Source organism: Amphiura filiformis, chromosome 17 (assembly GCF_039555335.1).
Source record: "Amphiura filiformis chromosome 17, Afil_fr2py, whole genome shotgun sequence".
NCBI classification, from domain to species: Eukaryota; Metazoa; Echinodermata; class Ophiuroidea; order Amphilepidida; family Amphiuridae; genus Amphiura; species Amphiura filiformis.
Window position 1 is genome coordinate 60,053,675 of NC_092644.1, and position 144,179 is coordinate 60,197,853.

The window sequence follows — 144,179 nt, forward strand, 5'->3', positions numbered from 1 at the left end:
TTCATATTTTCCGGAATAAAACTTTTACTGCTTTTGATTTATGAATAATAAGGAATAGTTTTGGGATGCTTTATTTTTGCCGATATTTCATGTCCAAGTACACATACGGTTTTGAGCCATTGGTTGATCATTGTTGATAGCATGGCCCAGTAGCCATGGTAGCAGACTAGCAGGTAAACATGGTAAATGCTGAACTCCTGGGTTCCATGATGGGTGAACTGATGAAACAGCAGCTGTTTGCAAAATCAGCTTTGATTGAATATATTCTCAAGACAGCACACGGGTCAATTGGTTCTTTGCCTGATGCGTTGGAGTAGTGATTGGATAATTATATAGCATTCTTCCATGCATAAATAGTAATGATGAACAGGTCGTTTTACTTTTAGTATTAACTTATGGGATCTAAAATGAGCGTTTATTGCTTTTCGACAGTATTTTTTGTGGGACATGAGAGCACCTCAGACCTATCGAATTGCATTCTGAATACGAAGCATGTCTTTCTGATATCAAATAATTTTCATTTTTTGACAATATCACAATATAATACAAATTTTATGACAAATTATAAAAATTTGATATTTTTCAAATTTTTGATATATAACAGTCCTCGAAGTAAATTATATAAATCTAATGATATATTCTTAAAGTGTATGTAGCAGGGAGGAAAAGCCGACGATCAATTGAAAATTTTGACCTTTCATATTGAAGATATGGATTTTAAGTTACCAGATTATGTATACATTTCACACTATGATCACTATCTCACAATGGCGCAAAAAAGACGAATCGCGAAAATCCAGTGACCGCGCCGCCCAAATCGGGAGGGGCGGTTCATAGTATGGTAAATCTTTCTTGAGCGATCAGTGCAGAGTTAGAGTCGAGCTAAATGTAGAAAATCATAAGACGAGTAGAAAGGCGGTCGGAGGGGAGCATGACAGGCTACTGGGCGTTGTCGGGCTTGATATAAGCGGTCTCATTTCCGGATTCCACCTCATGTGCATGATTTTTTCTTGGGAGGCCAAAACAACCAAAACTTTTTGTTTACATTGGGCTTAACCCAAGAACTGCAAGAGCTGTGGAAATATGAATCCAAGTATTAGCTACCTAGTATTAGGCATATAGTTTTATTAAAAAAATGGTGAGAACTGGAAATGGCTCCTGCCATTCCCATTACTATCCGGATTACTACTTACTGTGTTGTTGTTCGGTTGTATATCGTGTGCACCAGGTGGACTTGATTGAACTGCAAAGTGCCTGAATTGAGGTAGATTGCCGAGCTGAATATGAGGCTACAAACTATGAACACACTACTGAATATTCTCAACCTTTTAGTAGCGCGTGCTAAACAATCCAAACATGACAAATGTCTCTCTTGCGCAGAGGTCAGCATTTTGGCCTCTATACCAACCAACACCATGCGTGACACGTAGAAGAATATCCAGCTCTGAAATTATCATCAACGTGTTCCTTATCCAATGATATACATGCAAGTATTTCCCGATGTATTTTCACTGATGTACTAGTATTCAAACAAATTGCGAGGCTCAGCTCAATTCCGTTTATACGCAACTGATATTAGAATTGGATCATGGTAGCTCCCCCGGGGTAGTCATGGTAACTTTGAAATTGATGATGTCGAGCGCTGCTGAGCCCATCAGATCCCCTGAGTGAGATCCCCTGATCAGATCTTGTGACCACTAAAAATATAGTTGACAGTCAACTCAAGCTATTATCATTGCTCAACTGTGGCTACACTAACAAAATGTAGCACTGGGCTCAACTGGCTTTCTTGGTAGCTTTTGGTGTCTCGGGATTCTCGCGAGTTGGTTAAACATCAGAGGTTAAACTTGTTAAAAGCCACAGGTTAAAATCACAGTAAAGGTATAAATATCAAATGTATTGTATTCGCGAACAAAAAAGAGAGAATAGAGAAACTTTCGAAGTGCAGCTGCGGTGCTTAGCCCCCAGGCTGAACCATGCCGTGCTCATGTATGGTTTGACCGGTTGACCACAGTTGTCCGTTCTATTTCCAGGGTCTATGTCCGAACCAAACATTTTGCTCTCTGATGTTTGCTTTTGCTCAGGAACTTCCTATTCACACGTGTTTTATCAATATCAATTAACACGATCTCTATATGATTTCCTCTGGCCAGTGGTGTAGATTTCTTTTTGACATGGGGGGATGGGGTTGGATAAAATAAGTTGCTATAAATTGGCACTTTTGGGGCTAAAATGGCCAAATATGAGGTTAATTTGGTCAGAAACCCACATACAGACGTCAACATTGGGGGATGATTATACGGACCATCCCCCTGCCAAAATATTTTGGGGTATCTTCTTTCTAGGTTCTATGCTCTGGCACTATTCTTCAGTCAAGTTTACTTCCTCTGTTTAGGGCCGCACCATTTAGGGGTGGTGCAATAATTATGTGTACCCCGGGGTGGTGAATTCTCAAATGGTCTGCTAAAAATCGCTTGCCCCCCCCCCCTCTGGCCGTGCCAAAAAATCTCCCCCCCCCTTTCGACGTGCCAAAAAACCATTGCCCCCCCTTTTGATGTGCCAAAAAATCTTTGCCCCCCCCCCCTTACACATGCAAGATTTTTAGGAACCTGAATTTAAAACCTTAAATTGTCTCATCATATGGGAGCGCAGCGAGCAGGAAATTTTGCATATATTGAACGTGTTCCTAACGTTTTCCTACACCTTTTTAGGGTGTAATATAGAAACGGTGCCCAAAATATATGTGCCAAAATTCACTTGCCCCCCCCTTCAACCTGCCAAAAATCGCTTGACCCCCACTTTCGACCTGCCAAAAATGCTTGCCCCCCCTTTTGGCCTGCCAAAATCTTTGCCCCCCCTATAATTCACCACCCCACGGGTACACATAATTATTGCACCACCCCTTAGTTATATACCTATTTACTTAGGAAATACTTTTTGACTTATTCATTTAATTATTTATTTATACTTATTTATTTTCTTGGTTGTTTACTTCTTTACTTTCTAATTTATATATTATTTTGTTCAAAATCCAACTGTGCGAACCCAATAAAGTGTGGCCGACTAGCTGCTGTTCACCTGATTTTCGAATGACGAGGAAGGTTGAAACTAGGAGGTTTAAACCTTTGGAAGCAGTCTAAAGTATTCAGATTGACACATATTCCAGTCTTCGAGCTTCCATGAATTATATTCCAGACCGGGATTCCAGACAAACAAATCAAAGTCTTGAAGTTGTACTTTTTTGTGTTTTTTAACATTTACAGGATTTGATTTGATACCCTGCTTGCACTACCGTAAAACCCCGGCCGTCTACAAGCATATAGTGTGCTTCTGATGAAAGCTACATTAATCCAGTCGCCATTATTTAGTTTGAGCAAATAAATTACGGATCCAAGCACATACAAACAAGTATTATTTTAAGACCGATCTATTGTATTGGTATATTAACGATTGCTTCGAATTAATTAAGCTTTTATAAAAAAAACCCACTATATATGCTTGTAGACGGGGTTTTACGGTATTTCTATTTCTTAGTTCTACTATTTTCTGTAACGGTTTTACCTGTGGGTTTACCAGATTGCACTTTTGGCATGTTTGTCATGTTTGTTGTCGCATTATCAGAAAAATTGAATCGCACCGGCACCATATTCCGTCGTATAAGTCTGACGTATCCGCTGTCCATTCGATATAAGTTTTGACAAAATTCAGACTTATTTTGTAATTCGACGATGCTCAAATGATGCACGTTGTCCTTGTCAACTTTCTTAGTTTCACACAATGACGAAACTTCCTTCATACGTCTACGAAATTCATTTAAGTCCCGCCAAAATTCAGCGCCATATTCCTCTATTTTGCGCCATAATGTTCTGTTAAAATGTTCATATAATAACACGTCAGCATGGTTCCACTTGCGTATTGTTACACGTAAATTTTCACTTATATTAAAACGAAAATTTGCAATCCGCTTTGGAATGTATAAAATATCGTCAATTTCCCAACAGAAAAGCTTTTTCATTAAGATCAGCGATTCGTCAAAGTATTCTTTTACAAGAACAAGATCGAATTCATTATCCAGTTGCCTTATTTTATATTTCACATAAAATGGATCTAGAAAATGTTCTGTACTTAACCCTAAGTCATACAGTTGTCCATTTTGTACTTGCCGTCCACCGTAAGGAATCTTTCGTTTATAATGTTGTGGATTTGTGAAAAAGTAGCAATTGGGTTTTTTTTCTTTTGCAATTTTAGCTTGATTTGCAATATCAAAATATACAAATGCTGATTCAAATTGATCCACTGGATCCCGTACAGAAGTTATGTATAACGCATCTGGAACAATTGCGTCCATTTCTGGACGTAAATACACAGCGTGATTTGTCAACATATCAAAAGTATTAGTCCCACCACCATCACCTCCCAACTCGGATTTCTGCTTTTTATACAGAAATACGTCCGATCTATTAAAATATCTGCAACAATGGAATACAGGTGTATCTTTAGCTGGTATTGCAAAGGTAAGGTTTCTTGTATATCCATAACGTTGCAGGATAGTACATAGTGATGTTCCGGCTGTCTTGTGAGTTTTCAGGAATACAATCCGTTGAGCTGGCGTACATTCAACAAGTCGTCTCGTTCCCACCAATCTATAAAAGAATAAATAAATAAATAAATAAATAAATAAATAAATAAATAAATAAATAAATAAATAAATAAATAAATAAATAAATAAATAAATAAATAAATAAATAAATAAATAAATAAATAAATAAATAAATAAATAAATAAATAAATAAATAAATAAATAAATAAATAAATAAATGAATGATGAGGGTTGATATCGGTTCTTGAATAGGTTTAAGGTTATTAATTATTTTAAACTGTTGTGATTTGGTAGTTCACAGCATCTTACGAATGGTAGTGAGCTTTGGCAAAAACTGCACTGCTCAATTCATAGCGAGTGTGTAGAAGAATTAAAATATCACAGATATACTTTTATAGGTGTTGCGGTTCTTGAGTTATGTTGTTAAGAGGGCTGAAACAACAACACTTTTGTAAAACGTACATAACTCATTAACAACAATAAATTAAGCAAGTTTGCAAAGTATACGGTTTGTAGAATGAACTTTTGTAAAACACCAAGGTGTTAATTTTCAATAATATATGGATCTAGGGCGGAAGGGGAGCATCAACCAACTCGGCAGTAGTAGTGCAATCACATTAAATATTTAGGATATCCATTCCCAAGGCTTGCTATAAGGTGTGTCCACCCTGCCCAATGTGCATAAGTTTTCTCAGTAGGGGGAAAATGCCCAAAACTTAAGACCTACGGAAATATAAAGGCGATTATTGGCTTCTTTGACTATTAACTATTAATATACGGTCAATAAGTACACTGGAAATCTACTGGAGATGTTAAATCATATCGTCGGTCGCAACACATAGTGGCGTACGTGAAGGACAAAATACGTTTCGAAGCAAAACGTTTTTGAAGGACATGCTACTATAGTAACGGAGTCGACACTCCTCCACTGTTATCTCTCTGAGGCCCGATTTCTTTTGAAATTGAAGTTTAAGGTTGGTTCAAACTATAAAACTGTAGGCTATCTTAAATAGTTAACAAGGAATAACTATTATAGGATAATAGCTAGCTCTAAACCTATACGCCACTATGTGAAACGGAAACTTTGGAAAATCACTCTAAGCTACGCCACTATGTGTTGTGACCGACGATATGGCTCAAACTGGACAAAATATGGCCGGCTCCTGCCATCCTACTCACTTCCCTACTACTACTAGTACTACTTACTGTGTTGCTGTTCGGTTGGATGTCATCTGGATTAGGTTGTCTTGTTGTACAGTGCCTGAATTGAGGTAGATTGCCGAGCTGAATATGAGGCAACAAACTATGAACACACTACTGAATATTCTCAACCTTTTAGTGGCGCGTGCTAAACACTCCAAACATAACAAATGTCTCTCTTGCGCAGATGTCAGCATTTTGGACGGAGCCTCTACACCACAGATCTTGGAGAGTATACCAACCAACAACCATCCTGACCATACGTGTAGAATATCATCAGCCCATTTTGTTCACTCAACTTAACCCTTGTCTGATATAGTTAAGTATTTTAGCTGATTTAAAAAACAAATTTGGATCTCCATGTGATACCAATTATTACTTGCCAATGCTTATAATACATGTAATATGGAAAAGTGGATCATGGTAGCTTCGTGGTATTGAGCATTGATAAGTGCTGCTGAGCTGATCAGATCGTATATCCACAAAAATATAGCAATACTGGTTGGGTGTCTCAACTGTCATCTAGAGTCTGCACAAAAAGTAACGCAGCTGTTATAAATACGCCTACAGCTTAGAACTAATAACTGTTTCCATAAAATTTTTACATAGAAAGAAAGATGATTTATTCACGCGCATTTTGATACCCCATTTTGTCAAATGTCGTCCAATATTAACCACACAGTTGTGCTTTTAAAGAAAAAATACACGAATTCAAAAGTTGTAATTTGCTTACTTGCTTCATTCGAGTAGTGTCCTCGAACTGTGATGGCTTTCCACAACTTCCTGTCCTCCATTGCTGTCTTGAAGTAGTGCCTCCAGTCCAGTGTCATCTTCCAGAATGTCAATGTAGGTCAGGATAGGTCTTCCAGATTTCCGCCTCCCATGCTTGGGTATCCAACGAACCATTTTTGATGCAGGCTCCTCACTTCTGGAACAGTGGCCAGCAAATCGGATTCTTCTTTCCCTGATCTTGTTGCTTATTTTTGGAAGATCTGCATATAGGTCTGCATTTGACATTATGTTCCTTCCAATGAACATTAAGAACAGTAACTGTTCTTAGCGCGGGTGAAACAGCCATCCAGGCCCTTTGCAAGTTTGGGGTTGATTGTCCATGCTTCGCATCCATAAAGCCGCACAGACTCCACTGTTGCAGCAAAAAGTTTGAAACTCCTGATAAGAGTTGACCTCCAGATTTTCTAGGGTTTACTATACTGCACGCCCTCCATGCTGCTGCTTTACGTAACGTTGCATGATTGCATCCCTTGCTGTGCTTTTCATCGCTCATTTTTTGTGATGCTTTATCTCCTGTTCATGGTTATTGCAGGACATATACTTTGTTTTACTTCCATTCACCTTCAGGCCCACTTTAGCAGCTGAAGTCTCCACTCTATGAAGCAGTTCTTGTGATTGGTGTATTTCCGGTTCCTCAGACAACAGTGCAATGTCGTCAGCAAAATTAAAGTCTGTCACCACGACTGGGCCAACTCTCCTACTTCGCCTCTTTCCAGATGGAATCCTAGCTCCTCTTCATGTCCACCAATAGCTATTCTCAGTGCAAAGTCGAGGACAATCACAAATAGGTATGGGGCGAGGGTATCCCCCTGAAGTACTCCTGCTAAGATATCAAACAATTCTGTCTCGCCATCTGGTGGTATTACTTTGACTTTGGTGTTTTGGTACATTTTGCCAATAGCTTTAACATTGAGTTCCGGAATACCGTGGAGGCATGGAGTATCTTCAACATGTTGCCTCTATGGATCGTGTCGAAAGCTTTCTTGAAGTCAATGAATGTTATTATCGCTGGCAGGCTGTGTGCCTTCACCTCTTCAATCAACCTACATAGTGCAAGGATGTGTCCAACAGTTGTTCTACCAACTCTAAATCCATTCTGATTTGTTCTCAGATGCTTGTCAATCTCAGGTCTGATTCTATGAAGTATCAATCTGTTGTAGGTTTTGGCTACGGTGGAGGTTAGACTGATACCGCGATAGTTGTTTCCTGAACTAAGATCTCCTGTTTTGGGGATAGGAACAATATTAAGTATGGACCATTGATCCGTTTCCTTTTGAGAAGTGCGTCATTGCAGAACCCTAACACAATGTCATCTAGGTTGCATCTCTTCAGCACTTCTGGAGGTATGTTGTCCTCTCCACAGCTATTTCCCTCAACCACAGATGCTTTAGCTTCTCCATATTCTTCTTTGTCAAATGGCCCCACTTTAATATCAATCTCGTCTATGTTATTTCTTCTTCCTCATCATCAATGCCAGGAGGGTTTCCATGAAGGCCTTTGAAGTGGTTGTACCAATTGGTGACCCTTTCACTTTGTGTGTTTCCCTTCAACTGACCTTTAACTTGCCATTTAGATCTGCCTCAATAACTTTGTTTGTTGCATCATTAAGGTTTTTTTTGCCTTGTACTCCTCTCTTTTACAATCAGTAGTGTCCAGTTGAAACGCCTCATACGTCTCCCTGATATGGTCTCTTGCCTTTATGACTAGACTCTTGGATCGCGAGAAAAGTTTGCCCTTCGAGATCGCTTCTTTGCAGGTATGATCTTCTCAGCTGCTGTAGTTTACCCGGGTAGTTTACAGCGATCAGTGCTTATTACGCAAACATTGTGGCACGTAAAACCGCCCGTTATCTTCACGCTAACCTCAAATCAATACAAACAGCTGCAACTTTTAAATTCGGGCATTTTTCTTACTGCTGTATTATTAATATTGAATGAAATTGGACAAGTGGGGTATCAAAATGCGCGTAAATAAATTATCCTTCTTTTTATGTTGAAATTTTGTGAACACAAGTATTAGTTCTGACGCTATAGGCGTATTAATAACAGATGTGTTACTTTTTGTGCAGCCTCTTTATGTCTTTAATATAATAATAATAATATACTTGTATGTTCACACGAGTTCACAAAAGCTATAGTGTTAAAACCGTTCGAAGTTCTACGGTGCACATACTGCAGTTACTGTCCGTTTTCCTATACACAATACACAGTGCTCTTTCCCATTGACGCGTGACCTTTACAAATAGCCCTACGTTAACAGCATGGGGATATGACTAGTTAACGTCGCTGTGTGAAAAATAACCGGCCAATATTAAAAGTACTCTTCTAAAGTTCTAGAAAATATAGTTTTTAACATGTCCTAAATTTTAGCTAATTTAGATGTTTGGAAATATTCGTACTTTGGTGTTTTAGTTAATGTTATAGGTAATAGTACATTGCCTAGTTAACGTCGCTGTGTGAAAAATAACCGGCCAATATTAAAAGTACTCTTCTAAAATTCTAGACAATATAGTTTTGTAACATGTCCTAAATTTTTAGCTAATTTAGGTGTTTGGAGAGGGTCGTACTTTTGTGTTTTAGGAAGGACATGTAAACGACAGATAACACCAAAAATATGAAGAAATTATTTCCAAACCGTGTTAAGTCAAAAATCATTATGTTGCTCATTTTCAAGAATGCTGATTTACAAAAAGCACGCCATTGTCTGATTTCGTGAACAAAGCCACACATAACATTGTTTCCTTTCGTTTCCTTTATAATCGGTTACCCAACTGAAGCTATGAATGGTGGTCATTTCCACAAATATCATGAACCTGTGACAATCTATGGCGATTTGGCCTTGGATGCCCCCAAAATGACATTGACTTTTTTTACTTGCTTCAGTGGCCTTACCTTGCCTTGCCTAGCCTTGCTGGCTACGTCAGCCCATGCTGGCTGTAGCCCTCCTCATGAAGTTTCCATTGTTCTCTGTCTTGTGCTATCCCGACCCAGGTTGTACCAATGTAAGATGTTATGTCGTCCCGCCATCTGCGTTTTTGTCTTCCCCTTCTCCTTCTGCCTGTTCTTGGTTGCCACTCTGTTACCGGTAATCGTTTTGTCCACCTGTTTATCATTTGATCTTGCTAGATGTCATGCCCATCTCCATTTTACCTCTTTTATTTTCTCCAGAATGTCCTTGACTTTGGTTTTATTTCTTATATGTGAGTTCCTGATTTTGTCCCGTATTGTGATATTCCCACCAAATTTCATGAAACTGCGACAATCTATGGCGATTTGACCCCAGATACTATTGGCCAATGTTGCTGTCTTCTGTAGATAGCATGTTATTTTATATCCTATGTACGATTTACTTTATACCATTGGCCCATGTTGCTATCTTCTGTGGATAGCATGTTATTTTATATATACGATTTACTTTATACCATTGGCCCATGTATATCTTTAGTAGATAGCATGTATACAATTTACCTTATACCATTGGCCCATCATGTTGCTGTCTTCTGTAGATAGCATGTTATTTTATATCCTATATACGATTTACTTTATACCATTGGCCCATGTTGCTATCTTCAGTAGATAGCATGTATACAATTTACCTTAGACCATTGGCCCGTGTTGCTATCTTCTGTATAGATAGCATGTTATTTTATATCCTATGTACGATTTACTTTATACCATTGGCCCATGTTGCTATCTTCTGTGGATAGCATGTTATTTTATATATACGATTTACTTTATACCATTGGCCCATGTTAGTATCTTTAGTAGATAGCATGTATACAATTTACCTTATACCATTGGCCCATCATGTTGCTGTCTTCTGTAGATAGCATGTCATTTTATATCCTATATACGATTTACTTTATACCATTGGCCCATGTTGCTATCTTCAGTAGATAGCATGTATACAATTTACCTTAGACCATTGGCCCATGTTGCTATCTTCTGTATTGATAGCATGTTATTTTATATCGTATATACGATTTACTTTATACCATTGGCCCATGTTGCTATCTTCAGTAGATAGCATGTATACAATTTACCTTATACCATTGGCCCATGTTGCTATATTCGGTAGATAACATGTTATTCTACATCCTATACACGATTTACATTATACAATTGACCCATGCTGCTATCGTCAGTAGATAGCATGTTAATCTATGTCTTACACGATTTACCTTATACCATTAACCCATGTTGCTATCTTCAGTAGATAGCATGTTATTCTAGAACCTATATACAATTTTCCATACACCATTGACCCATGTTGCTATCTTCAGTAGATAGCATGTTAGTCTAGAGCCTACATACGATTTTCCTTACACCATTGACCCATGTTGCTCTCTTCAGTAGATAGCATGTTAGTCTAGAGCCTACGTACGAGTTTCCTTACACCATTGACCCATGTTGCTATCTTCAGTAGATAGCATGTTATTCTAGAACCTATATACAATTTTCCATACACCATTGACCCATGTTGCTATCTTCAGTAGATAGCATGTTAGTCTAGAGCCTACATACGATTTTCCTTACACCATTGACCCATGTTGCTCTCTTCAGTAGATAGCATGTTAGTCTAGAGCCTACGTACGAGTTTCCTTACACCATTGACCCATGTTGCTATCTTCAGTAGATAGCATGTTAGTCTAAAGCCTACATACGATTTTCCTTACACCATTGACCCATGTTGCTATCTTCAGTAGATAGCATGTTAGTCTGGAGCCTACATACAAGTTTCCTTACACCATTGACTCATGTTGCTATCTTCAGTAGATAGCATGTTAGTCTAAAGCCTACGTACGAGTTTCCATACACCATTGACCCATGTTGCTATCTTCAGTAGATAGCATGTTAGTCTGGAGCCTACGTACGAGTTTCCTTACACCATTGACTCATGTTGCTATCTTCAGTAGATAGCATGTTAATCTAGAGCCTACGTACGAGTTTCCATACACCATTGACCCATGTTGCTATCTTCAGTAGATAGCATGTTATTTCAGTAGATAGCATGTTAGTCTAGAGCCTACGTACGAGTTTCCTTACACCATTGACCCATGTTGCTATCTTCAGTAGATAGCATGTTATTCTAGAACCTATACACAATTTTCCTTACACCATTGACCCATGTTGCTATCTTCAGTAGATAGCATGTTATTCTAGAACCTATATACGATTTTCCTTACACCATTGACCCATGTTGCTATCTTCAGTAGATAGCATGTTATTCTAGAACCTATATACGATTTTCCTTACACCATTGACCCATGTTGCTATCTTCAGTAGATAGCATGTTATTCTAGAACCTATATACAATTTTCCATACACCATTGACCCATGTTGCTATCTTCAGTAGATAGCATGTTAGTCTAGAGCCTACATACGATTTTCCTTACACCATTGACTCATGTTGCTCTCTTCAGTAGATAGCATGTTAGTCTAGAGCCTACGTACGAGTTTCCTTACACCATTGACCCATGTTGCTATCTTCAGTAGATAGCATGTTAGTCTAAAGCCTACATACGATTTTCCTTACACCATTGACCCATGTTGCTATCTTCAGTAGATAGCATGTTAGTCTGGAGCCTACATACAAGTTTCCTTACACCATTGACTAATGTTGCTATCTTCAGCAGATAGCATGTTAGTCTAAAGCCTACGTACGAGTTTCCATACACCATTGACCCATGTTGCTATCTTCAGTAGATAGCATGTTAGTCTGGAGCCTACGTACGAGTTTCCTTACACCATTGACTCATGTTGCTATCTTCAGTAGATAGCATGTTAATCTAGAGCCTACGTACGAGTTTCCATACACCATTGACCCATGTTGCTATCTTCAGTAGATAGCATGTTAGTCTAGAGCCTACGTACGAGTTTCCTTACACCATTGACCCATGTTGCTATCTTCAGTAGATAGCATGTTATTCTAGAACCTATACACAATTTTCCTTACACCATTGACCCATGTTGCTATCTTCAGTAGATAGCATGTTATTCTAGAACCTATATACGATTTTCCTTACACCATTGACCCATGTTGCTATCTTCAGTAGATAGCATGTTATTCTAGAACCTATATACGATTTTCCTTACACCATTGACCCATGTTGCTATCTTCAGTAGATAGCATGTTATTCTAGAACCTATACACAATTTTTCTTACACCATTGACCCATGTTGCTATCTTCAGTAGATAGCATGTTATTCTAGAACCTATATACGATTTTCCTTACACCATTGACTCCATGTTGCTATCTTCAGTAGATAGCATGTTATTCTAGAACCTATATACGATTTTCCTTACACCATTGACCCATGTTGCTATCTTCAGTAGATAGCATGTTAATCTAGAGCCTACGTACGAGTTTCCATACACCATTGACCCATGTTGCTATCTTCAGTAGATAGCATGTTAGTCTAGAGCCTACGTACGAGTTTCCTTACACCATTGACCCATGTTGCTATCTTCAGTAGATAGCATGTTATTCTAGAACCTATACACAATTTTCCTTACACCATTGACCCATGTTGCTATCTTCAGTAGATAGCATGTTATTCTAGAACCTATATACGATTTTCCTTACACCATTGACCCATGTTGCTATCTTCAGTAGATAGCATGTTATTCTAGAACCTATATACGATTTTCCTTACACCATTGACCCATGTTGCTATCTTCAGTAGATAGCATGTTATTCTAGAACCTATACACAATTTTCCTTACACCATTGACCCATGTTGCTATCTTCAGTAGATAGCATGTTATTCTAGAACCTATATACGATTTTCCTTACACCATTGACCCATGTTGCTATCTTCAGTAGATAGCATGTTATTCTAGAACCTATATACGTTTTTCCTTACACCATTGACCCATGTTGCTATCTTCAGTAGATAGCATGTTATTCTAGAACCTATACACAATTTTCCTTACACCATTGACCCATGTTGCTATCTTCAGTAGATAGCATGTTATTCTATGTCTTACACGATTTACCTTATACCATTAACCCATGTTGCTATCTTCAGTAGATAGCATGTTATTCTAGAACCTATATACAAGTTTCCTTACACCATTGACCCATGTTGCTATCTTCAGTAGATAGCATGTTAGTCTAGAGCCTACATACGAGTTTCCTTACACCATTGACCCATGTTGCTATCTTCAGTAGATAGCATGTTAGTCTGGAGCCTACGTACGAGTTTCCTTACACCATTGACCCATGTTGCTATCTTCAGTAGATAGCATGTTAGTCTAGAGCCTACATACAAGTTTCCTTACACCATTGATCCATATTGTTGAGTAAATTTATGGCTAGATTTCTCCAGTGAAATTTCAGGTGCACCAATATTTAATGGTCCATTGGTTGCTGAAACATCACTAAAAACATGTTCTTCTCTTCCCCCGGTCGTTACGCCCCTGGACCCATTTAATGTAGCTTAAAAGAAGGAATAAAATTCTCCCCTTCATGAGTTCCATTCGCTGATCACACGGCCATCTCAAAATGAGGTTCTACCCGTAAAGTGCATGTTGCATGTGCGTACCCCTTTCAAGCATGTGCTTTAATTGCGGTGTACGCTTTGCAAAAGCCTTCAGGTGCATTGCTAGAGAAGCGTGAGAAATAAAAAAGCACATGGAAGCAACATGGCGGATCTGTGCAAAGGGCGAATTCTCAGCTGTACATCACCAATACCTCCTACAAACAACCCCATTCACTCAATGAGTGCAGAGCATACACCCGGGAGTATACAGGCCTTGCCGTTTGAAGCGAGCGATCGCTCTCGCTCACCAAACTCAATTTCTAGTTAGCGATTTTCCACTCGCCATAGAATCACCCAAAATTGAATCCAATTTACATTGAAGTTTCAGTACTTTTAATGTATTCCAATTTATCGTAATAGATTGGCCTTAATACCTGAAAACGAAAGAGTGTGTCAACAGTGCATAAGTGTTTCATATTGGTATGCATGGTCTATCACACCTACCACTACATACTAGAGAATGATTCTCCCACTCGCCTACCAAGCAGGCTAGCAAGTGATTGACCACTCGCCTTTAAAATGTAGACAACAAGGCCTGGTATAGACTAAAAAAAAAAAAAAAATAGTTCTTTTCTAAGTTTAGGAGTGTTATAATCGTTTCAAACTCTGTATACACTAAAAAAAGCAAGCAGGAGTACTGAATTTATATACAAAAATATCCATTAGTTTTAATGCAACATAAATGATCAGTATTACATGTCAGAAGACCTAAAAACAGTGATTGATTGGCGTTACAATGGACCAAAAAATCAGGGTTGGCCTGTCTGTATTGTTTTTTACTGTGTCATCAAAGAATGCAAAGCAGTCTTGATTTTTTTTTGACTAGCCAAAATATAATCACTAACCATTTATCACTCACATTATCTATATAGAGGCCTTGTATGTGATGTATCATCCGGACCCGGTAAATATGGCGGACTACTCAAATGCATTCAACAAAAGCACGATTGCAATCTATCGTGACAGTTCGTCTCACACACATAACCCTGCACTACAATCAAATAGGTTGATGGCATCATTTGATTGAATGGACTGCACTCCGCCATAACTACGGTGAAGGACACCGGCTCAAATCCTTTGTTTGGAGCCAATCGATAAAAGAATACAGGGCCTCTATACCCAAAGTGACCCAAAAAATCGATCCGAGTGGGGGGTAGTGCCAATGTGCCATCACTCTACAGTTAGCCAGACAATACAATACAAGACCATGACTGTAAGGCTAGCTTAGACTCGTGTTATGCGTACAATATTGTATGTACAATATATACGTTATTTAATCTATTGCCATTCTATTTCCAGTAATGTTTAAGTTCTAATGAATGTTTGATGACGTAAAATCGATAATATATTTCTACTAGATATTACATGTAACATATTATCGATTTTTCGTCATCAAACATTCGTTAGAACTTAAACATTACTGAAATGGAATGGCAATAGATTAAATAACGTACATATTGTACATACAATATTGTACGTCATAATACTCGGAGTCTGTGGAGCGCTTAAAAGTGGTAATTTTCTCACGTATTATTTTTCGCTCTTTGCCGTTTTTGAACTATATTGCTTGTTTTTAATTTCATGATTTTGAGATTTCTTACATAATCCTATACATTTAAAGAACATATTCGTGTGTTTTTTTTATTTTTGCGGTAGTTATGTTGCGCGCCAAAAGCGCAGAAATTAATGTAATGTGAAAATGTCCACTTTTACAGTAGTTTTTTATTTGGGTCAAATTTCTTTGGTCAGTGTCTGAGGTCAGTGTTTTTGTAACACCAATCAAACCATTTTTTGATGCCTGTGATAACATTTTTGAAGTATACAGCCTGTCTCAAAAAAAATTGTGCAAGTGAAAAGCGCCCTCTTTGGCAATTAGAAGAACCTGTTGTTACATAATGCTTACATCAATGTCACGGGCGCAGTCTTAGCTCTCAAATGCCGTTTGTTCTGTTCAATTTGCTTGTTCCAATTTCGAGATATGTTTATTTAACAACGAAAGGGTAAAATCACATTTGTGCCACTTTTACTAGGGAAGAGAGCTGTACATGTAAATCAATGATAGCTGATGTTGATGCGTCTAATGCACTCCCCTTTCGGGCGCACGCATCGGACGTATCAACATCAGCACGCGTGCATTATTTTGTCTAATATCTCTCCCAACAAGTAATATGCGTTCATTAACCTATAACATGTATAAGTGCGCAATATTTGCTTGTCTTTTAACATGTCTTAAGTGACTAAGAGAACAGTATTTATCATGATAAAATCACTGACATGCACATGCAAAACAGCAGAATGTGAAATCCATTTTTACAACAGAATGTGAAATATTTATTTATCTTTTAATTTCTTTTAAGTGGAAAAAGAGAATCATCATTCCTGCATCATGATAAAACAGTAAAAACAGTCAAAAGCTTTTTGTATTGTGTATTCTTTTGATTTCATGAAGGAACTCTTGATAAACTTGATGCTATCACTGTTACATGTAAAGCCCTCTTCCATAGTAAAAGTGGCACAATTGTGATTTTACCCTTTCGTCTTTAACAAACATATCTCGAGATTAAAACAAGCAAATTGAACAGAACAAACGGCATTTGAGAGCTAAGACTACACCCTTGACGTTGATGTAAGCATTAATTCACAACGGTATTTTCTAATTGCCAGAGAGGGCGCTTTTCACTTGCACAATTTTTTTTGAGACAGGCTGTAAATTGAAAATGTAAAAATTTGTAAATTGGAATTATACACTATTGTTATGCTTTCTATAATCAGGTTAACAAACATCCATCATTTTATTCTGCTACATATAAATGGAACCTACTATTTTAACCCAACCACCAAGTTTAAAATCCATATCAAGAGCAAAATAAAATCATGGATTTGACTGTAGAAAGCTATGGTTGGCCTCCTCACCTTATCACTGCAATGAGCACAAGTTATAGATCTGTGTAAACAAAAGGGTTCTAGAATGTTGCATGAAAACCTCCCGGTTAAAACTTTGGGGTGGAGTTTTTACAACCCTCCCCCTCATAGTACAAGGGTACAGCAAAGCACAGCATAGACAAGTGCTGGAATTTGATAACATAAGAACTGCATATGGGTGGAGGGGACACAACCCTTAACATTTCTACATGTATGTATGGGACATTCCTCTAAAATCCAAAGTGAAAAAATTAACAATAAAAATAAATGATTACAACTTTATTTAAAAATAATGATGAAATAAAAATATAAATTTACAGATACATAATCAATAATTGCAGATGAAAAGCTGGTTAATCTCCACTAAGTGGTTCATTTTACCATTTGCAGAGGTCCTACATGTAGCCTCAGGGACATAGTTCATTACCATGATTACAGGAGACGCTGGTAAATCAACATGAATTATTTCTTAGCATCAAGATAGTTTCATGAGGTGACACAAAAAAACACCTGTTTTATGGGAGGATAGACTTTTCAAGTAGGGTAGGTTTTGTCATTTTTTTTTTTCCCAAAAAATATCCCCAAAAGCTTGAAAATCTGACAAAAAATTTATATGATTTTTCTTGCATATTTTGAAAATGTTCCAATTTTTTTCAAAAATTTTAGTCAAAATCAGTAAATTTTGGCTTAAACATGGCTGATTTAAAATGATTTTTGTGTAATTAAAAAAACGTTCTCCCAAAATGCATATCTGGATTGGTTGGGCTAAAACAGGAGGTTTTTTTTGGTCGCCTAACTGTAAAACGTATGACTCTATGACAACAAATTCAGTAACTCAAATTATTGTGGAATTCTGAAGAACTGATATAATTGTTGCATAGAGTACTTTGAGTCCAAATGCCTGCTTCACTGCCACAGCTTATCTACAGGAGCCTCATACCATATCGAACCACCATCAGAACACTGTGAAAAAACAACGAAGTAGAAAAATAACAACATCAGTGACATGGGATGACCAAATCTTTAACAGAAAGCTTGAATTTCTTTAACAAATTTAACATGTACAGCTTGTTGCTTGCCTCATGAAACACCTGATAGCCCATTTGAAATCATACCTGATCATGACACCCAAATTCTTAATGATCAACCATTGGCTTAGGAATATTTTCAACATGGGGGGGACTGAAAATTGAAAATATTTTGGTGAGCCACCCTGTGGGGTGCATGAAGAGGGTTCCCCTCTTCGGAGTCGGTAAAATGTGCAAAATATAGGTCACAAACACCTATTTTCCCTCTATTTTAACACAATTCTTTAACTTCACCCAGGATTATTGGGGGGGGGAGGGGCTGAAAGGTATTCCAGCCACCGCACCAAAATTATTGAGGGGCTGAGCCCCAAGCCCCCGGTTCCTAAGCCTATGTCAACAATCAAGGTCTATAGCTACATGTAGGATTTGACAAGTGCCCATCATTTTCACCATAACACCAAAATTTGACCCTCAAAACATAAATCAGACCTCTGTCCCTTCTGGTGATTCAGTCAGTTCACATATTGCTATTGTCTTGATTTATTAGTCTGGTCTTGTTTTGAGTTCACAGAACTTATTCAAGCATTATTCTTAGAATTAAGCATTTGCCAGTTGCATCAATCATGCATGTCCCGGGAGCAAGCTCCCACCTTGATCAACACCAACCTTAGACTATTCTTACCTTAGCAATGCTACAAGACCAGCTGGCATAAATTTGCCACTCCCCATGAACCTATATCCCATCACGCAAGTCAACGTCAAAGATGCACCTGCAGAGCAAGGAGTAAATCAAAGTCAGTCGAAAAATATCTTATCACTATATAAGAATTACTTGTAAACTTAAAAATTGACAAACACCAATAAAAAATCACTACAGCACAAAACATGAAAAGCCAATAGAGCCAGGATAACCCATAAAGTTAGTTGAATATGCTGAACTTATTTCCACTTGGGTTCCATAACTTGGTACTTTAGGTGGGTAACAAACAACAGTAAGTTGTTGTACCTATTAAACCATGATAACAGACCTGTGCTAGAGTATCAAAAAGCTTAGCACTCTCACATCTTCTCTCATCATTTTCTTCAACAATAACCTTCACACTTTTCATTGCAATTGAACAGTGATGGTTCCAGTATTAATTTGAAATAAGGGGGGGGGGAATTGGAAAAAGTTATAAAAAATAAAATATGGCAATTTTTGCCCCCAAATAGTGGAATTTTCATGAAGAAGGGTGTGCAACCAGGGAGGGGGGGAAGCCCCCGTGCCCCCTGGCACCAATGCAATTTAGGTTATAGCACTAGACACTGCTAGAGAACTGATTATGTGGTATCTGTACGGTATACTTACCTAAGATGAGATGACAGTTGCCAGGATTACTTGATGCGTGTGATGCACCCATAGCAGCCAATGCTCCAAATAGTAACCCAGCTCCTAATGACATTACACTCCCTGCAAATAAACAATGCTCAAAATATTATACCAGTGGATATTATGATGAATCCAACAGACGAGGACACAAAACACATCAAGGATCAATAGTATTGTAAATCGGCCGTTAGTAAGGAGTGCCCTATCTCATAGTATAAAATCTCTGATTCTATCCATGGCTAGAAAAAGTGGGGAATTTGGGAAGCTCCTTCCAAGGAAATGTTGGTGTTTGGAGGGAAATTCTGGTATTTGGAGGAAAACGAAATTGTGTCTTTTTTGTACCGTGTCGGTATATATACAAACATGCTATAAATTGTGTGAAATTTGGCTTGCTTACCAGAAAATTAACATTTTTTAAGCCCTGATTCTATCCATGGATGCATTGAGCAGTGGTGGCACCAGGAATTTGTTTTTCGGGAGGGGGGCATTGGGGGGCAAAGTGAATTTCAGGGGGGGGAAAAATCAACAAATTTTGCGCAAAATTGTCGCAAAAAGTTAAAATTTATGTAATTTTGGAGGCTGTGCCGCAAAAGTGGGGGAAGGTGCAAGAAAAGTTTGAAGTTTGCTATGACCCATGAGTCTGCTGAATTTGTGTAGCTTACTCCTTTAGGTCCCCGCCTTTGTTTTATCTTATGCTTTCCCAGGCATCTTTTTGTTCTTTTTGTGGGACCCCATTGGAATTAAGTCTACACAGGAAGCTAGACTTTATGGGTCATCCTGGCAATTCGGCATTACATATGGAAAAGTTTTCCTATGAAAGTCTCTTTAAATAAATTATACTCGACTCCAGTGTGTGCACGCTGTGTGTACAGAGGCGTTCAAGGTCAATATACACAATGCATACATTATCACACAACACACTAAGCAGGGCTGAACGGAAGAGGGTGTGGTTTTTCCTACGGTACGACAGCATTTTGTAACCAATCAGATTCCTTTTTAGAGAGTAGAATCTGGCAAAGTATTTCTAGGAAATACCGTTTGAGCCAAGTCAATCGGACTTTCTATTATCAAGTGAGGGCCGTCTATAGCACGCTACTTTAATGACACGGGGTGCATGTCAGTGTATTTTGCCGTAAATCGGGTGAGATTTTGGGAATACCTTGTGGTGTTTAGTGCTCCTGGTCGACAAGGTCTTCCATCAGATTTCCTTGGAAATCGGGGAAAGTAAAGTTTAATATATACATGAGACAATTAAGAGTGAGCCAAAAAATAGAAGACTTTCCCTTTATAATAATTGAAGTTGAAAGTAAGAAAAGACAATTTTCTCCAATTGCTTAACTTTGGGACCCATTTTATTTGAGCAAAAGAGACTACTTTTCCATACATTTTTGTATGTTGGTGTCTTTTTGGTGTGCAGCTTTTCAGTGTGTTAATTTTTTGTATGTTTCATTGTACAATTTTATGTCGCTTTTTGCCAAATAAATATGAATGAATGAATGAATGTACAGTGTATGTTGTATACATCATCATGTATGTTGTGTGGCTGGTTGTATCATCATAGGTGAATACCACTGAATAATGAATATATATGACCAACTGATAGTGATAGAAACATGATCACTCTCTACATTGTCATGATTGTGTAACTTTAAAGTATAAGCTTACCTGCTTTGACATAGCCAATCACACCACCAACAGCTACAACAGCAGCATAAGCAAAACCAATTAGATCAGTCATGGTTGTATTTCGTGCAATTCTAATAAACGACAAGAAGTGCAAGCTCTGAGTCTGATCACAGCACTGACTTTCGCAACACAAATCACACTGCTTGTAAAGGGTCAACTCCAACCTGTAAAAGGGTCAATAAACACAAGGGCACGCTAAGATTTTAAGGGCGCACTACACTAAACTAAATTAAGCTTCCATTTACACTAATTACAATGGATATAGGGTACGGTATGTAGTTTACTGCAAAGGAAGGAAGTCCACACAGCTTAGGGAGCGATCGTTATTTATGGCAGGGGGGAATGGGTAAATTTAGGGGGAACACGAAATTTTTGTGGGGTTTGGGGGGACCTGAAATCTTTAGTGGAACCAGGAGGGGGATTGTTAAATTTTAAATGAGAAAATTGGGAAAACAAGGGGGGGAATTTTGAGCGGACGCGAGGGGGGAACGCGAAATTTTTTGTCGATATTTTTGCCAAAACACCCATTCCCCCCCTGCCGTAAATAACGATCGGTCCCTTAGCTTCGGGAGCATTAAATAGAAAAATAAAATAAAATAGGGAAAAAATAGTACATTTTTCTAAGGGGGAGTACCTCTTGAATTTATGGATGAATCATCGATGTGGCTGAATTTGGCAGATGGTCAGGGTTGTGACTTTTTTCTTTTACTACCAGGGCTTCGATAGTACGCCTATCACTAAAAACAATCAATTTTGATTTTTTTTTTTACTCGATTATTTTCGATGTATTGAACATCGCGTGACTGTAATAGGTTGAGCATCATTTGTTGCATAGAATCCAACTATTAAACAGTGCATTTTAAATGGAGAAAGATTTGTTTCAGGTGTCTCACTTGTTCTGGTTTTAGTTTCAGCATTTCTTACTTAGTACGTCCATGGTTTCAGCTAATAATCACCTATAAAGATGCAACTATTTTAAAAACCATCTATCAGTTGAAAAAATTGCTTTAATAATCTTGCTTAGAAAAAAACGCGGAGAAAAACGCAGTCGATTATTTTTGATAAAATCTAAATGTCAATATTTCGATTACGGTGTTTTAAAATAATCGAGTACCCGATTAAAACATTTATTGATTATTTTTGATTAATCAAAATATCACCCAAGCCTGCTATCAAGAGAGCTTGAACCAGGCCTAGGGGCCACTTTGGCAAAAAGTGGCCCCTGGTTCACCAAGATTTGGAAGAACCAGGCAGGTGGTGGTCGCCATGCATTCTCTAAATTCAGTAAATTTCAATCGTCAACCGTGTAATTGAATGGGATTATTTTGAAATTTTAAAACACTTGAAATATCACAAACAAATAGGGTTAATAGCTAAAAAAAACGTTGGGGTTCGATAATGAACCCCACAAAACTAACCAAGTATATGGAAAATGCCATACGGCCGGGCGGATTCATAAGTTGCCGGCTCTATCATGCCACTCGCCGCCTGAAACCAGGGGCCATTTACCCAATGCACCCTCCGCCCCCCCCCCCCCTATATATTTTTTTCTTATATTATATATCTTTCGACAGCCATGGTCTATGATTTATTAAAAATTTTGCAATATAAAAGATGGCTGATTTCCTGCTCTCACCCAATGACCCCATTTTTTATATATATTTGCTCTGACCGAATGCCCCTATTGTGAAAGGGGCATCTGTAATAACATGATAATAATTATATCCATTTTCGAAGTTCCCTGTTTAGTGTCAGTGCGCCCTGAAAGTGTCACAGTTCGGGAGGTCGTTGCAAAATGGCGAAAAAACAGCAGTACGATAAATACGATGTGCCCACTTGGTAAGTCATTTTTAAGGTATTAAAGAGCTTTAATATGAACATTTAGCACATTTTGTGAATCTATGAAGTCTTGTCCTACTTATGAATCTAGATATTTGTGAAATAAATCACCATTTGCCTTGTTTTATGCTCGCGCAGTTTGCGTAGCGTAGCATGATTCATTGATTGTAGTACATCATGTTGAAAACATGCATGCACGATCACGATAGGCGAATTCAACAATCCTATTGGTTTTGGATATAGATTGTCTTTAAAATTACATATAATATCAAATATTTATGCAGCTTTGTGAAAAAAAGAGAGCATTTTCTGCGTAAATGTGAATAAATAGCAAAATTTGCAATCCAAGTACTGTCTAGTGTCTTGCTTGGACGTAAGCGTGATCGCGTGAATTGCATTCTGGGAAGGCAGGCAACAACATGTGCCGTAATTCCCGTTCGTCATGTGCTGGAAATACGTCGACCGTGAGTGTCAAATTTCAGGATAGTAATGAGAAAAATATTATCTATTGTGTGATACCAAAAGTCCAAAACTCAATGAAAAAAATCAGGGGGATGATGTTGTAGATCGGGTTACTGACCTTTAAATGCGTTTTTGTCCTCATTCAAAAACGGATCTAGTCCAATATAATTATAATTATAGGTTAATGAATGCATCTTACTTGTTGAGAGTGAAATTATGTACTGTTCAAAATAGCCTTTACTCAAAAGATACAGTTGATTCTCATCCAAATTTCATTAACACTAGTTTTGAATAAATAACGATAACATCTCAGTCATCTGTTGCAAGAAATGTCACCGCTGACCGACCGATTAATACTCTAGCATCGAATGCGTATAAACTGTTGTGTGCAAATTCGAAGCTAGAGTTCTCCAGTAAGATCAGCGTTGTATACATCCAAATTTCTGTTGCTTTACATGGTGTCATGCTTCACTGATTCCGACACTATTTGAGATACCTCCAAGCTCTATCCTCATGCATCCATTGTGTGTTCTCAGTGGCCTGGATTGAGGATGAGACTTCCCAAACAAGTTCATTGTGGAACTCTTGGTACCGGTACACCAGCAACTTCGTGCGTAGCAATACTAGGGCGTACAGCACAGCTGCAACATTTTCAGAACTGACCAATCGCGTTTGTGCAATAACATGCGTCGGGACTCTGCGTCCTATGCTTTATACACCATGTGTAATGGAATGGGTTCTATGACCATGAGTCAACTAATTTCCTATAACAGAGGAGACGAGAAAAACTCATCTTCTCTGGTATAAATTATTATTCGAAATATCCAATTCTCGATCATATGATCTGAACCCTTTCAGTATGCACAGCACATAGAAACCTTGTTATACAATCATGTCTGTCCCCCTGGGTGAATTGTGAATTAAGTGATTTGCGATCTTCCAGCCTAGTAGAAAGACTGTCAAATTCTGCACACTTGACATGCTTAGTCCCATTCATCATCATCATACATGTTTAAAATGTTTTTCTTTGCGGGGGGAATGCGGCAATATTGAGAAGGAAAATTATTTTTGATGGGTTTGCTTTATGTTATGCTGCTATAAATTATTCAGCAGGTAGGCCTACAGGGTAATTATTATCTGGATACAGGTGTGATGCAGATATTCTGCTTGGAGTATGAATGATCCAGTCCAGATATGCTGAGATACATTTTGCTTTTTTGGATTAAAATAGTTTTCCTGATCCTTATTATACTTAATTCAATGCACAAATTAATTCTTAATCTGTGACAAAAATGCAACAAAATTTAAACTTACCCTGGATCATTTCTCAAGACCCTAATTGGTGGCTGATCAGTTCCCAAGACCCGCCCTTTTTTGGCAGCTGATCAGTTCCCCCATGAGTGCCCCATGTGTCTGCCCAGATTGGCTGTGGATTACCCTAAGACAGAGAAATTGAAAAACACTCGGACGCAAAATTTGCATGCATGTTGGCAATCAGACACAACAACCATTTATTGACTTTTGTTTAAGACCCGCACCAGTACCTACAACAAATAAACAAACAAACAAATTCTCAGCCGTACTATAGCCAAATATATAATAGGAGATTCTCTAATTGAGCGAAATATACCCAACCCAAGACTCTAGCGAAACAACGACCAAAGGCGCAGAAAATCTCGTTTTAGCAAAACCAAATGTGATCCAAACTTGCACTCGGGTGGCCGCCACCGAGGCTTAAATTCTGAGCGTTTGACCCCGAACCCGTGGATCATTAAATCAAATATCATGGCTAAACCAAATGTGATCCAAACTTGCACTCAGGTGGCCGCCACCTGAGGCTTAATTAAATTCTGAGCGTTTGACCCCGAACCCGTGGATCATTCAACAAATATCATGGCTGGAAACTCGACAATAAATTACGGTACTGGTGCATACAGATCCCACGCTCCCAAGTGGAATTCCTGAGACTCTTCAACAAGTGATCTACCGGAAGTTCAAAGGATCAAGTCTTAATGTTAGCATTCTATGACATATACATGTATCATAATAAATAAATACAGAAAAGATAATTCAAAACCCAGCATTATTTTCTTTTGCTTACTGTGTGAAGTCTTTGACCTTATAAAAGACTACTTTACTGTTTTTGATGACACCTGTGCCTGCATGTAACAATACGATTGTCAATTCCTGTACATATATATATAGTTTTGACGATTTACTTTCCCTCTTGAACTATCATCCTAAAAAGGTTGATGCAGAACAATTATATAAATTTTATGTAGCAACATATCGAACACATGATCTAATTAAACAGTGTACATTGTATCTTTGAAGATCTGAGAAAGGGAAATTAATTGCAAGTCACATGTAATTTTAATGATCGGCGTCAACTCTTTATTCCTCCCTCCTTATCTACAGGGATTCTTGCTTTTTCTTTTAAACTTACTGACAGTTAAATGCTTTAATTAGCTATTATTTAACACACTACCATGTAGTAGATAAAATATATCTGTATTTATACAGGTCATTATCTCATTACTGTCACACATAATTATATTTTACTTCCTTCTCACATGTCCACACAGGGCGCGGTGGGTGGGAAGATTTTTGTTGTTGTCGTGTCCAATACAAAACCAACAGTGAATAAATCACCACCTAATCACGCCCGAAACCCATGAATGGCAAATCCCATTGGTTCCGGGTCAAGCCAAACAATACAAATTTATCTGCATGACAATGATTGACATCTGACCCGGTAAACAATAGCATGGATTGGCCCATTTCTCAACAAGGGTAAATTGAGTTTAACTTTTTGCACTGTGTTAAACTTTATTATTTGAATATTAATTACTTCAATTGCATTACATGTATTTGTATTTACAAATTTTTGTTATTTACACACCTTGGTGTTGAGGCCACCTTAAATACGAACCACGTAATTCTAGATTAAGAATTAAAAAACAACAAAAAAAACAGTGATTTATAGTGCGCTACACACAGGCACAACGCTAGACGTTGATCCACAAGCCTCAGCACACTTTACAGGATGGTGATACCCTGTAGCCTATTCCCCAAACCATCACTAATGATCACATTCACTATAGAAAAATTACTTAATTCGTGTACATCGTGGAACATACTCTTTTGCGTGGCTGCACGTAGTAAGCTGTTGTGCATGAGATAACCTCATAATATGGAATGGCGTAGAGTAGGCTCAGTAGCGCGCGTTATGCGCTTGTGTATTAGCATGATTAGTCGCGGAGTAACAAGCGCAGCGTAGTTGAATGTTCCACGATGTACACAAATTTAATAATTTTTCTATAAAAAGATTGTGCCCTGAGCCAGCACTCTAATAATATTGCATAGTAAAATAAGCTCTAGCACTCAACTTGGGCTGGCTAAAAACCTGTTGACCAATCAGAACTATTAAATAACTAGCCATCTAATTCCTAACCATTACTTTGTTTACATTATTTTGCAGGGCTGGAGTTGCTCCTTCGGGGCTACATTTAGACGTCTTGAAAGAAGGAAAAATGATTGAGGTATGTACATTGTAGTCACTCAGGACAGCGTTTCAATTTCCAGCATTATTTGTGTGTAGTAAAAAGTAATTTGATCACTTCTGAGTTTTGAGTTAAGTTTAGAGGGTGCTACAGAATTTGGAAATTTTGCATGTGAAATCAAGGCATTTTTTCTCTAATTTTGGCAAAACACTGAAAAGTGATTGTATTTTCATTACATCACCAGGAACTCAGCATGAGGTAGATTTGGAGGCTTTTCAAAGAATATTGAAAGTAAAAATAAAATTTAACTGGATCAAATTCCAGAGAGAGATAAGCCAATTAAAAGCTATTTATTTAATGAGATCACTCCCTCTGCAAGGATTTTGAGTTTTTTAATGTTTGCAAACAATCTTGAACTTTATAATTTTTGATTTAAAAAAAAATAACATCTATATCAGTCTAACACATATACCGTAAAGATTCGCCAAATGGTGCACTTGGGTCCTTTGCCTTGGGGTAAATTCACGTACAAATAAGAGAGCTCCCTCCACTGAAATCCAAAAAAGGTTCTGTGTCTTTATTTTGCTGGTGGGAATTTTTACGGGAGGGTACTGTTAGGTTGTGCCTAAAATTCCACTTATGTCAAGGGAGCGGACTGGGAGCCCATATTGCCATTGCCATTAGCTGAATCTTTACGGTAGGTCAATCTTTACGGTAGGCCTATGAGAGTCTTGAGGCAATGAATGAATTTTTTATTGGCCAAATTAGCAGGAAATGTTTCACCTACAGCCTCATTGACTTCATGTTTATCTATGCAAAAGTAAATCCGGTAGTTCCCTATAAACTTCATTTACAAGTGATAACAATTTTTGATGCAGCACATAAAAGGGAGGGGGACCTTTGCATCAAATTGCTTTTCAAGATATAGATTTAAATAAACAGAAAAAAATAAAGAAAATAATAAGAATTTGGGATGCTTTTTTTTCACTTATGAAATATGAATGCCTTGTCAGCCTTGATCAATGTTAGCAAATGAGGTGTCATTTTAAAGCCTCAAAATGCTTTCAAAGCAGAAATGTTGAACTCAAAATTGACTGCACCTGCATCCCCCCCCTCCCTTTGATGTGATGCATCATGTTATGCATAGGGTATGTTTTTCATTAAAATGCATAAAATGAGAGGGTACCTCATAATAAATAAAAAATAATGAAATAAACGTAAGACTAATATATACAGGTAAAATGATTGCACTGAACAGAGACTATGTATACCAAAGCTACTCAACATCTGAGTAAAGCTCATTTATGGTATGCAGGTCACAAGAAGTGCTACAAGAAAAGAAAAGTGGTTTCTGCTCAGACTCTAGAAGCATTATAAGCCTGAGTTATTTACTTTTCATATAAATGTAAGCATCTGATTCCTTGAATTCAATGGTTTTGTGCTTTGACAAGATTGGAAGTTAACACTGAATTCCTGGATTCAAAAATCTACCCATCCCTTGTTTAAAATGGTAAATATGGGCTCCCTGCAATAATAACAGAATTTGGAAAATAAAATACAACTGTGCCCTTATTGTATGAAGATGTGTACTGCGTAAGTCCATTTGTTGTATTGATGAATAACTGGTTGTGTTTTGTTAATTTTTACAGAAAATGATGATTGATGAAAAGAAGTGCTATTTCTTTGGACGTAACTCAATCGTCTGTGATTTCATCCTGGACCATGCTTCCTGCTCAAGAGTTCATGCTGTTCTCATGTGGCATAAACACCTTAACAGATCATTTGTTGTTGACCTGGGAAGCAGTAAGTATAATCATCTCGGTGAGGTGGAACCAAAGAGTACAGATTCCACTATGTTTGCGTGTCACTCATGCAGGGCAAAATAGTATCTAAATTTCGCTGTGTGTTTGTCAAACTGAGATTCAAAGTGTCTTTTGTTTGCATTGTGTAGCATATGGTGCCCAAAACCTGGGCTAAACATTGCATGCACAAACCTTTGTAATGCTCATTCGTAAAGATTCTGATTATTGGTTTGGGCTTTAGCCGATAAACGGTGAAAACCGAAGATATACTATTTGTCCTCCAAACAAACCAAAATGGCGGATTTACCATAGCATTTGGGAACAACCCAAAAGTTTGATGATATCCTATAAACGGAAGTGCAGCTACAGTTCAATTAGGCTACTTGATCAAGATGTCATCATGTTTTTGTTGGCATGATTGCTATAACCAGCCAATCACTGTTCATGTGCAGTACAAAGTTTGCGTACGGTATACCAAGCACAAAGAATTTAAATCTGTTCACAGGATGTTTAAGGGGGTACTACACCCCTCCTCAATTTTGTGCCTATTTTTGCATTTTTCTCAAAAATCATATCGCATTGGTGGCAAGGAAGATATGTATATTATAGGGGCAAGGACTACAACTGCTGCACTGGAAATTTTATTTCAGCACAGACAACAGTTGTGGAGTTACAGTCAAAAATGAGGGAAAACCAATATTTGATCAATAAATCAATAACTACTTGCCCTGAGTTGCTGAATTTTCAGTGCAGTAGTTGTAGTCCTTGCCCCTATAATATAGATATCTTACTTGTCACCAATGCGCTATAATTTTTGAGAAAAATGCAAAAATAGGCACAAAATTGGCCAGGGGTGTAGAACCCCCTTAAGCTACCTGTAATGAGACTATATCAAATATTTTCTTGGTAAAATAACAGCAATGAAGAAGAAAAACCAGTTCAAGTAAATAGTAAAAATTTACTCCTATATCATATCATCCTTTACAGCACATGGAACATTCCTTGGTTCAATACGCTTAGAACACAACAAACCTCAGCAAGTCCTGCTGGATAGTACCATCAGGTTTGGTGCATCATCAAGGTCATACATCCTGCGTGAGAAACCACAAACAGCTGTGGCGCAGCATCTTAAGAATGAAACCAAAGAAGAAGATAAAGAAGATGAATTGACAGGTGGTCTGCTTGGTTTACCAGAGGAGGAAACAGAATTAAATGTATGTACGCTATGTGCATGCGATGTAGCAAAATTTGATGTAGCAACTTCATTACTGTACAGGCCACTTTTAAGGCAAAAACTCAAAAACAAAAAAATTTCCAATTTTTGTGCAAAATTTTGTGAAAAAGTTTGTGAAAAATTTGTTAATTCCCCAAAATTCCATTAGTCCCCTGGCACTACGAATTTAATGACATTGGTTCTATATCAGGCCTCAAAGAATTGATATTTTTATGGGAGCTATTTTAACAAATGTCTTCAGAAAAATTGCCCTAGTCCAATGAGTGTTTTTTTATATCTTTCGACAGCCATAGTGTGTCTATGAGTATTGCTCAATGCAGGTGCTATTACAGAAAATACAGGAGTGAATCGACCCATGGCCCAGTACTCTTGTAAATTGTCAACTGTAAGTCAATCTGTTAGAGAGAGAGACAGAGAGCCATTTTTAATTTGATATCCTGTTTATTTTTAACCTCGCTGCTCAGAATTTGACGGAGTTCAACACAGCTCACAATAAGAGAGTAGCCACAGCAGGGTTTGAAGATAATCTACAGTCTCCAGAGGCATCAAGGCCAAGGAAAAGAAAACACATCAGGGTTAGCTTCCATGAGGATGATGAAATTATCAACCCAGGTAAGTGTGGTCCTCGACAAGAAATTATTTATTATCAACACAGGTAAGTATGGTCCTTAATCAGGGATGGTTTCCATGATTAAGATGACATCATCAACCTTATTTAGTTTGGTCCTTGACCAGAGTTAATACATTATGAACACAGAGGTAAATATTGGTCCTTAACAGGTTACCTTCCATGAGGAATATGAAATGTAAAGATGTAAAGAAAGTAATAAAACTGTTCATTGAGATTCCTTTACTGGCTTGGTATTTTGTAGTTTTCCATTATTGTAATGCAGTTGTTTGGTGCAATACAACAGAATTAAAACCAGGAGAGCAGTGAACCAGGACTTGACCACCGTCTTGACAATTTGACATATGTATGGAGCAAATATTTGGTGCTTTTGCACAATACAATGTACTAGACATGCTTCATGACGTGATGCACTGACTGCATCCAAGGAGCAATGCAATATGTTATAGTGTGATTATCAGTCAATTGTTTTTGTTTGTTTCCACATACCTCACGCAAGGACCCAAATGCCCCCAATATGTTCCAATAACTGACTGCACTATTGCATGTGACAGTATAGGGAGCCAGGGTTTTCTGGTTTTAATCCTATGTGCAGTGCTTATCTTGTCTTGCAATCAGACTTAACTGTATGGGATTGTGATGAAATTTAAATTAATCAAAATGAAATGACAAAAACAAATTAATCAATGTGCTTCTGGAATTGTTTGTTTGTTTGGTTTGACTTTCAAATGACTTCCAAGATACTAAAACGCTATGGTGATTATGTTAACAATTTTGTGTTGTTGGTTTTTCTTTGCAGAAGACATAGATCCTTCAGTTGGAAGATTTAGGAATTTAGTTCAAACATCAGTTGTGCCAATCAAGGTAAGTGATAAATTGTTTCAAATCTTCAATTTAAATCAAATTTTTTGGAATTTCATTTCAGCCCAATTCTGTGGTCATTGAGGTTTGTTATTGTTCAGTTGACTTGATTAAAGTCTGGAAAAATCAGCCAATCTATTCTTGCAAAACAAATTTATGGAAATCAGTTTTGATTTCCATGTTGCATCAAATGAGCAAGATTTAGTTGATTGGTTGCAAATGAGAATCTTATAGAATCTGATAGACAACCAAACAAATATATTGTTTATACTTCAATCTACCAATAAAAGCACAACATATTTGGGGAATGATCCGAATGAATGCTTTTCAAAAATTCCACATCTATATAACAATGAATTGAATGCTTTTCCAAAATCCAACATCTATATAACAATGAATATCATTTTCTAATAATACCTATTGTCACAATGATTACTTAATCACCAACACTGCTCACAACTGACATATATTTCTTCCTTTCAACAGAAGAGGCGTTCAGATGATAACCATCCACTTGGAATAACAGCTGACACTATGGCTAAAAGGTTACAGGGCTTGTACAGTCCATCCTTGTATTCAGACTTGCCAAATACAAATGAACAAACCTCACCGACAGCCCTCACTCCAACGTCACCACAGTTTGGAACAATTGGTAGCAGTTCTTTAAGTTTCATGCATGTGCCCAACTTGGCTCCGGATGTTGAACTTGCACCTGCAGAGCCTGAAGTGAGCAAGGCGCCAATGGCAATGATGAACGTTCCTAATGTGCCAGCAGGACCAAAGAAGAAAGTGTATGCCAAGGAAGCATGGCCGGGGAAGAAACCAACTCCATCGTTACTGTTGTAGTATTTGTGGTATTTGTACAGTGTATTATACTTTATGAATTGGTAGTTTTGAGTGAGTGGATACAATGAGATTTCCCATGAAAAGTCATCTGAAATAAACAAAAGGGAAGGTAATTGCTAGTCTATTACTGTCCCTTTTCGCCATCGTAGTGAATGATGTCATATATTATGTTACTGGTTCATGCTTGGTTTGCACACCTGTTAGCAACCTGTTGACTTTGTTATCATTTTGATAGTGGTTCCGAACACAGATAACGTAAACCACTTGACCTTGCAACGATTGATTCTGATGTCACACTACGACAGCGAATATCATCTTGAAGTATTATTTCTTCAATCCTGATTTCTTTTTAATGGGGATATATCTCCAAATTAGCTCCAAGCTGATACCAGATAAAGATATTTTGGTTTAGGCAATGAAAAAAAAAAACCCATGTTCTAGGGACATACAGACTTGCCAAGTAGGGTCGGTCAGTAGAGATTTAACAAAAAATTCCGGAAGAAACAAAATGACCCTAAAAAGTTACCGAGAGCGTTGAAAATTTGAAAAAAATCGGAAATTCTATGGCAAACAAAAGTCCAAATCAATCCACTTTGGCCCCAAATGGCTATTTTTAATTGTATACAGCTATGAAAAAAATTCTTGAAATGAAAAATCTGGGTCTGTCAGTGGACCATAGAACAGGGTTTTTTTCTGTCGCCTTACTGCAGAGCTTGTTTAATGCATGAGGCAGAGGTCCACTATCAATAACCACAGTCATTGACCAAAGGGACTTGATGAGTAGTGCATCGGGCATAAGAGAAACCAATGTTTAAGGCAGACCCAAGATATATGTAATGAGAGCAAGCAAAATTAGTCGGAACTCGGAAATATTGATTTTGAGATAAAGCCAAACAAAAGAAATATTTCCTGTTGTTTTGGAAACTCTTTAATTGCTCATATCTTTGGAACTGGTTGTTCAATTTCAATGGGGTTTTCTGCCAGCTTTGTTATTGCTTTTTACTATCCTATAAGAAACTGAAAATTTAATATTTCCAAGTTCCGATTGATTTTGCTTGATCGTATCACATATTAAGGAAGGAAGTCAGACTCACTTTGTATTACAATTTTACAGAGTTTCTATACATGTTTTGTTCACATGTGTGCCCAGAGCGCAATATATATGTACAACATGGCCATACAAACTACATGTCTCATAAGAATTTCAACCAGTAACCGTACAATTTTGACACATGTGTAAGCTGCTCTAGTATTGTCAATTTTCAGTGATGCATGATCATTGGGTGGTGTGAAAATGCAGTTGTATACTACTGATCCGGCTTGTCATTTGTGGTTTATGGTTGTAGGGTCAGTGTTACGGTTTAGTTCTAGTGATAGAGTAAGGGTTTACAATGGTTAGGGTATAGGGTTTACTGTCATATGATAGTCCCAAAGATTCCTAACTCTTTACAGCCATGTCATGATCAGAGGAGGCTTAAAGGCATTCCTACAATGCACTATGATTAGGAAATTTGATCAATATAACCTAATTTTAAAGGCAAAGTCCCCATTGCCACACACACAAAATGGTAATTTTAAAACTGCAGCCAACAAGCTAATAGTTGAGACTTAGGACTGATATTTGATTTTCTTACAGGAAACATTCATATTGTCCCACTGCATTAATTTTATTCCTAAGTCTCGATGTTATGAATGTTAAATAATAGGATGAAAACATCAGATATCTGCACACAATTCCAATGCAAGGCATGATCAACTGTAGCACATGTGTACAAAAGCCAGACATACAAGGTCAGAAACCCCATTGGGTTGTGGGAATGTCTTTAAACATCCTCTGTGTCATGATATACCACTATATTTTCACATACCATTGATCAATCACAAAGTAGACTTGAGAGATGGTGTATCTGGCCATAACACTGGATTTCAAAAGCATAACTGATTCTTTAGTTAGTCACCACTTTCCTTAATCAGTGACATGTTTCTGAATTGTAAATTCATCAAATATGATCAATAATAATTAATCCCAATGATTGAAATGAGGCATATCCTAAGTAGCTAGGACCTAAGTTACCAAGATAGATGCCTTGTGTGTTTTGCCATGTAACACAAAAATAGTGGCAGTTATTTTCTGCTGCAGCACAAAATGTTGAATAGAACAAAGGACAAAGCCTGAAACAAAGGTAATTAGTTCATATAGTTTATGGTGTGTCTGGACTCAAGTTGAGAGTAAATGGATTTTCCACCTGCAGATTTGAATCAGTGCATTAACAAGGTTGGGTTCCCAGCACACGGACAGAGTGCCCTTCTGTTCATGTGTATACGCTCCGCTGGATTAGGTTAGCGTGTGCGGTTCTAATCTGCCACTCACTACAAAACCAACATGGTGTTACTCTTGTTTCTTGAGACAAGACAGACTGTAGGGGAAAATTGCTGCCAAGAACAAACATGTATTGTTTTTTACAATGGGAAAACGTACACAACAAAATGTCAGACCAAGCCCTTGTCTTTAATGAACTCAGAAACTTAAATTAACGTTAAGAAGATTTGATACTATTGTGAGCGAGTCAAAGCACTTTTTGACAAGCTTGGTCATCTCGTTCTATTTGATATCAGTAACATTTGAAAAATAAATGTTCCATCCTAATGAGAATTAATGCCTACTTTATTTATCCAGAATGTAATCCCTCTCTTTTGTGAACATTTACATGTTAATGTGTTGATGATCCAATTGGCAATCAAATTTGATCAATACAGAATTATGTAGAATTCTGACTACTTGCACGAGAAATGTTTTGTAGAATTCGGGGCTATGTGTAATTCTATTTTGTAATAAATTAAGATTCCATCCATGAAAAGGTAAGATAAAACATGGGGATAACTTGTGTGACCTTCTGGGTGTGACCTTCCACAGCAAACTTCTCTCATACAGTAAATTTGATTTTGATTTACAGCGCAAAATGTGTATGGAAGTCATGAATTGCTCAAGTTCAGTCAACCACAACTCCACTTCTGAATATTGTATGAAGTCAAGTGATATATCATTTTAAGCTTATGATGTATAGTTTCTAAATATGAAGTAAAGTAAACTTGACAGGGACTGATTCTACCGGAGGTTTGTGGTGGACGGTCACATATAGGTTCATGTATTAATTGTTATAAAAAAAGTCTGGGTAACCCATGTTGGAGTGCATGCATCGAGTGTCGGATAGATGGATACCATTAGTTTGTCCCTTATTCATGAAATGTTATCCGTCTTACAAACCTTTAACAATATTTTCAGTCATATTTTGTGAGTCAAGAAGTGATTTAAAAAATGCTAATTCGCCAGTGAAGTGGTTACGTAACTCCCTGGTAACTGGATCACGCACCTTTTTTGAACTGGTAGTACACACCATAGACTTTGTGTTGCGATCATTTTGATCATGGTGTAGAACTCAAAAGCGTGATCCAGTTAACATAGTGATAATCGGATTACACGTAACACTTCGCTGGCGAATAGAGAAACACATTATGTAATCATAGGTTACATACTTCCCAGGGATATTTGGTAATGAATTTATAGTCACTCTAACAGTATTATTCACACAAATATGCCTTAGGACCCAGTACACATGGTCTTTCACTCTCTCCGGCCAATGTAAAGAACCTTCATTGAATTTTATATAGTGAAAACTCTGGTCTATACCAGTTTCTACCCTGATGTGGCAGTGATGTCAACATGTTGAGGCAGCCGTTTTGTGTGGCCATCTATGTGTGCATGTTTACCCCAGCGCTTTGAGCGAATGCTAGCCATTTGAAGCTACGTCTAATGAAATGTGCACTGACATCACTGCCACATCGGGATGAAAAATGGTCTAGAAAAAAAATTGTTTGGTTAGGGTAGGTCGTATACATAGTCTATAATACACCAGCACCACAGTCATGAAATTGGTGCTTTCATCAGCATGATCTGATCTACTCAAACCAAAGTCAGACATTTTAAAAATTGAGCTATTACCATTTCTTACTTGTTCAGTAACTGCACTTCTTGATGTTGAAATCTTCATATCCTTGGCATGTTGTAAAGTTACTAACTTTTCATATGTATTATTTTCTTACGTTTTTCTTTTTGCCCAGGCTTAATTTTCCTATATCTTGATTATTTCAATTATTGCTGACTTTGGTCTGATTGAATCAGATCATGACCATGCTGCATATCAGAGTAATTAAAGACCCATTCAGTGATCCCAGCGCAAGTGCAACAAAATTGTTCATAAATTGATTAAAAGTGAAGGATAAGGCATTCAAATTGTCATTTGATATTTTTGAAACTAAAAATTTGGCAAAAAACGAAGAAAACAGGAGTACTGACGAAGTTGAAGCCCCATTCAAATACATGTAGCTAATTTATATACTGACAGTATAGAGATTACATATTCATTATGTGTAAATGCCTTATTTTGTCTTAAATACACAGCTTTCAGCTGAACCACTAACAGGCTATGTTAGTACATACGACAATGACAAAAAGGTACCAAAATCTGAATTTTGATGATTTTTATGATCGTCCAGTTGAGCAAATCACTGAATGGGCCTTTAAAATCCATATGTCAAGTTGAATTAGGAATCAATATAAGATGTTGACAAATGCAAGATGAGGATAGAACCGGTAAATCATATACAACATGATTGAACAGTGGCAAATTATGCATTATAACAATTGGGCTATTCCAGTTATACACCCTATGGAAGACATGACCTTAATTTCCCACGCAAGGGGTGTAGATTTCAAAACTTGATAGTCACATTCCCTGTGTAGGAGATTAAGGTCATGTCTTCCATAGGGGTGAATGGATTTCAACTGGAATAGTTTACATGTGTATAAATACCTCCTGAAAGTGACCAACTTTAGCACCCTGGATGCTTCGCTTATTGGGGCGAATAAATCCGAATATGCCACTCATTTGCAGCGTTGGACACAAGACATTTTTTATGTGTAGCATTATCAGCTTGCACTACTTTTTTGTTGCATTTGCACACTTCACTTTGTAAGTCTGTGGCATAAAATTGCTGCACATTTCCAAAATTGTGTTGCAAAGTGATTAAAATTGAGTAGCATTTTGCTCCGCGATACCGGCTATGTCCAACATTGCCTATTTGTACAGAAGAGGAGTAGATAAGAGGTTATTCAAGTGCCTTTCTCAAAGACGCAGCACACATGACACCGCAGGGCTCGAACCCATGATCATATGATTATAAGGCTTTATGCTCTGTACCAATTATATTGCATAAAGACTAACACTATTGCCTATGAGCGGAGTAACAAGTAACTTCTCGCATTGCAATCCAAGGTAATTAATGGAAACGGATCAGAATGAAGGAACGAACTGTGACTGGAAAGAACAGCATGCATAATTAAATGAATTTTTTCAGCCTGCTGCAATATTGTAGTATACATGCAACGAAGACACTCGCAGCAGGAAAACAATTAGCCTATCCCTGTTACATTGTATGAAATGAAATAATCTTCTATAATAACTTTTGTTTAATTGAAATTGTAATCATTGTGTTTCACATAAAAAGAGATCTTTTCATGTCACTACACTGGACCTAATTACACATTCTAGGTAAAGACTTTCAAATGTTCAAACAAGCAATGTTCATTTTAAGTGGTGGTGCCCAAACTTGGGACTTTCCCCCCACCCCACCCCAATCGGAACAAAAATCCCTGAAAATGTCACTTTTTGTGGAAAATAATGCTAAATTTTAAGCCCATTTTCTGCCCCCCCCATGATTTCATCCCCTCCCCCTGCTCATCACTTTAAAGAACAATATAGTTATAATTATCTGTTTCCTTTCCACTCACCCTGTGTAAAAACACACCAAAGACATTTTGGTAATAAGGTCCACATGCCCATGCTTATTTTATGTGTAATTAAGTAGCAATTATGATTTTATATATCATGTGGTATTAAATGTGATGGAAATACAATTCCATAGTCAATTTTGTTGCAGTGAGTTTTAATTTTGTGTGATTTGATTAAAGTAGACACTAATCCAAGACTAATCCTGAAATTGAGATTAAAAAATCAATTTGATGGACTTGAATTTCAGTATATTAGGTTAAAAAATTATACTCTAACTCAGATTAGGGGTGCACCATCTGATTTCCAGGGGGCAAATCATACACCAAGTTCATCTGATTTCCAGGGGGCATGAGAGTTTTTTGAAGAAACAAGACTAATGAGAGAGAGGAAAAAAAAAGAAAATTGGCCCGCTAATGAAGGGAAGGGGCATGAACGTTTGGACAGTATTTATTGTGGGACATTAGAGTACATCAGACATTGAATTGCATTCTGAATACGAAGAATGTCCTTCTGATATCAAATAATTTGGATTTTTTGAAATTCGCAATGTAATACACATTTTATGGCAAGTCATTAAAAATTCATATTTTTGATATTTAACAGTACTCGAAGTTGACTTTATAAATCTGGTGATTTCTACCTAAAGTGTATGTAGGTGGGATGAAAAGCCGATGATCAATTGAAAATTTTGACCTTTCGTATTGAAGCTATGCATTTTTGTTCCCAAAACACCAAAAAAAAATAGGTCTTTTTGGGGGAAAATATATATATCATTAAATTTATAAAATTTACTTCGAGGACTGTTATATCTCCAAAATGTGAAAAATATCAAATTTTAATAATTTGTCATAAAATTTGCATTTATATTGTGAATTTCATTATAAAATGAAAATTATTTGATATCAGAAAGACATTCTTCGTATTCAGAATGCAATTTGATAGGTCTGATGTGCTCTCATGTCCCACAAAAAATGCTGTTAAACGCTCATTCCAGTTCCCTTAAGGGCTGGGGTATGAAGCGTTTGGACAGTATTTATTGTGGGACATTAGAGCACATCAGACATATCAATTGCATTCTGAATACGAAGAATGTCATTCTGATATCAAATAATTTTGATTTTTGAAATTCGCAATTTAATACACATTTTATGGCAAATCATTAAAATTGATATTTTGATATTTAACAGTACTTGAAGTAAACTTTATAAATCTGATGATGTATACTTAAAGTGTATGTAGGTGGGATGAAAAGCCGACGATCAATTGAAAATTTTGACCTTTCGTATTGAAGATATGGATTTTTCCCCCAAAACACCAAAAAAAATAGGTCTTTTTGGGAAAAAAATCCATATCTTCAATATGAAAGGTCCAAATTTTCAATTGACCGTCGGCTTTTCCTCCCTGCTACATACACTTTAAGAATATGTCATTAGATTTATATAATTTACTTCGAGTACTGTTATATATCAAAATTTGAAAAATATCAAATTTTTATAATTTGTCATAAAATTTGTATTATATTATGATTTTAAAAAAATGAAAATAATTGGATATCAGAAAGACATACTTCGTATTCAGAATGCAATTCGATAGGTCTGAGGTGCTCTCATGTCCCACAAAAAATACTGTCAAAACGCAATAAACGCTCATTTTAGATCCCTTAAGGGCGGTGCAATAATTATGAGCCCTGGGGGATTATTTGTCAGACCAAGAGGTGTGGGTGGGGAGGGGGGGCAAGCACTTTTTGGCAGACTGAGAGGGGAGCAAGCAATTTTTGAACAATTTTAGTACCCCCTTCAAAAGATTAACTTCAGTGGATTTGGATTTGTCCCTCATAGATCCCAGGGGGGGGGGCAAGACTTCTCACTGGGGCAGCTGCTTCCCCATTGGTAGTCTCAATCCCAGCCGATTTGTGCTCCTTCGTCGCAAAACAATGTGACGGAGCAGTGTCATCACCCCGATATCTTCATGGCAGAAATCGCCATGGTAGGTTGAATCTACAGCACGCATGGCCATTTTGTTCCGACCTTTCCGGACTCCCCGACTAAGGCTACTGTCAATACCTCGGTAATTGACTTCTCTAGTGTGTAAGTGAGTTTGTATAGGCCCACGCCATGTGGGTGAGTGCTCACACTACGCTGTGTGTGAGTGAACATATATACGCCATGTGATTAAGTGCTCACATCAGAAAATCAGAATATTTTTGTCAGTTTATGAGTTCAAGACGCACGCTTCTTTCTCAAGACGCAAGCTAACAACTATCATATCCGTTGAACATAGGCCCCCTATATGTTCAAGTGCAAGGAACCAGCCTCTGGTTTCTTTATACGAAATCATTTACGGGAGATATTCCTCATTTTCTACCCAGGTATCCAAAGATTTATCATCTGAATATCAATCGTGCATAGCACATTTACGTGTATCGATCCCGGGTATTCATTTCAGTGTCTCTGGCTGTATAATGTAATTATTAACAGCTATTAACCGGGCGATGTCGGTGTGCGGAGGAACTTCACAAACCGGCTGGGACCGAGACAACACCCTTGGCTACACCACTGTATTTGAATTTGAAGCCTACCATCCTAGAATTGAATTTGCAGAAAACTTCCACAACTTATACAAGCTTATACAGCGTAATAATTTGTACCCATAGTTGTACCCCCTTGACAGTGACATTATGAATAGTCTCCACAGCAGCCAGTTTGGTTCCGCTCCCTCCACACAACTAACCAAACTGGCTGCGGAGGAGACTACATTATGAACCGCCCACAGAGGGCGGTCACGATGTAAACAAACCCACGTGATCATTCGCCATGTGGACGATTGCATGATTGGAGAAGGTATGAGAATGCTGCAATATATCTATCGCAAGGAAGAATCCTTGCAAGAAATCAGGTAACGGTTATTATAAAGGAATAAATGTTAAACGTGTTCTAACAATTCTTCTGCAAGTGATCATAGTATACTTGTAGTACAATTTGCAGTGAAAATTCTGGGTCCAAAATTCAGCTTCTGATGAATTCGTTGGACTTGTCAGTTCTGCAGTGGCCAGTGCTTGCTGTCAAGCTTACTTATTTATAGGCAAAATGTCTAATTCAGTTATTCTTGATCATGATGATGAGAGGATGTACCTTCTGTTACTGTTGGTTAGATTTGGGGTTAGGGTCGTGGTTAATAGCATTGGGTGAAGCAGCGAAATAATTGACCTCTTCGGTAAATCCCAGGCTTTGCGAGTACTGAGAACTCGTCATTTGACGTCACGCCGACTTGCAATGCACAGTAACGATGTTCAATAAACGGCGCGGAGCGGCGTGACGCAGAATGACGAGTTATAGGTGTACTCGCAAAGGCTTATGGGATTTACCGAAAAGGTGAATTTAAACAACTTTGAATGCTCAAGCCTCAAGTTAGGCTCAAGTCAGACAGGCCCAAATGCAGTGAGTTTGCGGCGCCAGGAATTTTTTTTCGGGGGAGGGGCATTGGGGGCGGGGGGCAAGGTGAATTTCAGGGGGAAATCAGCGAATTTTTGCAAAATTACCGCAAAAAGTGGAAATAGCATGTGGCCGTCACTAGTTCACCACATAAACTTGTATGGCTCAAAATACGGACCGCTTGCCATGAAGTTTACTGACTTCCGTATTTTGAAATTCTCTCTGGATATTCTAAAGCAACAGAACCCGAAAGTAGTGCTACAAGAATCACTTGTTAGCCCGGGCTTGTTAGTGTTACCACCTGAGAGACTTGCTATTAAAACTTCTTTATCTCGATCAAATCAGTCGAAGAGGTTTTTACTATATATGATAAGTATGATCAGCTCGTATAAATAGGCGAAAATTATTCGGTTTTTGTTACTGTGTGAGTCAAAAAGTCCGAACTTATGCCGGCATAAATTAATTCACAAAATCATGCATGAGTGATGCAAAGCACAGTTTGTGTTGTGCTGTAGTGTAGCTGTCACTGTGTGTATTCTATTCTATATCAATCCACGAAGTTATGAGTTCCACCTATTACAAGTTGATCAGAGTATAGTACCTCTTTCTCTTTGACTGATTTGATCAAGATATCTAATCCAGGATAGAGTTCATACAATGAAAGTGAGCACATCAAATCATGTAAACTGTAATTGTACCAAAAAGCTGAGACAATGCTTTGTTTGTTTGTTTTTTATTTGGCAAGATCATTACAAACTAAGAAATTTGGCCAAATTTAACACAAATTGGTAGATTTTGCCCAACAATTTTGTCAAATTGATACAATTTTGGCTACAAAGATTTTTAGAAACTTTTGAAGAATTGACCCATCCAAGGGTTCATTTATTACCAAATGGCCAAAAATGTGACCCATGTTTGTGGCTCATCATCCCATATGACCATATTGTCATTGAGTACCCCTCCCCATGACCATAAAAAAAAGGATATTTTCCTCATACAGGTTTAAATTTCACTTCTATAAATTCCACAGCTTATGTTTTGCGCAAAAGTGAGACATCTTTGTGCTACCATGGACAAGTATTTGATTAAAAAACCTGCAGCAGCTACAACAAATGAATATCCTGCCAAGAAACAGAAAACACACTCATCAGCATCAGGTGGTACAGATGAGCCAGATTCAGGAATAGTCTGCAGTTCAGCATCAAAAAGTACAGATGGAAAGAAAGTAGGTACCATATACAGTGGCAGCACCAATGTTTAGGGAAGGTAAACAACATTTTAATTTGACAAAATTTGAATGGGGATTGGATGTAGATTGGATTTCCACTGGAAAGGACAAGGCGAAAAGATTTCAAATTTTCCAAGCGCAACAAAAAGAGACAACACAGTTTCTTTAGTCAAGCTTTATTTAAAGCAGTAAGTTTTTATTTCAGTTTTTTCGTCCATGTACTTTTCACAACTTTTATTTTATTTTCCAGTTCTTTTGTTTCAGTTTTCTTTTGTTCCTTTTGTTAGTCTAGTCCGTGAATTTTTGAATAGGGCAGTTTGTCACTTTTAAAACTGGATTCAATGCGGGATTAGACAGTGCATCTAAATTTACCTATTAAAAATATGGTTTAGTTTTAAAATCAGGACTTTTTTCGAGTGTAAGGATACATTTTTGGCACAGTAAATCATGGCATTACAAAATAAAGACTAAATAATGAGCTTTCATAACACATTGTATTTTGTTCTCTTCATCAATCAGGGTTTTGAGTTTAAAGAGGTCAAAGGTGACCTATTCAAGTGCCCTGCCAGTCACAGCCTTGCTCATTGCATAAGTGAAGACATTCGAATGGGGAAAGGAATTGCCACCATCTTTAAGAAAAAATTTGGTGGTGTCGAAGATTTGAAAAAACAAGGTAGTATTTAAGTAATTCCACATAGTATTGTACTAATTATGAGAAACCATGTATCAACAAAATTGATATAAAGGGCGTTGGTTGTTCCTTGTTATATATGCAAATGAGACAGTTTACGCTCCATGCTTTTACACTGAGATTTCGGAGCTTTCCCTAATTCATGTGCTATAGCCCGTTACTCATGGTTACTTTTGACACAACTATAATTTGTTCAACTCCAAATATGCAAAAAAATAAATGTAGCTAATTTAAAAATGTTAACCCATTAGTCATGTCCATTTCAGCTATGATGAGCAGTGGTGGCAAGTTGAATGGGGGGCAGGAAAATTTTCTTAAAATTGAGTGATTGAGATGGCCCAAAATAGTGGATATTCAGGGGGGGGCAAAGAAAAACATTTTGGTGGAGGCGTATGCCACCTTGCCACCACATATATTTAGTCTAAATTAAAAACATACTTGTGATTATTTGATGTTTAGGTGTCAAGACTGGTAGTGTTGCTGTCTTGAAGAGGGAAGGCAGGTTTATTTACTATCTGGTAAGATGACATTTCATACATTGTGTACATTTCCCGTCTGACATGTTTAATAAACTTATTGAAGTCTGACAAATACTACCAATGCAACTTATCATGTTATCATGTTATTTATACTGAGAAGGAATGGAGAGAGGAAGAGAGCGAGGAGAGAGTCAGTGGCATAGCCAGGTTTTCAGAACCGGGGGATGGGGGCACACAAACTAGTTATCAACAGAAGTATTTCTTGCTGAAGTTGTGAATTGTTAACCTAAAATTGTTCACCTAAAAAGTGACATAAATGAGGCCAATTAGCTGATTAGAATGCGGCAACATGTACTTGGTTTCTTCAAATGCACAAAATGATTGCCTTTTGTTGAACCAAATTTTTTTCCATCAAGGCCTGTCATCTACCGATGGCATCAGATGTACCAACGGCCATTTCCCCTCTTGACATTTTAATATCATACATATCAAAGTTTGACAAATCCTGATGCAACATAAAAGACTTGCTACACCATTTTTCACCATGATGAGGCAGAGACATCAGTGTGAATTTCATTGGGTGCATCAGCTTCAAATCGCTAGCGTTTGCTGAAAGCATACGTTGACGTTGCTATTTATACTTCAGAAGGAGGGACTAAGGAGGGAAAAGGGTTTATTACTATTTGGTGAGATTACATTTCAATATGACGATGATTGATGATGTTGATTGCGATCATGATTAGATTGATGTTGGTGATGATCTTGATCATTTTTCTTGCTATCTTTAGATAACCAAAGACAAATACTGGCAGAAGCCAACATATGACAGCCTGCAGAGTACCCTTGAAGCTATGGTGCAACATTGTGAGAGTCATAATGTTCGGCATCTCTCAATGCCTTGTATTGGATGTGGATTAGATGGACTGAAATGGCCAACTGTTACTGATGTCATTAAACAGGTGTTTAAAGAAACGGACATTAAAGTGACTGTGTATAAGATTGAACAGAAAAAGAAGTAACATTTGGATCACTCCTCATATGTATCTCATATATAATATTCAAAGGTTTTTAATTAACTTAAAAGTAAGTAAGGTTCAGTGTTAAAATAATTTTTTAATACTTCTGTGGTCTGCATTATGCATTTCTGCATTATGAGCCGAGCATACAGACGCGTAAACCCAGAAATGATAAACAATCACACTGATTGGATGATCAACGGTTATGACAATAAGACGGTTGACCCATTGGTCATTGGCGTGTAAAAGGGGAGGAGCCGGACTTTGCCTCCTCTACGTGATCGATCATCATCATCGCATACCCAGACCACAGAAGTATTAGAAAATTTAAGTGATTTGCTTTTCTGTGTTCTTGCAAAATTGTGATCATGTGAAGTATTCAATACAAGATGCGGGACAATATGTAACATGTAACCATGTATGTAACCAGCTATGTATGTAATAATATGTATACTCTAGTTAACTCTTAAGATTTTTCTATACCTTATGTATAATGCTATGTATTCCCAGCTTTATTTGAAAGAGATTTCTACACCAAACTTGCTACTGCTCCACCAAATGATTAAATAGCATAAATAGGTCAATTATATTGTAACTTAATTAATATAGTAATGATAAAATAGCTGCAAATAACTGATTCTAAGTGTCAATGGCTATACTTGTACCTGACATGGCTTGCACTCATAGGACAATACATGTTTTGCAGGTTGTTCTCGAATTAAAAAAAAAATTTTAGTGTCTTACACTTACCTTTTGCGGATGAGCCTAAGTGTTTTAAAGAACTGAAATTCTTTTGAGAACGACTTCAAAGGCCATACTCAGACACCTTCAACCGTCTACCCAATTAGGCTAATTAAACCTTCAAAGGCCACCTTCCTAAGCACACTACGTGTGATGAACCATCCAGGGGCGACGCCACAGGGGTGCAGGTGGGGCAATTGCCCCCCCCCCCTATAATTTGCAAAAAAAGAGGTAAAAGGAAGGAAAAAGAGAAAGAGGAGAGGGAGAGAGAAAAGGGAGGGGGAGAGAGAAAGAGAGGACGAAGAAGAAAAGGAGCCATTCCCCTCCCTTGCCAGGCTGTGGAGCATGCTGACCGACGTTTTTGTATTTTGGGCCCATTTTTGGTAAATTTCCCCAATGAAAGCCACATGGCCTCTCCTGCCAATTTTTGTGCGCTTCGCGCGACTTTATTTCACTTTTCCACCATATTTCACCAATTTAGCTTCAATATCGCAATATTTTGGCGCACTTCGCGAACATTTGTACCATAAACTTATACTGTTGCCAAAAAGTACTGGATATACTATACTTCCAAGAATTTTATTCCAATCGTATCCCCCATGTCAAAAAGAAATCTATGCCACTGGTTGCGACTTAAACTTTTTACTAACTGGGACTTTGCAAATTCGCTCTAATAATTGTAATGCCCGATCATTTGTGTAAGGATGACAATATGAAAGGAATGGGGGTCAACGGGTAAACATGGTCAAAAGAAAGAAATTGTATAAAGGTGAAATTGGACTGGGAAAGCATGGGAAAAGTAAGAAAGGTAAAATTGAATGTAATTGAACCAGGCCCAGACGAAAGTGCGGGGGTGCGGTCGCACCCCAAATGTGCAAATGTATACAAAAAGTCCCAAAATATGACAATTTATGAGCGAACGAGCAAAAAAATCAGGTTTTTTACGGGTTTTTCATCAAAAAATGCCCTTTTTACCCCCCCCTTGGAAAAAAGGTCCACTTTTTCAAAATCAGCACCCCCCAAAAAAAATCCTGCGTACGGGCCTGAATTGAACCATCACCTGTCGTCCAGATATTTTTGCAGGATTGCTGAATTTCAGAATGTGAAAAGGGGTCCCTCTAGTAATTTTCCTTGAAAAGTGGACCTTTTTGTCAGGGGAACACCCCTTTGAAGGCCTAAGCACAAACCTCCTGGCTACTGTTCTGATCATTAATGTCAATTTGGTCCACTTTTTTGACACAAAATGTCTATGTGACCATGCTTAGTTTCATATATTTTAAGATAGAGGTTATACTTTCCTCGTAATGAATGCCAAATGCTCTTGAAATATAAACATATCGTATGCTCAGTATTGCTTTTCTGCTCCAAGATCACTTTTCTCTACATGCATGACATTTAGCTACATTTTGAAGATTGTGTTTCAGAGACATTAAAGCCTCATCATTTTTATTTTCATATGTATGTCTTTTTGCTCCAGGAACACTCTGCATCATAGTTGTGTTCACTTTTAACCTTTAAATAAATTATTTTGTTTATTATATCTGTTGATAGTATTGGTTTTTTTAAGTCATGTAAACTGGCCTCAAAAAGAAATAATTTTTCACAAGGTAATATCTTAGAATCCTGTCCATAAAAATGAACAAAAATTGCACACATGATATTGATTACTTCAATACCCTACTCTAAACACATGTCAGTAACCAAGCAGTTGTCCAGCTGACACAACAGTAAAATGCACTGACACGGAACAGCTTCCGGGACCACATTCACAGCCGAATAATTGGAACCCTGCAAAAGAAATCTGTGAGAATGCCTACAAGATCCTTACACAGGTGATTATTTCAAAAGTGGAATAGTGTGGAACGGGGCAGCTTCTGCTTTTCACACACTTTCTTCAAGAAACAGGTCTTGTTCCACACTATTCCATTTACTCACAGATTTCTTGTGTTGGGTGCCAATTATTGGGCTGTGAATGTGGTCCAGGAAGCTGTTCCATGCCAGTGCATTTTGCTGTTGTGTCAGTTGGGCAACTGTTTGGTTACTGACCAGTGTTTAGAGTAGAGTATTGAAGTAATCCTGTGTGCAATTTGTGTTCATTTTCATGGACATGATTTTAAGATATGACCTTGTGAAAAATTATAAGTATCTTTTTGAGGCCAGTTTATAAGTAACACCAGGTACAGGTGGGGCATGTGGAGCCCTGCTTAATTAATTAATAACACTGTAAAGGGTTGAAAAAACCTGTTCTACATACCCGACCGACCCAGAATTTGCATGTTTTTAAGCTGAATGAAATTCAAACCTTTGCCGAAGTTGATTGATTTTGGCTAGCAATTTTAGCAAATGTGGACTTCAAATCTCAAGTATGATAAAGGATGTATTTCGCAAATACATTAGACAAGCAATTTCGGTCATTTGCAGACGTAGACCTCCAGAAACTGAGGATGGTCCACCCCCCATTGCAGAGTGGTCCACTGTGGTCCACCTACACAACCCCCCCCCTTCATCCATACACACACACCCCCACACACACACCCTACAGTGAGGCCATCCGGCCAGTTGTCTCTGCATTGATTTTACATGGGCGTATACAAAACCCGACTACCCCCGGGGGGCTAGGAGTCCACCAGGGTGACTGAAATGTAAAACTGGTTTCAAATAGTTTGTTAGGCCAAAAAAAAAAAAGTTTGTCTCAAAGCTCACAAGAAATTTAAAAACAAATGCGAAATGCGATTTTTTTTTTTTTTTTTTTTATTCCGACTTTTTTCATGGTATTTTGAGAAAAAGTCTGATTTTCGAGATTTTTTCTGGAAAAAACTAAAAAAAATTCTGCATTTGTTTTTTGTCAAATCGTGGGATTTTACAAATCTGTGCATAAGCTTTGAGACGAACCTTTTTTTTTTTTTTGGCCGTATATAAAAATAAGTCCCAATCAAATAAAGTTTGCATGCATGATCTGAAAACTATTGAGACAGAAAGACTTGAATTTTATGCCAAATCAGCCATTATAGACCCTGTTTCCCATCCAATAGCTTGCAATCAGGACACAATGATAGGCGTAGATCCCAGGGGGATGGGGGGGGATAAATCCCCCCAATATTTTGCCTCTTATCTGGCCATTTTAGCCCCAAAATTGCAAATTTTTGCACGCTAATAATTATATTCACCTTTTGCACCATATTTCATCATTTTAGCTTTGATATGGCAAAGCGCGCATTTGTACCATAAACTTATTTGGTCGCCAAAAGGTGCTGGATTCACTATACTTCAAGAAATCTTTTCCAACCCCATCCCCCTCAATGTCAAAAAGAAATCTACGCCACTGGACAAAACTCTTACTTCGCCACTGGACAAAACTCTTACTTCCTTAGTTTGCCCCCTTGCATGGGCCCATGGAATAACAAGTTGGTTACCTGTCTGGATTCTAACCCAATATGGACAGCTTTGGACTTGTCTACAAAAAGCATTGGCCATCAACTCTTATTCATTCATTCGATATGAGTTGCAATTTACATGCCCACTTTCGCACACCAAAAATAAAAATTTTTGTTGTTGTGAGGAACGCCCTGACAATGAAAAGATACAAAAACATTCGGGGTCAACAATTTTAGTCTGCAAACAATGTTTCTGTTTAATTTGCGAGAGTAGCGAGCAAAGAATTCAGGTTTTTAACGCTTTTCCGGTCAAAAAAGGTTCAAATTTTGGGAAGAAAGTCCACTTTTCACAAAATTGCCCCCCTCTTGAAAAAAGTCCACTTTTTCAAAATCAGCACCCCTGCATACGGGCCTGCCCCTGCCGTCAACAATATCTCACTCCAAGCAATTCCAAAAAGTTGGCAGCCCTCATGATAGGCGTAGATCCTGGGGGTAAATCCCCAATATTTTGCCGGGGGATGGTCCATACAATCATCTCCCCAAATGTTGACACCTGTGTGTGGGTTTCTGACTAAATTAACCCCATATTTGGCCATTTTAGTCCCAAAAGCGCGCTTCACACGCATTTGTACCATAAACTTATTCTTACGCCAAAAGGTGCTGGATTCACTATATTTTTTCCAACACCATCCTCTCAATGTCAAAAAGAAATCTACGCCACTGGCAGCCCTACAAAGAGTGAAGTTGTCTAGAAAAGCTTGGCAAGAGAAGAATTTTGAAGAAAGTATTTCATGATATTTCCAAAGTTCATAAAATATTTGTCTGATGATATTTAATTTCCACTTTCAGAAACTTTGGTCTGAACTTGCTAGTAGAGTAGCCTGTTTCAAAACCAAAGTGTAAAAAAACTTCGATTCAAAAAGACTTGGTCAAGTCTATTTATACCAGTAATTGGAACCGCTAGATGGTGTTTAATATTGTAAATTAGTAAAAGTTTAAACAATATAATTTTTGTATGTATACTTCTGCAGCTAAAATCGAAGAAATTTACTGTATAATAATGTCAAAACTATTGTAACGTATTGATTGATTAGTTTCTGTATAAAGAAATATGCTTGGCCTGGAGTTTCAAAGTTTGGATTATGTTATAGAAACGCTGCAGGTGGATTATAATTGCTCCTTGCCCCATTCATCATCATTGCCAGTAGCAACATTGGACGCTGTGTGGGGAGGTGAATACATCGATCTCCAATATTATGATCACTGTTCTGTACTGATATCATGATTGTCATGTTGTAACGGGATATGTAATTGCTCTAGTGATAACAGTGAACTGGATGTTGTGATTAATTTAGTGTGCTACCTCCAACTTAAAAAGTAAGTATAATATTTACTTTCACCAAACTTTAATATGTTGTTAAATACGACCTACGAACCTAGAGCCTCCATCACCATCATTGCATGCCACATCTGGCTATAGTACTGACAAGGTCAGTGGTGCTTTACACAGTATCAGCATATAAAATGGTATCAGACTATAGATCTGTACAAAATACAGTGATCGTGTCTCAACTTTAGAAGTTTAGTATGTACACATGAAAGTATATATGGCCACCTCCTTAGTCTACTAATAGTGTAAAAATGGTGAGGAAGGAACAACTAGGGCTATGAGGTTTAGCCTAAACTTTAGGGTTCCAACTAATGACATCCATTCCGTGATGGTATACATGTATGTCTACAGGCCCCTCAGCATACAGTGTACATGTACCATTATCTGGGACCAGGACCCGGGACAACTTTTCAAAGTGGGGGGAGGCAATAAATTGGGGGCATGATATCAAATGTCCTTCCACATAAGTTAAAAACTTCTCAGGAAGGAACATCCCCCTCAGACACCCCCAGAGTATGGATAAACAAGTGGCTGTTTTTGTTTGTTTTGGACACCCATACACTTTATGTGTAAAGCAATCCAGGAATATATTTAATTGGGTCTTTATTTTTACACATTTTTAATGTTTTCCAATTAAAATTTTACATAATAATAGTGTCAAAACCATCCAACCAAATGGCTTCAATTGGGCCTCAATTTTACAAACTTGGAGGGGGCATCCCCCTCAGTCACCCCCTGCGCATGGTTAAGTGTTTTTAACATCATACTGGAATGCTGTAGAAAGGTGTAAAATCAAAAGTTATACTTGAAATTTGAAAAATGAAATATGGACCAACTCCAAACAACTATGTGAGTGGGAACAAGGACAAGGACCAACAATTAATTTCTTTATTTGTCTTATAATCAATCTCCAATCAGGCCAGAATTAGTGAAGTGGAAAACTGAACTTGAGGCAAAAGTTTTTAATTATACCTTCACAGTATTCAAAGTTAATTTGCTAGGTACTGTAACTACCAGGGTAACTGTAAGGACTATCTAACCGAGACTCAATACAAGTACAATGTCCCCCTCCCACCGGTCAGAACAAAAAATAACACTATTTGAGGCATAGAGAAAAATGTTCACAATTATATGCTACCCCCTTCAAGATTTTACTTTGCCTCCCCCCACGTTTGCCCCCCCCCCTCCCATCCTCAGGAAAAATTTCCATACATTTTAAATTAAAGCCATATTATAACATTTCTGTAAAAATAGATTAGCATTTATTTTCCATAAAATGTTAGCTTTTACTGTCAGATATGTCCCCTTTTAATTTTGAGCCAAACAAGTGAGGTAAAGCATAGAAAATTGGAATTTACTACTAACGCCCATGCATGTTACTCCCGCGGTTGTAATACGGTACGATCCTCCGTGTGTGTGTGTATGTGTATCCCATGACGTGTAATGTACTCTGCATACGTGTTCGACTAATATTTCAATCATAAACGCAGGTTCCATCGTTTTATTCAAAATCTCGGATTTTTACAAAACTACAGCACCTAAAGTCTTGATTTTTGCAGAGTATCTTTGACAAAGTACATTACAATCATGTAAAAACCAGAATTTAATTTTTTTTTTAGGGCGTTCTCCTCAGCAAATGTTATAATATGGCTTTAATAGTATCAATTGTGATACCGGCTACACTTTGCAAGGCTTTGTTTCCTGTTTCCCCACCCTACTAAGGATGTCAATTCTAAACGTTTTTCTTGGGAGCCAAAACATTTTTAAAAAAACCTCTTCTTTGATTTAAAAAAAAATTGGTCAAAAAAGCAAAGTATTGAAGTTCCAAAACAAGTCAACAATGGTTGATAACAAAGGCTGGAACCCTTTCAAAACAATTGAAATCATTTTAAAAAGAGCACACTTAATTTTAAAAGCACTTGCACACTTTGAAAATCACCTTGGAAATCGGACCAATATTTACTTATTTAGTTTTTAATGTTTTTAAGTGCATGAATGTGTTAGTAACGTTTTAATTACTTTATTTTGCCTAATTTCATTGAATTTGCCATTTTTATTGCTAATACTAGTAGGCCTAATAACATAAAAGAAAATTTATGTGGGAAAATAACCAACGGGCCTTTCAGAAAGGCTAGGTCCAGGGACACTACAAAACCAAAAAAATAAAAAACTTTAAAAAAATTATTTTTTTTTTAATAATTTTTTTTTTGAAATTGAGTATAGTCCCACCCCCAATTTTGAAAAAATGTTCACCCAAAAACGGGGTGGGACTATACTCGCGTCAGTACGGTAATTGAAACTTTATTGACATAACACTAAATATGCTTAGATCCGATTATGCCTATTAGTGTGCACTTTAAAAATAATAAAAAATGTCCATTGTTTGAAAAGGGTTCCAGCCTTTGCTGACTTGTTTTGGACCTCCAATGGTTTGCTGTTTGGGCCAAAAATATTTTTACAGATATTACCTTTCGTAAGTTCGTAATATCAAGATGATCGTAAACTAAATGCTTATTTTTTCCAGAATAGATCCAGTTAATTCACAGCACTGGGAAACCACATTAGTTCAAGATGTAAGCCTTTTGCCAATGATCCAGGTGTCCATGCATGAAGCATCTACATGTAAAATCCAGATACATCTGAAATGTGCCGGAATGATGTTATGAACCCTTTTCATTTTGATATCAGCTGACTCTGAACATAATGCCAGAGAAAAAGCTATCAGTCGGTAAGTCTTTAGAATGGGCCAAATAAAAATTGTCATTATATTCATCTTCATCAACAACTTCAGCTTCATTTTTGTCGTCATTTTCATTACCATCAAAATGAACCTAAGAGGACGTTCAAATAAGTACTAGAAAACTTACCCTCTTTGTACATAGTTCTGAAAACATTGTATATTATATGAGATTAGGTACGGCTATTTTAATCCACCTACCCTCATAAGAGCTCATGTGATGCGATCAAGCCAAATGAGTCTGATGTCGACCAAAATCAAAATTCAGTTTTCAATTTTATTGCATGAGCCATTTTGTGAGCTTTATTTTGCTGAAAACCCCATCATAATTAGACTTACAGTTCCAGATATATTGCCATTTTTGTGTTGCTCAGAACAACAAAACACAAAGGAATTTGAATACTAATATTGGATATATCTCAAAATTATGATTTCCGACATTCAACTCATTTTGCTTGATCGCATCACATAAACACAGCCAAAAAAGAAAGTCTCCAGTAGTTCCATCCCCATTTAATCAGAGTCTGATGAGTTTATGGCAAAATAATTTATATAATAGTTTTCTATACACTTTCCTTCAAAGGTTGATACCAAATTTGATATCGAAAGTTTAATCATCGTGAGCATAGAAACCGTTGTTTGGAAATCGCGCAATTTTAAAAATGACATAGGAATTGTATCACGTAAGCAGAGCTAGCGTGAGTGCTAAGAATTAAATCGCCTGAATAGGGCGGCAGGTTAAAGGTTTACCCATGCATGTCAAAATGCAAATCAAATACCCGCTCTTTCAATTGTGCGCAGGCAAGTGTGCAATGATTCCTGTACGGGTTGCTTCAGGCCACATAATAAGCATTGGATTTTGCGTGGTTAATAATTACGAATTATTCGTAATTTGTCATTTTTAAAATGGCACGAATTTCCAAACAACGGCTCCTATGGTCATGATAATTAAACTTTGGATATCAAATTTGGTATCAACGTTTGAGGGAAAGTGTATAGAAAACTATTATATAAATTATTTTGCCATAAACTCATCAGACTCTGATTTAATGGGGATGGAACTACTGGAGACTTTCTTTTTTGGCTGTGTTTATATATTTTGTACAGTTTCCAGTTGATTTTATGCTCCTAGTAACTATGTCATACAATGTAACATCAATATCTGTATGTTTATCAATTGATGTCACCTTCTGCTTTGTCAATATGAGAGAATATTGGTATGATAATTAAAACTCTATTAACTTAAATCTGAGCTGAATTATTTATATTGATTCAAGTACGGTACCGTATTGTTTTAGCAAATAACTTTGTTTGAGAAGTAGCTTCCAATAGTCATAAACCTACAGGGTGTTTTTTGGATATTTGCAAATATCCTTTCATCAAAGTAATTAAAAGCATTTTCTCAAATATAATTTTTAAAAACAAAAGTTGTTTTAACAAAAATAATTGATCTGGCTTATTTCATGTTTGATCAAGTTTGAATTTGTGCTCATTATAGGAGTGGCTGTATGTGCATATAATGTTCATTGTCATTGTCTTTTTAAAGACAGTTCTTGTATTATGATGAAATGTATGTATTTTATGCCTCCACCGCGAGGCATACTGTTTTTGCAATGTCCGAGCTTCCGTGCTTCCGTCCGTCCGGATGCTGTATCTCGGGCATGGTTGGGCGGATTGACTTCATATTTTCAGGATAGGTGGGTCATGGTCAAAAACTCTGGATACTTTTTTTTGGGTGGGGTTCAAGGTCATATACTGAGGTCAAAGGTCATTTGAGGTCAAATTACAAAAACTGTCGTACATGTATGGGCATGAAACTTGGTGGGTACAGTCAACATTTAAAGCCAAATTTTTGGAAGGTCATTTTGGGGTCATCCGGGGTCACCAAGGGGTCATCTGAGGTCAAATTACTAAAAATTGTCATATGGGCTTGAAACTTGGTGGGTACAGTCAACATTTAGAGCCAAATTTCTGGATGGTCATCTGAGGTCAAATTACTAAAAATTGTCATATGGGCTTGAAACTTGGTGGGTACAGTCAACATTTAGAGCCAAATGTCTGGAAGGTCATTGCGGGGTCACCAAGGGGTCATCTGAGGTCAAATTACTAAAAATTGTCATATGGGCTTGAAACTTGGTGGGTACAGTCAACATTTAGAGCAAAATTTCTGGAAGGTCATTTTGGGGTCATCCAGGGTCATCTGAGGTCAAATTAATCAAATTGGTCGTACGGGCATGAAACTTGGTGGGTACACTCAACATTTAGAGCCAAATTTTTGGAAGGTCATTTCAGGGTCTGCCGGGGTCACCAAGGGGTCATTGCAAGGTCATTTTGGGGTCATCCTGGTGGAGGCATCCCATTCGACGCCTTGCGTCGAAAACCGCGACGTTTCTAGTTTGTATTTTAATTTACTGTTTTCAAAATATAACAATATTTTGAAATCTATATTATATCCACAGTACCTCCAGAGCTCACAGATGAAGATTTGGTAAGTCATGACTTATTTTTTCTAAAATAATTTAATATTAAAATTTGAAAATTTAAAATTTGAAAATATTTAAAAAAAAATAGCAATATGATTTTGATAGTTGCCTGTGAAAACATTATCATCAGGCCAATAAAAAAAATTGTTTGCTTGCCCTCAAATGAATTTTCAAAATTGAGTCGGTCGGTCAGGATTTCTTTTTTTTTTAATTACTAGCAAACTCTACTGTTTGTATTAAGGGCTGGGGTATGAACATTTGGACAGTATTTATTTTGGGACATCAGAGCACATCAGACATATCGAATTGCATTCTGAATACGAAGAATATCCTTCTGATATCAAATAATTTTGATTTTTGAAATTCGCAATTTAATACACATTTTATGGCAAATCATTAAAATTGATATTTTTGATATTTAACAGTACTTGAAGTAAACTTTATAAATCTGATGATTTAAACTTAAAGTGTATGTAGGTGGGATGAAAAGCCGACGATCAATTGAAAATTTTGACCTTTCATTATTGAAGATATGGATTTTTTCCCAAAACACCAAAAAATTAGGTCTTTTGGGAAAAAAATCCATATCTTCAATATGAAAGGTCAAAATTTTCAGTTGACCGTCGGCTTTTCCTCCCTGCTACATACACTTTAAGAATATATCATTAGATTTATATAATTTACTTTCGAGGACTGTTATATATCAAAAATTTGAAAAATATCAAATTTTTATAATTTGTCATAAAATTTGTATTATATTGTGATTTTAAAAAATGAAAATTATTTGATATCAGAAAGACATGCTTCAGATTCAGAATGCAATTGATAGGTCTAAGGTGCTCTCATGTCCCACAAAAAATACTGTCTAAACGCATAATAAACGCTCATTTTTGATCCCTTAATTAAGGCTCAAAATATGAAAAATCAGACAATTTTGGTGTCAAAATGAATCAATTAACATTACAAAACAACTAAAATGTTGAACACAAGCTCTAAAATACATATTTTTTACATCTTCAGAATGCACAAATTTGAAAAGAAAAAAAACTTTTCAGGAATGTCCAAAAATAGGGTCGGTATTCTTTTGTACAGTAAATAGAAAAAAACCTTTTTTCTGATTTCCAAAATTAGGGTCGGTCGGTTGAGGGCAAGCAAACATCTGGTTGTTTTTTTGCCTCAACTAAACTATTACGCTATATAGGATTTGAAGCCAGGGGGCTGTCCAAAATATGCTGCACATGTGGGAGACAAATCCAGGGGGCTGGGGGTTACTTAACGCGGCTGTGTACTCTAGCCATTGTTTCTTTCTCAAAATTGAGTTTTTATGATATGTTTGTACCTTGCTATGTTTTTATCTATGCCCGTGGAAGCAGTGGCATAGATATTGTATTGTTGTGTTTAGTCTTGACTTCGTCTCCTTCTCCTTCTTCTCAAGACCAGTTCTTTGCACTCCTCTAGCTCAAGAACTAAAGTAGCCTTGGGGCCCATACTTGGTACAATGATGGCCCATGACCCCTAGATACATCCTAGGGTACCCCCGACCCCAAAGGTCAAAGGTCATGGGCTACAGGGGGCAATATGTGTAAAATTTCAAACAGCTCTAGCTCAAAAACTATAGCGGCCTCAGGGTTCATACTTGGTACAATGATGGCCTATGACCCTAGAAGTATGCTATGCTAGCCACAACCCCAGAGGTCAAAGTTCATATGCTTTAAAAAGCAAAATAGGTACGACCGGTTAACACAGTGTATCGCAATAGGTAGCATTTTGGTAGCTACCTGTATTTGCAATGATGAAGGCTTCAAATATACGCCAAGACGTACAATGGGGTTAAGAGGTTATCCGCTTAAAGGGACACAATAGTTTGGGATTAAAGGGGTATTCTCCAGTCTGGTGGTGTTTCAGAGAGAGTGAGGGTCTGATGGATTATAAGAGAGAGTGATGTCTTGGTGGGGTATTAGAGAGAGTTTGGGCCAGCCTGGTGGTGTTTTAGAGCGAGTGAGTGTCTGGTGGAGTATAAGAGAGAGTGAAGGCTTGGTGGGGTATTAGAGAGAGTATGGGTCAGCCTGTTGGTGTTTTAGAGCGAGTGAGTATCTGGTGGATTATAAGAGAGAGTGAGGGTCTGGTGAGGTATTAGAGAGAGTGTGCGCCAATCTGGGGGTGTTTTAGAGCTAGTGAGTGTCTGGTGGAGTATAAGAGAGAGTGATGGCTGGGTGGGGTATTAGAGAGAGTTTGGGTCAGCCTGGTGGTGTTTTAGAGCGAGCGAGTGTCTGGTGGAGTATAAGAGAGTGAAGGCTTGGTGGGGTATTAGAGAGAGTATGGGTCAGCCTGTTGGTGTTTTAGAGCGAGTGAGTGTCTGGTGGAGTATAAGAGAGAGTGATGGCTGGGTGGGGTATTAGAGAGAGTTTGGGTCAGCCTGGTGGTGTTTTAGAGCGAGTGAGTGTCTGGTGGAGTATAAGAGAGTGAAGGCTTGGGGGTATTAGAGAGAGTATGGGTCAGCCTGTTGGTGTTTTAGAGCGAGTGAGTGTCTGGTGGATTATAAGAGAGAGTGAGGGTCTGGTGAGGTATTAGAGAGAGTGTGCGCCAATCTGGGGGTGTTTTAGAGCTAGTGAGTGTCTGGTGGAGTATAAGAGAGAGTGATGGCTGGGTGGGGTATTAGAGAGAGTTTGGGTCAGCCTGGTGGTGTTTTAGAGCGAGTGAGTGTCTGGTGGAGTATAAGAGAGAGTGAAGGCTTGGTGGGGTATTAGAGAGAGTATAGGTCAGCCTGTTGGTGTTTTAGAGCGAGTGAGTGTCTGGTGGAGTATAAGAGAGAGTGATGGCTGGGTGGGGTATTAAAGAGAGTTTGGGTCAGCCTGGTGGTGTTTTAGAGCGAGTGAGTGTCTGGTGGAGTATAAGAGAGAGTGAAGGCTTGGTGGGGTATTAGAGAGAGTATGGGTCAGCCTGTTGGTGTTTTAGAGCGAGTGAGCGCCTGGTGGATTATAAGAGAGAGTGAGGGTCTGGTGAGGTATTAGAGAGAGTGTGCACCAATCTGGGGTGTTTTAGAGCTAGTGAGTGTCTGGTGGAGTATAAGAGAGAGTGATGGCTGGGTGGGGTATTAGAGAGAGTTTGGGTCAGCCTGGTGGTGTTTTAGAGCGAGTGAGTGTCTGGTGGAGTATAAGAGAGATTGAAGGCTTGGTGGGATATTAGAGAGTATGGGTCAGCCTGTTGGTGTTTTAGAGCGAGTGAGTGTCTGGTGGAGTATAAGAGAGAGTGGTGGCTGGGTGGGGTATTAGAGAGTTTGGGTCAGCCTGGTGGTGTTTTAGAGCGAGTGAGTGTCTGGTGGAGTATAAGAGAGAGTGAAGACTTGGTGGGGTATTAGAGAGAGTATTGGTTAGCCTGTTGGTGTTTTAGAGCGAGTGAGTGTCTGGTGGAGTATAAGAGAGAGTGAAGGCTTGGTGGGGTATTAGAGAGAGTATGGGTCAGCCTGTTGGTGTTTTAGAGCGAGTGAGTGTCTGGTGGAGTATAAGAGAGAGTGATGGCTGGGCGGGGTATTAGAGAGAGTTTGGGTCAGCCTGGTGGTGTTTTAGAGCGAGTGAGTGTCTGGTGGCGTATAAGAGAGAGTGAGGGTCTGGTGGGGTATTAGAGTGTGTGCCAGTCTGGTAGTGTTTTAGAGCTAGAGAGTGTCTGGTGGAGTATAAGAGAGAGTGATGGCTTGGTGGGGTATTAGAGAGAGTTTGGGTCAGCCTGGTGGTGTTTTAGAGCGAGTGAGTGTCTGGTGGAGTATAAGAGAGAGTGAGGGTCTGGTGGGGTATTAGAGCGAATGTGGTCCAGTCTGGTGGTGTTTTAGAGAGATTGATGGTCTGGTGGGATATAAGAGAGAGTGAAGGCTTGGTAGGGTATAAGAGAGAGTGTGTGCCGGTCTGGTGGAGTTTTAGAGAGAGTGAGTGTATAGTGGAGTATAAGAGAGTGAAGGCTTGGTGGGGTATTAGAGAGAGTATGGGTCAGCCTGGTGGTGTTTTAGAGCGAGTGAGTTTCTGGTGGAGTATAAGAGAGAGTGAGGGTCTGGTGGGGTATCAGAGAGAGTGTGGTCCAGTCTGGTGGTGTTTTAGAGAGAGTGAGGGTCTGGTGGGGTATAAATGAGAGTGAAGGCTTGGTAGGGTATTAGAGAGAGTGTGGGCCAGTCTAGTGTTATGAGCATAACATGTATATCAAATGAAAGTTTAAAACAAGGGGTTTCACATGGTGCTCACCAAGTTTTCGTTTGTGAATAGGGGAAGGGGGTTAGGTGTGGTCATCACGGGCATAGATATTCGTGTTTGGTCAAACACAACCGTGGTTTCTAGTTTATAAATACAAGGAATGAAAATCCAGATTTGTAAACTCCAACTGCAATATTTTAAGGATTTTATTTCACTATTCCACTCGTGTTTGAAATTGAAAAGGAAAGAAAATCTTTGTTGTACCAGCAAGGTACACGCTGGCATAACAACTCATCGCGTTGCGTATCGCGCAATTTGTTAACGCACAAATACGCGACTTAACGCGACGCTTATCTGCATCTTGTGGCGCATCTTATGGAAACACCACGGAAGCACTGATTTCACAAAAACCTAGTGGTCAAATGGCTCCGTTTTAGCTGATAAAATGTGGTTTTTTCAAGTTCTTTCCCCGATTTAAATATCAAGTTATGAATGGATTTCGCTCAAACTTCTCAAGGGGCTGTGGATTTACCCGATGTTCACGTAATATAAGTTTCAAAAACGAAAACTGTCGCATTCTCCTGTGAGAATCGATGAAATTGCAAAATGTGACCACTTTAAACTTCAACGGCCATTATTTCAATGTTCATTTTCTCGGTAAAATGACGATTTAGGTACACGATAACTCAATAAATACAGCATCTATAGGTAAGCAAATATGATCATCGTAAAAAGCATGATCGACTCAAGAAACGGTTTTCTGATTTTTTATATTTTGGTCTATTTCCGATTTTGGGCATCATTTTGTACAAATAGGTGTTTTTGAAATAAAAAAAGTTATTTTGATGCTTTATATGGTCAATATCTCAAAAAATAAGGCCAATATCAAAAAAAAATAAAAAAACCGTTTTTGGAATGGAGCCTCAAGATTGAGCTAAAAACAAAATAAAATATTTTGGAAAGAGTGTTTTTTTGTTATGATGTACCTAACAAATATTGCTAAAAACTCACTTTTTTGTGATTTTCTTCAAAATTGTTGTTTTTACCCCAAATCTGTATTTATATTAAGATTTATTGATGTCTTGCCTTCATAAAAATGTGTACTTTTATATGTTTTGCGCGAATAATTACAAAGTTATTGCACTTTTACTACATGCATGTCTGAGAGTACACAGCCACCTTAAGGGATCTGGAATGAGCGTTTCGACAGTATTTTTTGTGGGACATGAGAGCACATCAGACATATCGAATTGCATTCTGAATACGAAGAATGTCTTTCTGATGATATCAAATAATTTTCATTTTTTGAAATTCATAAAAATTTGATATTTTTACATTTTGATATATAACAGTCCTCAAGTAAATTTTATAAATCTAATGATATATTCTTAAAGTGTATGTAGCTGGGAGAAAAAGCCGATTGATCGAATTGAAAATTTTGACCTTTTGTATTGAAGATATGGATTTTTTTTCCCAAAAGACCTAATTTTTTTTGGTGTTTTGTGAAAAAAATCCATATCTTCAATACGAAAGGTCAAAATTTTCAATTGATCGTCGGTTTTTCATCCCACCTACATCATCAGATTTATAAAATTTACTTCGAATACTGTTAAATATCAATTTTTAATCATTCGCCATAAAATGTGTATTACATTGCGAATTTCAAAACATCAAAATTGTTTGATATCAGAAGGACATTCTTCGTATTCAGAATGCAATTCGATATGTCTGATGTACTCTAATGTCCCACACAGGGATGCAAATTGTGCGGGAGCGGGGAGCACCGCTCCTAGGAAATGAGAGACAAAATTGAGGAAATAATGCATGGGAAGAAAAAAGAAAGAGAGGAAAAATGAGGGAGACAGAAGAAAAGAAAAGAGATGAGGAAGAGGGAAAAGAGGAAAGAAAAAGAGTGAGGTACAAGATAATAGGGGAGGGCTGTGCGGAAGTGAGGCTACTGGTCTATTGCCATTTGGTCTAATACCATTTGGTCTAATTCCCGTTTAGTCTGTATTCAATTGGTCTATCACCAGAAAGGCTAATTGCCACGTAGTCTAATAATCATATAGTCTAATGTCCATTTCGTCTAATATTGTTTGGTCTAATAACCGGTATGTCTACTAACCATTTAGTCTAATAACCATTTGGTCTAATATTTCTTTAATAACCATTTGGTCTAATACCCATTTGGTCTAATACTCGTATGGTCATAACCAGTTAGTCTAATACCATTTCGTCTATTTATTAATAAACTAAATGCTTGTAAGACTAAATGGTTTGTAGACCAAATGAGTATTAGACCAAATGGCTATTAGACCTATTGGTTATAGACCAAATGGGTATTAGACTAAATGGTTGTTAGACTAAATGGTTTTAGACTTATTGGTTATTAGACTAAATGGTTATCGGACTAAATGGTTATCGGACCAAATGGTTAAAGGACCAAATGATTATTGGACGTAGTGGATATAGACCAAATGGGTTTAGATGAAATGGATGTAGACGATATGGATATTAGACCAAAAAATGGCAAATCCCCAGGCTACTGACTGGAAGAGAGGAAATTTTTAAAGACACTGGTTGTGCAAAATTTGGAGGAATTCACATTATTGTTCAAGAAATAAGAGCAAAAAAGAGGAAGATGTTGGTTTGAATATGGAAATGGAATATGAGGAAATTTACAATTCATCACCATAGGAGGTATTCAATGTAATTTAACAGGAAAAAAAAGAAGTTGGAAGAAGACAGGTAGAAACAGGGCTCATATCTGAGGAAATTCGGAGGCGGCAATCATATCTGAGGAAATTTATAGAGAGGCAGCAATGAGGATTTTATGGGAACAAAAGTCATTAAGGAATTCAGTGTATCAATACTAATGCCACTGAGAAAATATTGAGGAAATTTAAAAAGAAGAACGACCCATAAAGCACTAAACAAGTTGTGCTCCTCTGACAAAAAAATGAAAGAGGAATTGGGGTAAAGGAAAATAAAAGGGGAAAGGATCCTCTGTCCGACCAAAATTGACCCCAAACCAGTGTAAAATTCCAAATTTTTGCGCGCTCGCGCACATTGTCGTCATAAAGCCTTTTTGGAAGCTTGAAGACCTAACTTACAGTCGCTCTAAAAATACACGCTATGTTAACATTCTCATCTTTTGAAGTGCAGAATAAAGCTATTTTATGCATGGTATGATTGAGGAAATCTTGAGCCTAAAAACCTTGCTCCTGAGGAAGAAGTCACAATTTGCACCCCTGGTCCCACAATAAATACTGTCCAAACGTTCATACCCCATCCCTTAAGTTGGAAGTGATGGAATTCACAGTTCAAAACTAGGTGTCTTTCTCCAAGATGGGGGAACATTTTAACCATTATTATGTTTAGATAGTCCAAGTGTGTGAAAATATTGGATCCAAAACAAAGTAAAATTTGATGCTTTACACGCCAAAATATTTATTGGTGGAGCTATGAATTTTACAAAATTGGACTCTACTACGTCTCATCTAATATTTTAAAACTCAAAGCTCGACCAATTAATATGGGCTCAATTGATCCAATTTTATATTAAACATGGGTCTTTCTATGAAACTGGAACAAATTGTAGGTCAAAATATAAAAGTATAAAATGTTCAACAACATTTATTTTTAAAATGTGAGAGATTATTAGAAATGTGTACAAAATTCTTGAAAAGGGGGTCTTTTGGTGACAGTAAAACAAATTGAGTGTGAGAGGGAGTTGAAAGGCGGGGGGTCAATTCCACCAGCCGGCAGCCCCCTTCCCTATTTGGGATTACTACAAGTTTAGTGGTTGAAAAACAATATATTCTTGGTTTCCTGATTGTCTGAGACATGTTTCAAAATATTTGTAAATGGAGCCCAAAAGGATTATCGCTCATTCTACAAAATCCGGTGCCAATCCACTAAAAAAATAGAAAAAATAAAAGTTGTTCAAAAAGACCTGCTTTTTGTGTTTTTTAAAAGTAAATGTATCACTACTTTCAGATGTAAAAAATTGCCAACACCACTTGCATATTTTTCTTTCAGGAAGTCATGATGTTTTTAACACTAAAACTCAATGTAATGTGAGCTACGTTACCGACTATAAAATGGGCTGTTTTACTCAATCCAAGGTCATAAAAAGCAAATTAAAGATCACTTGAGTGAAATGTAAAACAGATTTCACCATTTCATAGAAGTTTTGAAGATGCGTAAATGAGTGTGTAACGTAGCTCACAGTAACGTAGTTCACTGGTTTTTAATGTTTATAATGTGATTTGCGAAAGTTAGAACGTTATGTCGGTTAATTCTAATATAAATGGGGTTCGACCACTGGTAGCTTTCACATATTATTAGGAAGTACATGTAATACAAGTGCATACTATAGAATCCTGGTAACGTAGCTCACCAATCTTAACATGGTCGGTCGAAATTTCAATGTTTACAACATTTCTATGCCAAACATGCTACAGCATCACGATTTTTACTGTGATTTTTAAAAACCTATGAGTGTTTCCTTTCAAAAACCGCAAATTACATTGATACCTCTGTTTTACTTCTTTCCAATAACGTGTGTTAAAAAGGTAACGTAGCTCACAGCGTTTTGGTGGAAAGTGCAATTTATTTTAGAATTACACAAAGACATTTTAATCACTAAAAAATAATGTTGATAAACAATATGATGGTGCGTTATCTAATTAAAAAACAACAAATATGTAAAGAAATCGCATTTATTCAAAGAAAATATTTAGGGTTAGATGTGACACTTGAGCTGTGGAAACGCATTTTTAGCGATTTTTGAGCCTTTGCAAGGGTTAATCAGGCTGAAGAAAGCATTTAAAGTATGGAAAACTATATATGTCCGTGTAGATCTCGTTGAGTTCTACCAGAAAAACAACACATTTGATGCCCTAAATGCTCGACAAAGTTTTTGTGGACCAAAGAATGGAAAAAAGGCTATTGGCACCGGATTTTGTAGAATGAGCGTTATGTTGTGGGCAAAACATGGTGAAAGACATCTGGGAGTCTTTCACTGGTTGGGAGAAAATTGTTTGACATGTCATGAAAATGAAACTTTTGATCTTGTTATCAGCATGTTCTCAAAAACTTTCTTCACACAAAAATGTCTTTTGCGCTTCTTTGAATGTGTGAATTAATCATTTTCTACTTGTTTTGCTTCTCACCACCCACCTCATATCTGACCATTATAAATTGTCTCCAAAATACTCAGTGTTGTGTGTAAGGAATGAGTTTGTTTAATTGAAGCAATGTTTTGAAATTAAAGTGATCTTCAACTGTTTGTATAATGTAAAAGTCACTCAGTGTTTCTTTTGTGTCCAGTGTAAACGTATACCTGCTGGCTGGTATAATGAAATATATGCACAACTTAAATAAATATATGGATAAGTGATATGTCCAAGATCAGGTCAGTTGTTGTTTCTTAGCCCTCTGCTTACGGGTGTCGGCTGCAGACAACAAGTTACCAATTTTCTTTAAAAATTAAAAAAAGTTTAAGAATTTACATTTTCATGACCATATTTGGGATGAGCATGAAAAATTAATCGAAAATCATTACAACGAAAGTGCAGTATTGATTCAGTGGTTCTGGAGATAGCCCTTGGTATTTTTTGAAAATATCTCAGAACTTATGTTGAACCCTATGGGCAGCATGTAATTAGCAATAACATCTATGCTTGGTTGCACAATGTGGGAATCAGGAGTGATGGGAAAATGAAAACTCTTTTATTTTAAAGATATTGCTTGATATTTAGTGCATGATATTTATAATTAGATTATTATTATTATTATTGAATAAGATCAAAGAATACTAGTGCATGTACAACTATATATAATGTAAAAAAAAATGCAAGTATTGCTAAAACTATTCTGTACCTTCTCCAGAGTTTTGGAAAACAATTTGACAAAACATCCCACTCTTAACCAGTTTTCTGAAAATTGCAACCCAAAGTTATACCAAAAAGCTGGAACATGCCTGCACATCCTACCCACCTTTCCCTTAAAGAAGCTACCCCCCCCCCGGGTTGTAACCCCTGTCCATGATTCTTTAGAGACTAACCCATGTTAGTCTGTGTTAAAGACTGGGAAACTGATAGATACCAGCAAGCTACCAACATGTGTAGGAGTATAGTATAGTGTGGTAAAAAGTGAGATGGTTTTTGCCCTCGTCTCGCATCTGTGCCTTTGGCGTAGACCCCTGTAGGTGCAGCCCCTCCAGAGCATCTTTGACAAAGACTACCCATATGTATGCTATTTCAATTCTGATGTGTGCATCTACCGTGATATAATATTGCACTAGTTTGCTCTAGTCATTTGCTCATGATATGAGCTCTTTTCTTTCCAATAACCCAGTTGTTTGTAAGCCATTTGTCAATATGTAATACCATTCAATATTGCTATTATCTCCATGGGTGCAAATCAATAGTACATTTAATAAAATATTTAAGCAGTGTATGTTGTCTGATATTTAAGACTACCAATTGACAGAATGCTGTGTTTGCATATAGTCCTTGTACAGGGATTGTGTTATGAGGTCCAATGATGAGATGGAATAAATGCTATTGGAGATGGCAAATCAAAATTCAAAAAACAAAGTCTTGCTTGTATCTTTTATACTACTTTTGCGTCAAGGAATCCAAAAACATGATCATTAACCCATGCAGGTGGGTCCCTCAAGAAATATACTGATTACTGTGCAGTGTACACAGGCATGACCAAAAAAGGTTTTTTGGTAACATGCATTTAGGCTTAAAAAAATACTTAGTCTCAAAGCCAATGGCAGTTTCACAAACGAAAGCGGAATGACTTTTTAAAAATTTTATTTTTTCAAATTTAATTTTGAATTGAGATGTCATTTTGGAGTGTACAAAGGTACACAGCATGAAATTGTGGTTGATTTACACAATTGAAGTACAAATATCAATTGTTTTATACCTTAAGTTTAGTTAGCATTGCGAGTATCGAATCAAGTAACTTTTCCTCCAAATTTGTCTCAGAATTTTATAATTTTATGGCAAAAAACTAAAAAAAAGGAAATAAGAAATGAATTTGCTGTTTCAGCTGACGTTGGTGTGCTAAGAAAACCGAATGCCCACAGCGGCTTTGAGACATAGGTATAATATAAATTGGTCATTGGTCATTATGAACACCGCATACATTACTTATCACACTCAAATGCCCTCAAACTGCACTGGTGTTACCATGGTAATGGGATGCACACATTGATATGAATAAGTTGGGGTATATTCTCATGTTATAGGACATTAGTTTGTGAAGTTAATGTACTTTAAAAATCACAGTAATTAACAATTGCTTATTTGCTATTTAATCTTACAAAATAACCACTCGCCAAGCCAAATTAATCAGTGTCTACATTAATAGTGCTTCCTATCACCTGCTAAAAAAGCTGTACTTATCAAAACCAATAATAATACCATGTGTGGGCCAAACATTTAATGATATATCTTGCAAATTGCTTTTCATGACAAACACCTCCTGCAGTTTTCTTTGTCTTTTACCAATGAACTCCTATAACACCTTGATATACAGAAGACATGAATGTAGACAAGTCAAGCAAGTAGCTGATATGATCATAATCAATATCTGCCATAATGTGCTGTGGCGGCTTTCTTTGTTAGACCAAAATGATGTAACCTTGCTCATGTTTACTCTTCCTTATTGTAAAATATTTATCGAGTAAAATAAATTCATTAGCTGCAGCTGAGCTGAGGCCAGTTATTATTTTGTTTCTCCCTCTCTTTTTCTGCTTTTTCGAGAAGAGTTACGAATGCTTATTGCCATCCCAAAAGAATATATGATTATGCTTTAAAGTTAAGTTTAGGGTTAGGATTATGTTTGGGAGATTACTGAAATTGCTGATGAACGATGAGGAAAGAAGAGGATGGGTAGAGTTACCTCAATAGATTTACTGCAGCTGGCATTGCTCAATTCAACCAGTGGCGTGGCGTCAGTCATCATATGGAGGGCACCAACCATGATGGGGAGGGGACTGGGTCTGATGGGGGCACAAGCCAATTTCACCAATTTTCCTGTGGGTTTTTCTAAATTTTTAAATCGATTGAGGGGAACGTGTCCCCCATGCCCCTATGGCGCTACACCACTGAATTCAACCAAAGCCTCTGCTGCAGAATAACTCAATGTGCGTGAATTTTCCATGTGGAAATAAAAGGAAGAAAATCTATTTAAAGGTTGTCAAAACAAGATGAAGATCAAGAAAAGGGCAGCGTAAGAATTCCAAGCCAAGGGGAGGTATGGTTGCCTTGGTCTTAGTTTGTTGCTTGCGGGAGTAATATCATACCAAGCAAATCTCTGTGGCAAACTTCATTATGTATGATACTGTGTTGTTTCTAAACTGGATTTTCTCTACAACAATACATTTTGTATGGATAAAAATTTTGTGAGTGGTAGTTATTTTGGAAATCTTCATGCAGACTATTGCAGATGCTTAATACTGATATCAATCAATTTGTGCTTTGCTATGAAAATACATGACCAATTTGCTTTTTGCCAAAAAAAAACATTCCCCACCTTTTTGTTGTGTCAACAAATCTTGGGCCCTTGCTTTGTGTGTGCTAACTTTTTCAAATTAAAGACAAAAGTAAATTATGTTTATGTGAGCACAGTGAGAAATTTCCGCACAAAATGGCATTAAGTTTAAATTTTAAATGAAAAGCTGGGGACAAAATATGTCCTAAAATGAAGATAAAAACTTAACAGGTATGAATAAACCTCCATGTTCAGTCCCGTTACCAACACTTTCCTTTAATTGGTACAAAGTATTTTATATAAACAAGTGTTTGTATTTTCTTTTCAGGATGATTTTCTAGCTACAGATGACCTGTTCATAGAATATTTCAATGACTTCCTTCAAATACCAGTAAGTACATATTCTTTCCTGAAAATCCTTACCTGTGGCCTCAGTGTCAACCTGAATGAACATTAGCAAAATGTTGGCCCCAGCAATCAGATTGGGCATGGGAGGGTTCAAACATCATCAAATTTCCACAAAATTGCCTTGAAAATTTTAAATGTTCAATTTTTGATTGGTTTGTTTGGGGGAAAGTAGGGGTGCATATATATAATGTACAATTATTTAACACAGAGGCAGTTCTATCATTGCATAATGTAGGCACTATAGGCCATGTAATTACTATTTTAATGGTATGATAATGGGTAGCTTGTAAGCATACCGTAAAACCCCGTCTACAAGCATATAGAGTGCTTCTGATGAAAGCTACATTAATCCAGGCGCCATTATGGAGTATGAGCAAATAAATTACGGATCCAAGCATATACAAACAAGTATTATTTTAAGACCAATCTATTGTATTGGTATATGTACGCTGGCTTCGAATTAATTTAGCTTTCATAAAAAACACTATGTATGCTTGTAGACGGGGTTTTACGGTATACATGTAGAAGGATGCATAATGACATGATGCATGATTTAAAAACCATGCATAATTTGCCAGAACAATAATGTACCTTGTGTTCGAAATCTTTGGAGCAAAAAAAGAAGTGTCATCAAAGTGTATACAGTTACAGTATTCCAAGTCTCCTCACAACAATGTCTTTAGTCATAATCTTGTTTATTTTATTTCCACAGACATTTCCAGAGCCCCTCACCTTCAACAAGGAGAGGGGTGGGTTTGAGGTGGTGTCCAATGCCAAGCAGGCCCTCAAGGCTCGGATACGTACCATCATCCGATCTCAGCAGAAACCTAACCCAATATATGCTGCAGCATCAAGGGTTGCCAGTGCTAGACAGAGGCCTGGTATACAGACTGATGCTAATAAAGATGATGATGAAGACATGGACTTCAAAACTAGTTTTACTGTCCAGGTGAGTACCCTCTATCCACATTCAGCCTCTGGCCCATCATTGGTGCCACTACAAATGTTGCATCAAATGTGCAGTAGTATGGTTATGCTCCTGAGCTCTTGTGCCAAGTACCAAATCCAGACTGACCCTCGTCTTTGCTGCTCCGTTAAATCTCACAACTTTGCAGTTCAATCCTCTTCCAAATTCCAACCTCTTTAGTCATCTAACCTTGTTAGTCATGAATGGTCCTTCATTCCATCTACAGTCCTCACATCACAGGAATTGTGAAATGGGCCAGTCACCAGGTATCTAGGCACCAACCCATCAGTTTTGCCATAATGATAAAAGCTTTATGTCTTAAAATTTAAAAAAATGCGCAACATGCTTTGCTTTACCAGGCCATAAAAAAGAGACAAACTTGATATATAAGGTTATGGAATGTATGATTTTTATCAATCGCTCTTCTTTTTTTTCTCTTGCAAATTTATGAGGTACATGAATATGATCATCACCTCATGGACTCAAATTTTAAAATATCTCTACTTACAAAGTGTTTCATGCTTGTTGATGGACTTTTATACAGTATAAATTAGGCTTTTTCTATTTTTTGAAATACTCATGTTAAGCTAAACATTATTTTTTTAATAACAAAATATTTGTGTCCTTCTAACAATTGACAGTGTCTGAACAAAGAGCAAGGTATTCAATGGATCAAAGAGGAGAGGTTACCAGCATTCTTACAGAGTGATACCTATCTGGAATTTAGACTAGCCAAACTCATCTCACAGGCTGAGGTAAGAATCCCTGCTTGGTATATGAAGTTGGAATAGGAGGGTGGGTGCAAGGTATTCAATGGATCAAAGAGGAGAGGTTACCAGCATTCTTACAGAGTGATACATATCTGGAATTTAGACTAGCCAAACTCATCTCACAGGCTGAGGTAAGAATCCATGCTTGGTATATAAAGTTGGAATAGGAGGGTGGGTGCAAGGTATTAAATGGATCAAAGAGGAGAGGTTACCAGCCTTCTTACAGAGTGATACCTATCTGGAATTTAGACTAGCCAAACTCATCTCACAGGCTGAGGTAAGAATCCCTCATTGGTATATAAAGTTGGAATAGGAGGGTGGGTGAATGGTATTCAATGGATCAAAGAGGAGAGGTTACCAGCATTCTTACAGAGTGGAATAGGAGGGTGGGCGCAAGGTATTCAATGGATCAAGGAGGAGAGGTTACCAGCATTCTTACAGAGTGATACCTATCTGGAATTTAGACTAGCCAAACTCATCTCACAGGCTGAGGTAAGAATCCCTCATTGGTATATAAAGTTGGAATAGGAGGGTGGGTGAATGGTATTCGATGGATCAAAGAGGAGAGGTTACCAGCATTCTTACATAGTGATACCTATCTGGAATTTAGACTAGCCAAGCTCATCTCACAGGCTGAGGTAAGAATCCATGCTTGGTATATAAAGTTGGAATAGGAGGGTGGGCACAAGGTATTGTTCCACTTGGAAAACTTTTTAATAAGAGTATTGAAAATGCCAAACTTGAAAGTATAACATTGTATAGATTTAAATGATGATGGTGTGATGCTGATAATATTGATGAAGGTGATGATATCAAGATGGCAACAAGGAGGATGATGATAATGCTGATGCAATGATGATGATAATATGATGGTATGATGATGATATGAGGAGGAGGAAGAAGATGTAAGAAGATGAGGTTCTTAATCCATTTAGCTTCAATTTGATTTTCAGTCTAGTTTCAGAATACTAACCTATTTTAGATGTGTGTGCAGAATGACACTTTCTGGGGCCTTGCGTCCTTGCTCGTGTGTTACCTTTGTTTTTGTTGTAATTATTTATTGAAAGTAACTATTCAATATTCATCTTGTCATTTTCCTCTTTCTAATTTAGATTATGAATTTATATTATTTCCCAGATTGCTTCAAAGGAAAGTGATGCACCATTGAATCTCTACATAGATCTTAAATACAAACCATGGGAAATCTGGAAACCACCTGTCATAGAGCCGCCTAAAGTTGATGAACAAGGTCTAGCTATACGGAACATGTTTGTATGTATGGGTGAAGCATCTACCACACAAACCAAGGAATGGTTTAGTAATGTCAAGATGTCTAGTGGTTCAAGGTTGACCAGTGCTAGAGGAACTCGACCAATAAGTGCTTTGAAGAGTGATGGTGGATCCCGTCCTGGTAGTGCTCGTCCAATGAGTGCCATGAGTTTTAAAATGAGTACTGATAGTGGACTACCCAGAAGTCCAAGTCCTAGAAGAGCAGAATCTTCTTTGGCATCAGTGAACTTTGACCTTTCAAGTGAAACATTTGACGATATTCCAAATAGTGATAGACTGTTTCACAGTCCACCAAGACCAAGGTCACCACAGGAATGGAAGCCACCCATTGGTGATGACTGTTGCGTGGTAGCTGATCATGCGAAAAGCCGCCATGTTTATAGTGGGCCAGTGCATCTAGATGTTGCCAAGGCAACAAAAAACATTACATTTAAAGATGAAAGTGAGCATGACGATTCTCAGATGGATAAAATTTCCGAGGTTAGCGCTGAGAGTGGTTTTGATGTAGAAAGCCAACAGAATGATAGTGGAAATGAAGATCAAAAAGAGATCGAGCCTGAAGAAGATCAAAAAGCTGAAGATCAAAACATGGTAGAACCTGAAATTAAGATTAATTCACCCAAACCACTTCAAGTTACAACTATGGATCAGATGGCACTATTCATCATATCTTACACCATCAAATCAGCCTTACAAACTGTCCATGTAGATGCTAATGAAGAAGACATCAACGCAGTAATTGATCAAAACTTGCTCAAATCGGAACCGATCAAATGTGCTGATTTAACAGCAGAGACGATAGAAAATATAGAACTTCAGTATATGGAGGATGAAGCATTGTCAACAGAAAGCACACCCAGGGGGCTTCTAGAAGTGCCAGATGAGTTAGGTCAGTCAATGAGTAAGCTGTCTACTGTTACATCATCTGGAGTGCCAGATACAAGCGAGGTGGATTCTCTATTTGATGATGACAGCGATAGAGAAGAAGAGAGAGAGGAAGACACATTTTTTGCAAAACCAAAGAGTACTTTTGATTTGAGTAATAAGAAGGGATTGGATGCTTTCAAGAAGTTTCTATGGGGAACTCAGGGAGAGAAATGTTGGAATCTATGGCTTGATATCGATAGAGGGCTACAGATTGAAGATCCAGAGATGCAATTAGGGTAAGTTACTGTTATAATGATAATTTCACTTGCATGATATTATCTGCTCTACGCAGACCAAAGTTGGGAATTTTGAAATTTAGTTGTTCAGTGTCTATGCATATTGATGTTGAAATTCCCATAGGCCCTGGCATACTTGGTTGCAAAATTATGAACTTTTCTGTCTGTAGCTAAGGTCGACAAAAAGCCCACTTTCCCGATGTTGAAATTGATGCATACAAAAAGATGACCAAATCTCAAACGGAACATTCACACAAATAAATTTGCAGTATTTTTATTGTGTTTTTTAAACTTCTGATCTCTTCTTCTAGATTCTTATCCCAGCTACGAGACAAGTACACCAAGGCAGGTAGCCAATGTGAGATCCCACTAGAGATGAGGCAGAGACTAGGACTAGGAGATCACACCAAGTGGACATCACTAGAGAGACTAGGCAACCTGAAACATAAAATTGTTGAACCATTACTTCTATATTGGTATGTATAGGTTATTTAATATTTAAAGATGATATCATACCACCAATCAAAGCAATTGAGAGACAAATTGCTGTGTAATAACAAAGATGTAAAATTATGTTTGAATAGTTTAGTTTGCTGTTAATAAAAGCTGCCATTAAATATGGATGCCATGCAAGTTTTTTGGTTCTGAAATAATTCCTACAATTCCTACACTGTCCGATGTGCATGCCATGTTTTTCATGTGAAAAGAATTGAGTCGCGACAGAATCATGTACTGCTACTCGTTTGTTTAACAAATGAGGTGTAGATGTTTCCTAGCTTTTCATGACATAATTCAGCCAATCAGAACCCCATTTGTGCAAGGTAACAAACCAAAATATCCATTGTAAGTCACACCTGAAAGGCGTAGTCAGCAGATGATAGCAGCAGAATTTCAGTCCTAGTCTTGTGTATTCTGGAAATGGGTCATAGAATGGGAAAATTGTGTTGTGTTGTACTTTTCATTGATTTAACAAAGCTAACAGTTTGTGGTATACATTTTTGCACTTTCACAACAAATTGTGTTTATTTCTATACAGGGCTCCTAGATTTCTGATGAGAGAAACCTACCAGAGTGGATCTGTTGTCAATAATGTCTATCATCATCAAAAGTTGTTGGATAAAGTCACACCTAGCTCTCATCCAGAACCTAAGTCAGTCACATTACTGCCTCTCAGACCTAAGTCATGTTGGCCAAGATTAAGAAATAGTATGCCTTCAGATGTAAGTGGTTCAAATAAATATATCTGTAAATAAAAGTCAAAATCTGTTTCACTGTAAAACAGAATTTTTTTGTAGGTACTTTGGTGTAAAATAGTGTTGCAATGTGTAATATCTAGCTTTTTGAAGCGTTAGGTTAATGTGTTTTTGCACACTTATTATGTGATGACTTTTATTCTGTGATTGCATTATGGCCCTGGTAACAACATATCGGAACCGTACAGGAGCATCAGGGGTCAGTTGTCAAGGAGGAAGGGTCACAATTTATTATTCGGCATTTTGGCCCAGTTTGGCAAGTGGTGCATACATATAATGTTTTCAAGAAGGTCTTCTAGCTGACATACTCCAAAATAACTATACTGGAGCAATTTGCAATATTACACTATTTTTGGTCCATATTCAAGATGACAAGTTTGAAACAATGGCCTAAAAAAAGATGCATACTGCAATTTGGTTTGATTTCTGCCCATTAGGTTGAGCTGGGCCTCCCAGTAAGAGTCCCTTCTCATCATTATGTTTGATATCTAGTTTGAGATTATATGATGAAACATCTGTGAAACAAACCAAAAAAAAAGAAGGGGAAAAAAGGCATCTGAGGGGCACTCTGTCCCAGCTCCTGCCTCTGCCTACTATGCTACCAACTGAAAGCATACACCAATCCTAATACCTTAATATTTCATGTTTTAATTTATAATTACAGTTCATCAATGACAAACCCAAGTCTAAACCTAACCCTGCCAAACCCACCGCATACCCTAAATCCCTACCCATAATTCCTCTCACCAGTGCAATGACAGCGATTACCCCTAAACAACCCACATCCATTTCCAAAGCCACTGCTCCATCTAGCCCACGAGAGATCCACATATCAATAGGCTCGGCAAAACAGTCAAAAAGACCCAAACCACCAAAGTCAGCACCGCCTGTCTTGAGAACAGCAAGTGAGATAATGGAATCTAGAAACACTTCAGCCAGAGGGTTTAGTAGCGTTAGCGGTGGAGAAGGATACCAGAGATCTGTTATGTCACCAGATGTTGCAAGAATTGATGATGATGAGATTACTGATGATGAGGATGACATTTTTGAAGATTATGGAGGTAATGCAGATGGTGCTGACCAATTTGATCAGAGGTATGTAAATTTCTTATATATGATATTCTACTCATTTAGTAAATTTGGATTGGAAGTGAAGAAAAGAGGGAAAAACCTGGAATAAAGATGTTATAAAAGTAGTAAATAAATAAATTAAATGCTCCTACCCCTTGAAGTAACACTTATCTATCTGTAGTGTAGGCTGAAACCATTCCCTACAGAAAACACTGCTCTTTGTGAGATTTTGAACATGTTTTCATTTTATTATAACAGCTTTTGTGGTTTTCAGCACTTGATCCAGTGTTCTAAGTGGTTGTTTTTGCATGTTTTACGAATATTATGTGGGCTTTGGAATTGGTAATTTTTGGCTATCAAACTAAATCTACTTCTATGCCTACATTTGTTGTATCTTGTTTCTTGTCCCCTCTGCACCATCTGTGTTTTACTTGTTTCCTCACATCAAGTTGGTATACCTTATTCTTTCGTCTCAGCTTCAATACCGGTATGTCTAGAAGCAGACCCTCTTCAGCAGCTAGCTCTACCAGTAGTATCCTGACAATAGAGAGTGAATTGTTTGGAGGAAGAAGAATGGAAGGCCTCTTACAAGGGTTATACCATGAGAAGAAAGCAGGAGGGTTCTTTATGGGATATCTGGAAAAACTAGGCAGTCAGGTATCTATTTGTGGATTAGTCAATCTAGCAACTATAATAAAATGCCAAATTCTTATTTAAGCATACTCACCAAGTAGTACTTATGCAAAGTCAAGCATGTTCCATCCAACTTCATAAAAAATAATACACACTCAATGATTATTAATAAATAAGCTTATGATTTTAAATCAATTCCAAAGGATCTTAAATATTTGGGAAACAGTTAAAGGGTATTAGATAAAATAAGGAACAGAATTTGCATAGAGGTCTCTTCCTAAAGACACAATAGAGCTACCTGGTAGAGTTGTGTCAGTTGATGTGAGTTAATGAGCCCCTCAATTGATAAAAACACCTGTAACAAATTGGAGGTAACTCTGCCAAATTATTATGCGTGGGATTTTTATGGTATAAAAAACACAGAATGAGATCAAATAAATCATCTGGTTTGAATCACCTATCAGTACCTTTCTATCAGAAGGAAGATGGAGGGTGCAAGTTGCTATAACATCAATATAAAAATGGACATTCCTGATGACTTGATTTAGATTTCCAGTATCTTTTTAGTAGCTTTTTTTGAAAAAAAAAATGAAACTAAAACATTATTTTCTAACTACTTCATTACAGATTTACATAAATGCATTGAGTTGTTGGCATGAGCTACAGGAGTACCATGCCCTGTTCTATGCTGACATATTTAATGCCTTTGGTCTACGCAGAAAAGTACAGGTAAGGGATCTGACTATTTAAGGATCATAATATCTCAAGATGTAATTCCTAAAATGATTCTCTGACATCTTATCTATAAATGATACGTTATTATTAACATCTGACAATCCCTGTGTGATTCGTTGGTCAAGTTTGGCTATTATCAAATTTGTTTTTAGGTCTTATGTTGAAATCCCAACTTATCAACATATATTTCCTTTTTTTATCATTTTATTAATGATGTGAATTTTCACTTTTATCTACATAATGGCACCCACTTCTTTCAAGTTCAATGTGAACATAAAATTATGCAGTAATGCATGGATTATGAGAGATGTTAATGTGGGAGGAGCGCCCTCAATTTCAGGCTTATTGATATTACGTATGCTGTACCTATGTACAGTCTACATACAATAACATGTAAACCTACATTTGTAGATTATACATTACTTTGCACAATGCACTCATGGTGCTACAAATTCAGAATTGAATCAAATACTGGAACTTACTTTCTGCAACTTTGCGACGTTGCGCGTTGCGTCTGGAACCACCAGACTTCATCAGGCAACTGACCTGCTAGACTGGTCACATGACTAAGAACATTCATTCATAATCAGGGGCGGATTTAAGGGAGGGCGCCCCTGTTGAGCACCCCCCCCCCTAATTTTTGCAGAACGAGCGGTGCCCCCCCCCATTGAAAATTCCTGGATCCGACCCTGATAATATAATGCAACACATAAGTTACCAATCTACTTTTTTTCTTTGCTTCACCAGGCTATCAATTCAAAGTACATTGTTGAAGGCTGTTTCTACAACATAGAGTGCTCCTCAGATCTACGTGATCAGATATATCGGGAATCTGAGCCGCCATTTGAAGAACTGTTTGATGAAGCAGAGGAACACATCCTGGAAGTGCTAGTAATACCATGGGCTGGCATGAAAAATTCTGATAAGTTGTTATATGACAAGGTACGAAAATTTACTTATACATGCCCCTTATTACCAAAATGATTTTGTGACAGAATATAGTTTTGTATATAGAGTAAATTAGTATACGGTAACTTGACCCTAACTCCTCATGTGATTTTTGGTGAAGAGGAAGGAAATAAGTCAAAATCAGTCAAAATCAATCAATTGGCAGATTTTATATAATTTCAATACATTTCTCCCAAAATGCAAAATCTTGGTCGACTGGGCCCGTAAAATAGGGTGGTTTTTTCCATTGCCTTAAAGAATCTTCCAAACATTTTTTGTTTTGATTTCTTTAGATCACTCTTACACAAGAAGAAAGACAGCTAGATGTACAAAGATCCAAACAGCTTAGGAGACTAACCAGGAAAACAGCAGGCTTTAATGTAAGTAACCACAGAATTGAAGAAGGAGAACCCGAACTCTCTATATTACCACATACAATAGAGCAGTCAGCTTTGGGGAGAAAATTGGGGGTATTTGGGTTCTTGACTAACAAGAACAATTTTGAGAACATCTTGAGCATCTTGGTATCGCATGCAGGTCGCATCAAGTGTGTCTCTCCCATGTGCCCATCATCCATGCATGACAAAGATTGTTCCCCTGCTTGTTTCCCCCTAAAAACATATTCCACCTTCTAGGTTCAAAATGTAAATCAGCAATATCTTACAATTAATTTGATTTGATTTGCAGAGATTTAGTGCCTTTGAGTTTGATGCTGATGATGAAGAAGCAAAGCGAGAGAGCTACTATGAGTCGCTGCAAGAAAAGATACCGGAAGAATTCAGAGATTATGACTTCAATAAGCTTATTCATAACAGGATGGAGCTGGAACACTACAGACAATTTCTAGGTAAATTGTTACATTTGCACAATGTGTCATAGTTTTGGAAATTTTTGAGTAACATAGAAAAATGGTTGAATTTAAAATTTACAAACCATTAGTTAATCTTTTCAAAATTGGAATTGATGAAATGGGAATTGGACAAGTGTCTATTGGACTAATTGGAAATTGCTATTCTTAGCTATTCATTATATGCCCATGTAAAAAGAACTAATATGTTTAGATATGATACTATATGATACTGAATATTCATTCCAATGTTTGGTTGAACAGCCATGTCTAAAACAATTCCTTACATGATCACCATTTCCAAATTGTCACCTTTATTCCCATTGAAAATTACAGGTATAAACTTCACATGACAACCAAATTAAGTTTGTTTTCCTGAACACATTTCATGATGTTATATTTTACTGTTTATTTGGAAGCTAACAAAATGTAACTTTACTCTTTGTTAATTCGTCTACAGAGGACAACTATGCCATAACAGATCTGATGTGCTGGTTAGACATTGAGACATTCCGCCGTATGCCTCATCATGACTCAGAAAAACGAGACAACAAAGCTGTAGAGATCAAGACAAAATATTTGAACAAAAAGTACTTCTTTGGACCCAACAGTCCTGCAACCAGACAGGAACAACATGCAGTAAGTTACTCAGCAATCATGCTATGGTGTTATTTTGGGATATGTTGAACTTTGATGAGCATGTGTTGCACACATATCAATGTGCTGCTTTTGTGTTTATGTGTGTTTGTAAGTATAAGGCAATATGTATGATTTAATGCTGAAACCATTCTCTTTAGAAAGTGATGAACACCATGAAGACCTAGTGCCTTTGATATCCGGAACTAAATCTGCTTTGAAAAAATATGAGCTCATTTGTACTAGACCATTTAGCAAATTACTTCAGCTTTGTCCGTCTGCCCTGTCTGATTATCGCGTAAAAAGAACAAGGTCATGCATTGCTACGCAGCTTTACCAGCGAATGAGGTGCTGATGTGATGATGACATGATTCAATTAGCCAATCAGAATCCCACTTCCGTATATGCCATAAACTGGGCCAAATTTACAGACCGCCGAAGTTCTCTGCTGAAAACTATAGACCATTTTCAGACCATTGGAAGGGGAATTCAAAACATCATTTAATGTAGTGGACCATGAAGTAATTTGTTTTTGTTCATACATTAATTTGCTTATTTACAAGAGGTTTTAATTTGATGAAATTATTACATCTCATAATGGGGTTATCATCTAAACATCCTAGATTTTGGTAATTGCTTATAGTATTTGTAGCTAAAAGCAACTAGCAGGACCAATTAAGTCAAGGAAAAAACTTAAGTAATTATTGCAAGTAAAAGAACATTGTAACCAATTAAGATCTTAGAAGTCAAGGAAAAAACTTATATAATTATTGCAAATAAAAGAAAATTGTAACCCATACAAGTTAAGTTAAATATATGTTTTGTATCACAGGTGATGCAGGCTGGTGGAGGCTGGGGAAAGCTTCTCCTAGACAGACTACCAGATGGCATCCTGATTGAGGCTCAGAAGTATGTCAGGGAGAGATTGGCCAGGAAATGGCTACCATTGTTTATTGCCACAGAGGAATTCCAAGAAAGACAGAAACCTAATTACAAGATTGATGATATAGCTGATGATATGCTGAATGCAAAGAGGAGGAGGTGTATGGCTATATACAAGGTAAAGAACATTGCACATATCATCATACTGTGCCCAAGTCAAAAAAATATTCATATGCGTCTTGGGACTTTTGATACACTTGTGTCCAACTGTGCCATTTTGACAGTATCATACTTGTGAGGTTCTTAACCCCTGAGCACTACCTGCCGATCTAACATTGCCTATGATTGGTCAATTACATGATATCTTCATTTTAATCACCAATCAGAATGGAGCTTACAAATAATTCACCCGATTTTTTGCATGGTGAAATTATTCTTACAATGTTGCTGATTGGTCCAATTGATAATGAAAACTTGATTTTGGCCAATCGGCAGGTAGTTCTCATGGGGTTAACACAAAATTCACATTAGGATGTGAAATAAAAGTAATGTTAAAATGGTCCACTTTTTGTGACAAAAAGTTTATTTGCGATTGACCTTTTTAGTAAATCCCATAATTTCTTGCGGTTAAAATCCCAGATGTCGTCATTTGACCTCACGCCGATGCGCATATCTTTTAGCGAACATTGCTACTGTGCATTGCAAGTTCAAGGTGCATCTGGGGTCCAACGCAAGGAAATATGGGATTTACCGAAAAAGTTGATTCAATATGTGCATCTTCTATTTTTTTTTTCATTACAAATACAAGATTATATTTTTACTAATTAGGAAGTTCAAATCTATATCACAGTTCATGGTTCATGTCATCATTACATTCATCACATTATCACTCACATTTCCTTAACAGATCTTGGAGAGCAAGTGGATTTCCTCATCCCGAGAGATCATATTCTTCCGTCATGCTCTCTTGAATCCAGTCACATGTGCTCATTTCAGGAAATATGTCTCTGTGAAAGGGGAAAACTTTGAGAATGATGTGCTATTCTGGTTGGAGGTACAGAAATTCAAGGTAAGGTGCCATTTTGAGTAGCGGAACATGACCCACTTCTTGAAGTCAGATCCCAAGCTCCATGCCACAAGGTTGTTGACTGGAATATCATCCATTCTATTTGTGACACAATCTGGTCCATGGGGGCCAAAGGAGGCATTTTTGAAAATTGAGTTACTATAATTATTACATTTCACATATAATAGGCTATCATTTACTGAAAACACCAAAGGTCTAGCATACTCGGTTCTAAAGTTTTTTGATGTCTATTTTCTTATGTATTTTATTGTTTTTTACTCCATATTTTTACCTTTATCTCAATTTCAAATTTGCCGCCTTTGGCCCCCATGGACCAGATCGTGTCACATTTCATTGGCTTCTACATCAAGTTATAAGCCTATATATATATATATATATCAGGGGAGTAGGATGGACATGGTTGTTTATCGCGTGTATGCGTGACAACCACTTTAATCTAGGATGCCTTCAATTTAAGGCTTTCTGACTTTACGAAAGCTGTATTTGATGGTCCCCAAGACTTATCGTATCTTATTTTTATGAATGAATTTGTAGTACCATGAGGGCGTAGTGTATAGTAATGTAAAATATACAAATGTAGGTTTACATGTTATTGTATGTAGACTGTACATAGGTAAAGCTTACGTAATATCAATAAGCCTGAAATTGAGGGCGCCCCTCCCACATTAACATCTCTCATAATGACATCAGTGGAAATTATCTGATTAAAGGAAATACAAGTATAGTAGTGTGCCAAAGAGTTAAATGTCACAATAATGAATTCACTCAAGATACTGAGTCAGTCAGACTTATATGATTATTAATACTTTCCTATGCTGATCCTACCATGATAAGCAACCCACAAAATGTTACAAATGCATGAATACGCTTTATTATGACATACGTCTCTGAAACCTGTTGGTGGATGACATAATGGGCTATTTCAGTTGAAATACATACCCCCTGGAAGACATGACCTTAATCTTCCACACAAGGAGTGTGAATTTCCAATGAGCTAGAGAGGTCACCTGAATGGGTGACTCCATTTGAAATCTACAGCTACACTCCCTGTGTGGGAGATTAAGGTCATGTCTTCCATAGGGGGTGTATAGATTTCATATGGAATAGCCCAACACTCACTCAGTCACTCATGTTTGCAGAGGAAAAAGTTTGCTAAAACCTACCAATAAGAGTCCATTGTTTCATGACTTGATTCAATTGACCAATCAGAGAGGACCTTACTTGCTACATTAGCAAGAAAATTCATTAAAAATGGTGATGATTTATGGTTCACATTACATAATTCCATTCAACTGCATCCCAACATATTTTAGGTTAGCGTGAATGATTCAAATCTGCTACTGTGAAATCCAACATGTTGTTACTCTCAAATTGAGCCGAGACAGATTATATATATTTGGTGGTACTTCTTGAACAAACATGATAATTTATCTCATCACACAGATTGGTAATACATCACATGTTTAACATGTGAGAGATGTTTATTGCACCAGTCAAAATATCTTGAAATCTTTAAAATTCCCTTTTAAATTTAGTCCAAGTGCTTAGCATATAAACGGTAACCAGTGCATAAGTAATTTGATATATGTTTTTAATCAATACCATTTATAATTGTTTCATAATGGTTATGAAAATATAACATTTCAATATTAAAATATAATTTTTAAGTATGCCGATTCAGCACACAGCCAGAGAGGGTTAGCTATCTTAGTCATAGTTACAGTAGAACACCAACAGATTCCTATTTTTCATAGGCATGATGTCATGGAGGATACACTCTATCATCTGAAATGAAGTCTAAAATAGGTTTAAAGGAAGTTCTGCAAGAAAACTGAAGATATAATGTGGTTTTGATTTTACCACAGTTTCTAAAAATATCTAGAAAGACAGATTTAAATATTGTCTTAATAATATTATACAATTAGAATTAAAAATTGTTACAAATTGGTCAGGTTTGTAAGTAAAACAACGAGGCGAAGCCGAGTTGTTTTACGCCCGTGTTATATGATACGATAGATGCACAACAGCGGCTAAAAACAATACCTTTATTCTCATTCTTAAACACTTCAATTCAAATAAAAATATCATACAAATTTTAATCAAATTAAATCCTACATTTTGCAAGGAATTACCCAGGGCTTAAAATCGATCAGTCCAGTTGTTGCTGTGCGCCTCCGATTGGTCCAAATGGCGAGTACACGTATCGCGTCGACGTACACGCGCTGACTCGTGTGATATCTTGTCATATGACACGGGTAGAGCTGGGTAAGAACCAATAAGATTGCAGGAACGTTCTCAAGTGTTTAAGAATTCGAGTTACTGTGCAAAATGTGCTTTAAGTTTGTATTCATATTTACCTAATGTTTGTCCTACATGTTACTCATTTTAGTGTCAGTCAAACGCCAATCTTTAATCCTTTTGTTGAAGAGGATAATAATAAGCTTATACTTATGTATAGAGTTGGTAAATAGCCCTAGTTTTTGTTTGCTTTGGCCAAATCCTGTTCAAGTGGTGGGTTAACTAACAATCAACAATGAGAGGACATTCCTGAACCTCATTGACTTGGGGATGATTTGAAGTGACCGCCAATTATGACAATTTGATATGTAATACCAGCGATGTGGAAAAAGAGAAATAATGAAGCAACAAAATAATGTACCCTTTTACTGAAGGAGCAAAGTTTCTGGATATTGTTTGAAGTCAAAAGATATATAATTGTAAAGCTTATGATATATATTTTCTAAACAAAGAAGAAAACAAAATTGACCAGGGGCCGACTTTACGAGCTTTTCGATGTGGACAGTCACATATAAAACCCGCTGGAGCAATAACTCAAAATTTGGATACAGATTGTTTACTGACCAAAATTGGAACACACACCTTTAAGATAAGCTTTAGGCTTTATTGTTCATAAATCTCTGCAATCTTGGGTGAATATCTTGCTGTAGGTTCAGGACATGACCTGTCTAACGATGGACCTAGTTATTAATCATCTATTCGCTAGAAGTGATGTTTGGTGGGGAAAATGTAGGAGGCTTTTTTTATGTCTTTTCATAAGTGAACATCTAGTAAATTTGTAAAAATGTTTTTGGCCCATACAGCAGTGTTAACATACACATGTTTAGGGAACCAACTAAATAAATGAAAGTCCTCATTATGAGGGGAGGGGGTCAAACAGTCCTATTATGTTAGAAAATTTTCAGTATTTTATACATTACATGGAGGGTCAGCCTCAAACCTTTGGATTCCCTTACATGTTAAGAGCAACAACACATTGGTACCAGGACTCTATTCTGTAATGTGCATTGTTTTTTGTTTTTACTTCTTATATCCAAACTGCTGGAGTAATTCCAAAACTTAGAATACAAATCCCTTCAATTTATTGTTTGTCAATATTGGGTTTCACCAAAAAATATAAGGTAAAATAAATTGGTAGAATCGGACGACCCACCTTTAATTCTTAAAGTCTGAACCCTAAGGATTTTCCAAGTCAAACACTTAACAAAACTGAAGTGTGTAAATAAAATATAGTCCATTGGTTTCATAATCTTAGAAAAGAATAACATTTACCTCTATCCACCTGCTAAGAGACAGAGCAATAATATAAACAACTCAATTGAATTATTGAAAACATGTGCAAAGGACATAATCCAACATTAAATAATGTACTCTAAAGGGGTAATATTTGTGCATGTAATTTTTCAGGCTCTGCTGGTTTTGAACTTTACTGTTTTTAATTTCCCAATTTTGAGTTTTCTTACATAGACCTCTTATATGAACATATTCACAAGTTTTTATTTTTGGGGTAGCTGTGCTGAGTGCGAAGAGTGAAAATTAACTCTCTTCATGCGGGTGTCGATGTTTTTAATAAAAAAAATCAGCATGACAAATGCATTCAAATGAGTACAAACAAGCCTAGTATTGGTACAGTAGATCTTAAGATAGCTCTTGATATTTTGAGAAAATATCTCAGAACTTTTTCCGTTGAAGTGCATGGCTAGCATGCAGAGCATTAATGTTCCAGGGAAAGTTTCCACTCCTATCAAGGGTTGAGAAAACAGAAAGCCTTAACTCATAAAGGAAACCTTTGTTAAAGTTGTGTGGTTCACAACCCTCGCTATCTTTAATCTGTGCATGTGACTTGTAATATGATATGAATTCAGCTTTGTACCAAACGGGGGATTTCCCCAAGTAATTGCCTACCAGCTGATTTGGCCTAAAAACTTCAGCGGAAGGAAGGGATGTGAACTGTGCACTTTACAAGACATGCCACACAAATTAGATCTTGTGTTATCTGGTGATCGCATTTTTGTATCTCACCCTCAGTCATATAATCTTATTTACTCCATTCATGATCACTTAAGGGTAGACGAGGCATTGTTGGTCGAAGCAACCTAAAAAATCGATTGACATTATCTAGATCAATATATTATTGAAAATTAACACCTAGATGTTTTGCAAAAGTTCATTCTACAAATCGTATACTTTGTAAACTTGCTTAATTTATTGTAGTTAATGAGTTATGTACGTTTTACAAAAGTGTTGTTGTTTCAGCCCTCTTTACAACGTAACTCAAGAACCGCAGCACCTATAAAAGTATATCTGTGATATTTTAATTCTTCTACATGCTCGCTATGAATTGAGCAATGCAGTTTTTGCCAAAGCTCACTACCATTCGTAAGATGCTGTGAAGTACCAAATCACAACAGTTAAAAATAATTAATAACCTTAAAAAGTACACAAAAACTTTTATTCTTCAGTTTTCAAAAACAAATCATACATAACAGAAACCTCCAAAACATATTTAATTTTGGGGTTCTTAAATCCTTATCAACATTGTGAAGGGTCCATGTTTCTTTCTCTTTTCTTTCAAGTTGCATACTTAGACTCCTTTAATGTAATCAGTGTTTTACTTTTATATTAGTGTATTACTGCTGTAATTTATATTTAAGCCTATAAAATAATTCTAATTTACCCCAACAAAAATGAATCAGTTGCAGACCTGTAGCCATTCCATGAGCCCCTTCATAGGTCCACTTTTAAGGGTTCACTTTTAAGGGGGAAACTTGTAAAGAAAAATTACAAAAGGGATCTTTTTTATGTTAAACCAAAAAATGTCAATTCCTCTATTCCTCAAGTCCTCTATTTGCATGTAAGCACATTTACTTAGGAAAAATGTCCACTTTTTGGAAATGCAGCATTGTATGTCACTCACAACTCCCCTGATTGTCTGTCTACTATGCAGATTTATATGTCTAGTATGAAGATTTGGTTAACTGGCTTGGAAAGGTTCCAGTTGCCAGTTGTTTTGATTTGTATTTAATAAATGTCTTAAATGCATTGTTAGTGGAGTTGGCAACATGAGGTAAATGCATGTACAACTTGTTGTGTATGTTGGAATCCAACCAAGCTGTGCAAATAATGTGTTGGTGTGATTTTCTGATTGCAAATTTTAAGCAATTTTGTCTTTTGGTAAAATAAAGAAATACTTCACACTTTTTCAAAGCCAAGTACCTGTTATTAGTGCTGTAATCGATTGTCGTAAGTATCGATAGTCGGAAAATACATAGACTTCCGACATGTCGAAACACTCAATGTCAGTATCGATACACATACGACATGGCACACATTGCCAAAGTCATGTAAAATTGCGGATTTGCAATACCACTTTCGTTTGTTTGATGCATGATCCATGTAGTTTTAGCTGTTAGGCTTCAATACACTTGTTGTTAACTTGTTTCTGGAACTTACTGATAATAAAATTGGTAAACTCAAATCCGTGTTTCAAACTGCGTGAGTATCGATAATAGTATCGACATGTCGGATGTTTGCCTCCCGACATATCGATACCCAGAAAGCTTATCGATTACAGCACTACCTGTTATGCTCATCCGTTGTCTTCTACTTGGCTATGGGCAGCTCTTTTCAGAGCCATCAGCGAGTAAGCAGATAACCTTTATTTCTAAGTTATTATGCAAAGTTGTATTCAGACCCCCAACCATAAACATGGAACCATCTACATCAATATCATTCCTCATAATTACACACTAACAGTGTATATCATTCCCACATAATGTTGTTAGAGCTATAAGGACACACATAAAATGGCACACACAAAAAGATACAAGATTTATATCTCATATCTCAATTGGGTTTTTTTTTTCAAGTTTTAAGGTGAAATATAAATGAAATCACACATTCATGCTCAATCTGTTGCACAGTAAGATTGATTTTCAGTGATTTCACAGTGTACCTCTGATGGTAAATATTTACACTTTTGATTGAAATTATTTTTCTGGATTTCTTTAATTAAAAAAACAACAACACATGTTTAAAATGGCATTGCTTAAATGAAGAAGAGAAGGTCAGGCAAACTGACACTATAATAAATGAGAAAAATCAAAACCGGTCGGGTCCGAACAAGTGCTCACATGATTTAATGTCAGAGTTCACCACCACACGCCACAACAGCTCATGGCAGCGAATTGAGCATGTAATGGTTTTATTCTCTCATAAATGTCTCACAGCCAATTTCTGCTTGTATATTTTCAGAATATGTACCACAACCACACAGACGATATCTTCATCCATCAGAAGATCCAAGCTATCTTGAGATGTTTCATTAATTCTGAGATTCCTCCTCATCTACATATAGACATCACACCTGAACAAGCTGATAAGATAGTAGATAAACCGTCAAGAGAAATGGGACCTTATGTCTTCAGGGAAGCACAGGTAAGACAAAATAAGTTTACAGTCTAACTTTATTTTTGGAAAACAATTGCATGATTTTTTTCATGACTTTTAACATTTATTACTGAAATTTCTGTGACCATAATCAAATTCCACCACTTTTGACTTTGGAATCGCCATGACCAAATGATAAGTCCATGAATTTTACATAATTAATTTCCATGACTTTCAGTAGATGAAACCCTGTTCCTTTTCAAAAACAGATTTTGTGATCTTTTCTGTGCATTTTTAGACATGCCCAAGCAGGTGGTGGGCAGAGGTGCATTTTTTTTAAAGATTTTTTTATAACTAAATTTTGAATTAAGATGTCATTTTCGAGTGCTCAAAAGTACACAGCATAAAATTGTGGTTGATTTACACAATTGAAGTACAAATATCAATTGTTTTATACTTAAACAATGCAAGTATCTAATCAACTAACTTTTCTTCCAAATTTGTCACAGAATTTCATGATTTTACGGCAAAAAAACTATTATAATAAAAGGTAAAATAAAAAATGAATTTGATGTTTCAGCTGACATGGATGCGCTAAGAAAAAACGAATGTGCACGTTGGCTTTGAGACATAACAATTTTTTTAGCCTAAACTTGTGAAGGAAGAAAGGAAAGATGTAAAGGGGGATAAATAAGATCATGTACGTTTGTCCATTCTGCCAATATAAAGATATCTAAGTGGATATTACTGTTGGAGCACAAACAGGTTAACACATGTAATATGTAAATTTCTCCTTCACCCACAGATCACTGTATTCCGAGTGTTGTTCCAGCAATGGAATGATTTCCAGAAATATCGGAATGGTTTGGAGGAAGAGAAGATGCTGGAAGATCTTGAAAAGAAAAGACAGAAACAGAAGAAAAAAGAGAAAGAACAAAGAAGACTAGAGGAAGAGAGGGTGAGTGGTATATGGCAATCTGTTATACCACAGCTGTGATATACGCTGTGATTATTTCAAGAACGGTGCATACTCACAGATTCAAGTTCAGCTCTTGGGTGGCGTACCTTATGCTAAATTTGGGCTTGTGTTTGTATACAGCACTGATCATTATGCAGTAGTGATCCACATCGCATAAAATGAAATGAAATGAAGGCCTTAACAAACATGCATCCAAATTTCAAAAACATTTCACAAGAAAAACATTATTAATTTTATACCACAGGTCACCATAAAATAAAATGCCATTATTCAAAATAGGATAATTTTTCAACATAAATTGTTCATTCTTCAGTAGCAATAAGGAAGATTTCTTTAAATATTTTCTCTGGCAAATTCCCTCTGAATTCTAATTAGGAGTCTTAAATCTTCACCCAAACAATGTTATCAATACAAGTCATTATGATATATGTGTATTCTAGGAAGCTAAAAGACTAGCTCAACAAGCAGCACTGTCAGGCTATGCAGGTACCATGGACGGTACAGGAGACTTTGCAGCCCGTGTTCAACGCAGACAAAGCATAGGCATTGGTAGTATGTTTGCTGACATCCTACAAGATGAAGAGGAGGAGGAGGATGCAGAGGCTATGAGAGGACAAGAGAAATACCAATGGAAATTTTCTGAGTATCAAGAAGCTATCGAGAGGGAAAATCTACTGTTGAATGGTGATGATAGAGCCTCAAGTATCATGACAGGTAGGTTGTAAAGTGTGCTGAGGCTTGTGGATCAACGTCTAGGTATTGTGCCTGTGCGTGGCGCACTATAAATCACTGCGCTTTTTCTTTGTTACACATTGGAAAATCCAATCTTTAGTTATATAATCAAAAAATTTGTGTCCTCTGAGTGCGTTTTTTACACTTACGATCAAAATTTGTTGCATGCTCTGTGCACTTTCTTTGCACTTCCGATGAGAAGTTTTTGTGCACTCTGTGCCTTAGTTCACCCCCCAATGAATAATTTGTCTTGAGTCTGTGCGGACAGGAGGGGGGTAATAACAATTTTCACCTCTAGATAGGCGGGGTCGTAAAGATTTTTAGCCTGCGATGGGGGGTCAAATTGACTTTGGTCACCAACATATTCATGACCCCTTCCGAAGAAAATAACATTCCCCTTACTACATCCCAATTTTAATTGCACATGATGCAATAGATATCTTCATTACCCATTAAATTTCAATATAATTCTTTCTTTCTGTTCCAGCTATTTCAGATGCAGCAGATAGGCAGAAAGATGGCAACGGTGATCAGAAGTCTGCTAAAAGTGAAGAAGGTCAGTTTGTATTTGCAACAAATCCACCCACCCATAAACCTACATTGTGTTCATATTTCTCAGGAACACATAACATTATAATAAGTTAGTATCACTTGTTGGGAGTGAAATTGTACAAATTAATGCACATACACTGAGGTGTTAATGCGTCTAATGCACAAGGGGAGTGCATTAGATGCATCAACATCTTAGTACAAGTGCATATTTTTCGAGCAACAAGTGATACACATTTATTAACCTATTTCATACACACAAAAAACATGATTTTTGCTGTTATCATAACAAAATTATCGCTAAAAATGTTGGAAAATAGAACCAAATATACCGTATTGTTTGTAATAAACGCCCAGGGGGTGTAGCATTTTTCCAAAAGGAGGGGGGCATTTATTGGAAATGAATTGTCAATGAAAAAAACTTTAAACTCGGGTTCAATTTCCCGATGGTGCTCCTGTAGAGCTATTTCCATAAATAAGCACACATAAAGTTAATACATGGATTTTTGGCAATAAGGACCTCAGGCTGGCTTTAGGTCCTTGGAACATGTTGAGATCCTTGAAAGTACCAATGCAGTGCAGGTACACACACATGCAACCCTCCCCTCACACACATACCCCTACAAACACCCTCACCCACATCCCCTCCCTTCACCCATAAACATAAGTATACACACACTTTATTTCAAATACACTAACAAAGTCTGCCCTTTCTTATATGTACAATATAATATTTTACCAAATAGGACAGCCGTCTTCCCCTTTGTTAGGGTCAAAAGTCAATGCCCCTTCCTGAAGACTTTTACTTTACAATCTGAGAAACAATTACTAAGCAGGAAATACATCATGAAGTCCTGTTTAGAAAGGTTTCTTAACCTGTTGTATTTCCTTTCTGTCCCACTGTGATAATTGGAATGCTGCTGAGGTTGTCTAGGGTAGTTGTGACTTCTGATATAATAACACAACTGTGTTTCTTCCATGTTAATGTTATTCTTATTGAAGGTACCTACTTGTGAGACTTTGGTTGGGTTTTTTTGAATTTGGGCTGGTTGTGTGGTTGGGATTTTGACGACATACCCATAAATTCTAATTTTGTCAAAAAAGAGACCCAAAAATATATTATATATAAGAGATGCCACTGAGTACTTGATAAAAAAACAGAAAACCAAAAATGGTATAATGCTAACCCCCAAATCAAAGTAAAGCATGCACGACAAGTGCCTTGGTGCAAAAACATATGGGGTCTTAGCAGTTATGAGACCCAACACTTTCAATAAATCCAGGGTTAAGCACAACCTTAATGCACAGACATTAATGTAAACTTTTAGTTTAGAAAAGGATATCCTGAGATAATAGAATAACTAATTATTAGTTTGTTTTGATTGAATAACTTACACATTAAGGTTGTCTGAACGATCTACATGCCTATAAATGTTGACACTTTTCAAACTCAATTGTGTTTTCATTGTGTTTGGGTATCTTATGATGAACTTAGATTGACATGGAATTTGATTGAATAATCAACACAAGAAGGTTTTATGCACTGCATGGATTATGGACCACAATAGCCTCATCCTAATGGCATTGTCCAATAACCTCAATTAAACAATCATAGTGCAAAATTTGACCTCGAGTTGTAGAGTATGAGTTTTTGTACCCAAAGTTTCAAAGGTCATTCAATGAATGTACAAATGTATTGGGGCTAAAGAACTGTGCACTAATAGATGAGAATGTTTTGGATCCTAGTGATGCCTATGAAGTTGCCAGTTTTTAACTTGATCATGTTTTCATTGTGGTATCTGAAAAGTACACTGCACTTAAAATGACATTGGTGAAGGTGATGATCAAAAGTTACATGAAAAATAATATTTTTTTTTTTTATTTACACTGCAGGAAAATCCAAAGGCAAAAATAAGAGCAAAACAGACAGAAAAGGCATCATCAGTCCACATCCTCCCCCTAGCAACGGTGGTGGCTACCAACCCAAACTAGTGAAGAAGAGAGTCAGTATCATGACAACACCAAAGCTTGATGGATCCGTCACGCCTACCAATGGTGGGAGTAGGAGGAATTCAACAGCTAAAGGAGATGGAAGGCGGAATTCAGTCGCTGTTAAGGCTGATGGGAAAGCATCCTCCAAGGGTGATAACAGACGTAGTTCAGTTGCTAAAGGGACCAAGTCTCCTATGAAAAGCTAACCTAATACCTGTTGAACAGGCTTGTAGCAGATGCACCCCCTGACAAAAATTTCCACTTTTCAGGGTAAAATATTTAAAATGCTGCATTCAATAAGGTCCAAATCAGAGAGAACATCAAAATTAGAGACAAAAAGTAACAAAGAGACCACTTTTTCAATGGAGCAGGTGTAAAGTCCATCTTTTGCATATAAGTTCATTTCTTTGGGAAAAAGATTCACAATGTGGAAACTCCACAAAAAATCATGGCTATGGGCCTGCTGTTAACAATAAGACTAGTGGAAGAAGTGCCTCACTGTATGAAATATTTCTAATTTTTGTTGCTTAAGTGGCACACTTTTTCTTTTTGAAAGCTATGTGAATTTACTTTCTTAGCTTGAAGAGTGATTTTTTTATGTTGATATGATCATTTAGCTGCATGTAAATTAATATTTATCAATGTAAGTATTAAAGTTTAAAGAAATGTTGTTTTAAGTAAATTCCTGAGGAAGTGAGTTGCCATAGCAACAGGTAGACATTTTGGCAGTGTATCATAATAGTCCAGCTAGATTAGAATTTCCCCTCCTGCCATAGCTGTGACTAGGTACATCCTGATTATCACTTAACTGTGAAAAGGGGTACTTTTTTGCATGATATTGTGCAGTGTGTGTCTCTTTTTTTATGCCCGACCATTGAGGTGTGGGGTGTGTGTGTGTTTGTGCTATGCAAGATTTGAGTCACAAATAATTTCTAACTTGGGATTTTGAGAGAGTTAGTATGGACTGTGAGAGCCTGGTAGGGGGCACTCAAACTAATTGGGGGGGGGGGCAAGTGCCGCCAAGATTTCAAAAATGCAGGACCAGAGTTTCAGGACATAAAGTGGGGTCTCCGGAACTAAAATTGGGCGGGCTTTGTTCAGTGCCACTTTTTGGTGAACTTGAAAATTTACAAACGTTTCTCTGATGTAAGTGCTTGAAGCTCAAACTTAAGGCTAACTTCAGTCAATTTGTAGTTTTTGTATTTGTAATTTAGATCGTCTCTGGAATGGAAAAAGAAGTTCATGGGGCCTCAGGTACAGAAAAGTGGGTCTTTAGGGCGGCATTTTCTGCAAGGTCTACAGCGTACGGCACTGAGTACACCTGTATACCCTTCCCCTGGCTAGTGATGTCACTAAAAAGTTTATTAATATATTGGCGATTGCTTTTCTGATCATGTGACAGAAATAGGTCAACGTCATGAAACCATACAACGCTCCTTGTGATTGCTTATTATGTATGATACAGGCATAACAAATAAGAGCATTTTAAGTTTCATATGTTTTAACACTTTCTGAAATAGCATGATTTTGTGTTTTAGAAGTATTGGTTTTGTCCAGGGTTTGTGCATTATTTCTTCCATCTACTTAAATGTTTGTAAAATGTTTATGGAATGAGTATAAAATTTCCCTCCTGTAATAGAATGCTATAGCTGTGTAGCATACTGTACATATATTTATTGCCCGTCAGCTTTATTTAAATTGTACAGACATTTTGCATCTTTTTCTACACTATATTTTTAGTACTACTTGACATTGTATATATTTTTTTCAAACACATGTGGATTTGTATGATAACTTATGTAGACGATCAGTTGCAAATATTTAATGATTTCATTTCATATCTATATAACCATTAAATGGGTATATTAGTCATATAATATTAACACCAAAAATTTATGACTAACTTATTGGTATTATTACTAGGTGAAACTGATCTGAAATCCAACTTTCCTTTGATAAAGAGCTTGGTTAACAAAACAGTCATAATATTAGATCATATGACTATAATCATGGTATGTGTGTAATGTGTATCAAACAAATGGGGTTTTTAGTACCCAGTATGTTATTTTTGAGAGCCTTGAATATTTTTGCCTAAACATGCAATAAATTTCTTTACAAACACTGAATGTTTTCTATTTTGAATGTGTTTTTTCTGAGTATTTACAATTCTCGCTATTCGCAATAAGGGCGCCGCCAGCGGTTTGCGATGTAATCGTGATGTATCATGGGAAAATCGTGATGTATCATCGAAATGGTCAACATAAAAGTCCGCGAAATACGAATATTACCATGCTATTACATAGGAACACGTGACAATATTTTTAGTTTGTCAATATAACGGTATTACACGCAAATCGATAGAGAAAAAATTAATTGTGCACATTTCAAATCACATTATTAAGTATTATTGAGTATCGATTCGCGTGTAACACCTTTATTTTGACAAACTAAAAAAATATTGTCACGTGTTCCTATGTAATAGCATGGTAATATTCAGATTATGCGGACTTGATGTCGACCTTTTCCCATGATACATCACGATTACATCGCAAACCGCTGGCGGCGCCCTTATTGCGAATAGCGAGAATTCGCCATGTTGTTATTTTAGTTGCCAAGCCATATATGCAATATTGTGTACACTTCAAAAACACTGAGTGTTAAGGAATTAAACACTAAACACATCATGTATTTTGTAAACATGTTTAAATCAAAACATATGCCGTTGTAGTCTAATACCTAAGCATCACATGTTTAAACACTGGCCATTAAATCACAAAACGTGTTTACCTTTTAAACTCTTTACCAATCCAATTCAAGTTTGAAAGTGTTTAATTCCTAAACAATGTTTTTGCAATGTACCATTAATGCTTTATTATGTACCAATTTCAAACAAAGATCGTAGTAGCAGGCGCTTTTGTAATTTTAAAATGGTTCATCAACCAAGTTATCAAAAAAGATTTGTGTATTTTGATGTCATGCAGGGGTGTCCAGTTGCTGCTTCATGTTTGTTTTGAAAAGTTAACTGAAACTAATAAAGTTTTGCAAAGATCAAGGCATGACTTTCATCAAATTCATCACCGTTATAAAAAAAAAGTTTGTCACCATTATGACGACAGTAGACTACATATCTTCCCATGATGCATTACATGAAACCGAGTTTTCTGTTAAATTATCCCATATACTCAATAAAGTAAACTGGTAACTTTTTCATTATTCATTCTTTGTCCAAGTATCAGTATCCCGATCAGTATATACCATGTACCCAATGAAGAGGTGGGTTTTAGTATGTAATAAGCCCGGGGTGATGAGAATTCAATGCATTCTGAGTAAAAAAAAAAGTACTGCAAACTAATTTTAATTTTGGAAATAATAAATTCAAACACAGGCATTAATTTCAAATGCAAGCAGACAGGAAACTCGGAATCAAGTGCAAAGGGCTTAGACCTCAAATCAAATAGGCAAAGTTAGGGAGCGATCGTTATTTATGACAGAGGGGGGAATGGGAAAATTTAGGGGGAACATGAAATTTTATTTGGGTCTTTAGTGGGGAACCTGACATTTTTAGTTGAACCAGGAGGGGGGATTGTTAAATTTTAAATGGAGAAAATTGGGAAAACAAGGGGGAACGCGAAAATTTTGAGCGGACGCTTGAAGGGGGAACGCGAAATTTTTGTCGATATTTTTCCAAAACACCCATCCCCCTGCCGTAAATAACGATCGGTCCCTTACAGGTTATTATGCATGATGGGATGAAATGAATGTTATTTCAATGCATTGGAATAGGAATTTAATTTGATTTTGGCCATTTTTCATTTCAATTCAGTCAATTGAATCAAAATGTTTGTTTTTTTTTCATTTCAATTCAATGCATTGAATCGAAATGTTTTTATTCTTTCATTTCAAATCAATGCATTAAATCGAAAATGCATACAACATGTATTTTGATTCTGCCTTTTCACCTGAAAATATAATAAACTTCCTCTCAGAATTGCTTTTAGCCAAATGTATCAGTGTTGGTAATAAGAATTGAATTTGAATATAAATTGAATTCAAATGCTGTGAATTGGAATTGAAATTGGTTAGCAGTTAATTTCAATGCATTGAATTGGAATTGAATCAAAATGATTTAAACCAGAGAAGAATTGAATTGAAATTGCATCAAAATGATTTTATAAAGTAAGAATTGAATCTGAATTAAATTGAAATTCATTTTCTGAATCGAAATAACACTAGCCATGATAGGACTATACTGGCACACACCTGTTGATAATAATGCTTTATAAACACATATATCTTGTCATGCTGAGATAGCAACAAGAAACCTATACAGTTGCCATGGAAATGGGACCTTTACTAAGTAAAACAGGCATGTGGTAGAAAACCTGGTTAGGTGGTGGGCTCATGAAAGGTTTTGCTTAAAGTTTTCATTTTTTTTAGTCACAGAAGTGCATCGAATTTTGCATGTACACTCCTCAAAAGAATAAAAGGATCAGTTGAACATAATCAGCATTTTTGAAAATATAGGATATGATGATAATATTATTGATAATTGTACTTGATCTTTCATTACAAAACTTGTTCCCTAAATTGTAAACAAAATTCACTCATTACAAATATCCGCTATAACCCACATCTTGAGGGGAGGGGGGAAAATGGCACGGGAAAATGGATTTCGATTTTGAAGCCATTTTCAAACATCACCACGGTCAAGGTCAAGTGACATATTGAGATGGGGGTGTGTATGTGATGTGTATTTAGGTCTATACGGCACATTAGTGGGTATGTGATGCCCTCAATGTATCCCCGGGGTGGGGAAGTCATTAATGTAACCGCACAAAAGATGATCTCTCGGCCCCCTCCTCACATATCTGAGGGTAGGGTCATAATTGAGCTCCATTGATAGTGCAACGTAACGTATAAATGAATTCTCTATATGTTCTGTCATTCTGTACCATTTAATGATCACGATTAAGACCCCTACCCTCGGAGAAACAAGGAGGGGCCGGGTGGTCATCTTTTGTACGGTTACATTAATGACTTTCCCCACCCCAGGGTAACATTGAGGGCATCTTATACCCACTAATGTGACGTATAGACCCACACAAATGTCACATACACAAACCCACCCCAATATGTGACTTGACCTTAACCGTGGTAACGTTTGAAAAATGGCTTCAAAATCGAAATTTTGGCTTCCATTTTTATTATCAATAATAATATTATCATCATATCCAATGTTTTCAAAAATGCTGATTATATTCAACTGATCCTTTAATTCTTTTGAGGAGTGTATAATACAGCATTATTTTTAAGGTAAATTATCAAATATGTGTTACAAGAAAGAAAGGGATGTGACAAGATCATGTGATTAAATTACCAAAAGCAAAATGTTTATTTATCTTTGTACATTACATCCTTTAAAAATAATATTAGAAAGCATGAAAAAATACCCCACACTGAATCATTATTGCAAAAAATAAAAAATAAAATAGGTATACATATGGATCAACTTTCTTAATGTACACATTTACAAAAATATAAAATTGCTTTCATGTTTTAGACTATTAATTTTTTTTTAAGCAGTGAGCACTAGAATATGCAGATAATTGTATAAACACTGCTGTAATGCTTGGTAAATTTGACCAAACATTGGGCCAACTAAACTGTTGGGTAGAAATCATTCCATTGAAAATGAACACAACAAATGTTTCCAAATAGTTGAGCTGTTCATAAACTGGCCTCAAAAAGAAACTTCAATTATTATTCGCCTGTACATGAACAAAAATCACACACAAGATAACTTCAATACTCTACTCTAAACACATGTCAGTAACCAGGCAGTTGTCCAACTGACACAACAGCAAAATGCACTGACATGGAACACCTTTCTGGACCAAAATTCACATCCCAACAGATTTCTTTTGTTGGGTTCCAATTATTCGCCTGTGAATGTGGCCCCGGAAGCTGTTCCGTGTGAGTGCATTTTGCTGTTGTGTCAGTTGAACAACTGCTTGGTTACTGACATCGTGTTTAGAGTAGAGAATTGAAGTTATCTTGTGTGTGATTTTTGTTCATGTACAGGCGAATAATTGGAACACAACAAAAGAAATCTGTTGGGATGTGAATTTTGTTCCAGGAAGGTGTTCCATGTCAGTACATATTGCTGTTGTGTCAGTTGGACAACTGCTTGGTTACTGACATGTGTTTAGAGTAGAGTATTGAAGTTATCCTGTGTGTGATTTTTGTTCATTTTTATGGAGAGGATTTTAAGATATGACCTTGTGAAAAATTATAAGTTTCTGGGAGTTGGCCCGCTGTTGGTTAAACATTACCTAGTTATAATAGCATTTGAAAAGTGTTTTACTTTGTGTTGCAACTTGTTGGTAATAGCCGGAATATAATAGTGAGATTTAATAGAACTAAATACTTTCATGGATAAGTTTGTTCATATAATTTTGACGTCATGCTATTGGCATCAATACGCATGTTTAGGCTACCCATTTTGTGCGTTGACAGTGCATTCATGTCACATTGTATGCAGGCATTGTATGTGCATAATATTAGTTGTTCCCAGCTTTACTTGGAATGAATACCCGGGAATGAATATTAGTCCAAGGGGAAAGGGGATCTTGGAATAGAGTTTGGCAAGCCTGCTGAAAGAGACTGGGACTAAACAACAGTGAAAATAGCCCTTTGTAAGAACCCAAATATACGGTACTACAACTGACACTGACTTCCTACCTTAATTAGCAAACCTGTTACAGAAATAAGTTATGATTTTACAACATTTCCGTGGGTTTTAACAAATTTTCACAGGCAAAAGTGTGATTTTAATATGCCATTTTGTGTAGGATTTTCAAGCTAATCGGCATATTTGACACATGTCTTGTCTATTTTATATAGCAAGTTGTGAGCCTTCCAGAAATTGCATTCTTCCCATTTTTCTGCAAATATAATTTTAAATTAAAGGCACGATCAGTGATCCCAACAAAAGCACAGAAATTTTTAGGAATAGCTTAAAAAGTGAAGGATAAGTCAATAAGATTGTCATGATGTGTATTTATTTCATATGAAAATACATAGAAATCAGAAGTGTTTATAAATATAAAGTTCTGTTCAGTTAAAAGTGTCTGTAGCTATAACTTTCTGTATGGGCAAACTCCCCAAACATTATATAGACCAAAATGTGACATTTTACCCTTATTATGTTGTTTTGGGTCTTGTCACTTGCAGGGTATATTAACACACCCGTTCTCTTTACAAAATCTGATTTTTGATGACTTTCTGATTTTAGTGAATTACTGATGAATACCTTGAAGTGATTTTGATTTCAATTTATTATACCAAGACCATCTCCCCCAGATTTATTCCAGGTTTAAAGGGGGGTTGCAGCAGGGAAAGGTTCACAGTGTCCATTTATTAGTTTTTCTATAAATCTTTCAACGAAAATATGGCAGTTGTTGAGAAGTAATGCATACTCTCCGAATGCTCTGTGATAGGAGTGTGCCATCTGCATAGCTTGATCCACGGTGCAGTTACTTCTTCCTTGAAGAGTCCATGTAATACCAGATCCACAGTTCACTGGGTTACGGTTTATTGTACCATTGATAAAACTTCTCATGAACATACCTGAAGAAAAGACAGAAGAAAGATATTTGTTTCATTCATCTTCCTTTCACAATGACTTGTAACAAGATTCAAACATATGTTGAGGCAACTTCGGGGTTTCCACACATAATCATGCCAATTGTCATGTTATCCTAAACCCAGTGGTGGGGGGGGGGAAGCCCCCTCAGTAATTTTTCAGGGATAAAAGGGAAATGGCAAAAAAGTAAAGTGTCATTAAAATGACTGAAAATGGGACAAAAATTGACAAATGGGGACGAAAATTTGGGTTGACCCTGCCTAAACCTAAACCTAAAATGTCTTCATCCTGACCTTATATAGTCAAGTCTTGTATCACATTCCCACCTTCCTTGCAACGCCACCGCTTTCAAATTAGGTGCATATCAACAACTACCGTAATGTAGAGGTTATAAGCACACATTACAAAATGGGGGATTTTACTCCGAACGGGCACGTGTTATTCCGTAGTAGACCTGGAGTAGTGTTGTTATGCATATCTTGTTAAAGATTGAGATTCATTATTGGCACTGGTAAATAAAACATGAGCAACCAAGTTAACCCATTAATTTATGTATTTATATAGTATATAGGGCCTATTTTATACGACTAATAAGCCTAATTATTAAAATACTGTTGACTCACCTGCACCCCATTCATATGAGCGTCCACGGAAATACAGCAATGAGTGATCAAGCTTGTATCTATTTAATTCCTCTGGAGTAAGATCCGCTGGATTGACTTCAGCTGGGTTGGCTGATCGACGGAAAAGACCACCGATCGCTTGGCCTACAGTGTCCAGAGTATTGGTGAAGATTGAAGGCATGATTCTACCGGTTCCACAGAACAGGTTGACGAATTCAAGCTCACCTAGCCAGATATCAGCAATAGGGTCTGTCAAACGTGAAAATAATAAGATTATCAATACAGTACTCAGCAAATAAACACAAGACGTTTTGAGGGAAACGTTTACATGTTGGGTTATATAAGGTATAAAACGTTTTAATATAACATTCAAAAACATTGTCGAAAACTTGCTGCAAAACATTGTAACACCAAATATTTTTCAAAATGTTTGCCAAAAATATTTTACAATAACACGTTGTTGTAGTGGTTTTTCAAAGAAAACATTTTAAGAACGTTTTCGTGACCTTAATGTTACCCGAAATTTAAATGTTATTAAAGCGTTTTTAACTCGTTTATTACGTTTTAAAACTATTTTCGTGTTTGCTGGACGCAGCAAACAAACACAAAACGTTTTCAACATTTTTTTGCATTTTAACATTCCAAAGACATTTCTGAAAACTTTGCAAAATATTCTAACAATGTTAACAGTTAAATCTAACATTCCAAATGAACTTGTTCAAAGATATGTAAAAATGTGTTTTTAAGAATGCACTAAAGACACATGTTTTATAACAAGATTGTTGAGTTCTTTGTATGCTGTGCGACTTTGACATAATTATTATTGTTCTAATATTTTTGATATAATAATGTATACAAATCAAAATTAATACAAAATCGAAATATTTTACAAATCCAACTCACCATGGTGGACTTCAAAGCGAGGTGCTTCTCCTGGTGGACTCGCTGTTGGGTGACATCCCAAAGCACAGCCAACAAACAAAAATAAAATAGAATATAACAACATTGTGAAGACAAAATTCTACAAACACTCCTACAACTGTATAGTCCTTTGTATTATATACAACTGCTATATGAAGCTCTTATTTAAAATGACCTGAAATGAGCAGGAAATTGAGGAGTTATACTTGAGCGTCTGACTAAGACAACCTGCTGCTGCTGAAAGGAAACCAACTTTATCAAACTTAAAACGGATATTTTCATTTTAGACAATAAATTATGCACAAAGTGAGGGCGTTTATGGGTAACAAAGCATAGAGCTGCTATATCCACACAGTCACTAAGTCCAGGGACAGAGAACATTATTACTAATACTAGCAATCATTCTTTCTTCATACACTGACTTCTTTCCTTGCCTTTGTCTTGTTTTTTCTTTTTATTGTATAAAATTATTACTCTTTCTTTCTTTCTTTCTTTCTTTCTTTCTTTCTTTCTTTCTTTCTTTCTTTCTTTCTTTCTTTCTTTCTTTCTTTCTTTCTTTCTTTCTTTTTCTTTCTTTCTTTCTTTCTTTCTTTCTTTCTTTCTTTTCTTTTCTTTTCTTTTCTTTTCTTTTCTTTTCTTTTCTTTTCTTTTCTTTTCTTTTCTTTTCTTTTCTTTTCTTTTCTTTTCTTTTCTTTTCTTTCTTTCTTTCTTTCTTTCTTTCTTTCTTTTTCTTTCTAGGTGCGAGGCCTGCTTGTTCTCTGTTGACAAGAGACAGTCAGTGAACGGCTCTTTTTAGAGCCATCACTAGGCGAGGGGCGGCCTACATGTCTCATTCTTAGGTACTTTGTAGTGAATAAGTCAGAGCTACTCCTGACGAAATCTTGGCAGTTCAAACTTGTCCGACGACGAACCCGCTAAAAACCCACTATTGATAGTGTATTCGTCAATACTGGTATAAGTAGTGATAAGAATTGTTGTAGATAGCAACTTCATCAATAGTTAGGCCTATACAGTCAGTCAGTCAGTCATCATTGCATTATAGCTGTTTCATCAATACCAATATCAGCAGTAGATATAACTGCTTCATCAATACAGTACACACTTAAAACGACGGGGTCAAAATATCAGCGGGGTCAGTTTTATTTAACCCTATTCGTGGTTAATTCAACCACAGTCGAGCTGATTTCCTGTTGCTTGACATCATGTTTAATTGACCCCTAAATGGTCATATTTAAATGACCCCAAATATGATCATTTTTTGACACACGTTCCGGGGTCATTTTCTCTGATATCAGGACCCCTGAATATAGTCATTTCAACCACGTTAGGTCATTTTCTAATTGTGACCTCTGAATCAATTCATTTTTGACACTACGAGGGTATTCAATTATTCGCCTGTACATGAACAAAATTACACAGGATTACTTCAATACTCTACTCTAAACACATGTCAGTAACCAAGCAGTTGTCCAACTGACACAACAGTAAAATGCACTGACACGGAACAGCTTCCGGGACCACATTCAAAGGCGAATAATTGGAACCCAGCCAGAGAAGTCTGTTGGGCTGTTAATGTGGTCCAGGAAGATTGTTCCATGTCAGTGCATATTGCTGTTGTGTCAGTTGGACAACTGTTTGGTTACTGACCAGTGTTTAGAGTAGAGTATTGAAGTAATCCTGTGTGCAATTTTTGTTCATTTTTATGGAGATTTTAAGATATGTATAGCTTAGTTTAGTATAGCTGCTTCATCAATACCAGTATTAGCAGTAGATATAGTATAGCTACTTCATCAATACCAGTATCAGCAGTAGATATAGTATAGCTACTTCATCAATACCAGTATCAGCAGAAGATATAGTATAGCTGCTTCATCAATACCAGTATCAGCAGTAGATATAGTATAGCTACTTCATCAATACCATTACCAGCAGTAGATATATATATTGTATGGCTGCTTCATCAAAACCAGTATTAGCAGTAGATAAAGTATAGCTTCTTCATCAATACCAGCAGTAGATATAGTATAGCTACTTCATCAATACCAGCATCAGCAGTAGATATAGTATAGCTGCTTCATCACTACCAGTATCAGCAGTAGATATAGTATAGCTACTTCATCAATACCAGCATCAGCAGTAGATATAGTATAGCTACTTCATCAATACCAGTATCAGCAGTAGATATAGTATGGCTGCTTCATCAATCATCAGTACCAGTATCAGCAGTAGATATAGTATGACTGCTTCATCAATACCAGTATCAGCAGTAGATATAGTGATGGCTGCTTCATCAATACCAGTATCAGCAGTATAGATATGGTATAGCTACTTCATCAATACCAGTATCAGCAGTAGATATAGTATAGCTACTTCATCAATACCAGCATCAGCAGTAGATATAGTATGGCTGCTTCATCAGTACCAGTATCAGCAGTAGATATAGTATGGCTGCTTCATCAATACCAGTATCAGCAGTAGATATAGTGATGGCTGCTTCATCAATACCAGTATCAGCAGTATATTTTGCTCTTTCATGCTTTTTGTAGTGTAAGTTAAGTGTAATTAAGTTGTTCAGCGCATAGTGACCTTTTAGTTTTATGCGCTTTATAAATGCATTTTATTATTATTATTATTATTAGATATAGTATAGCTGCGTCATCAATACGTACCAGTATCAGCAGTAGACATAGTATAGCTGCTTCATCAATACCAGTATTAGTATGGCTGCTTCATCAGCACCAGTATCAGCAGTAGACATAGTATAGCTACTTCATCAATACCAGTATTAGCAGTAGATATAGTATAGCTGCTTCATCAATACCAGTACCCAGTAGCGTAGCCAGCGGGGGGGCAGGGGGCCCCCCCCTGACAAAAAAAATGAAAGAAAAAGTGCCCCTCTGACAAAAAATGAAAGAGAAAATCAGGAGGGCAAAGGAAAAGAAAAAGGGCAAGGGGGCCCTTTTCTAGCAAAATTCAGGGCCAAAATAGTGTAAAATACACATTTTTTCCGCGCTACGCGCACACATTCTAGCAATAAAGCCCTTTTTAGCCGGATAATGGGCGAAAATGGTGTAAAATACCATTTTTTTCGCGCTACGCGTGTAAATCATCCCAATAAGGCCCTTTTCAGGAAGCTCGAAGACATACAGTTTCTATGTATTATATGATGCAACTGCAATTTTTTTCGTCTGTGCCCCAAAAATTTTATTTTGCCCCCCCTGACCAAGAAAGCTGGCTACGCCCCTGCCAGTACCAGCAGTAGATATAGTATAGTTGCCTCATCAATACCAGTATCAGCTGAAGATATAGTATAGCTGCTTCATTAATACCAGTATTAGCAGTAGATATAGTATAGCTACTTCATCAATACCAATATCGGCAGCAGTAGATATAGTATGGCTGCTTCATCAATACCAGTATTAGTATGGCTGCTTCATCAGTACCAGTATCAGCAGTAGACATAGTATAGCTGCTTCATCAATACCAGTATTAGCAGTAGATATAGTATACCTGCTTCATCAATACCAGTACCAGCAGTAGATATAGTATAGTTGCCTCATCAGTACCAGTATCAGCTGAAGATATAGTATAGCTGCTTCATTAATACCAGTATTAGCAGTAGATATATAGTATAGCTACTTCATCAATACCAATATCGGCAGTAGATATAGTATGGCTGCTTCATCAATACCAGTATTAGCAGTAGATATACCGTCGTTTTATCTTTTCAGTTTCTGTTTCCGTATCCGTAATAGTTTTTGTAAGTCATTGTTATTCTGAAGTGGTAGTCTCCCAGGTGTGACCAATCTTTTATTCTAGCCTTTTGTTAGTTACTTAAAATTTGAAGCTCGTGAATTTCAGTTTTCGTTTTGGTAAGTTATATTGATATTTAACATAAAACCTTGAGATGTGCGGTTGGGTGCTAATCTAGACAAAAGAAGATTCTAAATTTTACGGTCCTAAATTCGCGGTAAATTGTACGGCTTCAATTGACTTGTGTTTGGTGTATATGCACTTACGCCTAGACGTAAGTGGCTCGTAAAAATTGTCTTGCATTGAAATATATACTAACCATGTTGCCAAGTTATAAGCAAAAGTCTTTCATATTGGCGATGAAACGAGCGTCTGAAATAGTCAAATATCTCCTAATGAGGCGCGTACAAGTGGTGATTTTTTTTTTTTTTTTTTTTCCATTTTTATTCACCTGTACTTGGGCCTGGTGGAAGGGAAAAAGAACATACAGACATGGTCCACCAGACCCCAACTTAATTACGGTAACCAAGATAGATGCAAAGAAACAATCAGATTATGACAATGAGATTTAAATAATATTGCCCCACCACGACAACAGGACCCAACCAATACCTCTGTTAGCAATATAAAATTTCTTGAAACATATCCAGTACTCACATTTTTATGGAGCTACGACGTTTCGAGACCTGGTCTGGTCTCTTGATCACGTATGAGTGATTCCAGATGCACTGCTGGTGTTTCTAGATGATGGAGTGTTTCTAGATGTGCTCTGGATGATGTGGTCATAGGCGTGACTGAGATTGAAAGCGGCGCCCCCGTCATTGTTCATAACTTTGTCCCCTCTGCGTCTTATCCAAATGGCTTCTCTGATCCATCTGGGGTATTTCTGGTCTTCCCGGTGAAGGATTTGCACATCATCCAGAGCACATCTAGAAACACTCCATCATCTAGAAACACCAGCAGTGCATCTGGAATCACTCATACGTGATCAAGAGACCAGACCAGGTCTCGAAACGTCGTAGCTCCATAAAAATGTGAGTACTGGATATGTTTCAAGAAATTTTATATTGCTAATCTACACGAACTATCCTGATGAATCTCTTCAAGAATGTTAGACAATCTTTTGGACAAACAGCGGTCAGAAAAATCCGTGACTACGAGAACATTGAGAACCGAATAGCGCGCCACAGAAACCATTTAGTGTTTTCACTACGATGCAAGGATGAAAATCTAACTCCTCCCAGTCTAAAGCTACGCTCTCCCATCAATACCAATCGTGCTAGAGATATAATAAACCATGCACAAAAGCAATTATTACGCGAAAGAATTCGTGTTATCAACAACAAAATCGACCATCTCAACAAGGTAAAAGATGAACGGATCCATGACCTAGAAACACTGTTACCTAGCGACATTAACAACCAAGTAATTTCTCTCGTCGAGAGATCCCGCGAGAAGACTTTTACCTCAGCGAAATGCCGTCAAGTAGAAAAACTGGAACGGCTCACGGAGAAATCCAAGGTTCAAAACAGTGCTACCATACTCAACAAAAATACAGATAATGTGGATTTGAATGGAACACAACTCAAAAAGTGGGTCGTCAATCTAAGTAAGTACAAGCTTAACGATGCACAGACCAACTTGCTCGCTAAGGGGATGAATTTTGCTCCCAGCCCACAGTCACTTCCTGTAGACGATATCATTGAAACAACTGAGACAGCATGCTCGCGTTTACCCAGATCAGAAGCCGAGCAACTTCGTGGTGATGTTATAGGCACTCTCAGGTCATCTCAGTTACCTAAACCAAATTTAACGAAAGAAGAACTAAAGGCCATGAAAGATCTTAAAGCCGTGGAATCTATCATGATTCTTCCTAGCGACAAAGGCCGGGCGAGTGTCATCTTGGACAAGGAAGAGTACGAAAGCAAAGTTAAGACCATGCTTGATGATGACAAAACATACGAGAAGCTTTCAAAAGATCCAACCAAATCTTACAAAGCTGACCTTATCCGTACTCTATCACGTCTCAAAAAAAGAGAACAAGATCACGCAGAAGGATTACCAACACCTATATCCCACTTCGGAAAGTGTCCCCAGAATGTATTGTACACCTAAAATACACAAACCGGGCACACCATTGAGACCCATAGTCGACTACACAGGCTCCATAGGCTATGCCACATCTCGTTCTATGGCTGACATCCTCGCACCTCTCATAGGAAAGACAGAACACCATGTCAACAACTCTCAACAACTTGCTGAGGAACTGACAGGGGTCATGATAAACGATGGCGAGATGTTCAATTCTCACGACGTGGTCTCACTCTTTACAAATGTCCCAATTGAAGAAACACTCATTATCATCCGGGAGAAACTCGAAGCAGATCACTCGCTTAAAAAACGTACCAACCTCAATGTTGATGACCTTATGGAGATTTTGAAATTCCTCTGTACTACCACATATTTCGTCTTCCGTGGCCAAATATATCGGCAACGTTTTGGCACGGCAATGGGCAGTCCAGTTTCAGCCATAATTGCTGAATTCTGCATGGAATTCTTAGAACAACAAGCCATTGCCACCGCCCCCATGGATTGTCGCCCCATACTGTGGAAAAGATACGTTGACGACGTCCTCGAAATCATCAAGGAGGGCAGCGTAGAGAAATTGACAGAACACCTCAATCAAACAGATCCTACAGGCAACATCAAATTCACACACGAGCCAGAAAGGAACAAGCAGATCCCTTTTCTTGACACCCTCATCATTCGTAAGCCAGACGGTTCAGTAAAATTGCTCATCTACAGGAAACCCACCCACACAGACCAGTATCTGAACTTTAATTCACATCATCCGTTACAACACAAGCTTAGTGTAGTCAGGACACTAATGGACAGAGCTCAACACATAGTCACTGAACCAGAAGACAGAAAGAAAGAGGAGGAACACATCCGGCAAGCGTTAAGAAAGTGCAACTACCCAGACTGGTCTTTCGACAAAGTCAAACAACAACAAGCCACTAAGTCCAAGAAAACCAACAAGAAAACTGACTCCGATAGCAAATCTAAAGGCATGGTGGTGATACCTTACATCCAAGGTGTTTCAGAGAAACTACAAAGAGTGTTCCGCAAACATAACTTCTCCACCGCTATGAAGCCACACACCACCTTGAGAAAAACCCTTGTTCACCCCAAAGATAAACGCCAGACAACAGAAACAGCCGGTTGTGTTTATGAAATTCACTGTCAAAATTGTGATTTCACTTATGTCGGAGAAACTGGAAGGCTGCTGGGCACCCGCATAAAAGAACACTGCGCGGAAGCGAAAAGCTCTCCAGCAAAATCCATACCAGAGCCACCAGACTTACATCAGTATCTGACCAACACAAATCGGCTATCAGCGATCACGTAGCTACAACAAACCATATCATAGACTGGGAGGGAGTTAAAATCCTTCACCGGGAAGACCAGAAATACCCCCAGATGGATCAGAGAAGCCATTTGGATAAGACGCAGAGGGACAAAGTTATGAACAATGACGGGGCGCCGCTTTCAATCTCAGTCACGCCTATGACCACATCATCCAGAGCACATCTAGAAACACTCCATCATCTAGAAACACCAGCAGTGCATCTGGAATCACTCATACGTGATCAAGAGACCAGACCAGGTCTCGAAACGTCGTAGCTCCATAAAAATGTGAGTACTGGATATGTTTCAAGAAATTTTATATTGCTAATCTACACGAACTATCCTGATGAATCTCTTCAAGAAAATACCTCTGTTAAAAAATTATTTAAAAAAAAAGAGCAAATGCTACGCTACCAAGAGTGATGAAAAAGGCAAGCAGAAAAAGAAGTGGTAGCCCAGCAAAAGCATGAAAACACAAAGGCAACTGTTGGGTCCCCCTGCCATGGGTGGGCAGAATCAGCACCATACAACATGCATAATAAGATCAAGCAACTCATGTTGGTTACGAGTGCATCAAAAAATTAGACCAGGGATTTTCTACACAAAACACAAATCCCCCCCAGACACCCCACACACAAACATGCAGGACAAGTGACAAGACAAAACACTGAAAACTTTCCCATATCACAGTGCAAATAACATGGTCCACCATGGCAAGAAAAAAAAAAAAAAAATTGAAAAAAGGGGGAAAAATATATAAAACACACCATGATAAATGAAAATTGCATCCCATTAAAACTAAGATCAAAGGAAAATTTCTTAAAATGGTTACCCAGTTTTCCCTTGCTTTCCGCAATTTTATATTCTGTGCCAAATTTAACTTTCACCATGTTCTTGTAAGCTTGAAAACTAGGGTTGACATCTTGAAATTTGCATCTATGAATATAATATTTCAAACATAAAACAAGAAAGTTGATGGCATTTTTGTGCTCAGATTCTTCAACATCCAAACCAAACATTTTCTGAAAATTTGAGAATCCAAAACACTCACCGGTTTTACTTTCAATCAAGGCACTCAAGCTATCCCACAAACAAGTAATTTTTTCACATTCACAAAACAAATGTACCAGGGTCTCATCATTTTTTTTACAAAAACAACAAAATGGAGAATCAGTTCTACCAATCTTATGAAGAAATTTATTGGTACAAACAGCTCTATGAAAAACTTTAAAGTAAAATGCTCTCATCTGAGTTTCAATACTGCAAGTAAAGTTGTTATCATGAATTTTATTCCATTCAATATCGTCTTCAAGATTCAAGGCATCAATCCAAAATAGTTCGGTGTTTACAGGACTGTACTTTGCTTTCAAAATATTGTAAGAATACTTGGTAATTTTGCTATTTTCAAACAAAGTAGCAACTATGTTATCAAAAATATTCACCTGAACCGTTTTGGGACTGTAGAACCAATCAATTAAAATACCATTCATAAGAGAGTTGTATTTTCTTCTGTCCTTAATAGAGATATCAAATTCCAAAACAAGATCTTCAAATGTTTTCACTAAGTTATGACCTCTATTAAGGTCATTCAGAGTGCAAATACCATGTTCAAACCAATCCTGATAAAAAAGAACTTCTTAGTTTTAAGACGCACCTTTCGGTTCCACCAAATGGAATTCTGAAGATGATAGTCACAGTACCCTAGGTTCTCTTTCACCTTATCTCTGAACAAATACCAAACCCTGAGGGATTCAGCTAACTGTGAATTTTTAGCAAAGCAAGAACACAGTTTGGCGCATCAGCTTTCCATAAAACTGTAGTATCATTATGAAATACCTTAAGAACCTGTGTCTCTAAAAGTTTCCAAAAGCTATCATAATTGGGGTCTAATAAGTGTTTTGACCAGACTAATTTCTGAGCTTGTGAAAAAGCCTCAACGTCAATCATACGCAACCCTCGTACAAGTGGTGATTTGGTAATCATGTTTTATATTGAAATGCAATACAAAAGAATTACATTGGAGCAAAGATAATGTATTCTATTCATTCGTACCAATGGCAAGCTAATCTGATAATTGGGCCTATATGCAAGACACGGGTTTATTTTAAATGTTTATTTTTGCAGAGCTTATTTTCAGTCATGGATCATACTGATAAATTTCGCAAGGGAGGGGGAGGGAGGGAGGGAGGGAGATACTAGAGACTGAACAAGTAAGATTGGGAGGGGGTGAGGAAGAAAGAGAGGAGAGGGATAGACGGAAAGACTAGAAAGAGAAAGCTCCAGAGGAGAGAGTAGGGACCGGGGAGGGAGTGGGGAGCCTGATCAGGGGGAGGGCAGGAGGAAGCAAAATAGGGAGATAAACATTGATACGAGGGAAGTGCGACACTGTGGCCCTGCACAAGTGCATTGGGGCGCGACAGGCTCATAAGCGGACCTTTTGTGATTTAAGGGCTTATTTTCAACGTTTTTACAGAAAAAAAGTGGACATTATCATTCGGATTGGCATACATTTTGTCAAATTAATATAGAAAGACGGGAGGGCGCTAGACCATTAAAAACATCGGTCTTGTCTCTCCCGCTTTTATTGACATAGGCATCTGCTTCTATTGAAATAAGCTGATTGGTATATACTTCAAAGTTAACAATGAAGTCAGATTACAGTAAACTTACTGAATCACTTGCGTTTTCGTATCTGAACAATAGACTTACGGAAACTGAAAAGATAAAAAGACCCATAGTATGGCTGCTTCATCAATACCAATATCGGCAGTAGATATAGTATAGCTATTTCATCAATACCCGTATCAGCAGTAGATATAGCATAGCTACTTCATCAATACCCGTATCAGCAGTAGATATAGTATAGCTACTTCATCAATACCAGTATCAGCAGTAGATATAGCATAGCTATTTCATCAATACCAGTATCAGCAGTAGATATAGTATAGCTGCTTCATCAATACCAGTATCAGCAGTAGATATAGTATAGCTACTTCATCAATACCCGTATCAGCAGTAGATATAGTATAGCTATTTCATCAATACCCGTATCAGCAGTAGATATAGCATAGCTACTTCATCAATACCCGTATCAGCAGTAGATATAGTATAGCTACTTCATCAATACCAGTATCAGCAGTAGATATAGTAAAGCTATTTCATCAATACCAGTATCAGCAGTAGATATAGTATAGCTACTTCATCAATACCAGTATCAGCAGTAGATATAGTATAGCTACTTCATCAATACCAGTATCAGCAGTAGATATAGTAAAGCTATTTCATCAATACCAGTATCAGCAGTAGATATAGTATAGCTACTTCATTAATACCATCAGCAGTAGATATATTATAGCTGCTTCATCAATACCAGTATCAGCAGTAGATATAGTAATTAGTATAGCTGCTTCATCACCAGTATCAGCAGTAGATAATATATAGTATAGCTACTTCATACACCAGTAGATATAGTATAGCTGCTTCATCAATACCAATATCAGCAGTAGATATAGTATAGCTACTTCATAATTTCTTGCAACTTGCACAATTTCGTCAATACCGGTATAAGCATATTGTAGATAGGAATATCAGTACAATTAGTATCATGAGTATTGCTATACTTCATCAATATCCAGAAAATGTTTTGATTGCAGTTGTGCAGGACTTGTATGTCCGACATACCTGGGTCTGTGATTTCACATACTTTTCACTTGTTTCAATTTTGGCACCAAATAAAACACTTAGGCAGCCTGTTTGGTAACTGTTAGATAGTTTTAAAAGGTTATTAAATATTTTAAACTGTTGTGATTTGGTAGTTCACAGCATCTTACGAATGGTAGTGAGCTTTGGCAAAAACTGCATTGCTCAATTCATAGTGAGCGTGTAGAAGAATTAAAATATCACAGATATACTTTTATAGGTGCTGCGGTTCTTGAGTTACGTTGTAAAGAGGACTGAAACAACAACACTTTTGTAAAACGTATACATAACTCATTAACAACAATAAATTAAGCAAGTTTGCAAAGTATACGATTTGTAGAATGAACTTTTGCAAAACATCAAGGTGTTAATTTTCAATAATATATTGATCTAGATAATGAAAATCCATTTTTAGGTTGCATGCTTCGACCAACAATACCTCGCCTACCCTTAATGAACTTTTTTGCTTCTAATTCATGTGGTAATGATCAGTATTGCTGCTTCATCAATACTCTATCAGCAGTAGTGCTTATTTTTAAGGATCAAGCGGCAAGTTCGCGTAAAAGCTGGTAACCAAATTATTTTGGTTAATTCGGGTATGCTGAAGTCAAATATTTTGTCTGCCAAGCTATATTGGAACCCCGGTACCCTAAAAAAAACCCAAATCTTTACGGGGGGTGGTTGGAAAAGTTGGAACCTCGGACATCAAAATGTGTTTGATCCCCCTAAAAAAGGGTGGATTTTTGTTGACCCCCCCTGTTTTATGGTCTAAATCATTTTATCCCCACCCCACCGGCATGTCCTAAAAAGGAAACCACAAATGTCATTAACTCATTAGCTAAATATTACCTTTTGGAGTTATTACTCATTGGAGTCATAGTGTTACAACCAAATTGTAAAGTGGCGCACATTTTGAAGCTTAAATTGAATACTTAAAAAATTGGTATGTGCATGCCTTCTTGCATATTTTACCCCGGACTTTTACCCACAATTCTTTTGATCCCCCCATAAAAGGGCATTTCGTGATCCACAGCATCATCCCCCCCACTTTTCTCAAACAAAGTTGAGATTTTTATACCACTGGAAACCTCTGGCTACATAATGTTTTAATTTCGTTTAGCAAAGATATCGTGAAATTTGAATTTACAACACATTGTCTATGGAACAGTGTATTTGCACATAGGCCTAATCATGCATAACTCACAAACGCCGAAATCGGAATCAACTGAAATTTTAGGAATAAGCTTTTTTCGTGGATATCTACTGAAAAATGTCATAAAAAGAGGATGCTAGGATCACGAAATACCCCTGAATTTTCCCCGTTTTAGGACCCAAAATGTTTTTGATCCCCCATATTTTCCGCCCCCCCACACCGACACCGCCTGGCTAATAATTATTTGGCGGAGCAGAGACACTAAAATGAATACACGGGATCGATACACGTGAATTGCTATGCACGATTTTGATATCAGACGAAAATCTTCCGATACTGGGTTAGAAATTGATGAATATCTCCGCAAATGAATTTTTCTCAAGAAACCAGATGTGGTCTCATACACTTGAAAATACGTGTTGAACAGATATGATAGTCGCTAGAATGCGCTTTGAAAATTGGCCGTGCGCTTTGAACTCAAAATTTGGCATTTTTATATTTCGTTGATCCTCTATGGACTACATACAGCGTGCAGCGTGTAGTACAGCTGCACTCACTGTAGGCAGTATAAAAGTCAATGACCATTGACCTCAATGGGGTATACAAGCTTATTCACGCACAACCAAGATCGATTACCCGGATATTGTGATTTATATCCCTCGGCTAATTATTAGTTTTAAAGAGCTTTAAAGGTTTGAACCAAATGGCTAATCGTGGCTGTGGATTCAGCCTACCATGGCTATTCCTGCCATGAAGATATAGGGTCGATGACACTGTGCCCCCCCCAAAAGGTATTTATGAACACTCCCTTACGAAAAAAAAAGAGATTAGGAAAAAATAGCCTTGAGTATTTTAAAATAGCTTCTTATTGGTGCCGTTTCTCTTCAACCAGGAGTGACAGAAAAGCATTTTTTGAGAAGTAGAACGCATGACCTGGGTAGAGTCAAATCTGAAAATGTCGCCCCCAGTTTATTCATCGTCTTGGCATCTCGATACCAGTGTGACCTAAAACCTCCGACCAGGCGACCTCTTTATAACAGCCGTTTGTTGTTATTACTCGCGAGTGTCACTCACACGTGGAGAAAAATTACAATAATACGCCCAATTGTATGTTTTTCATGTCAACATCGGTTTTTGGCTCGCTGTACCTGAGCGTGTAATTTAGGTCAATTTGGGCGCTTTATTGGAGCATAAAATCTAGTAACTTTAATTGCTCTCACGCTGTCAATGCTATGGTGAAAGTGCGGAGATTGCAGGAACACACAGGGATTCAGAAATAGGTAAGAAACTCTCGATTTCTGACTTTTTTGAATACTATGAAGCTTAGATGTTGTGGATAATATTATAGACTACTAAGCCAGCATATGCATGATAAAAGGATAGGTCATAAATGAGCTCAGTTTGTTGATATGCAGATGGATTTTGCGGCCTAGTTCTCGCATCTCTTTATCTTGAGTGCCATCGATTTACGATGAGTAACCATACACACACAATACGGAGGAATTCCCGTATCCATTGTACACTAGTCATGAGTGTGTCACTGTGATATACACTGTGATATACAAGATTAGACAAGGATATAAACTCTTTTGTTGTCCTATTGTACGGGCCTTTTAGCAAAATAATCAGAAGATGATGACAAAATAGAGAGTTGGACATCTTGGCATATTTGACCTAATAGAAATAGTACCAGTAGATTGAGATCTAGCATTTCCCATCATGGTGACATATTTTTTCAGCACATATCACCTTGACCTTGTCTTGAATATGTCTTGTTGGGTCTAGGGTAGGTAGGGTCTATGGTTGGGTGGTGCAGGTGAATTCTCAAAATGGTCTGCCAAAAATTACTTGCCGTCCGGCCCCCTTGGCCATGAAAAAAATAAAGAATTTGACATGCCAAATAATCTCCCCATCCCCATATACACATATGCCTGATTTTGAGCGAATAAACCGGGGAAACAAAATGTAAAACTTTTAAATAATTGTCTAATCATGTGTAAGCTCAATAATAAGCAGGAAATTTTGGATATTTATTTATCACAGTCCATGAGTCTCAACTGACACACTTGTTGTGTTTAGATCAAAATAGTAGTATGAATTTTATATACCTCTTGCCATAAGGGGCTGGCATTTTCTTTGGAAGGGGTCCCAAATTTACAAAAAGTCGGCATCAATAAAATTGTGACCCCCCTATTTTGGCAACAAAACTTTTATGACCCCCACCACCGATACACCTTACCCCCTAAACAGGCTAAAATTGTATTGAAATCAGTCTTTCTGAATAAAATAAACATGCTATCTTTGGTTATCTTGCTGCTCCCTACATTTTGGTCATCAAAAATTGTATGACCCCCTGTTTTGCTTTCCGAAAATTTATGACCCCCGGTATATTTGGGACCCCCTTCCTAAGAAAATGCCAGCCCCCTAATACTCTTTTATTCGAAGTCCATCATTCTGTCTAAATGATATCATGCTAAACTATTAAACTGCAGTCCTGTGCAAATGTTTGCTTGTAAAAATTTTAATGATTTTGGACCCACATAAAATTCACTTTTCACATTCCCAGAAAAAATATTCTGATGTCACCACTGGCTATAAAAAAGTATGGTAATTTCTTCAACATAATTATATTGTCAATTCAATTTGGAAAATATTTTACATGAAATTGGAAATGTTTTGATTTCATCACATGCTGTTTGCACTTTGAAAGTTTGATTGAATTCACCTTGACCTTCCCTCCCTCCCCAAGGCCTACCTGTGGAGTTGTAGAACAGTAGTGCCACCCTGCAAAACAAGTACTTGTATGTGAAATATGAATACATACATGTAGACTCTGAAGAAGGATGCAAAGGTGTATTAAAGGTCTCATACTATTAGGTCTATTATGCAGATAGGTGCCAGGAGGGTACAACCGCATCCCATCCCCCCCAGTTTGCAAAAGTATAAAAAAGTTCCCAAAATATCACAATTTGCGGCGTACCAAACTCTACTGTTTGTATTAATTAAGGCTCAAAATATGCAAAAATCAGACAATTTTGGTGTCAAAATGAATCAACTAACATTACAAAACACCTAAAATGTTGAACACAAACTCTACAATACATTTTTTTTTACATCTTCAAATTTTACATATTCAAAATTTGAGAAGAAAAAAACCCTTTTTCAGGAATTTCCAAAAATAGGGTCGGTATTCTTTTGTATTTTTTTTCTGATTTTCAAAATTAGGGTCAGTCAGTTGAGGACAAGCAAACATCTTTTTTTTTGCCTGAGGTATGTGCTACAGTGGGATAGCTTCCCTTGCCCCCCTCTAATACGTACACCCCTAAACACTGCTGGAGAGTGGATTAAAGTAGAGGTTGCTCTATATACTTAATTAACCCTTAGCAAATGTTGAATCAGTGATGCATTCTGCCACCATTTCTGCTCATATTTTGAAACAAAATGGAATCTGCAATTCTCATATCATAATTAATTTCAGAGAATTCCAAAAATGTCATACACATCCAAAACCTAATTTATGTGTCCGACCTTACCAAAAGGATCCATAAGTTGATATTATAACACTGGAAAATAATTAGTGAGAAAATCTGATTAAAATTAAAACACTCACAGTCACAAATCCGTCAGAAAAGAAAATATGTAAAAACATAAAAAAACACCTTGTAATATAGTTACAATTAGGGTGTTATTTTGAAATGGTAGTACTCGGGGGAGTGAAGCATTTTATAGAGCAGCACAACACACTACATATCATAGGCTTGCATATAGTTTAAGGGGGGTGAAATATGCCCCATTCACTAAAATTCTCTGATTTTATACCATCCTCAAAAAGAATTTTCTATAGTGTAAACCATTCATCAGATAGTGAAATGAATATAGTATGGGCCCACAGTCAGTGCCCATGGTGAGGTGTAATATTTTAATGGGTTTTTAGTGCCATTAACCTGAGGTACGCCGATGATACCACTCTTATTTGTAGCAGCAGAGTAGAGCTGATTGATCTTTTGAAGCGCATCAAAGAGGCCAGCGAAGAAAAACACCTTCTCCTGAACACAAAGAAGACAAAAATAATGGTTGTAGACAGAGAGCGGATAAGTGATGAGTTTGTGATAGATGGACAGCAGATTGAGGAGGTGAAGCAATTTGAATATCTGGGTTCAATGATTAACAACAGTGGTGACAGCACAACTGAAATTAAGAGAAGACTGGCTATTGCAAGGACAACTGTGCAGGGCATGTCAAGCATATGGAAAAGCAGAGGCCTATCCATTGACCTCAAGTACGCCTACGCCGTGCAACTGTGTTTTCCATTGCCACTTATGGATGCGAGTCTTGGGCTATGACCAAGAATGATAGGAAAAGAGTAGATGCTTTTGAGATGTGGTGTTACAGGAGGCTTCTACGAGTGACATGGAAAGACAGGAGAACAAATTCCTGGATCCTCGACAAGATTGGTACAAGTCTAACCATCAGAAGCGGCATAATGGAGAGAAAGCTGAAGTACTTTGGCCATATTGTCAGGAAACATGGAGGTGTAGAAAAACAGATTTTGCAAGGGGCTATGGAAGGCCGACGAGGAAGAGGGCGTCCACCAACATCTTGGACTAATGGCGTGAAGCTGGTTTCTAACCAGGGAATGCAAGGTGCAACGCACTTGGCATCAGATCGAGTGAGATGGCGTACTCTTGTGAAGACCACAGCAGCGCTACACAGCGCCACCTGACACAGAGAGAGAGAACCTCATTGTTCGGCATTCATTTCAACTTTTTTGTTTAGACCCTTAAAGTTTCTCCTTCCAGGTTGTACTATTCTTAGACCAATAGATAGTACCAATTTGGGACTTCGTAACTCCAGAGGTTACATATAAACATGGATCCAAGATCCTAAGAGAAGGAGCATGAAAATACATAGAGGAAGCTGAGAAATATATGGTATTGGGTGCAGTGGTGTAGCCAGCACTTTTTCCGAGGGTGAGCAAAGGGGGGCAAGACAACTTTTAAGGTAAAAAACGGGCTAAAAAATACAAAAAAGACCTAAAAATCTTAAATATCTGGGCGGCCAGCATCCCACAGGGTTGGGGCAAGAGGGGGCGGGGGCAAGACATCTCTCTGGGGCAAGGTCTTGTTTATATTTTCAGGGTCAAATTATGGACAGGCAGTTTTGGGGCTCTGGTTTTGGGGAAAATGACAGACACTTGTCAAATCCCAGCTTAGACCCTAGTGTACATGTAGGACTCTTTTTGCAGCATATAGGCATACTGTAAAATACACATTGCCCTTGATGTCAAGCCTGAAGATTTTTGACGAAGTGGGCTTTTTCTGAGGGATTTTAGAATTTTTTTCGAGGGGGTGCTGCAAAATAGGGTGGATTTTGGGGAGACATTGGGAACATTTTGGTGATGGGGGTGTTTTGGATGGATTTTGGGGAGATTTTGGACATTGGTGAATCAAAATTTACCAAATGAACTTCTGAGCCCACATTAGTCCTCAATAAAGTTGTTATCCTCAAACCATGTCCTTTGAGGTGTATTATAATAAAACCATAGATAGATGATCTATGATTTTAAAACAGACCAGTGAATCTTCCTGGGCTGGATGGCAGTCAATGAACTTTGGTGATCAGAGGATTTACCCCATAGAAGGGGCAGCCACAGCTAGACAAAAGTGACCAAATCCAATCACTCTGCTTGTTTCATCTTACAGGGCTCTGATTAAGAGCTAGGATATTCAGCTAATAGTGATCTTTTCTTAACAATTGTTTCATGTTTCATTCTAAAATTTAAATACAAGTCGGTAGTTCTTAAAATATGCTACTTGTAAAACCCCTTGTTCTTTTTTTTGCCATCTGTAGATGCTGTAAGCAGCCTGGTCTTTCTTAGGGGGCATAATCACAGGTTGTTGCAAACTTTGTTCTCATTGGAGGAAATACAATCCATAAAAAGGGTGATTTAACATCGATTGCTATTTTTTGTCCCAAGTTTATCCCAAAGTATTTTCTCTGCTCCTCTATTATCCCTTGGATTAGTGCCTGTGTAGAAGCACAAAATACTGCAGTGATATATACATTGTGATTCCCAACAAATTTGAAGATTTAAAAAATGAAAACAGTAATGCCACCTTAAATACCCCGATTTTCATCAGTACCCCTCTTCTTTTTTTTCTTGCAAATTTGTGACATGATCTGCTCCATGGGGGCCAAAGGAGGCTTTTTTGACAATTGAGTTACTATCATTATTACCTTGTAGTGACATTAGGCTATTATTTACCAAAAACACCAAAGGTCTAGCATACGGGTTCTAAAGTTATGAGGTTTTGTGATGTGTATTTTCTTATGTATTTTATTGTGTTTCTACTTCATATTTTTGCCTTTATCTCAGTTTCAAATTTGCCGCCTTTGGCCCCCATGGACCAGATTGTGTCACATTTATGAACTACATAAATATGTTCATCATCTCATGTCCTAAACTTATAAAATATCTCTACCTACAAAGTGATTATTTTTAAACCATTTTAGAAAATCATTTTAGCCCTATATATTTTTTTGTTTACCGTATTGAGATGTGTGTAAACTTCATAACAAACCATAATTTATTCTATTGAACATGTCCAAGTAGAATGCATGAATAGAATACATTAAATCCTTTGTTATACTATCTATAGAAATGTACTCACTGATTATAACACTGAATTAATTAAGACTCAGTACACCGGTCGATCTTACCGTTTCCGATGTTGATTAAGATACTTCTTGCATCGATCCCGAGATGCGGAAAAACCAATAGTCATTTTGTCCCACATAAATGAATAAATAACAAAAACCCCGATCCCCGGTGGACTCACCCAAAAGGTGACGTCACACCATATGATCGTCCCTTATCCTCCTTGGTCTCCGACTGATACAGACGTGCCTATCGATTGTTCATAGCACTGTGTATCAATTTCTCGACCAAGGCGAGATATACGGTTGTAGTTTCACACCTTAGGTAAAACCAAACCGGTATTGTTCGGCTGCGGATAGTTTTGACGGCATTTTCTGGCGAAAAAGTGACAAAAACGATCCAAAACTTAGCTACATATCGTGCCTCCGTTTGTATACGGGACACACGAGCAATTCAAAATGGCCGCTCGTTGGCGCCATTCATTTTGTTTCCACGTAAAACAACCATTGCAGCCTGTAAGTTACAATAGATGTTTGTACATACACATTGTATTTCATGTCACGGTAGGTTATTGTTGCTATGTTAGGGTGATTACTCTATCGTTATGTCTTCATTACCGTCCGATAAGACGAGTTAATCAGATATTCATACGGTGGGGTTTGGTGGGGACGCGTCTGACATTTTAGTAATAAAGGTAGCCAGTCCTTACTTTACCACTAACGTTAGCGACCAGCCTCCGTGCTCAGGTTTGCTTACTGGGCTTGAGTCGCGTGTTGGGGGGTAGTGCCCCCTCCCTTTTCTCCTCGCTCCGCCTCGGCCCTGTCGGGCTTGCCCTTCCCTGGTGACGGAGCGGGACCCACACCCGCTCTGTTTCACCCACAGGGAGTGCTCACGATCTTCTAGATGTCTTTCTTTTGCTTAGGACTCTCCGAGTTCCAGCTTGACGATTGGGATAGGCTCCATCATCGCCATAAGACGAAGAAGAAATCTACCAAGGGCACTGGTAAGGTCGATCACGGTAGATTCTGCTGTGACAGCCCCTATGGGTCATGGCAGGTCTGCTTAAGGGGGCTCCGGTCCCCGGACAAGCAGGCGGTTCCTTCGGGGACTGCTAGCGCGTCCAAAGGCTCAGCAGCCAGCGAAAGCACTGACTATACGTCGGAGCAAAGTAGCAGGCAGCAGAGCGGTAACCACCAGCTTAAAACCCTAGCGGGTTTTGCAGCAGGAGGATACCAGTCGACACGGTAGATTCTGCTGTGACAGCCCCTATGGGTCATGGCAGGTCTGCTTAAGGGGCTCCGGTCCCCGGACAAGCAGGCGGTTCCTTCGGGACTGCTAGCGCGTCAAAGGCTCAGCAGCCAGCGAAAGCACTGACTATACGTCGGAGCAAAGTAGCAGGCAGCAGAGCGGTAACCACCAGCGAAAACCCTAAGCGGGTTTTGTAGCAGGAGGATACCAGTCCTCTAGCCAAAAATCCTCACGGGGTTTTAGCAGGAGGACACCCGTCTGTTGCAGGCATATCTACGGGCTCAAACAGCCACAGTAGTAGCCAGCGACGGGCAGCATGCAAGGTACCCGGGCTTGCCTGGGTTGAACCCTAGCATGCATGGGTTCAGCAGAGACGATACTGCGGCTAACGCTGTGGGTGTAGTCTTAGCAGAACCAACTGGGGTGTCACAAGGCAGCGTTCCATGGCGGGACCGCCGAGTGATACCCTGGGCCCTAGAATAGCTGCTGGCTGTCCACAGGGACTGGCTGGCGATTATTCAGGGGTTGGGCTCGCAGTCTCTCACGGGACAGCGACCCAGGTGCATTCGGTGGCAGCTACAAAGACGAGCTACGGCTTGACTTCAGTGGTAGCCGCTATGCACCCGCCCATAGCTGCCGTGAGTGGTCCGCCACACACAGCGACCTTGGGCGAAGCTCTAGAGGGTACAGTAAGTAGCTTGAACAGCCTAGCTGATCAACAACCCACTTATGTCCTCGAGAGCCAGCGGAGCGTGGGTGATCCATTATCGTCAATGGGTCAATTACCCTCTCTTGATCGATCACTGTCAAATCAACAGGGCGTAGCTCCATTGATTGACGCTGCCTATTCAGGTGGCGAGGTGATTGATCGGGGGTATGCACGCTCAGCTACCCGTGGTACTAGGCAAGCTCCCTCTAGCCAAGGGACAGCCGGTATAGCGGGTACCCATACACGGCTTGATCCCCTTGCGGGGAACGCAGTGAGGCATGGGTACAGTGGTACACAGCCGGAGCCCTCACGGGCACCTACGCTGGAACCACGCATACAGCGGTATACAGCCGGGAACCCTCACGGGTACCCATGCTAGTACCGCGCCGGTACCACGCCAGCACACAGCTTGATCCCCAAACAGGGAACGAGTGTGGCGAGGGTACGGGGTCCACAGTTGGGAACCCTCAAGGGTACTGCACGCTGATACCGCACCGGTACCGCAGCACCGCCTTAGTCGCCACAGTCTCTGTGGCAACAAGGGGGGGAGGCGGTGCTGGTACTGCAGTACCATGGGGTTACCCTGGTGGCGGATCTTTTCAGGGTCAGCTGCCGGCTGGGTATGCCCCGTGGTACCCGCCGCAGGGTGTTTCTTCCACGGCCTAGCACCGTGGCAAGTGTCGCCTAGCGATGGCCACGCAGTACCAACATCAGCTGTTGACCAGGCCAGCCGGCATGGGGCTAACCCAGATCTTGATCAGGGTAGGCCCCGTGCTGCTAGCGCTAGGACGACGGCTGCGAGAGCATGCGGACCCAGTGGTGCCATGGCGGATACCTCAGGGTCTTGCGGAGTACTCCTCTTCTGCTGGCAGGTAGTCGGCGAGCCACACAGTGGTTATGCCTTCTTACCCGTTTTCAGATGCCCGTCCTCAGTTACCGTCATCATCGGAGCATGATACGGATACTGTGGGCGAGGGAAAGGAGTCGGAAGCTGAGTCCGTAGTGACATCACTACAATCTCCTTCCCCGCTGCCCCGCGAGGGGAGCAACAGCACTGATCTTCCCGGACACCCCCTAAGGGGAGTCCATGGAGGAGGACCAGGGATCCTTTCAGTAGGATGCTCAGCTGCTGCTTCCTCACAGGGGACGCCTGCACTCTCATTCCCGGCAAACCTCACGGGTAGATATCGTAGGGCTGTCGAGCTCAGTAGAGCTATGACGCCGCGTGCTTGCACGCTTCCTCTGCGTGTAACGCGGGAGGACCACGGGACCTACCTGAGGGGATCCGAGAGGGACCCAGATGTCGTCAAGCGTATCACGCTCAGACAACATCTGAGCTCTTCCGCGAGGTGAGCCTATTAGCGGTGCTAACAGCTAGCCTCAACAAGAGCTCCATGGGCCTAGCCCATAGGGTGTCCACTCAGCGCCGGGGTGGGGCCTGCCACTCCAATCGCTCAACGCGATGGAAAGGCAGGGTCCTTTTTCTCTTTGGATGCTTCTGCGCTACGGGGGAGGACCGTGCAAAGAAACTACCAACGGGAGCACTCTGAAGAAGTCGGAAACTGCCCTTACCATGGGTAGGAGCTCCGACTTCAGCAGGCCGTGCACCACCAACAGTACCCGAGCCCACTACCTCTGTAGCACCCATTTCTGGGAGGCGCAAGGGTAGCACAGGAACAGCTGGCAAGCCCGAAGAAGAGCAAGCGCTCTTCCAAGGGAAGCTAGGCAGAGCATTCCTGGGGGCTCAGCGGTTTTTCCACTGGGGATCTCCCAGTGGATTCGACCGCTATGGCTTTCACCCAGAGGTGGGAAACCATCTCTTTGAGTGCCTGGGTATGGTCAGTGGTGAGTGGGGGTTACAGACTGGCAACCCAGTCTCCCCACATTCGTCTGCACATTTCAGAGGTCCACAGTAGTGCCGTCAGACGGCCCCCAGCGTCGGGCACTACTGACAGGGATCACACAGCTTCTCACGAAGCGGGCGATTGTCCCGGTCTACCCCCGTTCTACGGGTGATCTTGGAGCCATTGGCTCCAAGGAATACCGGCGACGGAGCCCCATCCGGAACCGCAGGCTGTTGAACACGTTCTTCAGGCCCAAGAGGTTCAGAATGGGGACTCTCGCTCGGTGCTAGCCTGCCCCATCAGGGGCATGGGAACAGCATCGCTAGATCTCTCGGACGCCTATCTGCATATGCCAATCGCCTCTCAAGATCGGAGGCATCTGCGCTTCTAGGTACAGGATCAAAATTACCAGTTTTGATACCGGCCATCCGCCTGTCCATCTCTCCCAGGGTGTTTAACACTCTTGGTCAGAGCGGTGGCAGCGTACCTGAAGCACAGGGGGGTCAACATCAGTTGCTACCTGGACGTTTGGCTCATATACGGACGCACTCCACTGAAGACTACGGGTCTCATGGGGTTGATAGTCCGTAGGGTGCGGGACCCTGGATTTTTGATCAGCTCAAAAAAGTCCAGCGTGGTCCCGACGCAGACACCACTTTTGTAGGGGCCCAGATCACCCTCACGGAGGGGTTCGCGGTGCTCTCACCCGAAGCGGGTGCGAACATGGTGCGGTGTGCCTGACTCTTGGCGAGTCTCGGGCAAAACCCGCTGTGGCATGGATGAAGGTGGTAGGCCTAATGGCCAGTATGGTAGACCTCGCACTGTACTGCCGTTTCTACGCGTTAGGCTTACCCAACTACACCTTCTAGCCTGCTTGCAGGCCCAGTCGTCACCCAATATCCCTCGCGGTTCCGATGTCGGAGAGCGCGCGAGAGGAACTCTGGTGGTGGACCCATCAGCCCAATTTGACCCAGGGTGTCAGGGTTCCTGCACCCCCGGTATGTCCCGTAGTGCCGACCATAGCGCCAAAACGGGATGGGGGTCCACATCCACGGAGACTCCGCCTCGGGCCTATGGGGGCCATAGAGACAGAGTTTCACATCAACCTCCCTCGCTCACGAGGAGGTGATCGTGGAATCACATACCGTTGTCCTGACGGATAACACAACCGTGGTAGCCTACCCCAACAGACAAGGGGACTCCGGGCCACCACGATTGAGCCTGCATGCACGACACCTGATAGGGTGGTGCAAGTTCAGGCAGATTACGATGAGAGCGATACACATCGCTGGCGTCACCAGCATCCTCGCGCACAATCTGTCACGAGGAAGGGTGTCGGGACCAGCAGAATGGTCCCTTGCTCGCAGGTCGCTCAGACGATCTTCAAGGGGATGTACCGCCCCTCGAAAGATCTGTTCGCATCTCATCGCAATCATCCACTGCCGGTGTACTGCTCAAGGGTCGCGGACCCCCAAGCATTCACCGTGGACGCTCTGTCCATAGACGGGGGCGGGATGACAGCTTATGCAGTCCCTCCGATCTCACTACTCATGAGGGTGGTGACCAAGATCGGGTGGGAAGACTGCATTGTCATTCTGCTGGCGGCAAGGCCGCTGGCACTCCCCGAGGTACCAGATCTACTCCGGATGCCCGGAGCGGAGGTACCAGTCTATCACTAGAGCACCTGCAGTTAGCTGCATGGCCCTTACCAGGGAACGCGCAGCGGAGGGATACTTTTCATCAGAAGCTGTTTTTCTCATCGCCGGGGCTAGACGGAAGTCTACCCTCCGTACGTATAGCCAGAGTCTGGCTCCATACTACGCTTGGTGCTATGAGACAAATAGCTCTCCCGCTTGAGCCTCTGTGCTGCTAGTTCCGGAGTTTCTGACAGAAAAGTTCCAAGCAAGACTTCAGCGGGCCACTGGGGCCAGCTATAAGTCAGCTGTCCTCTCCATTCACCGAGGTTTCGAGGACGGGTTGACTATCATAACCGATGGTTACCTTATTAGTCTACGCCGACGGTATGTTCAACGAGTGTCTACCAAAAGGAAAGTGATCCTCCTAAGGGATCCCAACACAGTCTTAGATTACTTTAAGGGTCACCCTTTTGACCTGCCGTCAAAAGCGACGCTTAAATACGTAACTCTCAAGATGGCTTTCCGGTTTGGCGTTGGCTTCGGGACGGCGGTGCTGAGTTGCACACGGTCTCGAGGTTAGCTTCCGTGTTCACAAACACTGGAGCGACACTGTTTCGGGCGCTCTGTTCTCGTGACTACTGAACGGGCGCGGTGCATACCGACATTCGTCCCTCTCCAATCCCCAGGGTTGGGCAAGGTTCGGCTGAAGCCAAAGATAGGCTGGGGTGTCCGATAAGGCGCTGCAGCACTATTTCTTCGAACACAAGCCTTGCGAGGGACTCACGACCGCATTCATCACCCTTACAGAGTTTTCGGTCCAGCCGCTGTCGCAATGGCTGGTCCAGGTGTTGGTGGGGTCCGGGGATCGCGAAGGTTTCGCGTCCCACCACCCACTCGACACGCAGCTATCTCATCATCTTGGGTATACCATTCGGTTGTCCCTTGAGGAGATCTAGCAGGCGGTGTCCCGGAAGCCACCTTCGCCCTTCTCTACGATACTTCCGCTTACGTTAGTAATCAGAGACGGGGCGGGAGGTTTACCGGGACATTGTTCGGGCGATCATAATACGGTGGTGTACGGGTACCAGGTTTTCAGACTATACAGAATACTCAGCATGGTAAGAACCAGTGTCGCTATTCTTAACCACCAAACTTATTAAGTAAGGAGGTTTATGTCTGTGATCGCGTGGTCTTTTCTGGTTCCCGACCGTTGGGGGAAAATATTTCTGACCTCGCGAAAACCATCGTTACCCGCTCCCGATCCCTGATCAGATGCTGACCAATCTTGTACCTCCATCCGTCGGTTACTTGCTAGATCGATCTTTCAGATGTTGATGCAAGAAGTATCTTAATCAACATCGAAACGGTAAGATCGACCGTGTACTGAGTCTAGTCCCAAACAAAAATGTTTGGTAGACTCATAACCGTGCGATCTTACCTTTCCGATGTTGATTATCCCGACCCCGCCACCCCTACAAGTTTGGTCCGAGTAGGGGATCCCAAGTCGGATAAGGGCGATCATATGGTGTGACGCCACCTTTTGGGTGAGTCCACCGGGGATCGGGGTTTTGTTATTTATTCATTTATGTGGGACAAAATGACTATTGGTTTTTCCAAGATCTCGGGATCGATGCAAGAAGTATCTTAATCAACATCGGAAAGGTAAGATCGCACCGGTTATGAGTCTACCAAACATTTTTGTTTGGGACTAATAGGCCTAATCTCTTCCACATAGACAATTTAATACTACACCATGTATGTATCTTCCATAATGTGTTGTTAGGAAAAGAGATTAAAAAAGGCTATAAGGTCATCAAAGGTCAGGTTATAGGTCAATTGGTTCAGGTCAAATTCAGGCATCAATTCTGAATACATGTGATAGTCTGTGATATCATACATGTCATAATGAGGCATCAATTTTGATATTTTGTCTGTTACTGGATATATAATGGAAATGTGTGAGGTGGATATACTAAAATACCTTGGGATGTAAATGGTGAGTACAATTTAGATTGCCTAGTTGAGATGGATTGGGCAAATAAATATAAAATAGTTACCAAAATCACAAAAAAGAAGCTTACGGAAAACTACCTAATATGGTGGTATAGGTGAAAAAAATACAATCTTTTTCAACATTGCTGTAGTGTGGTTGTGATAACCTGTTACCTATGGCTTAATTAAGTTTCAGTGAAATAGTGTCGCAAGTTCAAAATACAAAATATAGCTCAACATTGAAAATAGAAGCATTTTAACCGGTTCGTTTTTTGATAGTTGTGGAGCACCAAGTTCATGAAGTCATAAAAGAAATCAGGGACCACTTATTCCCATTTTACATATCAACATTATTTCCCTAATGTGTTAGCAACACACATCCAAAATTTTAACGAAATCCGTTGATACATGTAGTAAGCTTTCCAAAATGAAGTGAATTTAAAACATCAGTGATGTACCACTTTTTGGCTTATACCATTAGAAGCATGTACGCGTCATTGATACTGATGCCACCAATTGAACGAGAAGATTTGCCCCTTCATTTTGCATACCACTTTGTCCAATTTCTTTTTCTCATTTCTTCACAAAATGCAAAAAAAAATGCAATGGGTGTAGTACCCCCTTAAAGCCATATAATAACATTTTCAAACAAAATAGATTAGCATTTATTTGCCATAAAATGTTACCTTTTACTGTCAGATATATCCCCTTTTTGAGCCGAACAACTACGGCAAAGCAAAGAAAATTGGAATTTACTACCGGCGCACATGTCGCCAATACGTACCACTCCTTCGGTCATGTTGTGGTACGACCCTTTGTTGTGTATATCACCGTCCCGCACGCCGTGTACATACTGTGTGTTATGAACATCGTGTATGCGTTCAACTAATAATTCCATCGTAATAATAAAGCGCCGAATCTGGCGTTTTATTCAAAATCTCGGATTTTGACAAAACTACAGCAACTAGAGACTTGATTTTTGCAGGGTATATATTGGTTTAATAAAATACAATTTAATGGTGTAAAAAAAGGAATTTTAAAAATTCAGTGAGGGCGTCTTCCTCAGAAAATGTTATAATATGGCTTTAAGTAATAATGTGGCATATCAGAAAATATCAGAATGGAAGATAAGGCCTTGGACCTTTGCAAGTTCAGAACAATTTGATGCCATTACTGAACCTGCCTGTCAATGACAGGAACCATATTTTTCCAGTTATAGTCATTTAACTAAAAAAATACAGTGTACTTCTTAAGGGATCTAAAATGAGCGTTTATTGCGTTTCGACAGTATTTTTTGTGCGACATGAGAGCACCTCAGACCTATCGAATTGCATTCTGAATACGAACCATGTCTTTCTGATATCAAATAATTTTCATTTTTTGAAAATTACAATATAATACAAATTTTATATATAACAGTCCTCGAAGTGAATTATATAAATCTAATGATATATTTAAAGTGTATGTAGGAGGAAAAGTCGACGGTCAATTGAAAATTTTGACCTTTCATATTGAAGATATGGATTTTTCCCCAAAAAACCTAATTTTTTTTGGTGTTTTGGGAAAAAAATCCATATCTTCAATACAAAAGGTCAAAATTTTCAATTGATCGCCGACTTTTCATCCCACCTACATACACTTTAAGTATAAGATCCTGTGCCATATACTGGGGTACCCAAAAAGGTGGCTTTGTTACATTTTGATGTGCAGTTTGGATTTCAAAACACTGTCTCTTGAGTATTCCTTCACTTAGAAGATTCAATTAGGTCTTAAATTAAGGCTAATTTATTCTATATTACTCATGTTTTTATCCTGTTTTAAAAGATTTTCCAATTATTTTCTTATGACGTTTGGCATGAAATGTGCCAAGGGTGGCTGAGGATTAGGGGAGGAGGATTAGGGGAGGGATTCATATTGTAAATTTGATTTAAAACCCCTTTGAAAAATCTGAATCTAGTAAAAAATGTCTAAATGAACTCCCAGACATCTAAACCAAGTAAATAAATACAGAAGTTCATTTAAAAGACCAATACTTGCTCAGAATGATTGTAAATGTGGAATAAAGAGGTGGGGTTACATCCTCCCTACTTTGTGATCGTTTTTTTGCCCGCACTCTCTCATTTTTTAACCGATTTCCATAAAAAAGGTGTCAAAATGCTCAGAAGGATGAACCACTTCAAATAAGATGTGTAGGTAAAATGTTTGAACCATTTCATTTTTTTACTATGTAACACAAAGGTACCCCAGGTTGTGACACAGGACCATAAATCATCAGATTTATAAAGTTCACTTCAAGTACTGTTAAATATCAAAAATATCAATTTTTAATGATTTGCCATAAAATGTGTATTAAATTGTAATTTCAAAAAATCAAAATTATTTGATATCAGAATGACATTCTTCAGTATTCAGAATGCAATTCGATATGTCTGATGTGCTCTAATGTCCCAAAATAAATACCGTCCAAACGTTCATACCCCAGCCCTTAATATGAATACATTGATCTTATAGTAGGAAATGAGCCAAGAAAGCCAATATCGTATAACATTATATTTCCGTAGGTTATGCGATTCTTGAGTTAAAGCTAAAGGCCAATTATATATTTCTTCCCCCTCCCAACAAAAATGATGCACATGGGACTGGAATGAGTTATAACGGCTTATAACACCCCTTATGAAACCCTGGGATCTCCTTTATAGAATCCATACATTCCTCTTGGGTGTCAGCTTTATTTGTCTCAATATTTAAGAGCAAAAACAGCTATGTCATCCCCCAACCCATGGTACCTGCTTATAATAAATTAGCTTAAATTCTAGGTAATATATGAATGTTCTTGTATAAATGTACATTTTTGTATGATGATGCATATTTTGTTTTTGTATCAGGGTCTCATGTGAGACCATTCAGACCAGGATGTATCATCTAGAATTGGGTTTTCCCTGAATAAATAAAGTTTTACTGCTACTGATTCATATCTAACTTCATGGATATAAAGATAGCACATTTTAAACATCACTATGTGCCGCTAGTATTAAATGTTTTCTTTTGATAAAATTAATGATAACAACCAGTACTCACTAGAGGCATGGTGGGGAGAAGGGGTTGGGGGATTGGTGGATGGAGGAGACATATCCGGGTATCCTATAAAAATTATATAATTATATATGTATATCCCCATGCAGATTTGTTATACGCTCGTACATCCCCCTAAAATGTAATACTTCTGCCCTAAACTAATAACAACCTTACATGCCTGGTGCCGAATTCCGTACAGTTTAGTCCAATTTGTAATAACTAAGTCCATGTTATATTGAATGGTAACCTCTAGCCTGGTGTCATTATCATGAAATTCATCATCATTCTCATCATCTTTGTCGTCCACATCTTTGTCTCCAAGCTCAATTTTTCAAACAATTAATTTTTCGTAGTTGAATATTTTCATATATTTTATTTGTATGCCATTGCTTAAAAATCATATATCCTACATAAATATTTATGCAGAAGAAATAATTTCATTATGTTTACACTTTTGTACTATTTTGCACAAGACTGCAAGCAGGTGAACAGCTTAAAAATGAATGAACGACAAAAATTGGCATTTACAAATTCACAGTACTTTGTGTCTCCTGTGAGTTATAATGGTTTAGTCACAGTACAAGCCAATATCATGCACTTATAATTCGCCATTATGGCCATCGCTATACCTCTCTCTCTCTCTCCCTCGCAATAATGGCATTTATTATTCGGAATTCATGTTTGAGTCACATTGTAAATTCCTATTGATTATGTATCAACGTGTCCTTTCAATAGTGAGGTGCAAGCGCTATAACACTACCGGTCAGCGATTATTCCTTATTGGAGTGCCTCTGGGGAAAATTTCTTTCTTTCAGGTAATAGTTATTGTGTTGCAAATGTTTGTAAATAGTATGTGTGTGATTAGTGAACAATATACTTGTCCAAATGCCCCCCCCCCCCCATCATAATAATTACAAAAACGTTAAACATCACTTTTTAATTTCGTATGTATTGGGTAAACACTGGTTGCTAGTTGGGTGGTTGGTTTCAGGCGATTAGTCCAAAAACCCAATAGCTTGATTACAAACCTAAATCCTTACTTTAACCCTAAACTTCACTATATAACCCTAATATATAACCTAAGCCCATATTGTAACCTTAACCCTAACCCTAAATATGACCCTGACATCTAATCCTAACTCTGACCCTAGTTCTCTAACCATATCCCTAAAACCAACCCTAACCCGAATGCTAACCCTAAACCTAATGCAAAGTATGGACATTTCTACAAATTAGAAAGTTCAACCAAAATATCCATTCCAAAACATGTTAACTTCACTAGCATTATAAATACGAACTAAAATGCCTTGATGCAAAAATGCCACAGAAAAATAATGCTGTAATCATAAAATACTGTATTCCAAATGTAAGTAATATCCCACCTATAGAACACAATGGCCTCATCCCAATGGCAAAGTTTAATAAACTCAATTAAACAATCATAGTGCAAAATTTGACCTCAAGTTGTAGAGTATGAGGTTTTGTTCCCAAATTTTTAAAGGTCAATGAATGTACAGATGTATTGGGGGTTAAAGAACTGTGCCCCTGATAGATGAGCATGTTGCGGATCCTAGTGTCTTACCCCGTCATTTTCACCAAAGACATATTTCAAACTCCTGCCACCACCCCCCTCTAAAAGGGGGAGGTTCCTACAGATAACTTATGATGAAAACAATGGCAACACCAAACTGGCGATGGCAGTACATCGCCTGCGTGGTACATGTAGGTATGCGTCGGCAGCAGCGTTATTGTTAAGAATCAATGAATATTTGATTTCCAAACGAATTGAATTGACAATAAAAACACTTGGGATACAGTCGGGATACTCGCTAGGAGATGTGGGACTAAACTTGCGTTACTTGACCTTACCGAGTATAAACATTTTGGTGTGTGATTCTTCAGAAGGGGGAGATGGTTATGGCTGCTTTGTGTAGCGAACATTGTAGATGGTAAGTACACATTTGAAGTGATTACCAGATTTGTCAACTTATTCTTTGACAAAAATTAGCCTTTTGTTGATAATAAATGGTACGGTAGTAGAAAATTAAAAAAGTTTGAAAATAACCGGTTTGTGCATTTTTTAGTGTGTTTTTACCAAGATTTGATGGTTGCTACATCATACAGGTGATATGTTATGAAATTGGATATGATGGATATCCTCACCTGTAAAAACCTGGCTCCTCAACTCAACATAAAAGTGGGTAACCAATAAAAAAATTGCATGTTCGAGTTATTACGGAAAAGGTTTTTTTTTTAAAGCAAAATCATGAAAATATGGTATTTAATGCATCAGTGTCTTAAAAATTTGAAAATGGGGTATGCCAATCTTTCATCAGGTGTAGCTTCGACTTCATCAGGTTTTGGACAAGGTATTGTTTGGCATAAATTATTGAAGTATTGTATTGTATCAAAATGTAATTCTATATTGAGGTAATAGAAGTGAAACAGTCGATGATGCCTTCCCAGAATCCTTTGCAACATGATTAATACATCACCTCATTTTATCAAATGACACTCCCATTACATCGGTACAGGTTCCTAGTTTTCATTTTGAGATTAGACTAGCTAAACATAGGTTTGGTCAAGAAATAAACATATTTTGCAAGATCGGGATGTGCTTTATTCATTGAGGTACATTTTGTGTGACATTTCGTTACTCCCGATGCATTTGCACTTGATAGCAAATCAGTACAGAAAAATGAAATGAGAGAAATGCATTATTTATGTGTAGCGCAAGATATCCTCTCTCTCTCTTAGAGCAGCTATTGCACACTACACCAATGTTGAATGAGCTGATAATGAACCTTTGTGAGGCTATAAATGAACGAATACATTGAAATCGCGGCTGCTTTCAGAGTTTTACTCATTGAGTAGTATTGATTAATTCCATTCTTGATTTGTGTACATAAAATTGATAAAATATTGTTTCAAAATTATGTGATATTATTTGAAATCTTTTTAAACTTGAATGAAAGCATACCAAGTGCCATTGTTAATGCCTGATAAATGGAAAAGGTCTATGAGAGCTTCAAAGTGTCTTTTCTTGACTTCAAAAAATGACATACTTAGTGTATAATTTTGTATTTTTGAAGAATTTTACAATTAAAAAGTGAAAATCTACACCAACTATGATATTGCAACTCTAAATGTTCAAGGGTAAAAAGGGAGAGAATTTCACTCTAAAAGAGTGCCTACAGTGATTACTCCAATGGAGTGTAATAAAGAGTGGAAATATGGAGTGAAAACAGAGTCACTCTTGAAAGAGTGAATAATGGAGTGCAATTCACTTTCATAAGAGTGGAATGTCAGTTTATTGGGGTGATTATTGTAGGTAATCCATAAGAGATATGTATGTGTTACCGGTACTCTTTAAGTTTAAGATTTAGAGACAATGATAATGACCTTCTTGCTATCTTTGCATTTGAACCCTGGGACTTGGAACAATTTACAAATGACCAATAATACTAAGTGTAGGCTTTGCGCCCAGATGCTACCTCAATAAAATGAAATAAAATATAAAAAAATTGAATAAAACTACAAAAGAAGGGAGGGCATTAAGGCAGCTGTGTACTCTCAGATACGCACGTAGTAAAAGTGCCATAACTTTGTAATTATTCACGCAAGACATGTAAAAGTATACATTTTTATAAAGGCAAGACATCAATGAATCTCAATATAAGTACAGTTTTGGTGTAAAACAACAATTATGAAGAAAATCACAAAAAGTGAATTTTGGCAATTTTTGTTCGGTACATCATAACAAAAAACACTCTTTCCAAAATTTTTGTTTTGCTTTTTTCTTAATCTTGAGGCACCATTCCAAAAACAGTTTTTTTAGTTTTTGGATATTGGCCTTATATTTGGAGATACTGACCATATAAGGCATCAAAATGAACTTTTTAAAATTCACAACCGCCTATTTGCACAAAATGATGCCTAAAATTGGAAATAGACCAAATATAAAAAAATGAGAAAACTTCTTGAGTCGATCATGCTTTTTACGATGATCATATTTGCGTACCTATAGATGCTGTATTTATTGAGTTATCGTGTACCTAAATCGTCATTTTACCGAGAAAATGAACATTGAAATAAAGGCTGTTGAAGTTTAAAGTGGTCACATTTTGCACTTTGATCGAAGCTTACAGGAGAATGCGGCAGTTCTCGCTTTTTCTACCTTACATTACGTGAACATCGGGTAAATCCACAGCCCCTTGAGAAGTTTGGGCGAAATCTATTCATATCTTGATGTTTAAATCGGGGGAACGAACGTGAAAAAAATCACATTTTATCAGCTAAAATGGAGCCATTTGACCGCTAGGTTTTTGTGAAATCAGTGCTTCTGTGGTGTTTCCATAAGATGCGCCACGCATGCAGATAAGCGTTATGCGTGTCGTGTAGCGTATCTGTGTGCGTACCAGATTATATGATACATAACGCGATGCGTTGTTGCGCTGGCGTGTACCCTGCTGGTACAACAAAGATTTTCTTTCCTTTTAAATTTCAAACACGAGAGGAATAGTGTAAATAAAATCCTTAAAATATTGCAGTTGGAGTTTAGAAATCTGGATTTTCATTCCTTGTATTTATAAAAAACATAACAAAGTACAAACATATAAAAAAACTCAATTTCGCGAAAGAAACAATGTCTTGAGTACACAGCCACGTTAAGTGAGAGATGGTTAGAGATCAGCAATTCTTCTAGTTAGGGATCACACCAAAAGTGTGATGCTTTATGAACAAAACTACAATCCTGGCATGGTTTTGTTGCCATGCCTGCATAATATTGTCAAAGGTATGTACTGGCTAGAGCTAAGTATGTTATATATTTAACTTTTTAACTCCCAAACCAATTAGCCCCAATTAGTTCCCTCATTACCTTCATGATATAAATCTACAAGTACCTAATTCACTAATATCTGATTCTGACAACTATTCACTAATTTAAACATTAACTTCTTTCACCAGCATGGCATGCATCTTGGATGATTGACAGGGTTGCAAATCAGCAGTGAACCCATTTACATGGCTCAGACAATGAGATTAATATCAAAAGTTTATTTTTCTTTTTGTGGAAATCATTTTCATATTTTTGACATTGACCTCAAAAGTATGCTGCCCATAGGCACAGATTTCAAAGCATGTCACTATCAGCCTAAATGATCTCAATCTCAGTGGCATGGGTCAGTAATATCCATTCAATGGTGATGGCTCGAGAATTGTCGACTTGCTGTTGGGTATGAGTGTTTGTACCCAAAACATACAGAGGTCATAATGAGTGTGTGTAAGTATATTGGGGTCAAAGAACTGTGTCTGTTGCATTGTGTTGTTTGAGATCGAAGCACAAGGAGTGGGAAACACCTGCATTTAATTTGTGTACTGTTAAAGACTACCATATGTAGACTTTTAACTGAGTTTTATCATTTGTATGATACACACCACTAAATTTGTAAGTCTCTCATTGCAATTAATGAAAATAATGGATTAGCACTCTGCATCTTTTGTCACATTGAATTTTTGGTCTTTAGCATGGGCTATTGTACGAGTACTCAACAGCTCAACCTCCCCCAAATTGAGTGGAAAGAAGCCACTATGATTATTTTGCACAAGAAGGGGGACAAGCGAGACCTAAAGAACTATAGACCCATCAGTCTCCTCTCAAACTTGTACAAGCTGTACACAAGGTTACTAACAAACTGACTAGAAATCATCCTAGGAAATCAACCAAGGGAACAGGCAGGCTTCAAGTAAGGCTTTTCAACCATGGATCACATCCACACCATCAACCAACTAAAGGAGAAATGCCAGGAGTATAACATTCCGCTCTGCGTAGCTTTTATAGATTACGAGAAGGCATTTGATTCTGTCGAAACCAGTTTAGTTCTGAATGCACTTAAAGAACAAGGAATCAACAATGCATACCTGAAGATCTTCAAAGACATCTACTCAGATTGCTACAACACAGTCAAAATGCACAAAGACAGTGACAGAATTATGATAAAGAAGGGCGTGCGTCAGGGAGACACTATCTCACCAAAGCTTTTTACAGCCACCCTAGAAGGAATTTTCAAAACACTTGACTGGAGCAAAAAAGGAATCAACATAAACGGAGAGCACATGACTTACGCTTTGCAGATGACATTGTCACAATATCAAGCAACTTAAATGAACTTGAGACAATGCTGCAAGAGTTGGATGAGGCAAGCAGGGTAACCGGACTAAAAATGAATATGAAGAAAACAAAGGTTATGACAGGATTAGAAACAGTCCCAAAGGTATTGAAAGTAAAAGGGGTTGAAATTGAGCAGGTTGAGGAATATGTATATCTTGGACAACGCTTCTCTCTTCGAGACAAAAACCAAGACTCTGAAATTCGAAGGAGAATTAAAGCCGGGTGGCAAGCCTTTGGAAGATACAGCACCATCATGAAAGGCAATCTTCCAATATGCCTTAAAAGAAAGGTGTACAACCAATGCATCCTCCCAGCTATTTCATATGGGGCAGAATCATGGACTTTAACATCAAAAATGGAAAGAAAACTAGCAGGCAGCAGCAGCAGCCCAACACAACATGGAAAGAAGCATATTAAACATCACCTATAGGACAGGAAAACCAACAGATGGATCAGGTAACAGACCCAAGTTCAAGACATCTTGGAAACTATCAAAAGCAGAAAATGGACCTGGGCCGGCCATATCAGCCGCAGACAAGACAATCGTTGGAGCTCAACACTCACACATTGGACACCGTATGGGAGGAAGCGAAATAGAGGACGCCAACGGAAGCGATGGAGGGACGAGCTCCAAAACTACTGGGGAGAAGTGAACAGGTACCAACAAGCACAAAACAGAGACACATGGAGACATCATGCTGAGGCCTTCATCCTGCAGTGGATTGATAATGGCTGAAAAAGTAAAAGTAAAAGTAAGGGGCCACATTGGATGAATCCCTTTTAAAAGGAGTTTTATTCGAACCCACATGACAATAGTTTGCTGGTATTTAATTGAAGAACAAATTGTAAAATGTGCTTAAAAATAATGAGTAAATTACCACTATAGTTTGATCAGGTCGTAATCGGCAGGAATTGTTAGGCTTTTACCACTATGCCGCAAAGTAGACCCATGTCAAGAGTGATATTGTTGACCTGTCTGGTCTATATTGTACGTGTTAAATAAAGTATAGACAAAGGATTGGACTTACATAATAATTTGTGATACTTTTGGCGAGTTGTCACAAGACATTTCTAGAAATAAAATATATTGATATTAATCAAGGCCCGCCGATTACGAGCTGATCAAACTATAGCCTGTAATGGTACATACATGCCTCACTACTTGTGAACAGGGTTTTCTTTAACGCACAAAACACGCGTATTTACGCGTTCAGGCACTTTTCTGACTCCTTCAAATCCCTAGTCCCAAAGTCCAATGCGCATACAAAATCTTGAAAACGTCACGCGTTCAGATATTGCAAGAATTGAATAGAGAAACACCTGATATTGTGTATTTATTCTCGGCTTTTGGCATTTAGGACCTATACTCCCGATATGTAGGACAACGAAAGGCTTTATGGACCGGCATTTTACAATTTTCAGCTTTTCAACTGTTCAAATTTAAATTTTACACAGTAATAGTGCCAAAATGGTCCACCAAATCGCTTCAATTAGGTCTTCATTTTGCAAAATTTTCCAAGTTCTAAGGGGGAACATCACCCTACGTAGTTGATAAACAAATGACCACTTTCACTTCTGCTTTCGACATTTGCCAATTTATGTTTAACACAATATATATGCCTACCATAATAGGGAAAACTTGCCGTCCACGAAAGACTCCATGGACTGCTCATTTCACAAATGTTCGGCTTTTTTAAACTAAAATTTTACACATTAATATTGCCAAAATGATCCACCAAATTGCTTCAATTAGATCTTCATTTTGCAAAGGTTTCTTACTTCTCAGGGGGCATCTTTAAATAGTATTATTTTCTTCTAAAATTGCCCCCACCCCCTTCTGACTGCTCTAGATCCGCCACTGCTCCAAGCAGTGGTGTAGATTTCTTTTTGACTCGGGGGGGGGGGTGTCTTGAAGTATACTGAATCCAGCACCTTTTGGAGAAAGAATAAGTTTATGGTACAAAAATTTTACCATTTTCAACCTAAACTGTTGAAATATGGTGCAAAAGTGGAATATATTCGCGAGAAGCGCGCAAAAATGTGCATTTTTGGGGCTAAAATGGCCAAATATGAGGTTAATTTGGTCAGAAACCCACATACATGCGCCAACATTGGGGATGATTGTATGGACCATCCCCTGGCAAAATATTGGGGAGATCCCCCCCCCCCACCACCACCCCAATCCGGATCTACGCCTATGGCTCCAAAAACACACATATTGTTAAAAATGTCTTCAAAAATAATATTATAAAAATACCCCTTGGGCAATGTTTTTGACTCCTTCAAAGGAAAAATTCACAATTGAAAGGGTCAAAAAAATTTGAAAATACCCCTTCAGCAAAATGCTTAAAGAAAACCCTGCTTGTGAATACTGACCAAATTTGCAGAGATTCATATAAATAAAAACATTACAAACAGCAAAGAAAGTAAAAATAACCAAACAAAACTTACACTAGGATCCACAACATGCTCATCTATCAGGGCAGAGTTCTTCAACTCCAAAACATTTGTACATTCATTGAATGACCTTTGAAAATTTGAGTACAAAAACTCATACTCTACAACTTGAGGTCAAATTTTGCACTATGATTGTTTAATTGAGGTTATTGAACTATGCCATTGGGATGAGGTTATTATGATCCATAGTGTTATACTAAACCAAACTTAGTAACAGCAAAAGCTACAGGAAATTCACACTAAAAATAAAAATAAAATAAAATTCTAAAATATTCAAATTTTAAGTTTAAAATTAAATTCTAATCTTGTTAAATTTTAAGTTGAATTTGAATTCTGGAACAGCATACTGTGCACCAAAGTCCGAAGGTGTAATATATATAATGTATCAATATCGCATAATATGAAAAATAAATATTGGTGAATATAATCTGTATGCATTTGCAAGTTGACTTTCCTGAACACTTACTCAAGTACTATAAGATATGCACATAAAATAACTATAAATCATAAGCTTATCAGGTTCTCCATATTCAAAACTTCAAACCAAGTCATTTACTTTTCCCGATTTTGAGGAGATTTAAGGCTACAAATAGTATAATTAAAGTTAAAATTAATATTTAAACATATCATGTCTGTTGTCTGCAAACAATTAATGCATTAATTTGTGAGTTGATATATTGAATAATTCATCTATATTTCATAATTACTGGAAGAATAATTGTATATATTTATAGCTAACTAATTCTGTAAAACATATTTTTATTTTGTTTGAAATTTAATGTGGAGACCAGATTAGCAAATTTTAATACCTGTGAATGTGACGGGTTTGCAGTTTTAATTTACATCACATTACAAATTTGAATAAGAGCATCCAAGCATTTGTGAGTTTTATTTTGGTGGTAATACATGAATTCATAAATCTATTAATGGTAGAATTGGATGGAAAGTAATTGTGGCAAGCGGCAATGGTGACATGGATTATATGGAAGGCTAAAACCTGTTAGCTCTAGTCTCTACTATAGGGTCTTTTAAACTCACTATCTTGAAAACCGCTAAAAACTGTTTCACCAGTCCCAGGGCCGGATTTACCATTGGGTCATCACTTCCACAGCGAATAGAGAGCATCATCAGGAAATTTTCTGCAGACCAGTTTTAATTTCTACATGTGGAAATTAATCATGGCTTCAAAATGGGGATAGAGAGTATTAAAGCACTTACCCAAAATTTGGGGCCCCTAAAGTTGACACATGCATGTTTCTTTTTAGCCCGAGAACACCATGTTTTGGACCAAAATATGGTAAAATTGAACATTTTGCGAGCAATTAGGAATGCTGAACATAGCAATGAGAAAAAGCTGAAAACCATAGCACAGAGCAAAGCTGACTTTAGCAATGGCAATCTGAAAAATAGCAATGGGGAAAGCTGAAACCATACATGTAGCAATTAGGAATGCTGAACATAGCAATGAGAAAAAGCTGAAAACCATAGCACAGAGCAAAGCTGACTTTAACAATGGCAATCTGAAAAATAGCAATGAGAAAAGCTAAAAACCATACATGTAGCAATTAGGAATGCTGAACATAGCAATGAGAAAAGCTGAAAACCATAGCACAGAGCAAAGCTGACTTTAACAATGGCAATCTGAAAAATAGCAATGAGAAAAGCTAAAAACCATACATGTAGCAATTAGGAATGCTGAACATAGCAATGAGAAAAGCTGAAAACTGTAGTACAGAGCAAAGCTGACTTTAACAATGGGAATCTGGTAAAATAGCAACGGGGAAAGCTAAAACCATACATGTAGCAATTAGGAATGCTGAACATAGCAATGTGAAAAGCTGAAAACTATAGCACAGAGCAAAGCTGACTTTAGCAATGGGAATTATGAAAAATAGCAATGGGGAAAGCTGAACCATACATGTAGCAATTAGGAATGCTGAACATATCAATGTGAAAAGCTGAAAACCATAGCACAGAGCAAAGCTGACTTTAGCAATGGGAATATTATGAAAAATAGCAATGGGGAAAGCTGAAACCATACATGTAGCAATTAGGAATGCTGAACATAGCAATGTGAAAAGCTGAAAACTGTAGCACAGAGCAAAGCTGACTTTAGCAATGGGAATTATGAAAAATAGCAATGGGGAAAGCTGAAACCATACATGTAGCAATTAGGAATGCTGAACATAGCAATGTGAAAAGCTGAAAACTGTAGCACAGAGCAAAGCTGACTTTAGCAATGGGAATTATGAAAAATAGCAATGGGGAAAGCTGAAACCATACATGTAGCAATTAGGAATGCTGAACATAGCAATGTGAAAAGCTGAAAACTGTAGCACAGAGCAAAGCTGACTTTAGCAATGGGAATTATGAAAAATAGCAATGGGGAAAGCTGAAACCATACATGTAGCAATTAGGAATGCTGAACATAGCAATGAGAAAATGAAAACTATTATAATAGCACAGAGCAAAGCTGACTTTAGCAATGGGAATATGAAAAAAATAGCAATGGGGAAAGCTGAAACCATACATGTAGCAATTAGGAATGCTGAACATAGCAATGTGAAAAGCTGAAAACTGTAGCACAGAGCAAAGCTGACTTTAACAATGGGAATCTGGTAAAATAGCAATGGGGAAAGCTGAAACCATACATGTAGCAATTAGGAATGCTGAACATAGCAATGAGAAAAAGCTGAAAACTGTAGCACAGAGCAAAGCTGACTTTAACAATGGGAATCTGGAAAAATAGAAATGGGGAAAGCTAAAACCATACATGTAGCAATTAGGAATGCTGAACATAGCAATGAGAAAAGCTGAAAACTATAGCACAGAGCAAAGCTGACTTTAACAATGGGAATCTGGTAAAATAGCAATGGAGAAAGCTGAAACCATACATGTAGCAATTAGGAATGCTGAACATAGCAATGAGAAAAGCTGAAAACTATACCACAGAGCAAAGCTGACTTTAGCAATGGGAATATTATGAAAAATAGCAATGGAGAAAGCTGAAACCATACATGTAGCAATTAGGAATGCTGAACATAGCAATGAGAAAAAGCTGAAAACCGTAGCACAGAGCAAAGCTGACTTTAACAATGGGAATCTGGAAAAATAGCAATGGGGAAAGCTGAAACCATACATGTAGCAATTAGGAATGCTGAACATAGCAATGAGAAAAGCTGAAAACCATAGCACAGAGCAAAGCTGACTTTAACAATGGGAATCTGGTAAAATAGCAATGGAGAAAGCTGAAACCATACATGTAGCAATTAGGAATGCTGAACATAGCAATGAGAAAAAGCTGAAAACCGTAGCACAGAGCAAAGCTGACTTTAACAATGGGAATCTGGAAAAATAGCAATGGGGAAAGCTGAAACCATACATGTAGCAATTAGGAATGCTGAACATAGCAATGAGAAAAGCTGAAAACCATAGCACAGAGCAAAGCTGACTTTAACAATGGGAATCTGGAAAAATAGCAATGGGGAAAGCTGAAACCATACATATAGCAATTAGGAATGCTGAACATAGCAATAAGAAAAGCTGAAAACTATAGCACAAAGCAAAGCTGACTTTAGCAATGGGAATCTGGTAAAATAGAAATGGGGAAAGCTGAAACCATACATATAGCAATTAGGAATGCTGAACATAGCAATGAGAAAAGCTGAAAACTATAGCACAGAGCAAATCTGACTTTAACAATGGGAATCAGGAAAAATAGCAATGGGGAAAGCTGAAACCATACATGTAGCAATTAGGAATGCTGAACATAGCAATGTGAAAAGCTGAAAACTATAGCACAGAGCAAATTTGACTTTAGCAATGGGAATCTGGTAAAATAGCAATGGAGAAAGCTGAAACCATACATATAGCAATTAGGAATGCTGAACATAGCAATGAGAAAAGCTGAAAACTGTAGCACAGAGCAAAGCTGACTTTAACAATGGGAATCTGGTAAAATAGCAATGGAGAAAGCTGAAACCATACATGTAGCAATTAGGAATGCTGAACATAGCAATGTGAAAAGCTGAAAACCGTAGCACAGAGCAAAGCTGACTTTAGCAATGGGAATCTGGTAAAATAGCAATGGAGAAAGCTGAAACCATACATGTAGCAATTAGGAATGCTGAACATAGCAATGAGAAAAGCTGTAAACCATAGCACAGAGCAAAGCTGACTTTAGCAATGGGAATCTGGTAAAATAGCAATGGGGAAAGCTGAAACCATACATATAGCAATTAGGAATGGGAATCTGAAAAATAGCAATGTGGAAAGCTGAAACCATACATGTAGCAATTAGGAATGCTGAACATAGCAATGAGAAAAAGCTGAAAACCATATCATAGAGCAAAGCTGACTTTAGCAATGGAAAGCTGAAAAAATAGCAATGGGGAAAGCTGAATATGGTGATGGGGAATAGGATATGTAAGCATAAAATTGCATATGTACAGGGAAAAATGAAAACCCATAGCAGCATGGTAAGCTGAAAACAACATTGCAATAGGGAAAATTGAAAGCCATAGCATCAGCAATCTAGGCAAATCTAAAACCTATGGTTATCTCAAAACGAATTTAAACACAAACATCAAGTGTGTGTGCTTTGCAAAAACCTTCTGGTGCATTGCTAGAAAGAACATTGCTTGAAAAGTGAAAACAAACAAAAAATCACTTTTTGTGCAAGCATTTGCAGGGACCAGGGAGAACCTTATTTTGGTAAGAAGATGGCGGATCTGCTCAAAGGGTCAATAGTAGTATTTAAACTAAAAAAAAGTCCATAGCAACAGATAAAACACTAAGCTTTGGGAGTGCAGTCATTTCAAATCCCTCCCCTTCAATATTGCTGACAAGTCAAGATAATTTTGTGCGACACCCTCCAGGGGAATTACATGGCCATAAGCCCTGATAATGAGATAGCTAGATCGGTAGAGATGTGTGCACGAAGCCGTAGCTAATTGAACTAACCTGCTGTATTGTGTCTGAATAAGACACAAAATTGGGTTATTATAAGGTACAACCTGCCAATTGAATTATGAATCATGTATGGGGATAAATAAGTGGTTACAAAATTGTGGTTAATGGTGGATATTTAGGTTGAATGATGGTAATGATGATTAGGAATTCATATA

General features: G+C 37.9%; 7 protein-coding genes and 1 long non-coding RNA gene across 10 annotated transcripts in view; 4 read left to right on the forward strand and 4 right to left on the reverse strand.

Moving 5' to 3' along the window:
* Positions 1 to 6,077, reverse strand: part of LOC140138083 (galactosylceramide sulfotransferase-like) — an 11,171-nt gene extending 5,094 nt beyond the window's left edge. Inside the window, exons 1-2 of one of the 3 annotated variants that reach the window (XM_072159959.1) lie at positions 5,807 to 6,077; positions 3,311 to 4,643 (exon numbers count right to left, since the gene is read on the reverse strand). In XM_072159959.1, coding sequence (XP_072016060.1) covers positions 3,524 to 4,643; positions 5,807 to 5,997 — 1,311 coding nt within the window. In that variant the 5' untranslated portion in view covers positions 5,998 to 6,077 and the 3' untranslated portion in view covers positions 3,311 to 3,523. Of the gene's footprint in view, positions 1 to 1,193; positions 1,580 to 3,310; positions 4,644 to 5,806 lie in introns of those variants that run through there. The other 2 variants (XM_072159958.1, XM_072159957.1) reach the window with 2 other exon arrangements.
* Positions 6,078 to 17,085: 11,008 nt separating this feature from the next.
* LOC140138085 (transmembrane protein 14C-like) lies at positions 17,086 to 21,307 on the reverse strand. Its single transcript, XM_072159960.1, has 4 exons — positions 21,121 to 21,307; positions 19,435 to 19,536; positions 18,769 to 18,856; positions 17,086 to 18,021 (listed from the first exon to the last, which is right to left on the reverse strand). Exons 1-4 carry the CDS (start codon positions 21,191 to 21,193, stop codon positions 17,982 to 17,984), a joined length of 303 nt encoding a protein of 100 aa, XP_072016061.1. The 5' UTR covers positions 21,194 to 21,307; the 3' UTR covers positions 17,086 to 17,981.
* Positions 21,308 to 22,907: 1,600 nt separating this feature from the next.
* On the forward strand, positions 22,908 to 35,473 carry LOC140138086 (nuclear inhibitor of protein phosphatase 1-like). The gene is made up of 7 exons (XM_072159961.1): positions 22,908 to 22,980; positions 26,924 to 26,984; positions 28,595 to 28,748; positions 29,735 to 29,961; positions 30,446 to 30,593; positions 31,409 to 31,473; positions 31,957 to 35,473. The coding sequence occupies exons 1-7, from the start codon at positions 22,937 to 22,939 to the stop codon at positions 32,314 to 32,316; spliced, it is 1,059 nt and encodes a 352-aa protein (XP_072016062.1). The 5' UTR covers positions 22,908 to 22,936; the 3' UTR covers positions 32,317 to 35,473.
* A 7,156-nt stretch (positions 35,474 to 42,629) lies between these two features.
* LOC140138087 (ADP-ribose glycohydrolase OARD1-like) lies at positions 42,630 to 46,494 on the forward strand. The gene is made up of 4 exons (XM_072159963.1): positions 42,630 to 42,821; positions 43,344 to 43,497; positions 43,975 to 44,033; positions 44,783 to 46,494. The coding sequence occupies exons 1-4, from the start codon at positions 42,630 to 42,632 to the stop codon at positions 45,011 to 45,013; spliced, it is 636 nt and encodes a 211-aa protein (XP_072016064.1). The 3' UTR covers positions 45,014 to 46,494.
* A 3,813-nt stretch (positions 46,495 to 50,307) lies between these two features.
* On the forward strand, positions 50,308 to 93,599 carry LOC140138088 (regulator of G-protein signaling 22-like). Its single transcript, XM_072159964.1, has 23 exons — positions 50,308 to 50,502; positions 53,040 to 53,243; positions 55,712 to 55,740; positions 68,759 to 68,821; positions 69,551 to 69,787; positions 70,447 to 70,560; positions 71,713 to 73,028; positions 73,340 to 73,504; positions 74,065 to 74,248; positions 74,946 to 75,376; positions 75,829 to 76,009; positions 76,613 to 76,714; positions 77,468 to 77,662; positions 77,962 to 78,048; positions 78,356 to 78,515; positions 78,976 to 79,154; positions 79,984 to 80,211; positions 80,941 to 81,102; positions 87,673 to 87,855; positions 88,613 to 88,765; positions 89,227 to 89,500; positions 90,006 to 90,074; positions 91,961 to 93,599. The coding sequence occupies exons 2-23, from the start codon at positions 53,219 to 53,221 to the stop codon at positions 92,263 to 92,265; spliced, it is 4,842 nt and encodes a 1,613-aa protein (XP_072016065.1). The 5' UTR covers positions 50,308 to 50,502; positions 53,040 to 53,218; the 3' UTR covers positions 92,266 to 93,599.
* A 3,828-nt stretch (positions 93,600 to 97,427) lies between these two features.
* LOC140138089 (uncharacterized) lies at positions 97,428 to 101,489 on the reverse strand. Its single transcript, XM_072159965.1, has 3 exons — positions 101,231 to 101,489; positions 100,328 to 100,576; positions 97,428 to 99,688 (listed from the first exon to the last, which is right to left on the reverse strand). Exons 1-3 carry the CDS (start codon positions 101,331 to 101,333, stop codon positions 99,435 to 99,437), a joined length of 606 nt encoding a protein of 201 aa, XP_072016066.1. The 5' UTR covers positions 101,334 to 101,489; the 3' UTR covers positions 97,428 to 99,434.
* A 3,932-nt stretch (positions 101,490 to 105,421) lies between these two features.
* Positions 105,422 to 109,124, reverse strand: LOC140138090 (uncharacterized). Its single transcript, XR_011856941.1, has 2 exons — positions 108,778 to 109,124; positions 105,422 to 105,613 (listed from the first exon to the last, which is right to left on the reverse strand). It is a non-coding gene; the product is annotated as an uncharacterized lncRNA (long non-coding RNA).
* A 5,297-nt stretch (positions 109,125 to 114,421) lies between these two features.
* The window catches only part of LOC140138091 (protein phosphatase EYA1-like), a 351,231-nt gene continuing 321,473 nt past the window's right edge, over positions 114,422 to 144,179 (forward strand). Inside the window, exon 1 of the mRNA XM_072159973.1 lies at positions 114,422 to 114,541. The gene's annotated coding sequence lies outside the window, so the exon portion shown is untranslated. The remainder of the gene's footprint in view (positions 114,542 to 144,179) is intronic.

Bases quoted from the DNA above. Each gene is read 5' to 3' on its own strand.
- LOC140138085 (XM_072159960.1), bottom strand. From the start codon at position 21,193: ATGACTGATCTAATTGGTTTTGCTTATGCTGCTGTTGTAGCTGTTGGT. The intron at 19,537-21,120 runs GTAAGCTTATAC...GTTTATTTGCAG, and splicing joins GATTGGCTATGTCAAAGCAG to GGAGTGTAATGTCATTAGGA. The intron at 18,022-18,768 runs GTAAGAATAGTC...GTTTTTTCACAG, and splicing joins GGTCTTGTAGCATTGCTAAG to TGTTCTGATGGTGGTTCGAT.
- LOC140138086 (XM_072159961.1), top strand. From the start codon at position 22,937: ATGGCGAAAAAACAGCAGTACGATAAATACGATGTGCCCACTTG. The intron at 22,981-26,923 runs GTAAGTCATTTT...ATTATTTTGCAG, and splicing joins AAATACGATGTGCCCACTTG to GGCTGGAGTTGCTCCTTCGG. The intron at 28,749-29,734 runs GTAAGTATAATC...CATCCTTTACAG, and splicing joins TGTTGTTGACCTGGGAAGCA to CACATGGAACATTCCTTGGT.
- LOC140138087 (XM_072159963.1), top strand. From the start codon at position 42,630: ATGTTTTGCGCAAAAGTGAGACATCTTTGTGCTACCATGGACAAGTAT. The intron at 42,822-43,343 runs GTAGGTACCATA...TTCATCAATCAG, and splicing joins AAAGTACAGATGGAAAGAAA to GGTTTTGAGTTTAAAGAGGT. The intron at 43,498-43,974 runs GTAGTATTTAAG...TTTGATGTTTAG, and splicing joins CGAAGATTTGAAAAAACAAG to GTGTCAAGACTGGTAGTGTT.
- LOC140138088 (XM_072159964.1), top strand. From the start codon at position 53,219: ATGCCAGAGAAAAAGCTATCAGTCG. The intron at 69,788-70,446 runs GTGAGTACCCTC...AACAATTGACAG, and splicing joins AAACTAGTTTTACTGTCCAG to TGTCTGAACAAAGAGCAAGG. The intron at 73,505-74,064 runs GTATGTATAGGT...ATTTCTATACAG, and splicing joins GAACCATTACTTCTATATTG to GGCTCCTAGATTTCTGATGA.
- LOC140138089 (XM_072159965.1), bottom strand. From the start codon at position 101,333: ATGTTGTTATATTCTATTTTATTTTTGTTTGTTGGCTGTGCTTTGGGA. The intron at 100,577-101,230 runs GTGAGTTGGATT...CACGTTTGACAG, and splicing joins TCGCTTTGAAGTCCACCATG to ACCCTATTGCTGATATCTGG. The intron at 99,689-100,327 runs GTGAGTCAACAG...TCTTTTCTTCAG, and splicing joins CTCATATGAATGGGGTGCAG to GTATGTTCATGAGAAGTTTT.